The 144,179-nt window shown below is 39.5% G+C and overlaps 3 protein-coding genes and 2 long non-coding RNA genes across 12 annotated transcripts in view; 3 read left to right on the top strand and 2 right to left on the bottom strand.

Moving 5' to 3' along the window:
* htr5ab (5-hydroxytryptamine (serotonin) receptor 5A, genome duplicate b) overlaps positions 1-3,374 on the top strand; it is a 17,502-nt gene extending 14,128 nt beyond the window's left edge. The window contains exon 2 of the mRNA XM_036125609.1: positions 569-3,374. Within this exon, the coding sequence (XP_035981502.1) occupies positions 569-901 (333 nt within the window). The 3' untranslated portion in view covers positions 902-3,374. The remainder of the gene's footprint in view (positions 1-568) is intronic.
* A 62,707-nt stretch (positions 3,375-66,081) lies between these two features.
* On the top strand, positions 66,082-73,634 carry insig1 (insulin induced gene 1). The gene is made up of 6 exons (XM_012853156.3): positions 66,082-66,340; positions 66,450-66,798; positions 68,197-68,321; positions 68,541-68,707; positions 69,818-69,917; positions 71,638-73,634. The coding sequence occupies exons 2-6, from the start codon at positions 66,465-66,467 to the stop codon at positions 71,665-71,667; spliced, it is 756 nt and encodes a 251-aa protein (XP_012708610.2). The 5' UTR covers positions 66,082-66,340; positions 66,450-66,464; the 3' UTR covers positions 71,668-73,634.
* Positions 73,635-83,831: 10,197 nt separating this feature from the next.
* On the bottom strand, positions 83,832-88,737 carry LOC118556784. Its single transcript, XR_004927372.1, has 2 exons — positions 88,661-88,737; positions 83,832-86,307 (listed from the first exon to the last, which is right to left on the bottom strand). It is a non-coding gene; the product is annotated as an uncharacterized LOC118556784 (long non-coding RNA).
* Positions 88,738-89,857: 1,120 nt separating this feature from the next.
* en2a (engrailed homeobox 2a) lies at positions 89,858-94,028 on the top strand. Of its 2 annotated transcripts, none has more exons than XM_021310906.2 (2): positions 89,858-90,774; positions 92,883-94,028. In XM_021310906.2, the coding sequence occupies exons 1-2, from the start codon at positions 90,285-90,287 to the stop codon at positions 93,203-93,205; spliced, it is 813 nt and encodes a 270-aa protein (XP_021166581.1). In that variant the 5' UTR covers positions 89,858-90,284; the 3' UTR covers positions 93,206-94,028. The 2 variants fall into 2 exon arrangements, with proteins under 2 accessions (XP_021166581.1, XP_012708611.1); XM_012853157.3 differs by having other exon boundaries at positions 89,878-90,774; positions 92,886-94,028.
* Positions 94,029-96,338: 2,310 nt separating this feature from the next.
* LOC105918141 lies at positions 96,339-138,222 on the bottom strand. 7 transcript variants are annotated; one of them, XR_004927366.1, is made up of 8 exons: positions 137,072-138,222; positions 136,390-136,461; positions 133,483-133,521; positions 112,473-112,523; positions 104,435-104,611; positions 100,434-100,473; positions 98,405-98,457; positions 96,339-96,599 (listed from the first exon to the last, which is right to left on the bottom strand). It is a non-coding gene; the product is annotated as an uncharacterized LOC105918141 (long non-coding RNA). The 7 variants fall into 7 exon arrangements; XR_004927367.1 differs by having other exon boundaries at positions 112,477-112,523; XR_004927369.1 differs by lacking the exon at positions 112,473-112,523 and adding an exon at positions 100,643-100,678.
* Between the last annotated feature and the right edge of the window lie 5,957 nt (positions 138,223-144,179).

The raw sequence follows: 144,179 nt of genomic DNA, 5'->3' as shown, positions 1-144,179 counted from the left end.
TTGACTACAGAGTGGTTGAGTTTCCCTCTCTTAGTGTGGGTTCCTGGTTAAGTGACACAAAGAACACAACTGTGTGGTCGTGATGTACTCCGTTGATTTCAATTCTGCTGGTTTTTAAGAAATAGGATTTACTCTCACAAAAGCTTTGACCTTCACAATGTGACCAAGTAAAAGGAAGTCTATCAGCCTTCAGTTGTGCAAGGCGACAAATTAGACAAAAGGAAATCGGAAAATGAATGCTAATAGCTTCTTCTTTTTTTCTACTCCTCCACAGTAAGGATGTCAAATGCCACAAAATGAAAAAACTGCTAAATTTAAATTAAAACACTGCTCCAGCTTCATTTTCTTGAGTTTTATGTGCTTGCATGAAGTGAAAGAAAATCTGTATCTTGATTCACACCTACTTTGCGATCTCTGATCCATCTTTTGTTGAGCATCACTCATTCACTACAGCAATTGCCTCCTGATCCTTTTACTGTCAAAACATATTCAATCTGTTGTCAAAAGCAAGCCAGGATTGCCTCGTTGATGAATCAGTGAAGTCTCTGGTTTTGTCCTGTGCTCCTAGGTAAAGGAGGAAGCCCAACAGCCACAGATGGTGTTCACCGTTCGCCACGCAACCGTGACCTTCCAGACAGATGGGGACACATGGCGGGAGCAGAAGGAGAAAAAGGCAGCCCTTATGGTCGGCATTTTGATCGGCGTGTTTGTGCTTTGCTGGATCCCTTTCTTTATCACCGAGCTCATTGTGCCACTCTGCTCCTGTGACATCCCACCAATTTGGAAAAGCGTTTTTCTTTGGCTGGGCTACTCAAATTCCTTTTTTAACCCGCTCATATACACTGCCTTCAACAAGAACTACAACAACGCCCTAAGGAACCTCTTCTCCCGACAGCGCTGAGCCGATCTGTGCACTTGGCCGTTGTGCTACACCGGTTCACACAGTGTTACCAGCCTCCCCCCAACCAGACTGGAGCGTCTATCACTTTATCATCTCATTAATTGGTTGATAACCAGAGACTGTGTCTGGACAAACTTTGCTTTGCATCAGTTTTGTCGGTGTCAATGAGTTTTGTACATTAAGACTGAGACCAAACATCTTTTTGCGTTTTTGAATTTCTGTTTTTGCTTTTTTTTGTCTTACATATATGTTTTAGAACATCAAACATGGGTAAATGCTAAAATAGAGTACATAAAGTACTGACTCTATAGAAAAAAAAAAGTAACCACCCACCTTGTTAACTCATTAACTCTGATCAACCACAGTTCAATTCCACTAGCCACGGTCGGGTCTAATTTATGCCAGAACGGTAGAGTCGATGAATCACAACAATAGAACCTGTCTGACAACATGAAGTAGGCTGAAAGATCTCAAAAGCAACACATCACTGCAAATACATTTTAGAACAGATGAAGAAAAAGCCCGTATTAACGTCTGTTCTTCTAGAAAGTGTTTCAAATCCATTTCTAAAACTTTGTGACTCCAGGCAAGCGCAGAGAGAGCCATAGTCCACAGCTGGACAAACAGTGGTGAGGCTTTCTAGGAATGGGTGGTGTAGCATAGAGGGACCCCTCAGAGGTGGTGATGTTCCAGGTTCAGGCCATACACAGCGTCAATGTAGCTAGATAATCAGTAAGCCAGGATGCTCTTGCAAAGCACTTTGTGACACCTATCTGTGAAAAGGGCTACATAAATAAACTTTTACCAACTCACTTATTTTTCCAATAAGGGTTGAAAGTCCAAAAGGTTTTTGAGGTCTTAGAGTTTGAATTGGTTGACTGAAAAGTTGCCTAAGGTACATTTGTTACTCTAGTCAAATACCTTTTTTCTGATCATTAGAAGTCGACTTTTTTGTGGTTTGTCTTTGTGTGAGTTCAGTGTATTGTTTATGTTGTCAGAAAATACCTGTAAATATAGACTGTTTTCTTTTTTTCACGTACGAGCTGGTAGCCATTCCTCCATTTGAGATAGAAACAATGTACAGTTCTAAAAATACTCGAATTTCTGATCTTTTGTAAAACAAATGTTAATGTATGGCAGTTAGTTGTTCGATGGGAAAAGAAAATAATGCACATCAGATTGATAATTAGATTGTTTAATTAATTAGTAGTGGAATGTGAGACTGATTTATCCAATAAATTGTATAGTAGTGATCAAAAATAGCATCGAGCATCACTATACTGGCCAATTAAAATCCATACCGCAAAAGTGCATCAACAGACCCCAAAACAACCCAAAATGATGTCTAATTCCATGTTCATGGTTCAACAAGAGGAAAGAAGCTGGTCAAAATGGAAGCTATGGGAAAGCTGTGGCAAAAATGACTGCTGACCAAAAGGAACACAAAAGCCCATCTTACATTTGTTAAAATAATCTTGAGGATATTTTGGAAACAATAATCTTCGGCCTAATGGGACAAAAGCGGAACATTTTGAAAAGACTGTGCTCCATTACATCTGATACAAAACAAACAAAATTTCAGCAAAAGAAAATTATACCAACAGTTTAACATACTGATGCTGCAGTGGTCAACGTTTGCTTTGACTATTGATTATGTGGATTATGCTCTCTAGAAAATCTAGAGAATTTCTAGTCATCAGTTTGGGTCCTTATGCTGTTACATTTGTCCTCAGAAGTCAGAATTTCCGACCTCCGAGTTGGAAAGTTTAACTGGAACGGCCCCTAAGATCAGAAATCGGAGTCGGAAAGTCTGTGCAGGAAGACCATACTGGACTTCCTCATTCAAGATGGCTGCTACTTACGGCAACATTCAGTAAAACATCATAATATGATTGTTTTAAGCAGTTCTTTATTTTTATGTAACATTTAGTCAGCCATACATGTACCACTTTTCAGTTGTCATAAGACAGGATGTTACGAGGGGAAAAAAACACGTAAAAAAGTGTTATTGTCATCATCATTTTAACGACAGTGGCCACAGTAAGTGGTCTGTACTTGTATAGTACAGCGTTATAAAGTCCAGAGGATCCCAAAGCACACTACATTCACAAACATTCAAACGCTGACAGTGGTGAGCTACATTGTAGCCACAGCTGACCTAGGGCAGACTGACAGAAGCAAGGCTGCCATACTGGGCCCTCTGACCATTGCCAGCAGGCAAAGCATGGTAAGTGTCTTGCTCAGGGACACAATGACTAAAACGGTCATGGGATGGGGTTGAACCGGCCACCCGCCGGTTACACGATGAACTCCCTAGCTCCTGCATCGCTGTCTCCCCATAGAGGCCAAATGAACAATTAAGATTTGACGGCTATTTTTTGTTTAGTGTTTCTTGTTCAGTTGAGCTGTTCTGCAAAAACAGAAACATTTTTGCAATAAATATGTGACTTTAAAAGAAACATTCTGAGTCTTAGTTTGCCTGTATGTGAACGTTTATTAATAGATTTTGTGTGGGTATCCATATTTCTTCCTACTGTAGTACAACAAGAGGGAAAACTGAAATGCAAAAAAGTCGGAGATGAATTAATCTGCGTCTTGTCAGTTTCAAATTTCGAGGTAAATGGAACGCACCATTAGGCTGCTGTGGATTTGGTCTATTCAGCAGGATGATACAGCAGTAATCCAAAGAATAACAGCTAGTCCCACTCTGAATAGCTCAAAAAACAAATGACGATTGTAGGTTAGCCCATTTAAAGTCTAGAATCAAGTCCAAGCTGGATCACAGAGGACCCTGCAAAGGCTGTTGATGCTCAACAATTGTCCAATGTGACTGAAACCGTGTAAAAGGAGCATTGTTAGTTATTGCAAATACACGATGGCAGTTCTTGCCAACAAGCTAGGCACAAACAGACTTGCCAAAGAAACTGCACAAGAGGCAATTGCTTTTTCACAAAGGGATGGGTTAGTTTGGATAGATTTCTATTTGCTTGATAAATGAAATCCTCATTTGAAAACTGCATCGTGGCTGTATTAAGGTTATTTTTACTATTTATTTTTTTATGATGGAAGCTTGACAAAAAAAAAAAAAAAAAAAAAAAAAAAAAAAAAACAGAAAAAAAACTGTAAGGGTAAATATACACTTTCAAAGCAATGTTGATTATTTCTGGAGGGTTAGTTTTCTCTAGTTCATGCCAGTGAAAAAGAAAGACATGGTAACTTCTTAATACAGTTTCATCATCGTGTCTGAGGCGTCTCAGCATAACAACAGAGCAGAGAGTATACTTAAGGAAAACAAGAAAATTGTCAGAAGCAAACAAAATGAGCCTCATAAATAAACCAAGACACAACTGTGGATTTTGTGCAGAAGGTTATTAAACTTCTCATTATAGATAACATTCAAGTGAAAAATATCTAATCACTTACAAATAGATGGGATTCTGCAGATGAATTCTTATCCATGAGCTGATAAACCACAGTCACTTTCAATTTATTCATACATGTTTGTAGATAAAAGTACGCTCTGTTCTCTGACGCTCATTAGCTATACACTTTACCACCCACACATATTGTACATCCACACACCCAAAGCCCTTTCATGAGGGCAACAAAATAGCTGTGCAAGTCATTATTTCCACCGTCTTTAAATAAATTGCTGCGAAGAGTAAATGATTGGATTCAATGTCAGTTCTTGCCAGCAGAGAGAATATATAGGAGGCATGTTGTTAAATCTGTTCAAGACAATAAAAAAAACTTCAAAGGTAGCTCTGAGTGCACAATCCACCAGCCCCCAGTATTGTCGCAATGAAGAAAAATCTCAATCTGCACGAGCATTTTATGCCTTTCTCTTTTGCTCAACGTTTATTCCCAGTTCGATGAATTTTTTTTGCCAGCAATTTCTCTTTTTAATATTGCGCTTAGAAAACAAAACGAACAGCAGTGAATTCAGACCCCTTTGGAACCAACCTTGGAACATTAATTTGCGGGAAAAGGCAGAGAGCCTTGGAAAAAGAATAACAGACAGAGGAGCAAGAAGTCAGAGGGAATTGAACTGGAAGAAAAAAAAATCAATGTAGCAACATGGGTTTCCAATTTTGGTGAGAATGTGATGTGCTGAAATAATGCCTGTTCAAAGAGATTCTGTGTTTGTGTGAAGAATGGCCACTACCAGATGGTAACTATATGTGCTCTAAAATTCTTCAGAGTATAATACCCTTCTTTCATCTTGTCATCTATTTTCCAAATGTTGCACGATATGACTGTTTTCTTGCACAAATTGCCACTTTCAAACCTAAAGCATTCACCACTGTAGAATCAATGAGTGAGACTTTATTCACTTGTGTAGTGAAACGTGTCGAGCATGACGCTGTGATTCTCAACAAACAGTTGTCGCACATGTAGTTGTGAGAAAAACATTTAAGCTCGTGGCACTTTTTTTTTGCCAAGAGGTAAATAAATTCATTTGTTCAATAAATAAATAAAAAAAACAACCACTTTTTTGTGAAATTGTGTTTTTATTTGTTCTTTTTTTTTTGGTTGTTAGTTTTTCAGGTAGTAAGCGTTAATGGAGATTACTCACATACGTGGCATTGCATTCTGGGATTGTTGGTGGGTCTTGGGGTCAGCTCGGTTAGAGAGTGGTCTATAGGCAGGAGTTGAACCAAAAAAAAAAATATGGAGGGAATTGTCAAAGAGCAAAAACTGTGTTTATTGTGAGAGTCGTTACAGCCTGTGATCATGACAAAATGAAATGTTTAAAAGGGCTGAATCTGTATGAGTGATCCTGTTTTGTTTTTCTGGTTTAGATGACCTATGAGGATTTTGCTACAAGCAAAAAATATCCAATTCAACCAGTATATGTTCTTGCTGTGCTTCATCTTTGCTTTGAAATGACATTTCCACACAAGATCTCAAAACTCTGAGATTTTAGGAGGTAATATCAGATAAAATCAATTATGAGCTTTATACTGTGTTTTGTTCATGTCTCTGGTATCTAACAGACAAACCTTCATCGCATTCGTCCTGCTGAACTGCTTTGAAAAATCGCTGTTTCTGTTTATTTTAGCCAAATGCAGTTGTGTATTTATGCCAGCAGGTGCCATGACCTACAAATAAACATAAAAGAATTGCAAAACTAAAAAGAATGTGCTTTGAAATCCTTCTTTATATTTAACTAGGTTTCTCATCAGAACAATTTTGTGAGAAATCGATTGCCAGGCAGTTTTGTTTACATTCAACCCTATAATGGCATCAATGTGGCTCAAATCTCTCTACATATTTCAGTTTTTTTTACCTTTAAAAGCGTTCCTCGTGTATTTTCTACAATTATGCAACCATGAAAGAACATCAATCAAAGCATTGCAGAAGAAGATGAGCAACGGGAGAATGTTAGCACGCTAACACAGAAATACTGAGACAGTGCTGACATGCATTGGCTACAGACTCTTCTGAACTTTATTCTAAAAAGCACAAAACACATTGAAATTTTTAGCCAACTGACTTGTTGATGGAAATGTTTGCAAACCTTTGCGTTTCCATAGTGCAGTCACAGTATTAATGCAGTCCATGCAATCTTCACAATCCAAAGAGTGCCGTTGCCCTCAGTCCCTCTAAATAAAATTCAATTAGTGCTGCAAATGTTGAGTGACCTTTTGAACAAAAGATGACTTATGAGTTTTGATAAATACTGCAGGAAGTGTGTTGTCATTTATAAAGACTCAGCCTTGTATTTCTATTTCATGGTTTTCAAATGAAGGAAAACAAAAAACAAAAATGGGGATACATTTCTCTACTTAACAGAGCAGTTGATTCTTTATTATTTATAATCATAGTTATTAAGAGCCATTTGCAGCTCTGGAGGTAAAGACACCTGCTCTAGATGATATGTCACCTCTGGCTTTAGCTTAAATTTGCAAGGTTTGTCATTGGCTCAGAGGTTTCCTATGCAGTCATTGTTTCAAGTATTACAAAGATTGATAAGGTCAAGAAAACATAATTTCCATTAAACCATAAACTGATCTTGTCCGGATCAAAAAAACAAGACAACCCCCAAAACATGCCAAAGTAATTTTGTTATCACTTCTGTTATAACTTGTGCTGCTTGTCATAAAAGAAAGGGGGAAAAAAATGTTTGTTTGTTTTTTTTGTTTGTCTTTTTACAGAAAGTTTCTTTTTTTTTGTTAATATTTCATGTTTCTCCGGGAGAACAGTCTGCACGCCTTGGATGAACATTAAAAATATAGCTGTTGGCTATTTTGGAACAAGCTGGGGGAAAAAATATGCAGGTACTGAGAAATAATGAGAAGAATTATGAATCATAAACCAAAGTCAGCCACATTAAAGCTTTGTTGCAACTTCTCCTGGCTCATAAAAAATCAATAAAATGTGTTAGTGTTGTTCAAATGGAGGGTGTTTGTGTTGAGGCTAAACACAGAGTGGATGTTCTTGTTGACCACAAATGTTCAACTTCAGTCATTTCCTAACCTCACTTTAAAGCCTTTACAGTGAATTTCAGTTATTTCTGCCCTCTCTTTGTCATGCCTTTTGCAGGTTTCAAGGGAGTTTGCTTTTAGTTTTTCTGCCAAACACTTAAACATTCTTATTATACTTGTTTTTCTCTGTCTAATTGTAAAAAAAAAAAAAAAAAATTGGGGATGGCACCACCTTTTTATATTTTTTTCAATAATTAAAAACAAACAGGATGTCAAGTGCTAACTTTTTAGTCAGCTTTGTGCATTTTCGATTTATTTTACAAAATAAATCAGGTGAATAAACATCACCCCTAGAGTGATGATTTCCTATTTTTTTGCCTTAGGAAAAAAAAAGGCTTTCAGTTTGTTTTTGTTTTTGCCGTATTTTTTCTGACACCCGGCAGCAAAGAAAAATAAGACACTTCCTTTCATACCTACACCTTCCTGTTGCATCTTCCGATTGCTCATATTACTACTGATTTAACAAGGATTGCGTTGGGGCTGTAATGGAAATAGATACCATTATTTTAATGTTATAAAACTGTGAACATTATAACAGTTTGGCTGGCTAAAGCCATGTGCCATAGGATCCCCAACTTATTCTCACCTTTATCTGCCTTTTATCAACTAAGCTCAGATGGTGCAAGCTTGGCCGGAAATGTGTTTTCCTTCTTCTGGTCTTTCCATTTCCACTTTTTAAAGATCGTCCAAAAAAAAAAAAAAAAGATTACATCCCAAAACTCAAACAGAATTGTTGATTGGTTTTAAAATCTACAATAATATTTTACACATCCTGAAAGATATAGTACTAGGCTGTTAGCTGTGAAAATGTATTTGAGTAACTGGTGCATATGCTGAACAAGGATATGGTGCATCTTAAAAAAAAAAAGTGAATATCATGAAAATTCAGTTCAAAACACATTCATCATACACAGAAATATTTTTTAAGAGTTTATTTTCATGTAATTTTGATGATTTTAGCTTAGAGCTAACTAAAAACCCCAAATTGTGTTGATTTAAAAAAAATAAAACACAAAATACCAATATAAAATGCATTTTTAGTGTGGATTAATCTTTTGACAAGCAGCCATTGACAGCTCCACATTGAGGTTAAGCCACGAAAAAGGTAATTTATGAAGAAGCTGGCTGTCCACAGAATGTTGTATCTAAAGGAAAGTTGAGTGGAAGGACTTTAGACAAGCTCTTTGGCCATGCTGATTTCAAAATAATCTATGTCCTACTGTCAAAAGGAAGATGGGAACACCAGACTGTCAAAATAGTACTTTGCTAAGGTCCCAAATGGCAACAAGACACCATCTGATGCATGACAGAGTGTGGAACGAGTGATTTAATGATGGGATAACTTGCAATACACAAGGATAACATATATGAAGCAGGAAGGCAACACCAGTAGACCTTAGCAGCGAGAGAAATAAACCAAGGAAATCAAATACTGTGGAGATAGGATTGTGTCATGGAAATCGGGTGAGTATAATCAATGGAATAAAATCAAGTTATCTGAGCGGGGGGCAAGGCTAAGGAACTGAGGAGATTAGACCAATGACATCGCAGAAACATGGGATAACTAGATGAACAAGGCCTCCATGCCATGTCATATTCATGCAGCATGTGTGCTAAAGGATCCTTGACCAAAAATGAAAGACTTTTACATCATTAGCTGGAAGATATAAGCCTAGAAATTTACAGAAATAAACACTGCCACATGTGGTCGGCCATTATCATGCACCAGGAGGAACCCAGCGCCCCCCGCACCAGTGAAGGATTCAACAACAGGTCAAAGGATATCATCCGGATACCTAACGGCAGTCGGGGTGCCATCGTTTATCCTGTACAGGACTGTGCGTCCCTCCATGGAGGTGCCTTCCAAGACCAACACTGACTCACCATGAAACTCATCAGCCTGAACAAAGCTGCAGGCCGCATAACGTTCACAGCAGCCCTTTCATGTCTGTCATATGAGCTCAGAGGGAAGCTGCTGTCATCTGGGAAAAAACCCAATTCAGGTTCTCTCTGTCAAATGCCAGTCAAGCTCCACGGTGCCGGGCGGTGAGCATAGGACCTACTGGAGACATCAGGCCCTCAGGCCACCACTTAATGAAGTCCTTTTCTAATGGTTTTGTCAGAGATTTTCATGTCAGTGGCCCCCCGGAGGTCACTTTGTAGGGCTCCGGCAGTGCTCATTCTGTTTCTCCCTGCGTAAAGGAGAAGACACCACACCCGCTGGTGGTTAAGGACCTCCAATGGCTCTGACCAGCTCTCCTAGAGTAACCGCCGGTCACCTGGCATCTCCTCCATGCTCATGAGAATGTGCTGGGAGATACAGCAAATGTTTTGTCAATAGCATGTATTGATGTGTCGTCCTGGTGGAGTTGGACTGCCTGTGCAACCTCTGTAGGTTCCAGGTATCACCTCATGCTACCAGTAGTGACACTGACTCGGGTGAATGCAAAACTACCTAAAAACAGTCAAACATCCATCCATCCATCCATTTTCTAACACGTCTATCCCTTGTGGGGTCGTGAGGGGTGCTGGTGTCTATCTCCAGCTGTCAATGGGCGAGAGGCGGGGTACACCCTGGACAGGTCGCCAGTCTATCACAGAACAGTCAAACAAATAATGGGAAATAGTTTTTTGCCTCCAAAACCGTTCCCGTATATGGGGTTGTCTCGTTGCTACCGCCTTAGTGCACTTCTTTTTAATTTTACCAACACCATAATACAGTGGGCTGTGATAAACAACTCGCTCTACTACCGAGCTGATCAGTTATACTATAGTTAAAATGTGTTTTTTTCATTTCCTGAGCAGAGTACATGTATTGCTTTGTAAAAGTGAAAAACTAATGCCGGGAAATGTTTCTTGGGAATATCTTTATGATGATTAGTCAGCCATTGGAGGCTGGTTTATAAAAAGAAACAGGCATGTCCTAAACCTCTCTCTGGTTCCTGAGCCAGGATGTACGTTTCGGGGGCCAGGAGTGAGTGCGCTACTGTTCAAAGGATCACAGCCGTTCATGTCCTCAGGGGAAGACAGCATGCATGAGGACGTGGCTTGGCTAAAATGACTGAGGATTAGAACCAGGCGCCTCTGGCACATAAACCTGTGCTTCAGCTGCTGAATATTTCAGAAAAGATGCGAGCAGGCTTCACATGACAAATGCAGAGAGATGCAGTAAGCTCCCTCAACACACAGACAGGAAAATGTAAAAAAGCTTGACTTCTATGGACAAACACCACTAGGAGTGTTATGTTTATGAATCTAGATTTCCCTACTGTATCCTACATGATCACCTATAAAACCGTGAATGTTGGATACATGTAGCAAAGAGTGATTGTTGATGTACCCTGCAGTGACTTAGCTCTGTTACAGTATCTATAAGTAAGTGGGCTCTGTCTCTTACAGTCGGAGGTGACATCGACTCTCCCAGTGTGCTCCTGTGCCTCTTGCTATTCTGTGACGACTCATTTTTGTAAAAATAGATCGAGATGGAAACAGCACAGCAGAACCCGTGGAGGAAAAAGAGGTCCTGTTGAGAAGGTGTATGTTTGTGTGATATGAATGCACCTCTCGTGCCCGCTCGCTCACCTGCATCTCCTCTCTCTGGTTGCTTTTCATCTAGGTTCTTGGGGCAAAGCAGAGGTGGATGAAAAAAATAGATAAATTGAAAAACAAAAATACTCCAGAGGAGTTCCTTTGTTTTGTTTTTCAGATTTCTTTGAGAGTAATTTGGTGCTTGAACTTGACATGTTAGCCAAAGACAGATACTAGTAGAAAATTGACATTTGACAAGGACTTTCCCCGTTCTCGTTTATTAATACACTGCTTGGTGTCTATCTGTTAGAGCAGTTCTAAAATATTTGTACCACGGTGACCACATTTTGTAAAGCACATTTGTAAAGGGTCATTGGTACCCTTGACTCTAACGTACAGTCAAAAATGATGAATTAAGTTTAAAACATGAACTGTCTAAAGTTGTCTATATCTGCTTGTCTCTCTTTACCATAAAAGACTCATTGCTGTAGACAGTAACGCATTAAAGGGATTTTGTATGAACAAAAGGATTCGATTTGTTGGTAAGCTACATTTTAAATGATCATTGCCAAAAAGAATCTTTGGTTAAATGCATGCGCAGGGGATTGTGGGATGCCGTCTGAAGGATCTGGACTTTATTTATGCAGAACGGGTCCAATGCAGAACGAGAAGGGCCATACGCATCTCCACTGATCCCACCCACAGAGGGAATGTGCTGTTTTCCCCCTCTCAGTAATTGCTTCAGAAGCCTCAAATCCAAAACAAATAAACTTAGAAGCTGCTTCTTCCCAAAAGCTGTGAGGGCAATCGCCCCTTGATGGGAGACTGCAGTCCAACACTTTAAAATCACCCCACTGTTACTAGCCCCTCATCACATTAATGTTATTGCCTATTTGTACACTATTATCTCAGAATATCTAAATGTACATTTCTGTAAATGAAGCCTCAAATCATCATTACACAGAAGTGCCTTACTACCTCACTATTTGTTATCTGTGACTCAGGAAGGACAACTAGTTCATACAAACTTTTGAATCTGAGGGGAAAAACAAACATTGTAACCCTTGTTCATTACCTGTTTGTTTGTTTGTGTGTCCATTTTATGTGTACTCTTAGCCGGAGTGGCCAAAAAGAAATTTCACCACAGTAACACGCGGTGACAATAACGAATCTTTGAAGTTTGGTTACATTTTTGGCTCAATACTACATCTCTAAAATCATCAAGATGCAACAGAAATTTCTTTTGTGAATCAGGACAACTCAAATAAAACAAGCTCAATCAAACTCCTTACTTGTTAGCCTCGCTCACATGCAAGCCAGTATTAGCACTGCAGCACAGCTGGATAAAACAGTAAGTCAGAAAAGTAGGCATTGAAAACGGCAATTGACCAATGCTTTAGGTGCTGCGAAATACCAGTTTTGCAATTACGTGAACACAGATTTGTTTTTTTATATTTATACTTTGACTACTGATAAAAAAGCTACCTTTGAAAAAATAAAACACCTATGTCACTTTTGCCTAAAATATCACAGTATTCTGAGCAAACCTTTTTCATTCACAAAGTTTCATTAAGTTCACCAGTTCTCATTTACAAGAGAGACCTGCATATATTTAAAATCTCATACAGAACAACACAAGACATACAGAGTTGCAATGTTTAATACAATTAGTAATTAAGAAAAAAAAAAAATAAGAGCAAAACCAACAACATTCTGACATTGTTGCAAGATGGGGATTTTTTAAATGAGTGATGAAGTCCCCCAGAGAAATGTGATCTGGCAGTTTCAGTTCCTGATGAGGATGATTCCAGGTTGAAGGTGCGGAGTAGGAGCCTGTTTTTTCCTAACACTGTATCTGTATCTGTATCTGTATTCAGATATAAAATGTCACTATAGTCCAAAAGAGCTCCATGATAAGATGAATTTCATAAATTCAGAGAATAGAGTGAGACATTCAGATATAAAATGTCACTATAGTCCAAAAGAGGCAAAAAGGTTGCAGCAACAAGAAATAACTGGAAATGAAAGAAAAACATGACTTGTTTCCGTAAAAGAAGCCAAATTTTAGTGTTGGTTTCTTTAAAAAATTATCAGTGTGAGCTTAAAAAGTTAGCTTTTCATCAATTATTGTACCAATATACTAGGAGGAGGACTTGAACTCAATAGAGGAAGCTTCTGAGGACACAACTGAAGGTAAAATGGAAGGCACGCTCTTTTTTTGCTGGAAGACAACATCACCTGTGTTTTATTTTCGCTCACATGATTTATTTTATAATGTATGAGTTGTCTAACTTTTTAATGCCTGGTAAAATTCATCAAGTATGGCAAAACTTGTCATACTTGGTGAATAGCACAATATGGTAAGCTTTGGTTTGACTGAATAATTTGGGTTATTTTTAATACCGCACCACAGTATTTGCTGTTCTTATAACATGAAATAGTTGTAATATTTCATCACACGAGCCCCCAGAACCTCATCCATTTGCAGTACATGAAATAGAATGACACATAGCAATAACTATTACTATGTAATACGATGACTTCACTGATTATTTATGCACTTTTTGATGTCTTCCTTGTACCACACTGATAAGGGTAAAACTAAAAAATTAATGGACGCAACAAGGGAAATATGCAGAGAATTAGCCCAGGGAAATAAGAATCTGTAGAATTTCCATAAAGACGAGAAAGATGAAATTTAAATGAAACATGAAGTAAAAGAATTTATTTAATAATTGTGTGTTCAAATTTTCAGTACTTTAGCGGCAAAGCGATAGCATACACTTGTATTTTTTAGCTTGTTTTCTCATCAGCATAATGGAAAGCAATGCCTCATAGGTAAAGCTTATATTTTACAGAAAAGACAAAAGGTTGGTCATCATAGTTAGTTTGTGCCAATTCATCAGTCTTTTGTTTGAAACTGTAAATATAAAACGAAATCCTCTCTCTCAGCGTTCTCTACAAACGGACACACCGCTCATGCTCTTTTTTTATGTGCTTTTTCTCATTACTAATTCAATGTACACGTGCTAAGCAACGTCAATAGACTCAGCAGATGCTGCTGTGCTAAAGGGCCGTTGATGACTCGTGATTAGCCTCTGACAAGCAGAAGTGCCTGTGTAATACTTTAAACCCTGACAAATTAAAACAAAAAACATAAAAATAAAAAAAAATCACAAATTAGTGGTGCATTATAAAGGGATATTTGTGGTTTTAATGATAATGTAGCACTTTCCCAGTGCTACTTAAAGCGTCATATTTCCTCCTTTGCTGCCGCCGGCCTCCAGAGTATCTGCACGCACTGTATGAAAAACCACATTTTCAACGTGTCATGTTGGATTAATTCATGTAGTAAGATGGTGATGGGTGAAGGACAAAGCAGGTCAATGGTAACTTCACACAAGTAGGAGCAAACAATTTTTTTCATCAGTGGAAATGCTAATAGATTGTTATTTGCTCTGCTTGCATTTTGTAACGGTCTGAAACCCAGTGGTGCCATCTATTTTAAACAAAGATATGTTCAATTTAGCCTGAAAAGGGCTAGATGACAGCACACGCTAATTTGAGTATATGTAGTCTGACAGCAATGAATTTCCAGGTTTCAAAACACTAGACTGTGACCTAAGTAATACATTCTATGTTATTAACACCTAAATCGGTTGCAGTCTTTGCTCCATTTAACTTGAATATAGCATTTTCTATGAATATGACATATTATCATATTGCATGCATTTTACCCCCTTTCTGATAAGTTAGTTCGCTTTTGCTTCAGAACTTAACTCTAGCTTAACTTAAACTCTTAGCGTTTTATTCAAATTACTTAATATAGTGGGTAAAAGCATTAGTTGTCCTTATCTGTACCTGATTTGATTGAAACAGAAAGATCAGGGAGCAACTTTCTGTTTTTTTTTTTTTTTTTTTTTTGGTTCTTTCTACAGCGGAACAAATTGTTCACGGCACTGCAAAGTAGGTTGGTTGGCAAAATGCAAAAACCAGCTGCTGTTTGCAAAAAGCAGATCAGACCAGTAGTGTTTATATAACTAAACACAACATTACGAATGGTTTCTCCAAACTCAACTTAAAATGCTAAATTTATTGACTACTGCAGTCTCAAAATGGCACAACCATTTGATGTCTACATTTAGAATTTATTAAAACACCCTTTTGCTTTTATTAACTGTTGTAAATCTGATTCTCAGGCCTTGACTACACAGAGACGAACACGTTAAAAAGATGGCACTTTAGAGGTGGCACATTTTCTCCCAGGAATCCCTGTTACTTCATTAAATCCATCTTGCCCTCCACATGCAGATAGTTTCCAGTGTCTCAGGAATCGAAGTAGCCTCAGAACACCAGTGAGCCACAGTAAACACTATAAGCATGCCGATGTTTTCCATGTAGGCTTCATTTTTTTTTCTCTCCAGGCATACCACTAATCCATAGGTTGCAAAATCTTCCAGTTTTGATCAATCTCCACCTAAAATCCATATCAGCTTTTTTAATAGATTGACAGGAACACATTGGAGCTGATTTTCTTTTCCTTGTGCTTTTGGGTTAGTGTACATATTCATGGGTTTTACTTTGAAAACTGAAACCTCAGTAGGTACTACCACCAGGTCTTACTGCAGGTCTTTTGCAGTCAATCGAGGGTCTTTGATCAGCTGTTCTTTCAGGAAACCCTCGGCAGCCACTGAAGGCTTCCTCTTTTAGCATCATCCGGGTGATGTAGCCACTGTTCCTATAACTTTTACTTTGCAAACTTTGCTTGAACCTGTATTGCTAGGAATACTCTGGGTTTTTGCTATCTTCTTTTAGCCTTTTTCTTGATTTTGCAAGGCAGGGATCTCTACTCTGAACGTTCTGGACAATTGTCTCGAATTTTATTAGTTGTATTTGAGTTCTATCTCTAAACTAACATCTAATCTTCTTGCTCTTGAGAAAAAAAAATATTTTAAGGGATTGAATACTTTGGGGGCTGAGGTGGTCATTAAGGTATGCATTAGTGGTTAATCCTGCTAAAATCTATTACATTTGTACAGGTTTACCAGTTTTATAAAGTATTTAAACTGATTTTTGTGCAATCTGGTCACTGCAAAAACCGTAACAAACTTGAATAATGACAATAAACCTAATTAGCAGTCAATGTTGAATAAATGTAGATATCACTGTAATGCTATATAAAACGATGTTTTAATAGCACAGGGTTTTAAAGAGGAAAACTGAAACTTTTACAAAAGTTAACTTGTAAATACCATTGATTAAGGACAACTTCTTGCTGAGATTAAGCAGAATTTGTTTGCTATTTAGGGATTAATGTGTCTCTCCAGCTAACGGCAATGTGGATAACTTATTCTTATTAAGCTGTAGGAAATCTTATGTAGTATTCATGAGGAATACGGGCAGACAGACAGTCAGAGACACACATTTGGAGTGAATTAGAGATTGAGTCATTCAGAAAACCGACACACAAGAAAGCAAAACAAGCAGAAACAGGGGATTCTACTCTTCAGCTAATTCATCTGTGAAGGGAGTTGCAAACACTAAGCTCAGTTGCTATGACACCAAGACACTGAAAGCAAGCAAGATACGTATGTTTGAAGACTCCCGAAGACCCGTGTTACATACCGTTAGCGTGAAGTCAAAGACAAGAAACATTTGTGTCAATTATACTGCTGCCACTCCTGACTAATACATTACAACAGGTGTCAGTTCAGACAGAAGATAAAAAGGGTGAGAATGAATACACTTTGCCATGCTCTGGTTAAATACCAACTCTTGAAATCATTTTTGTTTTACACAGTCAGTCTGTAGGAGCTGACGGACACTTTGAGTCTGAATGAAGAGCCCCGAATAAACCGCACTGCCAGGGCTGGAGAACGCACTCCTCCTGATTTAAGAGTCTCTCTGAAACTAGCATCAAGAAATTGGGGGTGTCATTTTTTGGCACAAGCGTGTTCGCGTGGATGAGTGCGTGCATTGTCAGGGCTTCCGCGTCTCCACCTCAATCAGCCCACAGGAGCTTGTTCGCAGGCCCCCGCTTTGATGTCTGATGACACGCGTGTCGGTGCCGTGTTATCATCGTGACTCACGTTTAATCCAGTGTGAGAGCCTCCGCTTTGAATTCCCCCCAAGAAATATTACAATATGAATGAGACCTGTTATGCAGAAACAGAATGTGGTTGATTAATGAAGTTCAGTTGAAAACAAAGGCTGATGACAACGTACGCATTTGCTAGTTTGTGCAGAGAAGTGCCCACCCCCCCCCCATGTTTGGTGACAAAGGCTGATAAAACTGCTTAAGGAATCACGTGAGCAACCTGCGGCTGCAGCAAGGGTCGGAACGACAGCTCATACAGTACGTTACCAACACAACAAGCACCGCAGGGAAAACAAGGCTTATTTTGCATTCGATTGTTTGACTGCATTCCTCCTCTGGAGATGCTTCTGGCACAGGCACACAGAGAATCCACAGCGAGGCCCTGAATGTCTTCACTTTTAAACACAGAAAGCGTGACTTTTATTACTTTTTCCTCGCGTGTTTTGCTCGAGTGTTTTACCATGAAAGGCAAGCTCAACTGCAGATGTGTTCATTATGCATGCGGCACTGAACTCAGAACGAATAAATCCTTGTTTTCGGAAACATTCAGACGTTCTGTATTTTGAATGAAGTAAAATGCAAAGCAATCACCATTTAATTAATTCACTGTCTCTGTTTGCGGATATTAACAGAAAGCTTTCGCAAGACAGGGTGGCAGACACAAAATAAGGACCTCAACATGGCACTGTAGCATTTTCATTTAAAGGTCCTCAACAGGTTGTTCATTATAGGAAGGTTTTGAACGGTAACCTTTAAAGGACAGCTCATTGTGTGACTCCTGCTGTCTTAGAGGGTCAGAAAGCACAAGAATTCTTTTGAAGAAGCCAATTGCTACTTAATTAGAAATTGCTCATATGTGGGTTGAAATCATTGCTTAGTTGGATGTTTGCCAGCTTTAAGATCTATCAATAATCTGTAATAAATTATTAATATTAGACATATCCATCTAATGTCTTCAACAATTGACCTTTTATCAGTATGGACATTACTCCATGATGACAGAGGTAAATATGCACAGTACCTAAGATATTGCTTCCCTAAAACGTTTATATATGTATATATATATATATATATATATAGATAGATAGATAGATAGATAGATATATAGAAAGAAAGTGAGAGAGAGAGAGAGAGAATCCTAGCAGTTGGACACATACCCAAAGACTTGCAGCTGTAATTACAGTGAAAAGATATTATATAAATTACCGTCTCCAAGGGGCTCAATAAAAACGCAAGCATGGCAAATTATTATTTATGTAGCAAATTAAGCAACCGGGTATTCTTCTTTGTGTTGGTCTATCACGCACAATCCAATGAACACACATGAAAGCGTGCTGTTGTATTGTGTCAAAATGTGAAACATTTCTTATAACTCCTAGTTATCTAGAAAGCCATCTGTGTTGTGTAGCCGTGTCTCTTTTTATAACCACAGTTGGCCCATGCCAGTCCCACAATACTCAGCCCACTTCTCACTTAAAATGGACCGCTGGGCTGCAGCGCTCCGCAGCATGCTCTCATTGCCAGCCCAGGCAGGTTCAATCGCTCTATAACCGAAGAGCTAGGCTTAAAATGAATTGCACACTCGGCCCAGGAATTATTCAGTTCATGCACTCCTCGGTTATGTTTAAACAGTCAATATAAAAGCTTCTGATCGGCTCACACCCAGAGGGCCTAAAAAGATTCACTCCTAGTGAAAAGGGGGAGGTAAATGACTCCCTACAGAACACGATCAGGAAACGGGTATTATCATACCACTGCTAGAGAATCTCTCTAGTCATTATCCAAAGATCATGCTGTACCTATTCATGCATGCATGACCACATTGTTTCAGCAATTTCTAGAGGAAGCCTGTAGGGTTCATTAATTCTTATTGATTATTCAATTAAATGGATCTCGATGTGCTGAGTGAGCACAATCAGGAGGGGCGAGGACTCCCATTAGCTAAAGGATGTCTTATTGTCAAAGACTGGGAGGGTGTTGTTGAGAACAGTGTGTTTCTAACTAACGGCAAATACAGTTATAGGATGCTAAAATAAAGTGCAATGTTTTTTTTTTTTTACCAGAGTAATAAACATCTAGGATAAAAGTGTCTTAAAGCCACACTCTCACCTAACAACTATTCATATTAATAATCTTGGAAAGGAAATGTCTTTTCGCTTTTTCACTGTGCAAGCGAGTCAGTGAGTCAGCTTCATCAAAAATGGCCCTTAACAATTCAGTCTAATAAAGGTGAAGCTGCAAGTAGAAAAGACACCAGAAACACGTCGGTTCGGAGGGGTTAACTAAGAGTCAGGCACCAAACAGTCCAGCAGAAGTCTCCTCTTACAGGAAAATATAACAGACACGGTCAAAATCGACACAAATTAGTTGATTCCACGCAGACATTCACATTAGCCGCAGGCATGCCTGTAAACATGATTAAATGTGAATTATGAAGCATCAGAAATCATGAATACGCAAATGAGACAGTTGGGAGTTATGTGGACACATGTTTCATCAGTTCTTGCTAAATTAAACAGCAAGCCACAAACTGACCTTCAGACCTTTGCGAAAAGGCGACATAACTAGACAACATGAATTAGATTATGTCAGACAGTTATTAACAAGCTTTAATCAAAATGTTTTTATGATTCTTGTTTAGACAGCTGAAACTGATGTCCATTTAGGGTGTTTTTTTTTCAAGTAGTATCAATGCACACATGGCTGCCGTCTCTTAGTTTTAGATATCATGTCCCTTCTTATTTTAACCCTAAAGCCAAGCAAACAATAACCAGACTGGCTGTGCATGCAAGAGGAGGGGGTTATTTACAGGCTCCACAGTGGTGGCCAATGCAATGGTCCATCTGCAAGAAGCTCTCCATCTTAAATTTTAGCAATTTTTTCTCCTAAGGAGCAAGGCTTTCTTGCCATCTTTCATCCTGATTTTTAGCCATCCTACATCTGTGATTTAATCACACGGAGAAGCGCGGATTCATTGCATTAAGACGCTTAGTTGTTGCTCAATGTTCCATTTCGCTGCACAAAACTGGGAAAAGGGCTTTTTAGTTTACTCAGCTCAGTCTACGTGGAACCTGTGACTGTTTTCCTTAATTTGTATGCCATTTTAATTGTGTTATTGTGTAACTTTTGCTGCCTTTTGACCAGGACTCGCTTGAAAAAGTTGTCCTTAATCTCAATGGGATTTCCTTTTTAAAAATAGGTTCAATAAATAAAAATAAAAATAGCTTCCCTAGGCTTTCAGAAGAGGTTACAGAATATTTTTTTTCATCTCAGGCTGTTTTTTTTCTTAATTTCTTCTTGTATAATGTGTTAAACAAGAGATGGACAAAAAAATTGTTCAAAATCTGTGGCTCTTGACTGTATTATGTTCCAATTATGGACAACGCCAAACCTATTTTATTGGGAAATGTGCACCAGAACATATCTTTTGTGGTCTGGTCAAATTTAATAAGTAAAATTTAAACAACAAAGTAAAAAAGGATCTATTTTAAAAGATTACTAGATAGTTTAACTGACTGAAAAATACAGTTTAAGGGAATTATTAAAGAATATAAATACTATTTGTTCAATGTTATTGCATTGTAGAGCCAGTAATATTGTTTAAAATGTGCAAAAAAAAGTTGAGAGTATTTAAGAAATCTTGCCTGTCCCAATATAGAAGCCCTAAATTTGCCGGGTTGTCTATTCTAAATCTAGTTGGGAAAACATTTCACCCCCAAAAAATGAAGCATTACTGAAGGAGCCAATAATTCAGATCATAAACTCGTTAGAGACGCAGGTTCTGTTTCGTTCGAGTTTTCTTAAGATTGACAGATAAAACAAAGAATACAAACAAATAAGTTGAGTAATTTCATACATTTTGTGTTGGGGGTTTTTCCGATATCTGTGGACGTATGGTTAAAAAAAATGGCAGATTCCAATGAGACTGTATTTCTTCCATAGTGGACTCTGTGGCCATGGACGAAAAAAGCACTGTGAAAACAAAAACAGGATAGAGAGGAACAAAATAAAACTTATCTAACAGGTTAATCCAAACTGCAATGGAACTTATTTTAAGAATGTGAAAGAGGCATTTGGTGTGGTTTATTGTTTTAACAAAAAGAAGAAAGACGGCCTTCAAGGGGAGTGAGAGAGGGGACTGAGGTGATTGTAAGACCACGAGACATCACACAGCAGTCTGCCTCCAAAACCAAAACCGGAAATTGATTCCCAATAACCTATTATATAAATAAATAAAACATAAGAGTCGGTGCAATCTCAGGGTGAAGTATTGCATTTTTGTAGATGCAACAGAGCTTCATCAATAAGGGCTTTATTTGGTGGAGAGAAGGCTCTGGAGTCTCAATCAATTCCTTAATTGTTCTCTTTTCACTAAAATGTTAATTCTACATAACATTAAACCACTTAGAGTGAAATATCATATAAAAAAATTTACTTGGTGATACTCAAAGTTCCCAGAGTGCATTCACTTGGATGAGTGAGTCTACTTTGTTTGTCCAACACTTGCTCATACACTTTAAAATACAAATTAAAGGTAGTGGCATTACTAAAGTATGTCAGTGTGTCAGTATTTAATGAATTAGATTATGTTTTTGAAGTATGCCAAGCAAATGAAGGGAATCCTACTTGAGCACCCAGTCAAGGATATCACAACATGGGCGGTTTTAGTAATGTGTTCCTCATCCTACAAGTTAATTGCAGTCATTATGTATGGAGGGTTGTGATTTCTTCATGTCCCGTTTGTTTAGAAACCAGAGAGGTCCAAGTTCAGGTCAGATCCACACCAATGATCCAAAACAATTCAGTGATATTAACAGTTTTAGATATAATTATAAGTCACATTCAATACATTAGAATATTATTGAAAAGTTCATTTATTTTAGTAAGTAAATTCACTAAGTGAAACACATTATGTAGATTAACACAGACTGACAACATTTTAAAGCCACTATTTATATTAATTTAGATTTTTTTCCCAACTCCAGTTAATAAAAACACTGCATTCAAGATTGGAATATTGCATCAAACCAATACTAAAGCAAAATTTTTCATGCAGAAATGGGGGCTTCATGATACGTACACTTAATACCTGCTTAAAGGTGATTATTTTAAAAGGTACCTTTTAATCGGACAATCAAGCCTCTTAGAAATGCATATTCTAATTTACAGAATATGACTGTGTATTGTAAAGTCCAATTACTTTAAATCCTAATTATGGTACACTGCTTATCATACAATAGCACCTGGTAAAAAGCCCAGCAAATTGCATCAAGTTGTGGATTTTGTAGCAATCCTGCATGCTTGAGGCAAAATAGGAAATAAACCTTTTTTACAGAAATGAACCCACAGCTGAACCAGACTTGGTATGAACTGCTGTCTGCCAAGATTGCCCCATGTGTGAGAGGCCAAGAAAGAGACCGTCCATATGTAAGGAAAGAAAATAAATATGGGAGAACATAATTAGAGAATAATTGAATAAAGTCAGATCATAAACAATGGCACAACATTTAAAGCAACGGCTCAAGAGCATCTTAAACTGTTACTTTTCCAACTCCCTCAATGCTGACGCTAGCTTGTACATTAACAGGAGCTTGAAATGGAGATTTTTGTCAGATGTTTTATTATATTCGTCTTTATCTAGAACAGTACAGGCTTTAGTATTTTCACCTATGAACCTTTTTACTTCAAGTTCTGCCAAATCAACTGACCACCCAATGCATTGATGACTTTCTACCTTACATAAAGAGAATGGAATCTGAACAGAAATAATATGACTATGACCAATATTTATGGGAACATATCAAACATAAATCCTTCATCAACAAAATAAAAAAAATTAAAAAAAAAAACAATCAGAGCCAATAAAACTAACTGGTACAAACAAAATGATCCGATGCTTTACAGTTTCCTCTGTCGGCTCTTTCACTGTCTTGTGCCTGAGTCTCGGTGTCCGGTTTGCATGAAAACAGATCATTTGTCATCATTTGGAGAGGAAGAGGCTGCCAGACAGAAGCAATTCTAGCCTTCATCACAGCTCTCTCCTTCCAGGGAAATTTATATGCACAGGGCAACAAAGCGTGGACAAGCACATGATGATCTTCAAAGCGCAGAGGTCACCATCAGTGTAACTGCTTTGTGTGCCTCAACAAAGACTTGGGAGAAGTGGCAACATTCTGTAATTCAAAGTAGATGTGTGCGAAACCACCACAAAACAGATTCATCATCGTTATATTTTCCTAGTGTTTGGTGTTTGTACCAACATAATGGTCATTTTCTACAGAGTTTCCATAGAGTCTCTACTAAGATATGGCATCACCAGCTGGTTTGGTAATTTCACAGTAAAAACAAAGACCCAGATCTTAAATTTAGCAAAGGCAGCAAGTAAAATAATGGGAATGGCTCCCCCTTTGTCTCCACAGGAACCTTTTGAGTAGTCCATCCTCAGACAGGCAGATACAATCGTATGTGACTCCTCTGAGTTTGTGCTGCTGACCTCTATAAGAAGGTACAGGACACCCTGATGCAAACATAACAGATTTACACATCCGTTTATCCCATGGTCCATAAAACTTGTTAATGAGCACATGGTGTGGGTGGAAAAGATTAAAAGGGGAAGTGCTAGGACACGCAGGTAGCCATATCCATGACCTCTTAGGAGGGCAGTGGTGTTTCAACTCGGTTTCTTTTAAAGGTTGCTTTGCATGATTTTAATGATTGTTTTAGTCGAACTGTGATTTATGAACTGTTGTTACTATTTTATATTTATTATTTTGCTATTTAATTATTATTTTTCTAAAAGATTTCTTTTATCAGCGATTTAATATGTGGAGCAGTGCAGCTGATCCTTGTATCCGAGGCAAATTTCTCTCAAGGGAGACTAATAAAGATACTTTAACTTTGACTATATCACTCTGAGCATATATATATATATATATATATATATATATATATATATATATATATATATATATATATATATATATGCCCGTCTGTGCTATTTAATTCTTAGTTCTGTTTGATCGTGGCAGCTAAGGTCGCTGTTATTTGTGGTTGAAAAAAAAGTAATTGGACATCTTGCTGTTTTTTTCCCTCTTAATTGAAAAGATTAAAAGTCTGTTAAAAACCTAAAAGCAAATGCCCAATGTTTTGTGTGCTTTACCTGTTGGTAAAAACTCAACTATCCTCACAGGATGACATAAAAGCAAGAATCTTCAAACGCCTCATCTATTCTCCCTTGGCCGTCTTTCACAGCTACCTACCTACTGGAAAAGATCCAACCTCTTCTACCGTTTGCACCTAATCTGTCAGAATAACGGTATAGATTCCTTACTCTTCTTGGATCAAGAGATCAACCACACACCCCATAAAAAAGTTTCAAAAGCCCCAGCGTGGTGCCGCGTATAGGTGGGAGAGAAAAGGGACCTTTTGTGCGCTTTAATTTAGATTCAGGGTGAAATTTAGAGCAGCATGTGTGGATCCGTGTGTGTCTCCAGAGAACGCGGATCAATCAGCCACGGCTCTGTATGCCTGTGTCTGTGATGTAACTGTGGGACATGTACAAAAGGACGAACGGATGGACGGAGACACCGACGGGATATAAATAGATAATGAGACCATTTGTTTGAATTGGTTGTTCCACTTCACTTAGCGTATAGGGGATTGCACCCACATCACAGTCTTCTCTGTTGCCAGCAATTTTGAACAATGTCCTAATCTTCCACGTTCCCGCCTAGTGCCCCGCCTGATCTGTTACACCTCCCCATGTGTGGCAGTCTGTAATCATACAAATATGTTTTTTTGGTATGAATTCTGTTCACTTTACTCATGCAGAGAGATTTCTTTTCATCCGAATTATTGACCATTAAAAAAAAAGGTGTTTATAAGATTAGATGTATATCTGAAACGGCTGTGTTTATCTTTAGAGATATGAGCCAAATACAGCAAACTGATTCAATGTAAAGAAAAACATAAAAACAAAAGTAATATTTAAATTAAATAAAGCTCTTATACAAGGAGGATAAACTGTTGAAGGTTTCCATTTTGCTGTCTGTGTTGTTTACGTTTATGCATTTGGAAGAGGCTTTTGTCCAAAGCGAGTTGCAAATGAGGATGCAATAATTATTTTGTTATATATATATATATATATATATATAGGGAGAACCACTACAGGCTCAGTCTGAGGTGAAAGGGGCAAAAGTGTAGAAATAGTGCAAGTATAGAGAGAAGTGCACAAAAAGATTATTTTTCAAATCAGAATAGTTTAAAGCTGCAGTAGGTAGCTTTAGTGTAAATGTATTTTTTGCATGTTTGTTACAACTGTCATTATGTCCTGAGAGTAACATATGAGACATATTAAGCCCCTCTGGCTCCTCCCAGTGAACCTACTGCCATTAGCAGAAATACACCGCTCCCGGTCAGAAACAACCAATCAAAGCCAGGCATGCCTCCAGGTTCTGACTGGTTGTTTGCAGTGTCAATCACTTTTGTCTATGCGCTACTCACAGCGCTACCATCCTTCAAGCTCAAAATAACAGGTGGGCTGAAGTTGTGTGGAGAAATGGCAGAAAAACAACCTGCTTTAAAGGAAAATTGCCAGTTTCTGGAGTGACACCTGCTCAAAAAACAAAGACAGGTAAACATTGGTGCAGCACGACAGGAACCACTGTGGGGGAGGAGCTGTGGAGGAAGGGCTGCAGTGCCGCAGAGAGCGAGGGGGAGGGACCTGTAAGGCGGACTTGTTCAAACTTTCAGGCCAAGGTCAGTTTTCGCAAAGCTCCCTACAGCAGCCTTAAAAGCATAGTTTTCTTTTTTTTTTTAAATCCAATAAGTAGTCATTTCTTAGAATGAAAATACATTTTGCTACTATTGGGTTGCTTCAAAACCAAACTAGTAAATTTTCCATGCAAATTTGTCCATAAACCATCTCTGAGTCTACTCACTCTCATGCAAATATATGCATCCGCTAAACGGGCTTAGTCACGTACGTTGACCACAAAAAGAAAACATAAAAATCCATGTATTCGTCTTCAAATAAAACAATATACGGCAAGCATTTGTCCTGATACTGTTTACTTAGTCCTTTATGAGAAAAAAATAGGTGTTTATTCAATACACTGATCAATATTAAATGTCTACAATGGTTTAAAATAAGGTTTTGCACATAAAGCAAACCAAACAGGAGTAATATTCCCAGTTTTAAAGCGTTCAGTTGTTCTCTGCGTGCTGGAAATGTTAGACCATTATCCTCCAGCTTTGTCCTGCTCCAGCTGACCTGCAGTTCTACATCCTTCAACAAAGTATGAATATCACTCTTTTCAGGACTTACACCTATATTTCCAACAACAAAAAAATGTGTAGCAGATGTAATTTATCCCATTTCTTTAAAATGGAGCTTAAGCGGAAGTTCAATTGAACAAACTCATCGCCTGCTGCAGTCCAATCAGAGGCCGATCCGCCTCTGATGTGAGCCAATCAGCGTCGGACCGCACCTCCATGAAGCCCAATCAGCATCCTGCGCTCATCTTAAAAGCAACTTCAAATCCACGTCTCAGCCTGCTAACCAGCAAGCGCAACAGCATTGCATCATGTCTGATTTCGAATCAGATGTCCGATTCAACCCACCCCCAACCCCTTCTCCACCATCGTAGCTGAGTTCATCTAGCTTCCATGACGTTCTTCATCCTCAATCATCAGAGTGTTTTCTCCCTTCAGTCTTCATCACTCCCTATCGCCTGTTATTGGTCCGGCAGAAGACCACCATGTTGGGCCCGGTTCTGCCAGAGGTTTCTTCCCAAAGGGGAGTTTTTCCTCTCCACAGTCGCTTCAAGCTTGCTCATAATGGACAGTTCATGCAAACCTGTGTTTATCAAGTTGGACATCTATCTTAAACAGATCATCATATGGACTGAACAAACTTCTTCTATCTCCACTCCACCACCAGTTTCAGACCTGGGGGGAACATCCCTGTTCTCATACATCTACTTATGCATATTAAAGTATAATTCAGCATTAATGTTCCTGCCGAGGTCTGAGCGCCAAAGACTTAAATTATTGTGTCAATAAAATCCTTCTAATTGCCATTTTTCTTTCTCTGAGTTTTTCAGATTGAACTGGTGTCAGATGGACAATGAGCTGAATTGTACAGCTGATCTAAATTTTAAAGAAGTTTTAAATGACTTGGAGGAAAATATGGGGCTGTAGATGCTTTGACTGAATGATGAATTATTTTCTGTGGAAGACATAAATATTGTATATTTGGGTTTTTAATTTTCATGTGAACAGAGGACATGTATGTATAACCCAGCTGATGGTGCATATAAACTCACAACTATTGTATATCATTCATTAAAATGTTAATTTAAATAAAGGTGTTTCTGGTTAAAACCATACTAGGTGATAAAATAGGCACGTGTCAATTGTGTAAAAACAAACAACCAAACATTTTATTAAAAAAAGGCCTTTTATTATACAAAGCAGGGAACTGAGGTGAAAAGAATTAGGAATTAGAAACCCAAGAAGATCACATTAAAAAGGATAGAAGGAGAACTTGGCACATAAAAAAATGTATCCAGTCATGCGAAAGAAAGTTTTGACAAGGAATTGGGTTACATTTATACCAAAGATCAGATGAAGGCCATCGGTATTAAAAATAATTGAGGCATTAGATAGAGCAAACACACACTCACATATTTTTTTTTTTCAATTTTCTGAATACTCAACATTCTACATGTTTCTTCAGGACATTAGTCTTCCTCTCCATGACATCAGAAACCAGCAAAGAAGACTGCAACACATTAAGCTGGAACCAGGTGTCTTAACTATGGATTAAATGGCAATCACACTAAGCGTGGGGCTTGCAACCAGGAACGGAGAAGCTTTGTGGATATGACATTGACTGAGAAGAGCAGCAACACACGCGTGTGTTTTTATGTTGGCCGGAAGAACAACAAGATGGAAGCAAGTGGTGGCTTACCATTTCAGTGGTAATTTCATTAATTGGGAATATTACAAGCCAGTCATCCTGGAAATAACTAAGAGAGCAGCTTCCATAGAACTTTTGTTGTAAGCATCACCACTGACATGAGCAGTCCAAATCTAGCTATGTGGTGGCTTTTGGAGTGGGCCACAAATAAATATATATCCAACACCCAGCAAGACCAAATAAAAGGCTGGGAAAATGTTGAGCCATCACATGAAGCTTTCAGTCTGGTCCAGAAAACTGAGAAATTTTTCCAAACAAGGTCCGGTGCATCCTTCAGCGAGCTCTCAAATGCCACGGATGCTCTAGAGAAAGAAGCAAGTCTATTAGAACGTATGCTCCCTTCATGTCAGGATGTGCAAAGAAAAATAACCACCTTCACAAAAATGCTAAAATAAATTAAATCAAATCCAAATTTACCGTCCTGCAGTAAATACCAAATTTGTTAAGGTTATGATATTAAATTGTTATTTAAACATCTCGATTCAGCTCTTATCATCTCTGATGGATTGTTTGTTTGTAAAACGACCTGTAAATCGAACTAAATTAAACATTTCAATCTCACAGAACAAAAGCGTTGAGATCTCGTTGAGATGGTTTAGTAACTGGAATTAAAATCAGTTAAAGATTGTGGACACAGCAACATGTAGAAACCTTCCTTCTTAGGAATCACTTTGCCCTCTGCCTCTCAGTCAGTTTGAGCCTCCACTCTGCACACATTCAGTCTCACTGGAATTCATTTTAATCTTCGACATCACAAAAAAATGAAAAAATTATAAAAACTTTGATATTTCAAACTGTGCAGAGTATTTTAAAAAGCTGAATTGGACTGATTAAAATAAACCCGTTTAAACCTGTCAACACCCATCCTGCATACAGTTAGCTTGTTGCAGTTTAACAGCAACCAGCTGGTTAACATGATTGATTAACTAAAACTGGCTACATGAGATGTCACCGTTGACCTATTTTGGTATGGAGCTGTCAGCTAAAGCTTCACAATGTCAAAACATTTTGTAATTTCATTAACTTACTGGAGAAAATGAATCTGAAGCACTAAGAATGAAATGCATTCAGTGCTTGCATGAACCACAGGATTTCCACATTCCCTTCTTTCTGTAGAAGTCTATGGGAGTATCGCCACTCTGTCTCAGTTATGTCACTCTGGGTAAATCTACGCAAAGTGCTTTATCAACTAACAAATAGAGCAAAAACAAAGTGTAAAACACAGAAATAAAATATAACAAGGCAAAGGGCACGATGATTTAACCCAAACACCTTTGTATGCAAGCAGAGTGAGCTACTGGTGCAGAAACTCAAAAACATGAATCCGTCCATCCATCCATGATTCTGCCCATTCATAGACTGAATCCAGGATCCATGCATGAGTTCATAAACCCATCCATTCATTGAATCAATAAATCCTCCACGAATCTATTCATGGAATCCACAAATGAATCAATCTAGTCGTCCATCGTTCAATAAATCCAGTCATGCATTCATCAATTGAATGCTTGACTCCACCCAGGTTTCATCCCAGAATCGATTTCTTAACAAACCCATCCATTTAACGAACCATAAATCCATTCATGCTTCCATGAATCCATTCAGGATCAATTTTTATTAGACTTTATTAGTCTAATCCGCCATTTGAAAATACATTAATTTATTATCCCATCCATTTACTGAATCCATAACCCCAGAAACCCATCCACCTATAAACTCATAAAGCACTCAACACATCTTTACACTCTGGTCTTCTAGGACAGTGGTGTCAAGCTTCAATCCTCGACACTCAGGGTGCTGATCCTTTTAGATGTGCCTCCGCTTCAGTACATCTGTGGCCTCACAGCAAATATAATGGCGCTGCACAGTCAGCAGTGGTTAGCAGAGTTGCCAAGCAGGAAGAAAGTCTTGGGTTTGAATCCTAGCCTTGGGTGTTTCTGCATGTAGTTCTCTCTGGGTGCTTTGGCTTCCTTCTACAGTCAAGAAATATGTACGTTAGGTCAGTTGGTCTCTCTAAATTGCCCTTAGGAATGAGCCCATCCTTTCAAAATCATTTATCTTGTGCGTCTCTGTGTTTCTCTGTGATGTAGTAGTGCCCTGTCCGCGGTGCAACCTCGCCTCTCCTCATCTAATGACCACTGGAGCCAGCAACCCAACCCAACCACCTCCACCAGCACAGCCCTGAAAGGTTAAGTGGGTAGATATGGTGAATGAACAGATGGATTTGAGAATTGCTTTATTCCCCTCTAAAATTAATGAAAATTGCCGTAATGGACATAATGTTGGCGTGAGTCAGTCCTTGCTTCCTCATCTGCAGCTGGTTTCAAAACGCTGCTGCACATCTTTAAAGTGTCACTCAAAAAAAAGAAAAAAAACATCACATGAAGTCATTCTGCCTTCATAACAGTTCTGGCCTCACTCCAATGGTTATCTGTGCATTTTAGAGTCCATTTTGAGATTCTTATCTTCACTTTCAAACGTTTGATTTATCTTGCCTCATTGAGCCACTCCGAGCTTCTTCATCCCTATTTACCTTTTTTGTCCCCCAGGTCAGGTCGGACTGCCACTCCTGCAGGAACCAAGGTCTAGGATGAAGCTCAGAGGGGCAGAGCCTTCTTCACTGCAGCCCCTCAATTGTGCAATAAACTACCCCTGCACAATTGACAACCCCTTCACTACCTTTTTTTTTTTTATATTTGCCTCAGACCCCATTTTTATTCCTTGTCTTTCAGCAACAAGACTTAGTTTGACCTTGTGTTTTAAGTTGTTTTGATTGTTTAATCATTATCAGACTTATGTCATATTTATATACATGTTCTTTTTATATATGTTTACAGTTTGCAGTGACGTGCAGCAATTTGCTTCAGCTGTGGTTATTTTAAAGCACTTTATAAACAGAGTTGGTAAGGTATAATAAAAATACTTCAGTACAACAAAAAATAAGCTCACATAGTGCAGGGTTCTCGGCAGTGCATTTCAGCGTAATGGGCCGTTACGCTGGAAGTTGTCAAATTTACGCTGAAAATAGGGTACCGGTCAGTGCGACACCGAACAGTTTGACACGGATGTTTGAGAGCAACATAGAACGGTCAGAAAGAAAGAATGTAAATGGGAAGTTACGGTGTGGCAATGTATGAGCATGTAATGTGGTTGAAGGTTGAAGAAAGCAGAAAATACTCACAAAAGCATAAATTAACCAACAAAACATTCGTTTGACAAGACAATATGGAAGTCAAATTCCTTGTTTGTGTCACAAACTTGTGTATTAAAGCTCATTTTTGGTTCCAGCCTATATTTATTCATCTCCTGAATGTAAATTAAAGCTGTTAAACTCACTAACATTTAATATAGGACATAAAGGAAATAGTAGTTGAGATGTGGTGAGCAGTGGTAGTTTTGCGCAGCTCTGTGTGTGTTTGTTCAACTTGTCAACATCAGGAAAATGTTTAGGTTACTTTCCTTGTCTCCGTATACAGTACATGCTAAATGTCACGTACAACAAGCTGTTCAGGTCTGATTGATGTTGTCTTGCAAGTGCCTTCACTCATTTCATAAAGTCCCTCATCTGTTTGTTAAGCTTGTGCCTTTGTTGATTATTTATTACGTCGCTGTTACAACGGATTACCAAATCTCCGATGAAAATGAGACTGAAGCCCTGTCAGGGGTCAGCGACAGAAACAAGACAGCCCAAACAAGAATCGCTAAGAAGGGAACCTGGACTGACAGGACGGCTCTAGGACTGAAGTAATAAGTGCTGGCAGGAAACTCACAGGGCCCTGATTAGGCAGGACGCCTCCTGATTCTGAGACTGGCAAGATGTCTGCAGACTCTTAAGGTGAGAACTGGAGCACATGGGGCATGGGCACAACATGAGAGGTCGAATGATACAATGTCTACATTCTCGCAGGATTTTCTCATGCAAGACACTTGTGTCCACAACAACTCTAAGTCTACAAGGCATCTGACCCATGGACCCAGGTAAGCAGGACCCCAACAGCCCCTTGACCTCAGGTTAGGCACCTGCAGACCCTTGTATATAGGGAAGATGTGGGATTTAGAAAGCACTGTGACATTATTCAGAGTTGGCTTTGCTGGCTCCGGAGTGTTTTCTCACACAGAGATAAATGAATCACAGATAAAATTAGAAACAAGTTAATTTTTCTTTGTTTTTATGTATTAAAGTGCATCACAATAAATTATTAAACTATGGACCTCTCCCCATTGACACAACTACTCTGCAAAGAGTAGATATTGTGGTGGGTTTTTTCAACTCATGACCATACCCAACATTAGTTTTTGGTTGATATAAATCCTTACCAAGATTGAGATTGTATAATTAAATATCAGAAAAAGGGAATGTGTATGGCATTATTATTGCAATCCCACAGATCTTTTAGATGCTGACTTTAAAACAGGCTGTAATTGCTCTAGTGTCACTTGTCATAGTATGTAAAAATGGTTATAATTTCTGGAAACGGTAAGAACGATAGGATATTTCCTTCTACACATGGTATATACATGGCAAGTATCAAGTAAAAACCTGGAAATACAATATGTTAAAAGAAAGATATCAAAATATGAAAAGTTAAAAGCCTTACCTCCTCCAGACTAGAAAACTCTTTGCTGTTTCTTTCCTAGACGAAGTTCCTAAATAAGCAAGTACTGAGATTACCGTTTTTACTTTTCTCTCACATGGAAAGTACTCTTCGATCAGTGTTCCTTTGTTCTTTAAATGCCTATTCTCTGTCTTCTCAAACCCCCAGTTGAAACTGGCAGATAGCCATTCACACTGAGCCTGGTGGAGGTTTTCTTCCTGTTAAAAGGCGAGTTTTCCTCTCCGCCGTCGCTATATGCATGCTCAGTATGAGGTATTGCTGCAAAGTAAACAGCACATTGCAGGGGACTGTCAACTGTTGCCACACGCTCTTTCAGGAGTAGTGAATGCTGCAAGTCAATGACTCCATGAAATCTGCTCGGTTTCAATTTCTTTAACCAATCTCTCTATGTTTTGATAGAAATTACATTGCAAAGTGCCTTAATATGACATGTGTTGGGAATTTCTGCTACATAAAAAAACTGCAATGAACTGAATGGAAAATGATACAGTGTGTAACAGTGTTATTTCTTTTTTTCTGTTTGGGTGTTGAAGCACTGCACAGATGACGAACACAAAGGACCACTACAACTCTCATCATCAAGATACAGATAAAAAGAATCTTAAACATTCTTCATCTAAGCCCACTGTTCCCAGCTTCTCGGCATTGAAGAGGAGGTTGCCGAGAATAGTTTTGCATTTCCAGTGATAAACAAGAACTGCTCGGAAAATGCCCCCACAAATAGCCATTTTAATCTCACAGTGTATTTCTTTGATAGAGTGTAGGTGTAGCCCTCTTGCTGTGGCTATTTGCTTTTAAGAAGAATGATAGGAAAACATAGAAATCATCGAAAAGATGGGTTCCACAGAGTAACAGCGAATGAATCAAAGGGAGTGAGCTTGAGACTGTCAGAGAAAGGCACTCCATGGATAGATCAAAAGTAGGGGAGGTCTGCACCTGTCTGGGACTGTGTGATGTGTGCAGCGGTTCGCCAGCTCACCGGGGGAAAAGAGGGCCCTGTAATAAAGGCGTCCTAACATATACTCTACAATTATGACGCCTCCGTGCTCACATCAGGACTGATTTGTCAGGTGTTACTTTCGCTTAACATATTGTTTTAGTGTTTACGGCGATGCAATGCCAAGCAAGAAGGAAAGGAGACATGGACTGTTTGCTGCGGGTGATGTCTGGACGTGTTTCATTCAAGAACAGCGATGTCTTAAATTCTCGAGACACAAACATGTGAGGGCAAACGACATAGGAGAACCGGTTACCCGCTGTGACGAAGATGGTGGCATTGCTTTCACATCAGGACTCTGTGTGTGCGTGTGTTGTCATGGCAAAATGCGGTCCTGGAGAAATGGACGATGACTGAAACTGCAACAGGAAGAGAGTACTTTAGCAAATGTTTGGTCAGATCATCAGATTTTCACCAGATGCAGTCTGCGTGATTGCTGGGCTGAAGATGCTTTTCCACAGCATCTTCACCCCATAATGTGTTTACATATTTTGTCACATTAAACCACAAACTTTCAGTTATTTAAAGAGATTGTATTGTGTTACACCCACATAAGGTAGTCTATATTTGTGATGTAGAGTGAAGAAAATACACCTTTGCTGAAATTACAGCTGGAAGTCTTTGACCATGTGTCCAGACCAGCTCTAAAGATCTCGAGATCTTTTAGACTATTGACCTCCATCTTTATCTCCATACCTGTGAACAGATTATTTGTCCATGCTGAAGAAAGGTATCTCTGCTACCATCACTGTGGTTCACAGAAAGGATGGTGTTTTTAATAGCGATACGTAGTGCTAGTTCTCTGGACATGTAATGTACATACCCGTACACTACATGGAGACCAAAAAAATTAGCTTTTGGTCTTATCATATTAGAGGACCTTCTTCCACATGTGTTTGTTGGGTCCCTTACATAACTTGTGCCAAACTACACATGCTCTCTTATGGTTTTCTTTCAATAGCGAAGTTCTTTCATTAAGACCATTGGAATGCACGCCAATTAGATCTCCTGACAACAAATAATTTCTTCAGGTTTCATGATGTTATTTTTCGGATTTTGGAGCGGTGTGGGCAAATGCTTGCTGCAAGCTGAAGGAGACAATGTCCTCTGTATTCGCAAGACGAAGGGCCAACATTTTGCCAAATGACCTTGCAAAGATGGCTCATTAAATCTAACAATACAGCATGTTTCCTGTACTTGGGTCAGTTCGAGACCGGTTTCGATTCAGACCAGAAGCGAACCTCACCAGAGTCTCTTTGGAAGCGGACCGAGACCACCTAAAAAATTGGGCGAATCAGCGAATCGGGGTTCACTTGAGTGTATTCATCCCTGCACCACAGCTCCGGAACAAGGAGGGAAACCCACTGTCATGTTTGGTGTAACGTTCACAGCTGCTGCTGTGAGTCTGTGTTCCTGTTGCTGGCTGCTGACGTCACTCTCTGCATTTTGGGCTGTTCCAGCAATTTCCTCTGATTGTATGCACCTGTTACTGCCCTGATTACTGGTGCTGCTTCACCTGTGTGGCACTATTTAAGCCTGCCTTTTCCCGAGCTCAGGTGCCAGATTCTCAAACACCTTTGTGTGAGTAGACCATCCAGCATTCATAGCCCGCCTTTCTGTGAGTGACACTGATCTTGTTTTAGATTCCTGCCTGTTGGCCTCGCTTGTTGTGTAATCTTTGCCTTCGGACCGAACGGCAAAGATTTGTTAGTTTTTTTACAGCCGTGCAGCTTCCACAGAGATTGATTTCTTTAACCTCCTTTTTGTGAATACATAATGTATTAACAACTTTCAGGATGGAAGGATGATTTTACTTAGTATAACAAAAAGTGTCTCTGAACAGGATTACTAACTATAGCTTTAACAGAACTGAAGACTGGGGCAGGAATATAAGGATACAACTGCAACAAGAGTAATTAACTGAATCCATAATGACAGGAAGCAAGAAAGGAACAGAACCTACAGACAGAGAAATGCTCAAAGTTGAAAAAACAAACAGACTGCACAAACCCCAGGAGCCTAGAAATAATCAAAGACCTGGGGATTGTGACAGGACCAAACGTAGCGGGTGTGAATACACCCTAAGAAACCTCTGAGGCCTTTACAGAACAGCTGTTTTGATATTGGGCTCAAATTAGAGATAGGTGGACTGTTCACCAACTAGGTGACTTCAGAAGGCAATTAACTGGCTATCCTTCAGGGGAATCAGAGGAAAGAGGTTGACACAACCATGTGTGACTGTTCTTCCGCTTTACTACTTTGGGCTGTATCATAAAAACTCCTCATAAAAAGACATTGAGATTTGCTTTTTTGGTGAAACAAATTTCAAGTTACTTAACAAATTTCAAGATACTTCTTTAAACAAAGAATTGTGTAGTGTGAAAAAATAAAAGTGAAAGCAGTTTTCCTGGCCAAATATGATGTGCACCATTCTGAAAGCATCAAAACCCTAAATAATGTAAAGGCTCTTTTTATTTAAACAGTTAAAAATGTCCTTCTTAAAATCTTAGAATTTAAACACTGACTGACTATGTGGACCAAAATAATCTCAGCAGCTTTTTGATGTCCTGTGTATTTGAGAAAAGGATGAATCTGTTTACATTCAAGAGCGACCAAACAGGAAACTACATTTTGAGTCAGCCAGTTTTAATCCGCGGATGTGAAATCTGCCAAGAATGATTAAAAGCTGCACAACTACAGGGAGCTTGTGCAACTGTCCAAACCACTGGGGCCATAAACAAAGACATGTTAGGTTTTACACTTGAAATCAGACATGGGTTCAACTATTTTTTTTGACATGTTACTGCTCACAACAGAAAAGTCAGATGAAAATCTGTTTTCTCTCTTTTAACAACTTGTATTTTCTCTTTGACGTTACTGCTTCTGGTTCAAAATTTTATTTAAAAGGTCACTATGGACCGACAAAGCTCATTAGGGGGCAAGGAGCCTCATGTACTGCCCTGTCATTGTGTAATATTTAAGCACATTATAAAGTATGTTCTAGAGGACTCAGAAAATGCAGGAGGCAGGAAAGATCATGTCAGAAGCAGACATTTAATGATAAGAAAGAGATCATGATGAAAGCAACAGTAGATTAACAAAGAAAAAGCAAGCCAATGCTACATGGATAGCTATCAGACAGCAACTCAGGAGCATAAATACAGAGGAGTTTGATTCCTCAGGCTAGAAATCAGGTGAGTCTGACTATTCTTATGTAGCAGTGCTGTGAGAGGCATCAAGAACTAAACCCAACTCATGGAAATAACAGAGAAAACTGGACACAGAAGAAAAATGGGTATATGAAACCATAACTGGACACAAGTTGGAAACGAGTTATTCAGACCCCTCCCCTGAAGGGACACCCTCATGTTCCCAAATCAATCATGATACATAACCTCTCCAGGCAGTCCTTCGTCTGCCCTCAGGCTTTCCAGTGAGACCGATTCCCCTGGGAATCTTGGCACATCCTCTGAGAAAAGTCCAGAGCTGCTAAAGAGAAGCAGGTAGATTCCCTCCTCATCGTGTTGCTAATTTTAGCCTAACCAACACTGGGGAAGAAAGCTACTGTTTTTTCCTTCGAGTCAATGCTTATTGTTCGGGGTGGTAGGTCAGGGGTGGAATGTGGATCGATTGCCAAATCTACTTCATCACCTTTTGGCTCAGCTCTCTCCTCATGACGGATCAGTTGCATCTGTATCATTCAGCCTTGAGACTAAGACAATCGTTTCAGCTGAATAAAAAAAAAAAAGCGGCTTATCTATGTGCAGAAGACAATGACGAGATTGTGGGTGCACACTTTCAAGCCTAAATAACTGTAAACGTTTGTGTTCAGCCTTCTATGCCATCCTTGACTTTAGCTCGCTCTGAGTCATTAGGCCTCTGCTATGGTGGCACTGCTTTGTCTCACTTAGAAATAAATAAAAACAATGTGAAAATGCCCTCTTATACCAGTGGAAAGGAAAAGCAATGACGCGTGAAGGCGGTAACAGTGCTCACAAAGATCACTCGAGGCCTAGCGTAGCATTTTAAATGAAAACATGCACCAGTGGAAAATGGATGTGCAGAAGCTTTATTAAAGCTTTCCAGTATTACAACCCCAAGCCTTGGTGCTTAATGTCGTGCCTTACTAAAACTAGCTTGTGGCACACACAAAAAAAATCTGTCTGCTGTTGCTTACACCAGTGTTTGTATTGCTCTACCCTTGCCTGGTGTTTTTGGTTCAGCAGGAGACTTTTGAACAACTATAGTAGCTGTTAAGATGGTGCTGAAAGTTTTTGTACTGTACGTTTTGTGTGGTTGAAACTAGATATTTACATGCCCTGTTTAAAAAGATGCTTAATCTTTTTTTCTCTCACTGTCTAACATTAAATCAGACTAAACGTTTCATGTTTTAGGTAAACGAGGATTACCAAAATTATCAAGATTTACAAAATGCAAGAATACAAGATTCATCTTCAACATTTAGGGTGGCTGGAGGCACACTATACTGCTTACTTGAGTGACAGCATGGAGAAATAAATAATTCAGCCAATATGTACAGGAGAGATATCTGGACCTCCACAAGTCTAGTTCATCATGTTTGTGCAAATTCCAGATGTCTGAAGGTGCCGCGATCATCTCAATCAATAATGCACAGATATATACCGCATGGAAAGGTCTAGCAATCATAGCGATCAAAAGACAGGTTCAAGTTTGCCAGAGATGATTTTACTTTAGTGCAAAAATGAGTGAATCAATTTCAGAACAAAAGTAAATATCCCTGCAGAGATGCTAATGGAGGCTAGTAACCATCCGCTATTAATCATAGTAAATAAGGGCTGAATGGCTGCTTAGGGAGGATCAATCCATTACAATTTTGGTGACAAGTCTTTTGGTTTGATGAATCTAAACTTGACAGCTTCTTGTCATAATGGCCAGTGTTACATCTGGAGGGAAAGGGATAAGGGGCAAGCTTGCAAACCTGAGAACCCATCCTAACTGTGATTTACAGCGACTGCGGCGTCATGATTTGTAGGTGGTTTGCAGCAGCAGGGACTGGCACAGATCACAAAATAGCAGAATCAGAAAAAACGTCATGTGAAGTCAGGCAAGAAGTGAAATCATCATCTACACACACACACACACACACACTTTTCCATTTTTTTACAAATAATTTCCAAATATCTAACCTAATACGTCCCTGATCTGTGCACCACATGTAAAGTAGGAGGAATAAAATTCTAGTCTAGTTTTGCTCAGCATAGGACTATAATGGCCTAATGACCTCTTCAATATTGTAATGCAATCCACACATGTACACACACCGCCACTCCTATATACACAGGACCTGCATACACCTACATAATGCACATATGTATACAGATCTCAATGTACAACTATTAATGGTCTAGAAGGGCAGAAAATAAAGCAAACCATCAAAAGCGTCCATTTGTGGCACACAGGTTACACTAAAAATTTAATTTCTTAAAATAATCCATTGTAGTTTTCAAGTCAAATTACTTAACAGAAAATAACTTTTCAGGTGAGTTAATCGTACATTGATATCCCTCACTTATATTAACTCTCTATTTTAAAACTCTTCATAAACCATTTTTATTAAATACCTCTTTATTCCTTATTTTGTGTTAATCTTTTCATTATTGTTTACCTTCATGTCTTTATAACCATTCCTAAACAACTTATGGGTTGTATTTTTTTTTTTTTTTTCATTTTTTAGTTATCATCTTTAATGTAGTGACAAAATATATTTTGTTGTCTTGGGGTACACTTGGTGGTACTTTTCCATATAATGTATTTTCTGGTTTTAATTCTAATTTATTTTCAAAAATCTATTTCCAATTTTTTTTTTTTTATAAATAAGTGGCCTTCTCTTGCCCACGGCTTCTCCAACATAAAGTATGTTCCCTAAAGAAGAAGAATAGTGAAATCTAAGGCACACAAATGAGTCTCTTAAAGGGATTATGATCTTACGCACACGGCCAAATTGGCCACAAAGTGGATTAAGGACAACAAAGTCCCAAAGTTCTGGTCTGAGTCCCGCATTAAACGTGTAGGCAGTACTAAACAGGTGTGTGTGAGTAAGGCAGCCCACCATTTTGTCTTGGTTGCCAGATCTGTCGGCAACAATGGACCAAAAGTCCGGCAAACAATTGTGAGGAGGAAGGATACTCGAAATCTTTTAGCAACTAACCAGTTTAAATACTAGCAAAACAGTAAATGTCAGCATCAGAAGAAAGTTTAAATGAGATAAACAAATTTCTCATTGTTTTATTATTTTGTAAATATAAACAAATGTATCTTTTTATATTTAAATATCTTATTTCAATAGTATGACCTAAAACCCCAAAAGATCCAATCATCATACAAAATGAAAAAGGAGTAAAAAGATGAACAAACAGTTAAACAAATACTCATTCTTTAGGGAGAAAAAATATTAAACAATAGTAATATGTGAATGCCAAATATGTCAGTCAACATGCATTTGTTTTCAAAGTTTGAAATTAACCTAACTGACTGGAAAAGTTCTGTATATTGAACATTGCAGAAGCATAATACCAGTAGTACTGCCATTTTTCACCGACAGGTTAGGGCTCTCCCACGGGAGTGCTGTATATTTTATCTCCCTGCAGCAGGCAGCAATGTTTGTTTTGTAGAACTGAGCCTTTGTCCTGCCATTCCTGTCCTATGCATTTTAAAAACTGCGGATGTTGTAAGCTTTGCTGTTTTGCTTGGTGGTAGAATCCCCATGCTTAAATAATTACAAGCACGCGTTGAAATAAACAGGCATCCGCTGGAGTGGCAGAAGGCTTGTTCTGAAAGTCCAAACACATAGACACTGAGAACTGTAGAGTGAAGTTAAGGGATGCTTTTCCAAACAATTCAAAGGGTTTCACATTTGTTAGACATGCTTTTGCTTAAGTGGCAGATCAAAAAGTGTTCCTGGAAAGATGAGAAGGAGGTTAGACCAGCCACGTGGCTATCTCGCTTGACCTTACTCGTTTTAAGATGGTGACTGCGGCAGAGGTGGCGCATGCTGGTAAACTGCCTGGTGAACAAGATAGACTCCTGAGGACCAAGGTGGGTTAACAGGCAGGTGTTTTGTTTGGTCTATGACAGGAAATGACCCATCCAAAGAAAGTTTAGCCAGAGGCTGGAGATAAGCTCTTGGTGTCATGATTTAGGTTTCTGTTTGCCTGTTTTGGAAGTTTTCTAGTATCAGCCCTGTCACCTTTCAGCCACCACTCTGCTCTTGATCAGCTCCACCTGCTGCACTAATAAGAGTCTACTCTGCTCACCTGTTCCCCTGCCTCCTTAAGTGTAGCAAGACGAGAGTGGATGAAAGGGGCGGGTCTCTTTCATCCACTCTTGTCTTGCTACCCGCCTGCGTGTGTTTTGCTCCAGCGTGTGTTTCACTGGATCCTGTCCTCACTCTGCCTCACTAGTTCACCTGCTTGTGTTTTATGTGCAGCGTTTAGATGGGAAGATTCCTGAGGAATTTTCTTATCCACTCTGCTTACACTGGATACACGTCAAGTGGCTTCAGATCAAGTTTTCAGTCTGTGGCTTCTGGTCAGTTTGGTTCGATTTATAAGTTCCTGTTCAGTCTGGTTCTGCTCACCTGCCAATTACACATCATTGCAATAAACTTTTTAAAACTTAACTGTGTTCGGCTGTGTATCGGGTTCGCCAACTCAAACGTTACACTTGGTTGTTTTAGGGCATTAAGAGGTACAGGATATAACTTTGGACCATAGCAACATGGAGAAGTAGATAACAACAACTATGTTGGATCGTCTGGCAATACTAAAGAGTTCTGCTGATGTTTTTGTTGCTGAAAATCCCCTGGGGATGGGAGTAGTCTTGAACATCTTCCGTCCTCATTTTAGATTGGTGTGGTCTAAGCCCTTTACAAACTGATGAGTTCCTATAACACATTTTCTGAGGTCCTAAATGATAAAAACAAACTTTATTTGTTACAAAATCCACCAAATCAATGAGCTTTATTTGACCAAAAAACCTGGAAAAACAAGAAGCAAAAAGTGATACCAGGACTTGCTAAAAGCTGGGCTTAACATGAACACAACCGGGGAAAAAAAAACCTGACAGAATATTATAAACTAAGTTAGCACATTTTGGAAGTAAATGACCGGCATTTAATTGATTATGTGGCTGGCAAGTAAATTACATAATACCTAAACTGGATCTTCAAAGCACGTCTATCATTTAGCGTTTCTGCTAGCCAGGCTGTCAGTCGCCATAGCCTCGAGCAATTCTTCAGACGTTTGAGTCTTTATTCCTTGAACAAATTGCATTTTTTATATCATGCATATGAGGTTTTCAGATCCAAATACTAAATTCTTTATTTGTCAAGGGAGCATTGTGCATATCTGATAAAATCATTGCTGAGAGAAATTTGGATTTTGGATAACCACAACCCAGCTGTTATCAGTTATAGGTTTTATTCATCTTCATGTAGTGAAGACTACAGCAAAGTTAGCTAAGTTTAATGTACATCGATCAATCACTCTTATTTCTATCAAATTATAATGAAACCCCAAATTCTTTCCCTCCCTTTGAAGATTCCCTAAACCAAATTAAAAGAGAAGGAAATTACTGTTTTTCAATGGTAGTATTTATCACAACAATAGATAAGGACATGCCAGCTAAAGGTTATGAGAAAATCAGTGTGAGGTAATAGCCGCACCAAAGCTTAAATTTGAACATGCAATTTAGGATTGGAACAAACAAATATAACAAATAAAAACCAAAGCTAAATCTGCGGTTTCTGAGATGAAAAATACAGTCAAAATTTTCTTGTAGCCATATTTTGATCCAAGGACGACGTCTGTCTGCTTCACTTGAATGACCTGTTTTCTCGTCTTTCCTATTTTGAAGAGAATAATTGGCCTATTTCATGCCTTATTTATACCCAGGAGAAATTTGAAGCTATATATTATTAATTGAAAGTTCCTGGACAGTAACTGCAGAAACATATTCAAATAAACGTTGGACTTCACTAAATGTTTTATTGTAAAATTAGGCTACAGCATTAAATGTTAATATATTTTAGCACTTATAGGTGAACCAATATGTGGCATTTTTTTTTTCTTACACATGAGCTTGTGCAGATCCATACAATTTTATGTCTTCTATCAAGCCGATGCTAGAACCGATCTTATAATGGTTGCATGGTGTCCTGATGTAAAATATAAAAAGGCGCGATAATGTGGGTGTGAGGCCAGTGTGAATGTCAGGACTGGGTGACAATGAACAGACGGACTGATCTCCGCTGAACAATTTGTCTGTGTCTCATTTCAACATAATCACATAATCCTGCAGAATGCAAGCAATCTTCAGTAAGTGCTCGTTAAAGTTTAGCACAGGATTTCTGTTGACAACCCGCTGGGCCTGACCTTCTCGACACTCAGGAAACAACACACAGGTGACATAGGAGGAGAAATATATCCAAGCGAAATGTGGAATACTATGTCTAGACCTGTATTGGAAGAGAGCGCATTTAATTAGTAGAGAGTGGATGTCCCATTGGAGTTTAAGTTCAATTTTCCAGTGAGTGTTCTTGATACATTTAATCTCCTGAATCTGTTAATAATTTCTAACTTGATTAAAGAACATAATCACCTATGCATTTTTAATCTTGCCACTAATTTCCTTTAACTTTTGTCAGTCAAAAGTGGTCTGATGAAATGTGCTCCCTTGTAGATGGAGATTCTCAGCTCTTCTGTTTTTCTTTTTTTTCCCCGAGCATTTTTTCGGGCTGATTAAGGACCGACTGCACACACTCTTGAACGCAAGCATATTGAGAGTGGCAGGTACAGTTCTCCTAATGCATTCAGGTCCTCGGAGAATCACCTCTGAGCCTCTGCTCAACTCTTGGAAATTCATTCCTGCCTTTAAGGCCTTTAGATTCTGCATGGCTTGACTCACAGGCATTCAGGCGTTGACTAAAGCCGTGCCCTTTCAGCTCAAAGCGGCTCCAAACTGACTTATCAATGGAGCCTAAAGAAAAACTAAATATTCTCAGTTATCAGCCTTCTGGACCCACACCTCATTTTTCCCCAACTGGATGCTGCAGGTGAGTTTTATTTTTTATTTTTTTTTTAAATGTCAAGCAGGCGATTTATCTAAGATCCTTTGGAAAAGTAATGAAAGCATATCAAAGTTGTTTTACCTGTCAGTATTACTCTATTTATCTGCATAGGCAGGACAGAAAATGTACTGACGTCACTTTGAACCACTCGATGATCAAATTAGGCTTTTGATGTGCATATTCATTGAAACCTCCATCCTTGTTTCATTATCTGCAATTAAATGACAAGAGAACTTTTGTTTTAATTGCCCCCAATTATTGGATTGGCAGGGCCAATTAGCATCCTGCTTGTTCTTTGTTTTAGATTGCTTTAAAAACCACCAATTGTTATAGATCCATGAGAAACAATTGTGTTTACAGGGTTAGATAATTACAGACTGAGTGGGAAACAATGTATCTGTTTAAAAACCCAAACTGGGGCTGCTCAGCTTCCAGAAGAAAAAGGCATTTCTTATTGGTGACACAAAGGGTAGACAATACTAACACGATTTAAAGTGACAGGTGCAGCTAAATAAGCTAGGAGTGCTATTGGTAAGGTAATTTAATTCAGCATTTCAATAAAAAAAAATTCTCATATTATAACAATGTTATGTATTAATTTAGAATCATGGCCTACAGCTAATGAAAACCAAAACTTCGTGTTATCAAGATAAATCTCATGGCCTACATTTACTGACACCATCCACAAGCAGTGTAAAGAGCATCGCACAAAAGCAGCATCAGAAGATGTGAGGCGGCGCTCCTGATGCGTTCCCCTTTAGCACAAAGGAGCAATGCTAAAGAAGCTGGCTGTTCACAGACTGCTGTATTCAAGCATATTAATAGAAAGTTGAGTTGAAGAAAAAAGTGCAGTAGAGAAAGGAATACAAGAAGAAGCAATATTTGGGAGCAGATTCACAACAGCTGGAATCAGTGCTTCAGAATGTGGACTGCAGCTTTCCAATTCTGTGTGTAAAAACAAGGGTTCTCAATGCTGGTCCACAGGGTCCACTGGCCTGCATATTGTAAGTGTTTCCCTTGTTGCTATACACCTGAATAAAATGAATAGTTGATTATCAGGCTTCTGCAGCACTTTCTGTTCTGCTGTGTATGTGAAGCAATCATTTGAGACAGGGGGCTGGAGCAAAGACACATCTAAAGGTGCGAATGGAGCAATTGACTTACATGTAGTCCCTATGTAAAGGCGCATTCAGAAGCTGATTAATGGCTTGCGATCAAATGTTGCGTTTCCAGTGATGCAAACGGCATAAATCGGGCGAATAGAGCGAAGCAATACTGCACACAGCATGGTAGACGTGCGAAAAGAAAGACAAAAAATGTTTGTTTTATATTTAGACAATACAGTTAGTACAATTAAGCTATAATTTTATTGAGCAATGATGGATTTACTGACCGAAGACACCTGTAATTCTTGTTCCAGAAGTATCCGTCCCCCAATGCAGGGCAGCAGCCCCTCAGGGAGGGTCCTGGAAAGGCGGAAATACTGCTGGGAGAGACCGTCATACAAACGCAGCTACAGGTGGTGGTACTTGCCGAACCTGGAGTGTCTCTGGAGGATCTGGTGGACCCAGGGGTGTCGACCCTGTTATTCAGCTTTCCACATAACATACAGCACAGTGACTCACTTGGTAAAATCCATCCGCAGCACGGTGAGTTGAACAGACAGTAGAAACAGGCAAGCGGATAGACGCTCCTCCTATTTGACAACGGGCTAGAAATTGCTTGCGTTGTCAGCGTGAATTGTTTGCGAGAGTTAAGCGGCATGTCATTCGCACAGACGCCATCATTTGTGCGTACTCCATTCTGTCACAAATAAAAGCTATTCTAGTCGATGAGGTATTCCCATCGGCTCCATGGCCCTGCCCCATCACAGAGGACCCTCCTCTGTTGTCCATCAGAATTACAAGCCGAGTCTATTTTGGACCGATGACAGCGCAAAACATGTCAGTTTCTAAAAACACAAGAACACAAGACACAAGAAGCGTAAAGCGGGTCCTGAATATTTCAAAATTAAGGGTGGAGGGGGCAGGGCTGTCTTGATGCATGGAAGGATTCCTCCACGCACCCATATAAGGTACATTCTGTGATGGCTGACGGAGCGGAGTGTGAAGTCGTCTTTAGGACCAGGGTTGAGAAACGCTGTTAACCAAAGGCGACCTCAGAGGCAACTTACCTGGGCTAAGGAAGAAAAGAATTGCATTGGTATAAAGTCCTCTAAAGGAGGAAGAGTAGAGAGACTCAGAATCCAACTGACTTGAGGTTCTGTGTGAAGTCAGTACTGATTTTGGAAGCCACCTCATCTGCTATGTTTTATCAAAGCTAAAGTCAGCACAGCCATCTACGGGGAAACTTAACAGTACTTCATGCTCCCCTCTGCTGACAAGCTTTGTGGAGATGCCCACACTACCAAACAGTACTAGCGCCTGTTTGAATGACCGTGGTATCACTGTGCCGGAGCAAACTTACCTAAACTCCATAGAGAATCAGAGGAGTATTTAACGCCACTACTGAAGCAATCCACAGGCTAACTGCCTCCATGCCATGCTAAAAATGAAGTAGTGAATCAGGCAGACAGAGCCACAGTAGAATATTGAGAATAGGCGATCAAGAATCAAGAATCTTTTATTGTAATCTTGTGTTACTTTGGTGAAATTGTCTTTGAGACAGACGCCGGCTTAGGATGTACATGACACACAGACACAACAGACTTAGTGTTTACAGGAGTTCTTTTTTTTTTTTTTACATTAAAGCATGCAAGTTTGTATCAGAGTCAAAGAAGTCTGATATCAGTCCCTTTGTGGACCATATGAACCGCTGTGACGTTTCATGAATTAATCCCTACTTCAGTGAATTTGAAGTAATGAAGTCATTTTTGTGGTGATCTTAAGGCTTCCTTTACAGAAATGTGCAATTCGCTATAACAGTAGTGTGATAGTAACATATGATGGACTGCAAACATCTCAGCAGGGCCCTCACAGCTCTTGGAAAGAAGCTGCTTCCAAGTTTATTAGTTCTGGATTTAATGCTTCTAAAACGTTTACCTGATGGAAGTGGGTCAAACAGTGCATTGCCCGGGTAGGTGGGATCAGTTGTGATGCATCTGGTCCTTTTCTAGACTTGTGCTGCATAAACTGAGTCCAAATCCTGTAGACAGCATCCCACAATCCCCTGCACTGTCCTCACCACCCGTGCTAAATCCTTCCTCTCCTGTACTGTGCAGCTTCCATACCACACAGTTATGCTGAGACACAAAATACTTTTTATGGTAGCAATGTAAAAGGTTTTTTTTTTTAGCAGCTTAATGGGCATATTTCTCGATATGTTGGTATTTTTCTATTAAAAATCATATTACTGGTCTTTTGAAATATTCTTAGAAGATTTTTTATTTTTTTTGGTGGGGGTGGGCCTTCATCAGCTTTAAGCTGTAAACGTCAAAACCAAAAGAAATTCACACACAAAAATATTCCTCTGTGTCAAATGAGCCTACAGTAGCCTATAAAATATATACCTTTAATTTATCTAAATGTGAACTACTGATTTAAATGAACTTGTTGATTGTTTAATAATGTGTTTGTCAGTCCAATCCTGGACTCGGTCAAATCAACTGAGACAGAGCTGAGCACAAAATGGAAAATCTGCTCTTTTTAAAGCTGGGAGAATGATTGGATCTTAATGAGACTGTTGCCTCTTTATTTTCTGCTTTACAGCAGAGCTGCAGCCAGCCTAAAATATGCTTTTTGGGTCTTGTGTATTTTGTTTGTGAGAGTCAGAATAGGATCAAAATTTTAAATTCAGGCACATGTGGTTGTCAAAAATCTCTTTTACACTGGAAATAATAAGAGTAAAATAATGGGTTAATTCTCCACTGAGACATGTAAGACCTCAGCAAGGTTTTAGTCTGAAAAAAGGTTAAGACCTTTGCAATTAGAGCTCTGGAGGGATATAGGAGTCAAAAATATGGGCCAAAAGGGGATATTTAATTACAGTTTTTATAGCCAGTGATGCGGGTGCCATCTGCTGGTTGATTTTGTGAAAAAGACAACTCTATGTGTATCCCTGACCAACCACTAGGAGGACACTGCACCACAGCAATGCAGCCTGCATGGTCCCTCACACACACAGAGTCATCATGTTTTTTTATGATGAGTTTATTTTTCTGCTACCTTATAGATAAAATAATCTGTTTCCTGGCACTGGCACAAATTAGGCTTATCAAAATACACCCTTTCTCACAATGACCTTGCAATAAATGCTGTGCTTTATCAGAGGCAGAAAGTACAACAACATAATACGGATGTGACTGAGAAACCTGAGCGATAACTCAGCTAATTATATAAGCGCAGTTAAATGTATGTTCCTGTGAGGAGGTTGATGATTTACAAAACAAAAAGATATGAATGAACTCAGTAGAGTGATTGTTTAATCATTCATACCCCTGCATGTATAATGTATAACTGTTGCACATTTTGTGACAATCGCACACTTCATTGTACGTTACTGTTGTTTTATGAAATGGATTAACACAAAGTAGAGTATAATAGTGAAGTGGAGAGAAAAAGACGGTTACTCAGTGTTTCTTCTTTTACAATGGGCAGTGTCCATCTTCAGCAACCCATTGGATATACATCTGGACTTTGACGGAGTCATTCTAGCAACTGAAAATGCTCTTATCTGAACCAACCCAGCGTCTCTGCTGGATGGCGCACCCCCACGCTAGTCTCAAGTCTTTTGCAAGCTCTAACGGGGGTTTCTTCCAGGATTACCCTGTCTTCAACTCTTTCCATCAACTCAGATCAGTTCTCCTTCTCCCTGCTGAAGAAAAGCATCCCCACAGCATAATCCTGCCACTACCATGTTCAGTGGGGATGGTGTGATTGTAGTAATATGCAGTATTTCTTTTCCATCACACAGGCATTACATGTAGGCTATGAACTTGAGTTTTGGATCCATGGGATCAGAACACCTTAGCTGATGTTTGCTGTGTCTCCCACATGGCTGGTGGCACATTTTAATACTTATCTTATAGTTTTGTAGCAACAGTGGCTTTCTTTTTGCCACTCTTCCATGAAGGTCAGATTACTCATTAGCACAGCTAATAGTTGTTGGGTTTTTTCAACATATTCTCCCACCTGAGCTGTAGATCTCCACAGCGGTTTTGAATTTTAGGACCATAGGTCTTTTGACAGCTTCTCTGATTAATGCTCAACTTTCCCTTCTCAGTTCAGACAAAAAAACGTGTTTTGTTTTGGACTGAACAGAGCTCCACGATTTGTTCAAAGCTTGTTTTAAACTTTTCCACAACTTTATCCCTGATCTGTCTGCCGCGTTCCTTGATCTTCATGATGGTTTTTTTTCTGTTTTTTAGTAATGTTCTTTTAACAGACATCTGGGGCCTGCTCAGAACAGCTGTATTTATAACAAGAGTATATTACACACAGGTGGACGCGGGTTATGCCCTACCAAGCTGATTTTTGTTCAAGGTTATCGGAGCATAGGCAAAACTTGGAAAAGTTTAATTTCCACTGGATAGAGAGCATTTTACAAAATATGATTCTGTGTAGATTTTCCCTTTCTGAATATAATCAGTTACCTTTGATCCTCCTTTCATCTAGTTGAAGGATGAGTAAGCAGTTTACAAAATCTGTACTCATTCACATTTTGTCTAAAATATTTTTTAATTTAGCACCTCTTTAAAGCAAACCAGTTTGATAAAATCACTTGTAGTGCCTTAAACGTGGAATGTGTTCATCGTTATTATTGATCTAACTTGCAAAGCTTTGTGAAAAGCCCCCCGCCACCCACCCACCCACCCTGTGCCCACTTTAAAAATCTATTGCCCCAGTGGCCTTAGAGTTGAAAAGTCGCACTGTGATTCAAGGCTGAACGTTCAATTTAAAAGCAAAGAAAAAGCACACATGGTGCATGGAATATTCAGCCATGACAAGTGCACAGCGGGCCACCAAGGCCACTGGTAGGGCAGTCGTACTGTACGAGACAAACTGTTCAAGCCCTCTGACGCTGACGATCACATGATGTCAGCGAGAGGCAGCGGTGTTAATCAGTCATACAGTCGAACGCTGACATCAAGGTCTTGAACTCTGATGTGCTGGGTTACAAGACTATCCAAAAGATGGGGAAAAAAAATCTTTTTCTGGTTTAACTGTTCACTCAGACTCTATCTAAGTTTCAAAAACACCTTCACTATTTCATGTAACATGTATCCAGCCTTTGGGTCAATTTATATCTAAATATGTCCAGGCAACAACTCATGTTTTTATCTAAGTCTAAAGTATGTCATCGTTGTTTCCAGCATTTGTGACACATGTTAGTTTTTACGCAATATACGGGTCAAGTGGAAATCCTTCGGGAACAGTAAACAAGACCAGTTTACTTTTTAACTTTTACTCACACACAAGTGTTTGGCACTTCCCCTGATATGAGGCCACGACTGACAGTTAAATATTAAACTATAGCGAGAAACGCCAAGCACTTAACAGATGTGGTAAGATTGTCCTTTAAGGGCCATGTGAACAACAACTACGCATGAAGTATATGAGAATGAGAAAAAACAAATTTTTTCTATCCCAATAGAGAACATTTTGAAAAAAGAAAGTTCATAAAATGATGGTATAGTTCATACTTCATGTATAATCACCGACACAAGCCCATCAAAGTAGCATGGGTGTGAAACATCACAAGAGAAGATTCATTGTAACTCTGTCTTCTTACAAAAGGCTGCCGGTCAAACTTGTGTTTGTGTGTGTGTGTGTGTGTCTGTGTGTGTGTGTTCATGTTTGTGTTACCTATTCAGAACATGTTCCGGTATAATCCTTTATTTTCTATAGACAAACAGGCCTTTCGGGGACCAAAAGCCTGGTCCTACTGTGACAAACCCACACTTCTATGTTTAAGGGTTAGGGTAAGAACAATAATCTGAATTAAGTTTATGTTCAAGTTAAGGTAATACTGGTAATAGTCAGGGTAAGTGTTGGGGTCAAGGCCAATGTATATTCCACAAGAAAAGAGCCATTTGTCCGCTCTCCTAGGCCTGCTAGAACAAAATGGCATCCTTTATTGGCAGCCCTCGTTTGGGAGCTTTTGCAGTTTGTACTCGACATCTTCTGGGCGGAACTTTGCTCTTGTGTGATGCCTTCCTGACCTTGCCTGCAAGCTCAATTCTTGCGGTATTTGTGTGCTCACAAACACACGAGAATCAATCTGGCTTGCCAGGTCAATGGTTTCCCCTTCCTTGGTCTTTCTGATTCCTGGCCACTCTGGATAACCAGTGAAGGCCAGTCAGGTTTGGGATGCATGGGAGAGGGTGTGGCTGCTGGGTGGTTAGGGGGTCCACCGTGACTCTTTCTATGCCTTTTTGGCCCGGGGGCTCCTGCCCCTGGGCTTCACTGCCTGCCTCTGTGTGGAGCGTATGGCTACTCTGTGGGGTGCCTGGTGTCTGCATGCCTGGGGCTGCTGGAGCCTCTGGGAGCCGAGGCTATCGGCCTCTAGCTGCTCCTCGTTGTACTGTGAGGTTAATACTCTTTTCATCATTGTAACATCATTGGAGTTCCAGGTGACAAACTAACCCAAACACCTACTCTACACACAAACACACAGAGATGTTTACACTCAGAGATGTTTACACTCACATTAAACTGTTTGGATTACATACTAATCCAAACAGTTTAATGTCATATAAAAGCAAGTTCATATTTTAATGTTACCTTTCTACATTGATGCTGGATGCAACCCTGATTTGATAAAGTGAAACCTTTCTGTTGAGTAAATCTGCCCTGGCACATGTACACAAACAGCTTCTCCATGTGAAATACCTGATATGCCACAACAGGACACGTGAAAAAAAGGAAGAAATTTGAAGTGGGTGTGGCCACTATATGGACTAATGCTGCAGTGGGAGGGACCTGTAGGGACATCTCAGGAGATCTACAGTACACTGGAGGTCTTGAGAAATATAAAATATCCTGACCAGAAAAAAACTTTGTTCCTGTTCTTACTACTTTGAGTAACACAACAGATCTCACTGTTCCTGTGGAGTATGTGTAAGTTTCTAAAATGAATGGTAGCCAAAGGTTGCAAATACCAGGGTGATTGGATGGATCAATGGATATAAAAGCATCTCCTCATAAATTTATTGCTTTAGCAGTTTTGGTGAATGACCAAAGCTGAAGATGCCTCTATTAAAATCTATTTTATGTACAATATGGTTGAAATCAGTTCAAATGTTTCTTTATACATTTTCAGTAGTTTTATTCTGGAATGCCCAAGTTGGATTTCAGACTTGGAAAATCGATGGAAACTCATCAATCTTAGATCTCAATTTAAAAATCCAACTTGGGTGAGGTCCATCACTGGCAATTGTTATGTTGTGTTTTATGTTCTAATTAGTCATATTTCTAGCACCTACCAGGGAAAGCAAAACAAAATTGTTCATAAGAACAAAATACATTAAGAGTGGTTACTGACTGCTAGAGGTGATGTCAGCCAACCAGTGTTTTTGAGCACCTATCACTATCTTTCAGGCTTGTCAACCTAGAGGTGGTCTGATTGTGGTTATTTTTAATCTCAAAATGTTGGAACAATATAGACTTGCAGCCAATTTTTTTGGGTACACCTTACTAGAATGGTGTTTGGACCCTCCTTATTCACCAAGGTGTAGATTCAACAAATTGTCAGTAAGGGCCAATTAATTGGCTAATCTTGTTAGCATTAAAATAAGCAGGCATACCCAATGAAGTGTCTGGTGGATGTAGTCCTCATTATGTCCTTCATGGTGCATTTCAGACAGGTTAGTAGATGTTAATGTAGGTGTAGGGACATGAAGTTGGTAAACGTGAATGTGAGTATGAAAGTAGCTTTTAAGCTAGGGTCAGCGATATTTCCAGAAGTTTCCCCAATTCCTTCTTTGATTAAACTTGCTCCTCTGCTCTTTAAGGGGCATCATGTGAAAAAAAAATCTCCCAAATCCACTATGGTCTTATTTCTTTCTACTGAGACCTTCCTCTTCTTCTCATAAACATGAACGTGGTTTGCTTCCTGCGACTCTCGATCATGTTAAAAAGTATAAGGTGTGATCAGTGGAGCTACAATGTACAACCAACACAGAAGCTAACCGCAAAGCTAACCAGATACATAAACACCAGAAGTGCGCATGTGCAGCCAGCAAGCGGAAACTAACAAGGAACATGGACGCCCACTGGCGTTATGCGAGGGCGTCAGAATGATTGGCATGTGGGACAACCAATAGATAAGGCGATACCTCCGGAGCTTGAGAGACAGAGGTGAGTGAGATAGGAACAAAACTATGACAAATCCCTGCTCTTCTGTGTGAAGAGCAAGGATTAGAAACAGTTTGTACCAGCCTGCTTCTCTCACAAAGATCGTTTTTTTAACCTCCTTTTTCTGAATACATAATTGTCTACTTTCAAGATGGAAGGACGTTTTACCCAGTATAACAAAAAGTGTTTTTGAACACGGTTACCAACTATAGCTTTAAGAATGGGTGTAAGGATAGTAAACCTGTGAGAAATTAAGCACAGAGATCAAACACCAACATAGACATGACGATTGTGATGTGAATTAAGATTTTTGGGAGACCATGAAACTGGTATTGCTAAAAGAAAAATCCAAAAATCATGAAGCTTCTCCTCTTTACCTCCATGAAAAGCTTTTCCTCTTTACCTTGTGCAAAAAGTGATAGTGCTCATACTCCCGGACATTAACAAGGCCAAACAATCGTTCTCAAAAAGAACCAAAAACAATTCAATCAAAGGACTTTTTATGAGTTGTTAGTCATGTAACCCTCCACACGCAGCTCACTGTGAAGGCTCTCATGGTGAGTTGTCTCATTATTCAGCGTGTGTGAGGCAGCTCCAGGATCTGCCTGCCGTCAGCATTGTGGCTAATTTGTGTCTCAGTGCAGCTTTGCTTGAGGACAAACATGTGAGGAATATTTTGGGCTCATTGTGCAACTTCTAACTGACTCACTACGAAGCTTGTTACGTAGCACTGTCTCCTCCCTCCTCTCGCTCAAACGTAACCGAATGCGCCCACTATAGGAACCACTGCGATTGGGTGAGAATGACATCTGAGTAGCCAGCTCAGGATGCTGATTGGCTGATGGTACTGTGCTGTTTGAGAGCCATTCTAGCATAGCTGGCATGAGTAGAGCATTTGTGCAACTTTGCCACAGACACTGTAGGGCTATCACAACAGCCCAATGCAAAAAGCACAAAGTGACATGTTCTTGTCCGTTCATCTGTTGGGTCATCTGTTTTATTTAATTTGTAAAATCACTCATTTTTAATTGCACACTCTGCCTCCTCTGCAATGAAGGGGTTTTCTTGTACAGTTTTGCTGTTAAAATCTGGAAGGAGCAGTAACAAGCAGTAAAAAGCTCAGTACTTGACAGTTGTTCATTCCTTATGTAGACAAAAACAATTACTGTGTGAATTACTTTTTTAAAGGTTAGCAAATTACAGTGAGTTAAAGTTGAGGTAAAAGAAAAAAAAACTTTAAAAAAACAACATAACACTTAACATTGTGGGGGGGGAAACCACATAGGTTTTTTCAAAAATCATCAGCAGGATATCCAATAAAAGAAACTACAAAACAACACGAGACTTAAAGGGGACATATCGTGCTTTTAAATTAACAGTGAAACATTCAGTTGCAAGCTATATAAAATGAAACTACAATGTTTTAGTCTGAATTCCTCGTTAATTTACCCCCACAGGCCCTCTTTTGCCCCTGTTCTGAGGTGTGTCTGAGAGCAACTCATTTTGGTGTTATCACTTTAAATCTAAAGGAGGCACTTCACACCCCACACCACTCCAGGTCCCTTTAGACATTTTTGGGGTATGCTGAGGATTGTGTAATGAGCGAACCAAACATTTTGACCTCGGCATCCTTCAGCTTGGACTACAAAATTGCTCTGAGGGGGGAAAAAAATGTGGATTCACAAAACTGGTAAGCTGGAAGTCTACAGCTTTGCGTAGCAGCTCTACGACAAATACTTTGATGTACTGCTCAGAAAATGTAATGGAAAACAGAAAAAGCTGAGCAGCTTGAAAAATATGACCATAAAAGAATAAAAAGATATCTACGCGGCTCCTGGATCGAGCACATTCAACGTTTCTGTACTCCTAGAGAATCCAAGTTCACAGTAAAATGTAGTTGAGGGCTTTTTTTTTTTTTTTAATGGATTTTGCATGATATGACCCCTTTAAAATTTTTATTTCAGCAAATAGATATTACAGTGCCTTTGTATTGTTCTCAGCTAAATAGTTTTGATTTTTAGAGGTCTTGTTCCTGGTGCTGTTCCTGTTGCTCTATTAATATTACAGACTTGCACCATTACAGCACGGCCATCTAAAACAGTTTAGTGTAATTAAAACAAAAAGGCAAGACAGTATATTTCCTGAATCATGAATTTGCTTGTTATCTCATCTTCCTCCCTCGGTTTTGTCTCACAGACAGAAAGCATACTGTAGCAGGAAGTGAAGGATCTCTCATTTCAGCCGCCCCGTGACAATTTCAGAGCTGAGTGCTGAAGAACAAAGGGACGTGGAGATAGAACCGTGGTGCCACGCCCTCCAGCTGCAGAGGCAGGGCCTTTACGGCAACCTTTGTTAAGGTGCTTGGTACACTCCATACCCAAGAGCTGCTCTTATCTTCTGTGCCACAGAAAGCGATGGATAGCCACTGAAAAACCTTGAAATTCAGGAAACTCCTCACAATGCAGAGAAATATTGTTACTGGGAAAAAGGAAAAAGGGTGGGTGGGGTAAATTTGGGAATACTGTAATCTAGAAAAAAAATGGATTCCGCAATCATGTGTGTCATATTTACATGAAAGTATTGGCTGATCCTGATTCAGGGTTCTGGAAAATGTGTTAAGAGAGGAATAAACAGCATGTTTTCTGACACGGCATCTGAAGGGAATAAACAGGATGAAGCTGCAAACGTTTCCATCTTAATCAACTCTCCGTGAGGGTGGATTAGGATGTTTCCTTTCATAATTTCACAGAGGATTGAGGGGGAAAAAATTGTCAAGCCTGAGTTTGATAGATTAATTTGCCAACTCTTCCAGCAGCCTTCTTCCTCGTCTTTCCCATTGCAAAAATCCCTCTGAGTCGAACAGCGTAATCTGTGACATGCTTGATCTGCTCTTCATTTGAAGTGTCGTAAAGCATCCTGTTTTATCTCCTGATGTGGAGAAGACCTCCCCAACGCCGGCACCAGCGCTGCTGGATGCTCGGAGCTATTAGCCGAGTCATTTTCATGGTTATTACGGCACAGCGTTAGCGAACAGAACACGCGTGAGTTTAGCCTCGTCATTAACGCACATGTTTCTGTCAGTGGAGCCGCTAGACATAATCTACAGGGCCTTGCAAAAGTATTCACGCCCCTTGAACCTTTCCATATTTTTTCACTTTAGAAGCAGCACGCAATGTTATTTTTATTCTGGTTTTGAGTGAAAGACCAAAATAAAGCACCACAATAACTGTGGAGTAAGAAGGAAAAAAAAGGTTTTGGACAGTTTTTGAAATAAAATTCCGAAATTTGTGGAGTGCATTTCTATTCAGCTCCGCAGAGTCAATACTTTCTACAATCATTTTTGCTGGAATTACAGCTGATATATTTTTGGAATATATCCCTACTTGCTGTATATACTGTATATAGTTAGAGTGTAAAGTTGAGCAAAAAACACAATTTGGTTTTAAAGGGAAGGTTCAGTGGGTTTTTAATCAACTTCAATCAGGAGAAACGAAAACACTTATTTTTTTCCTCGATTCAAAAGCAAACGAGAGGATTTTAACATTTTGCGATAGTAATAACATTTTATGAGTATGCTCTGGCAGTTTAAAAAGAGTCCAATACAGAACTAAATGGATATTTCATTTGATCTTGTCAATTAATAAAACATTATAAAACCAATAAAAACCATTCATCTGGTCAAATACGGTTAACACTTGCTAATAATAAAAAAAAGTAATTATAAAGGCTATCGACTGTAGGAGTTGTACTTGAATGCACCACAGACGCCCCAACTGGAAAGGAAAACATCATCCTACTCTTCTGCAAACAAGGCCAGTGAGTGCTCATCTATCTGAATCTGTAGACTCCCACTGTATTTATCGCTGACTGAATGCTACAGGCAAATTTGGCCAATTATTCTTTGAAACAGAAATATTTTGATTCAGCTTGATCTTGTTTCAGGTTAGCAATTAAGCCCAACGTACATAAAGCCACATGCCTTTTTCCCCGGTAAAAGAAAAGTGCTGACACGAGGCTTTGGTCTGGTCAACCTTTTTCTCTCTGTGAATGAGGAACCCGAATGTTCCCAAACAACAGACTTTAGTCATAGCTGGGAGGGCTTGCTGCTCTTTTATAATGCAGCTTTTCAAGGCTGTGTGGCAGCACAAAGAATTCAGCGAATAGTGCGACAAATTAACGTTCTCCGTGTGTACAGGACTGTGCCACATAAATTTGGTGCAAATACATTCGATCACACGCCGAATGTCTAGAGACTGTAGTATTTGTCTCATTCTGTGCAATATTGCTCAGGCTAAGTGAAGCTGAATAGAGAACATCTACAAACATATTTTTTTAAAGTCTTAGCACATAGTGCCAACTGGTTTTAGGTCATGACTTTGACTGAGCCATTCTGACGTTTATCTAATCCATTTTATGGTCGCTTTGTCTGTATGTTAAATGAAACTGCCTGGAACAGCAAACAACCACTGCTGATAACTGTGAAAGACCAGTGAAAGAGCAACAATCTTGTGAGGTCCACTTGTACATGGAATCATAATCAGCTTCATTTGGCCACGTTTGTGGGCACTTATCTGGGACTTTGACTTTGGGTTCAGTGCTCACAGCATACAGAGTTCAGGCATAAATATGAAAACTGTTTTTTTTTCTTTTTTTGTAATATATGACGAAAGAAAAACAAGTGAGGTTGTCTGTTGCGAAATTTCAAGTACACTTGTTTTGTTTCACAGCAGCATAGCTGACCAGTCAGGCTGTGAGGTGTTCATTGTGTTCATCAAAGCGATAGAAGTTGTCTCTGTGGCGGCTGGTTTTTGCAATTGACGCTCTTTAGCGCTGGCCTGAGGACAAAAGTGCAGGATGTGTGGGATCTGCAGAGATGCTCGCTGGCCTTTCCCTGACTCTAGACCTGCACGAGTCCTGGATGGAGGGAAGGTCAGCCTCGAGGATCTACTCCACAGACCCAATCGTTCGTTTGAGTTTGGGCCTGTCCCGTTCTGTGGATGAGTCAAAACACACAGCGATGGACAAACACAGCAGTGCGCCGTCATCTCCACTGTTACAGCCCATTTAAGCTCAGGGTGATTCTGACCAGTCTATCCTCTTCCTGTTCACATGCAGACTCGTCCCCGTCCTGGTTTAAAATGAGAGAGGAGGAAGGAGAGAAGACACAGGTACGGATGGGGACAAAAGCTTGTGGGTCCCAATATGTGAAGCAGTTCAGGTACGAGTGTGTGATTGTGGATTGGTAAGATGCCAGGGAAAGGGGGGAAAAAAATAAAACACAACCCTGTTAAACTGGCCCAGTGGTTTGGGTTCTCAAAGCTACTAATAATCTAACCGATCATGCTGAGCAAACTCAGTGGCCCGCTGTGAACCTGAGCTGGTACGCACAATGCAAACAAAGCACACAATGAAATGAGCAACATTTGAAAGAAATGGCAGGCAGCGTATAGGCTCAGCATCCAACAGTTTAAACCATGTCAAACAAACAACAAAATGAAATATTATCTGATTCGTTCCAGCTTGACTAATCATCTCAGCCTAGACATAAACCTCTTACCTCTAAAACACACACAGAGTTCCTGAAGGTCCGATGGGCCGGGTCGGGTGGTATGGGCATGCAGCCGTCGCTCTCCGTCTTAAACTGGTTGAATCATGGCGTTACAGTCCCAGAGCCGTCTTCTCTGAAGCAAACGAGGGAAACTGCTTCCTCAACAGATTCTGCAGGGCTGGCATTGCACACAGTGGGTTTTGATTTTGGCCACCAGTGACCGCTGGATAAACAGACAACGACCTTAACGCTTCGTCTTCCGAGCTTCTTCAAGGTCTTTCACTTGACTAACAAGCTCAAGACTTTCACGCGTGACCAGTGCTCTCGTACACAGCAGGTTGTTGGGGATAAAAAGCCACAACTCCTGTCTGTGCGGCGGCTTTATACCTCAGTGATGTCCGCAGCACTTCCACAACCACATCTCCCACTGTTAGACGCAGTTCAATCCGTCCCTTTGTTCCCGTGGCTGGACCCAACAGGTATCTTTCTTCGTTCGCTTCATGTTGCTCTTTGTTTGCAAATGTTCTACAAAAAAAAAAAATCTTGAATCAGTGATTTTTATTTAAGGGTGTAGAAGTAAAGGAAGCCAAATTTTCATGCATGTCACACTTTCTGGATGTTAATTTGAAAGAGAGCTGAAAACTATGTGCCACTTCCACAATTACGCTCTACTCTATGATGGTGTGTCAAATAATATGTATTACATCAAAATGCATTGAGGTGAGTGGTAAAAAGCTCAGAGGGGAGAAAAATAATGGCAACGACCAGTAGATAGCCACAATTGTAGCTTTTATTCATCATTAAACTATATTTGACCAAAAAAATTTTCACCTTTCATTTATGGATGTGTTCTCGGGTTTCCGGTCTGTTCCTGTTGCAGAAGAGTAAAGCTCTGCACACCCTTACACCCACACACGCTCGCTGCTGTAGGCTTTTATCCTCAGGCACCTGGATAGCAAAGAATTGCATAGAAAGAAACATAAGCATTTGGCAAACAAACCCGCTCCACTTCCCCGAGACAAACCTTGTCCTGCAGCTGCGTGGTCTGCTGTTGTTGAACTACTTTGATGGTGGTGGTATTTCTGGGGGTCTTATAAAACTTTGGGCACCTTTTCTCCCTTTTGAGCTCCTTTTTAATGAAATATTGAGTCCATGTTGCTTTATCTACATGAAACACATGCCTCACTAAAATTAGGTCTGCATTAATATGACTGATGTCATTACGTACGGATTGCAGCCATGTTATTTCAATGTTTGTGAAGATCCTGTGGATTGGTGATGTCCAAGTGTCTTTTAAAGCTGTGACCGGAAAGAAAAGGAAACCCGCTCTGGTTATAATACAAAATTTCTTCTTTGATCCTTCATTGCACGGTTTATTTATTCAAGCTTTCCGCCTACCAGGGCATCTCTGAGAACCCAGAAATGAAACTGGAGAGACAAATGCAAACTTTTTTCAACCTCAACATACTTTCATGCTTGAAAGTATGAAGCTTCGGAATGGTAGAACAGCTCAGGCAGGGTGCAGCTGTGACATTTATATTTAACCACTCAGTTATCGGTGCCTTTTTAGGGAACAGCTTTTCTCATTCTATTGAAGTGAAACCAATTTAAAGTCGGGCCATTTGAACGTGCAGTCGAGAAGCTGTAATGCTTACAAAAAAAAAAACTCCTTCTACAGCTGCTTTATCTGTAAAAATGTTTCATGACATGGTTGGAACAAAGTAGGTTTTTATGTATTGGCCAATCTTTTATTTACAGCCGGAATGACATTTGATCCGGACTGTGGCAGTCCCCGAATTTTGAAACATGTGTGCTTGTTTTTATTATTCATTTTGTGCTCCTGGTTGCCATTTCTTAGCCACATGTATCACTTTTGCAGAGGGAAACAAACATTTCCAACAGACTGCATTCAGAAGTACCTGTTTAGTCATTTAGACATGATGCCCACGAGCTGCTGAACTATATTTATTGTCATCCTGAATGGACTTAGGATGCTGGAGGTCTCAGTGACAATTTTTCTGCATATTGCCATTTTCTCCAGCAAGTCCCCAGCTATGAATTGTTCAGATTAATAAAACAATTAATTTGAGGTTTTCTCTCTTTTTTTTTCTCCAAAGTACACCGGTGCTTCTGTTTTTCCTTCACACGCAAATGAGCATTCCTGGCCCTGTACTTCTGACTTTTGCCCGTATGTCTCGTAAAGTGCCCTGAGAGAACATTTATTTTGAATCAGTGCTAATTAAATCGACCCTTCAGACTTTAAGCCATCATCCAAATGAAATGAACCTGTTTTTTTACTCTGTTCACCTTTCCAAATAGTCTCTCTGTTGGCTAGAGACCATGAAATTGAGACCAAAAGGCTAAACAGAACTGCTCGGCCAGTTGGTCTCCATAAAGAAGGAATCACAAACTCAAAATTAAACCTGTGGATAGCAGAGGTTTTCCAAGTCAAACCTCCCAAAACAAGCTTGCGTTTTCCTAGCTGACTAACACAAGCAAGGTCTGTCTAACAGCAATATCTTGTTACGTACTTGTTTTCATTGTTAGGTTGATGAGTCAAGAGCAGGTGAGACTTACGGAAGTCAAATGCTTGAAATATTTTCTTAGCGTGTCAGCGATCAGGAGCACAGTAATATACTTTCATTTGTTTCAGGTGTTTTGAAGTTGGGAAAGAACTAAAGCAGGCAGGGTACCTGCCCTTGAGGATCAACTGTAGACTGATCTGGTTAAGATTGTTTGTGCAGTTAATGACATAAAGTCACAAACAGTCTGGAAAAGAAAGTCTTTATTTTGACAATAACACATAAATTAGGCAGAAGCACGATGAAGCCGTCCAAGGTTCCTTGGTTTTACATCACGACAATGAAACTCTTACTATCACTGTCCACTCCAAGACTGCATGGATGATTCAAATACACTGCAAATGCTACAAAAAATTATTTGGTACATTTGGTAAACATGTGGTGCATTATCACAGTAAAATAATGTTAAGAACTAGATGCAGAAGTTTAAACTTCACTGATCATCTGGTGTTGACAGAGTTGTTTGCTAAATTATTGATCTGCTTTCTTGTTTCCTGTTTTTACAGGTTGCTCCAAACAAGATGGCTGCGATGAAAACTAAAACAGGACAAAAATGTCCATGTGCTTTTTGGGCCCCTCCTACAGAGTAGGGAATAATGTTTACAGAGATAAATACTCTGGTAGAAAATCACATAAAAACAACCTTAGACAACATTTTACTCTGTGGCATCATTCATTACAGCGAAACCAAAGTCATCAATAGTTTCCACGCTGATTTTAACAGCTTTTACCATTCAGCATCAACCATGGTAATGAAGTAAAGTTAATTTCCAGAGGTTTGCAGGCATTCATGTGCACCCAACCTTTACAGAACATCAGTTGGTTTTAGGCCTGGACTTTGTCTGGAACAGCTTGTTTGTTTGTTTTTCAGCAGCTTTAGTGAAGATTTGGAGCTTTGCGTGGGATCATTAAACAGGTAAATTATTTGGTTTCAGGAAGGATTTAGCTGTCAGACAGACGGATGTATAATTTTGCAATAATGTGCTTAACAAATGTGTTTATACTCAGCACAATCAGTGCAAGTTTTTCAAACACAATGGCTGCAAAATCCAACATCACGAACCCCCTACTGATGTGTTTGATATTTTATGTGATATTGTGTTGTTTTTTGTTTGTTGTTTTTCTTTTAATCTCTAAATTTATTCAATTAATAATGGGTCTGAGTCAGTGATGTCCAAACTTGGTGTCACGTGAGCCAAAATCATCAAGCCAGAAGTAAGTACTCATGGGCCAAATAAATAAATACAATTGCAAAACTTAACTTGCAATCTGTTTCACATGCTCAACAATAAACTTAGCATGCACAATTTTAATTAAGGAAATAAAGTATACACAGATAGCTTGTTTAATAGTGATGTTTTGTGGATTCAAAACTTGAAAGGGTTTTACATGTTTGCCTTATTAAAAGGAAGGCATCCAATTAACAAATTCTTTTAGATTCAACTGAAAAAAAAATAGAAAGCAGATTAGTCTATTTTCAGCAATAGGAATAGGATTTGGGTCACTTTTTCTTTGAAAATACTTTAGTATTGTTAAAAAAATTGAAAGACAGATTTGGATGCAACAAAGTCTGCTTTTTATAAAGATAATTGTAAAGGTGTGATAGTGGTGATTATAAAAAGATGACTGATTTGTGTTGTTTCTAATATTTTATATCGTACAAGCATTTTATTTGGTCAGTGATACATTTGCCATGATTGAAAATAAAAATTCTCCATCTACATCAACTCTCTGTGTTGGTCAACCAGATTTGTACCATTGTTGAATTGGGGGCCACACACAATCAGTCCAGGGACTGTGAATGGGCCCCGAGCCACACTTTTGATACCCCTGGTCTGGATGGCTCTCCTTCCTTGTTTAATTTAAGATACCGCATATGCCTTACCAAGGTACAATCTCTAAAACTATGGCTAAAAATATGTACGTTTTAAGTTAGAGGAAGGAGTTGTAGCTGACAGGAAGGAGACTTATCAAAAAAAGAGAGATGTCTTTTTTAATCCAACTTTTTCTGATTTAGGTTTACATTTTTTTTAGAATCACATTGTCATTGCTAACATGCTATTTTAAGTAAAACTGAGTAATGTGTTACAGACTGCTTTTACAGTGTGCTTAAAGATCTAATTTAAAAATAGTACTTGGATAGGTTGTACAGACCCGGTCCATGCTTTTTCTTATGATTCAAAAACTTTCTTCAAAAATGTAGGACAGAATATGATGGGGGAAGCACGTTTTAGAGAAAACCACTAAAAGAGTTTCAGAAACCCTGAAGAGTTATCGATTAAGATCTCTAAATAAATCTAATGTGGTTTAAAACCACTGTTGTAAATAAACTGGACTTTTAACCTCTTACCAACACACAAGCAGTGTATACACATTAAAATGTTGTTCAAATGGCAGACAATTGTCTTCAAAGGTGAGAACATTGTTACCACAAACTGTAAAATGCAACCAACTGAGACATCTGCAGCTCAGTTAATTGGACTGAAAAGGAATAAGCAAACAACAACAAAAATAATAATCTAAAATGCTACACTCTCTGTTCTTGTCATCTTAATTTTCTGCTGGTCATACAAACTGACACAAAATAGTCTTATTCATGTAACTCCCTCTTATAAAGTGCCAAAAACTAGTATAAAGAAATTTTTATTTTGAGACATACTTTTTTTCAAACAAGGGAACATATTTATTCATCTATCTAGATAGTCAGGCCATGGAACTTCATCAAAGGAGGAAGATTTTATCTAAACATCGTGTTTTTGTGATTACTGACACGCAGATCAGTGTAAGCTATCGTGCACACATCTACAGGACATAAGTCGTCTGATTGTTGGAACCACAGAGCGTCTGTATGTTGCTGCCACTAAAGCAGGGAAGGTACATGGCCACTAAAACACGTATCCATGTTGTTGTTGATGCTTGGATGATGGTCATTGACCTGCATGCCAGTTACACAATCTCTGGTAGACGTGATATGACTCTACACACTGCCACACCTCCTGTGGACTGACCCAGAGTTCAACAACTCCTGCAGAATGTGAAAAACAGGCTGTGCCACTGACCCCATTTCCTAGTGCCTCTATATATATATATATATATATATATATATATATATATATATATATATATATATATATATAACCGGATAAATTTACTTTTGAATTAAGAAAGTTGGTTTTTGTCACCCTTTCCAACCTGACGGGCTCATTAGCCGCCTGATAAACATTGTTTTGCTTGTTTTGCTTTTGTGTTAATTTTTTAACAATAATTTAGCTACTAAGTTTCTTACTACCACAGTCACAAACCGTGCTACAACTGTTGCTGATGTTACTTGGCCTCCTTTTAGTTCTAAAATATTACCTTGGATACAGTGAATGACACCAAGTAAGGAATGAGTGCTGGTGGTTACCCGTGTTTCACTTACCTTTAAAGTGTAGTTTTGGGTCTGGCAATTTACCCAGTATAAAAAAGTGTTTCTGAACAGGATTACCAATTATAGCTTTAAGAAGATCAAGAAACCTTAAACCTTTGGAGAACCTTTAGGGAGTATTCATGGAACTGCTTGGTCTGCCTATATGGTATCGCCACCTTAATGTGGTAGAGGGGTTTGAGCACCTCTATGATCCTGGGGTCAAATTGTCAAGGTCTTTGAACCCCACAGGGTGTCCCACTGTCTCAGGGGAGAGATCAGGCTAAACTTCAGAGATTTTAATGAAGGAAGACCTTCATAGATGACGTACGTCAGCCTTGGATCAAATCTGAAGGCGGTAGCAGGAACCCTGGCTCCAGGTAAGTTGCCAGGGTCAGCCCTTTAAAGAGCAACATAAAACCACATCAAGTTGGGCCCATATCTTGCAGGTGCTATGGAGATCATGTGCAATTTCAGCCATAATATGAATCATAATCTGGATTTTGGGCCGTGAAATAATAACCTAGCCAGCCAGATTGATAATGTGTAGCACGGACTGATGACAACGCCGCAGAAGCTTTGTCTGAGGGATGGTTTGTTTTGGCTGATCTGCAACGCCGGCGGGGCAGGGAATTCGGCTCAGCTTTTCTACTAGGTCGGGTCCTCTGGCAGGACCGGGTAAATACCTCTTGTTGCGCTAAACTTTTTTACTCCGTCATGATACACGAGAATTCATCTTGCGGGCAAGTTTATATAAGAAGGAAATAAGAAGTCAAGTCATGTCATGTTTATTTGTATTTAGCATGGTGGTTCAAGTAGCTTTAGATCATGAAAACAACATAAAAACATCATAAATACATCCAAACGGTCACTGGTTGTGAGACCAGTAACAAGCATTAAATTGTATCAAGTGAAAACATCAGTAAACATCAAATATGTTGGTCAATGGTCCGGTTATTATGGGCCAAAAGCAACTCTAAACAGGTTGGGTTTTCAGCCTTGATTTAATGAAATGATTTGCAGTTTTCTGAAAGGTTGTGTCCAGGTTTGTGAAGCATAGGAACTAAATGCTGTTTGCCTCTGGTTCTGAGTATGCAGAGACAGCAGAGTAGAGCAGAACCAGAAGATCTGGGAGGTCTGGAAGGTTGATACAGCAACAACGGGTCTTTAATGTATTTTTGGTGCAGAGTCTTCCAAAAAGACATAAATCACCACAACTAAAACCAGTGTTAAACTACAATGACAAACACTAACTAAATTGTGAATAAAACTATTACGTTTTTGTCTGAAAGCCATGACTAAAACGTCAAAATTAACCCTGCTGCATAGCATCCAATCTGTGATTTCGCTTAAGGCCCTCTGAATGTTCTTTAGAAGCCAGGATTACATGCTTCCCCGCCATTTAAGTTTCCACTTTCACTTCTGTCCCAGCGCCACCCTGATCTGTGCGTCCGTCTGCAACCGGACGGCGGGGGCGTGGCGGAGGCGCCGACGTCATATCAGCCGCCGCGCTCCGATTGGCTGCGGACTCTCACCCGACACAGCTGAGATTGTTTTCTGCAGAGGAAGCTGCTGTTCCTGTTGGTACGATCAGCCCCGTCTTTGCCCGCGGAATGAAGCCACACTTTGTGCGTTCACCGAGGACGACATGAGCAGAACAACGCCGTCCGTGTGATTGTTGTAGGGAGCAGGAAAGAAAGAGAAAGAGGGGGGGTGGGAATCCTGGCTGAACGAGCCGGAGCGGATGTTCCTGTAATCTATTTGAACCAGACTCTGACACCGTCTGGAAGCCAAGGTAAGGGGACACGATCCTGACTCGTCTCACTTCGATTCCTTTATTTTGTTTCTACCTCCCAGCAATACGGTGATTAAAAAAAAAGTATCTTTCTATTTATGTCGCACAGCCTTTAAAGTGCCAAATGCCCAGATTAGAGGACCACTGCTGGAGCTGCTCTTGTTCACCGAAGACTGAGACCAAGCATTCGTCCGGAGCGAACGGGTTCGCCTCCAGAGCTGAAGAGATGATGTCCATCATCACCGCGATGCTCAGCAGCGCCTACGGCTCCCTGCTCGACGTCCGCACCGCCAACCTCATCCGCAGGGGTCTGGTCCTCTTCACGGTGGGGGTGTTTCTGGCGCTGGTGCTCAACTTGCTGCAGATCCAGAGGCATGTCACTCTGTTTCCAGAGGAGGTGATGACAACTCTGTTTTCATCCGCTTGGTGGATCCCACCGTGCTGCGGGACAGGAGCCGGTGAGTGGCCCTTTATGCAGTTATGTCAGTGTTTTGATGCTAACTTCGGGACATGTTTATGCAACGTCGGCCATCCTTTTAAAGCGGGAAAAAACGACTCATACACGGAAGTTCGTCGTTATTTATTCTAGAAATAGGGACGCAGCATTCTGTCGACCCGTTTCCTTGTGCATACATGCGCTTTTCATTCACAAACTACGGTCCAAATTTGGTTTTTCTGCCAGCTTGTTATCAATAAAGCCAGAGCGCAGACATAATGGAGATGCCTGTGCCCTGATTGGCTGCACACTACGTGAGCTGCGCGCTCATTGGTTGATGTCATAACGGGTGAGTTGAAGGCCCTCCCCGAAAACCCCGGACACACATCCGTGTTTGGCTCCTCCCTCCATGTGCTGCAGGGCGGAAGACAAAACTGCCACAGAAAAGCGAACTCGCTTTGTGTTTTTGGTATTTTGCGGACGCTTCTTGGTGTCTTTTAAAGCCGTTTTTATATTTTTGTTTTACAAAATTGAAACAAATCGCAATTTAAAATAATCCATAAGAGTAAGATGTGTCATTTACAATAAGGAAAAAGCAACAAATTACCCCAATTTTGACCTATTTATTTATTTTTGATGAATGACAGTTAGCTCTAGGTGGTCATTATCAATATAGATATTGATAATGATGAATTTGTAACAAGACAGAGGTGGTCAAAGGGGATATATATATTACCTACTGTGACCAGGCATGAGGGAGCTGCTCCTAATCTAACAATAATCCAGTGAATATTACAGTTTGATTAAGTTTATCAAAAATGTATTCATTCTAATTTAGATTTTGACTCATAAACAGACAAAATGAAAAATAAAAATTACTAAATTTGACAGCTGCTTTAAGCTTAACCTGTGCAAAACAATGTACCCGTAATGTGCATGTGTACACGTGTGAAATGTTTAATATAAGCAACAGTAGATGACATATATATTTGAACCGATTTAGGCTCGCTATTTGGCAAGAAGCCGGCCGGTTTTGTGTTTGTTGCTCGCCCTTAATGAGGGGAGCCGTATTCTGAAGTGGTACCGGCTATCTCATCAGACAGAGCACGCTGTCAGCCACCTCAGAGACAAAACGTTCTTAGCTTTCTGTTTTCATACACACTTATGTTAATATACAGGGTTTGTTTTCATCTAGTTTAGTTCTCAAACAAGTTGTTTCAAACCACCAAAGGTGTTTGTCTTGCAGGCGAGGGAATGGTGCAGGAGCCTTTTTTCAGATGGTGTGCAGCAAAATGTAGGGGGGACGGGTTGCAGATAATCTTCCACAGCTCTGTCAGGATCTGTCCACTGTGAGTCACAGAATTTTCTGCTCATCTAGAATAATTTGCCCCTGTTTGTTCCTCTTTTTGTGTTGTTGCAGCTGTTATCGGCCTTCTGTACCCCTGCCTCGACAGCCATTTGGGAGAGCCGCACAAGTTCAAGAGGGAGTGGGCCAGTGTGATGAGATGCATCGCAGTGTTTGTCGGTATCAACCACGCGAGTGTTGTATCCTTTCACAACTAACTCTTTTCAGAGCTGCTCAAAACCACTCCAGGTTTGAGATCAGAGCTTATTGGTTTGGACCGCAGTAACACAATGACCGCCTTTTGCATTTTGGTATTGATGGAACTTGGTCACGACCGGTCAGACAAATATTTGCTTGCGAGCGCAGTCCTGTTTTGACGTCAATCTGCTTGACTTTGCCCTTAACTTAACGTAACCCAGAAACTAGACTTTGCCAACAACGTGCAGCTCTCCCTGACCCTGGCGGCCTTGTCTTTGGGCCTGTGGTGGACATTTGACCGCTCCAGGAGCGGCTTTGGCCTGGGCATCACCACCGCCTTCCTGGCTACGGTCATCACACAGCTGCTGGTCTACAACGGCGTTTATCAGTGAGTCACACAGTTTTCCATCCCCATGTTGTACACGTCGGTCCAAAGACAGGAAGCCTGACTCTTGGGGAGTTGGGCTAATAATAGAGCTAGGATTTTAGGGTTACACCCATGTCATTGGAGAATCAATAAACAGCTTCACCACGACTGGTTTAAAGTAGCGGGAACTGTATTTGCAGGAATTTTTAAACTGCTTTATTTTTAATTAAATGTAAAACATTCTCAGTGTGTAATATGCGCTGAAGAAGTGTGTTTTACTCAGGCTAGTCCTGGTCTTCATTTAGCCCTAAATATTTTTAGGGCTAAATGAAGACTGCTTTCAAACTAAGCACTAAAAATTTGCCAACTTTGTCTTCAAACACACAAATATCTTAACTCATATAAGATATTCAGTCCAAATGATTCACAAATGTTTGATTTCCACACTGACTGAAGCAGAAAATCTTTTTGCCCATAAAAGTATTTAAATACATTTAATTACTTCTTATTTTTTTTAATTTGGTCATTCTTGCTTTAATCACCTTACTTTTTCCTTTTTATTTCGGTTTACTTTTTGAGAAATGTGCTGAGAGCAGTTTATTCCTTCTTTATTTGTAGTTCTTGGTGAATACATCAGGTTGTCATGTTGTGACAAAACTACAACCCCCATAATGAAGGAAAGCAGTAAATCCAAAGAGGAATTTATCGCCCGATTAAAAATTGCTTTTCTGCACTTCTGTAGAAGGAGTCTATTATTGAAGCTTAAAACTTTGTTTAGTTAATTAAAATAGAATCATCCCTGATAATTATCCTTAATTTGGAAAAAGTGCCTATTTAAGGAGGTTTGGCCTCAAACAGGGATTTCAATAGTTGACTAAAACCCACCATTTATAACTTTATCTGAAGCTTAAACCATGAACGCATTGTAGTTTGGTAATTGCAGTTTTGAAACCATAACTTCTTAGATCTCACATAGCGTACTTTTGCCCCAACCTGCTAACCAATTTGGCCAAAAACAACTAGGGCCATTTAGATGCATTTTAAACCCGGAAATTATCATTTCTGCCTCATTATGGCAAAAGCCTTTACAGTCCTTTTTTAATAATCTTTTATTAATTTCCTCTGTTTCAGGTACACATCCCCAGACTTCTTGTACGTGCGCTCCTGGCTCCCGTGTATATTCTTCTCAGGCGGTGTTACTGTGGGTAACATCGGACGGCAACTGGCCATGGTAACGTTTGCTGCCTCTCACTTTTCTTTTCTAAATGAAGGGTTTAGCTTGCAAACTGATGCCTGTAATAACGCTCGCATTACACAGCTGTAAGACTGCTTGCTGTTTGGCAGACCAGTAAATTTGCCTCTGAAGCAAGGGTGAAAACTTGCTGGTTCAGCATCTGTTGCCTACCTGTGTTGGTCCCCATTGACCAATCAGAGGCCACTACGGTTCAATTCTGAATTTCCACTTGCCCGTCAACATGAAGTTTGGCACGTTCCACTGAAACCTCTGCAGCTGAAACAGAGATTTATTTTCTTCTGCTTTTATTTGCCCAGAACAACCTAGCAGCATACATCTCCATCAGCCTCTGCTCTTGTCATTTAAAAAAAAAAAGAAAACATGACTTCAAAGGACTCCTATTCGCCACACATGCTTTTTTAGCAATTATGAAGCGGAGCCACAGAGCTCACAGATAAGATTGAAAAACGGTTTAAATTTGTGCGAAGAGCAATAGACCCCCCCCCCCCACCCCAAAAAAAAAAAAAAAACAACCCCCTGCTTTTCTGTCATAATTATCCCATCAAGTCAGCTTTGATGTCTTCATTACGCTTGTGCCTGGAAGCCTCACCTCATTCTGTCTGTAAAGTAAGAGTCCCGTCACTCCCTCAGTTTGACTCAGCGAGAGCGTGAAAGCAGATTAAGAGCTCTTGTTTTTCACAGTCGCCGCGAGGCGCTGAGAGCCAGTCAGGACTCGGCTGACCAGAGGGTCATTCGCCGCTTGTTGTTTTTGTTTACGAGGAGGCCTGTGGAATGCTGGCACAAGTCTGAACTCGTGGTTTTTGTCCGCCCGTTTTTTTTTTTTTTCTTCTTCTGGTACTGCAGCTAATTTATGAGAAAGATCCATGGGGGGAACCAACTTGTTGTTTTTTGTTTATTTTCTCGCAGGAAATTGTTTTTGTTTTTTATTTTTTTCTTAGAGAGGTCTCTCTTATGTTTTATCTTTAAGCCTGTTATGGTGGAACGATTTGTTTAGCTGAATTTTCCACACGGGCCCTGGGTATGAACTGAAAAAGTGAATTGCCTTTTCGAGTCTTTTACCATAGATTCAGAGTTGAGGGTTAAAAATATCGCTTTTTTTTTTTTTTTTTTTACTGCTAATGCTCAAACTCTACTTCATTCTTTTCCAAATGTTCCCTCAGAAAGCAGAAGAGAAAAAAAATTCTACTGACTTAAGCTGTTGCATTAGTTCAGGCGTCAGCAATATCAGCAGTTGTTTTCTAGGGTTTCCTAATCAGCATTTTTTATTTATTTATTTTTTTTGCGCTCAATACTGAGCCGAGTCATTTTAAATTAGCCTTTTCTCTATGCTAAATGCCATTAAAGTTAATACAATGTGTGCCAGTAGCTTCAGATTGAAGAAAATGTGTAAAGTAATTTCACAAGTAATTGATTGTCTGTATTAAAATTGTGTCCCACTTGACTTATTCAACCAAGGACGTTCTGGACACTGCAGCGTCTGTTTTTCTTTGCAGCAGTGGTTATTTCCGTCTGTAGTACATATTCAGACTAGGACATTATACATGCACAACAATAGCCTATGATTGGAAACTGAGTGAAATCAAAGACTCTGATACCAAACATTTAGATGTAGCTTGTCATTTGTTTGTGTTGTTTTTTTTTTTTTTTTCCTTCTTGCTACATTCAGCTGATTGAAATCTTCTCTGTCTTCCCTCAGGGGGGCGTTGAGAAACCCCACATGGACTGAACGGCGAGCTGCACATCTCCTAAAGAGGCAAGGATAAAGCGAGGAACAGTTTGAGCAGAAATGGATTAACGGGATGGGGAGGGAATGAGAAGGATAACCTTAGGAAAAACTGACTCCTTGTTTTTTTTTTTTGTTTTTTTTTTGACTCCATCCTGGTCAATTATGCCCTGTCAGCTAACGTGCCATGTCCTCCGAAACCTCCTCACAGCCAAACGAATCGTCATTCCTGTTGTCCTCCAATAGCATTAAGGCATCCTTCACACACAACAGGAGGATGGACTTTGCCTTGTTTTGCTTTTTTTTTTTTTTTTGATGTGACGAATGGACACACAATATATATATTCTTTTTTTTACATGAAGTGGATTCCTTTGTGTGCGAATGTTTGAGCGTGGATGTATTGTTGGTCTTTGCAGAAAAGACGCAATGATGTTGCAAAGATCTTTTTTTTGCCTGACATGGTATGGTCATAAAAGGGAAATATAGTTTAAATGATGACGCACCTGTCTTCACTCTTAAATAGAAACATGTTCGTAGGCATTTCATGTTCCCGGTCAAACCAAATTGAAGTATTTATTTTTGGAAAGTTTTCACTAAACTAGCAAAGTGTGTGTGGGATACGGTTTGACGCTTTCCGGTTTTTGAGGAATAGTCTGGGGGAATCATTTGCTTTCTTTCAAATTTAGCCATGAGTCTGCCGTTTTTGCCAAGAACCTTCTTTGAGAAGACGTCTGCGTTTGCAAAACTCTGCACGTTAATTGTCCAATCTGAAATATGCAACAATTACACAGCGTTGTCACCGACCCATAGAAGATGCAGGGCTTCAGATTTATTGCTCCATAGTGGATCTGAGATTCAAAACTGGTATTTTTTTTTTTTTTTTTTTTTTTTTTTTTTAAATCAAAATTTCTCATTAGAATAGATTGGGCTCAGCTGTTTAAGAGTAACTGCGTGTTCCTGTGCAGTTAATTTAGACTTAATTTACATTTTCCAGAGCCTTGTAATTCTACGAGCAGTTTATTAGCTGTAGTTCTTTCACTTCAGCAAAGTTGGAGTAAAGTTGGAGTTTTATGCGAAGGCCGTGAAGACTTGACCTGATATGAGTAAATAATTGCTTATTTCTTGCATCAGGCCTCGCAGGCTCTTGGTTCTGCAGCTGGACTCATTTTTAAGAGTTTCTAATTTGGAAATTGGGCTTTGAACATGGGGAGGAAAAACATGTTTGCTTAGCTTTTCTGCAAATGCTAAAACAAGGCTTGTTGTTTGGTAAGTTTCAGGAAAAACAAAAAAGAAGAAAACTTTAGCTCATGGAGTTCAGCTTTGCATTTGTTTTCAGGGTTTTAGTAGAAAGCAAATGGTTTCCCACAGCGTTGATTCATGTAGATGTTGGTAGATGGAAGAAAAAGCAAAAAGGGGCGGTAAGTGAAAAGTGCCATTGTTCAGAGTATTCTGCATTAACTGAGTGTAAGCACATGCATTTGGGTTGATGAGGTGCACTGTAAGATATCTGGGGTATAAACCTCTCAGCCTCCTCTTTGAATTTGATCTTGTTTTTGCATGTAAAAAAAATATATTATTGATTCACAGTTGGCTGTCGGTACATTACAAAAAAATTTGAGACTGTATTTTATACTGTTTTTAGTTGCAGGCAAATACAAAACAAAAAAACAGGATTATAATTGGAAGGAAACGAGAACGTACCACAAGTATATCCACCTGTAGAAGCGAAATGTCATGTGTTCACACTCATTTTTCCAGACGAATTAAAAAAAAAAAGGTATCTCTGATAGTTGGGGAACACACGCCGATCAAATGTGCGGGCAGGACATTATTACTTAAGATTTGCAATCTGTGATTGCCTGTGTTTTTATAGAATTTAGTGCTTTTGTCACTATAAGGTTTTAGTTTTCTCTTTTTGTGTAAAGATGACTTCATTAGTGCTTCTGTGTGTTTAAAAAAAAAAAAAAAACATTTTGCCGACGTAATCACACAGGTATTACCACACTAGACCTACAGTATCTTTAGTGTTTAGGGGTCAAGAGGATCAAGTGCAATCACACCACACATGAGCCGATCTTTCTTCTTATTTATTATTCCTGACAAAGGCTTAAAAATAATCTCTGTACATGCAGTGTGAATTGTTTGGCGAGGAAAAAAAAGCAATAACCTCTTCTTTTTTTTTGTCAGATTTCATGCCTTTTGAGTCAACACCAATGGCTCTCACCAGAGACAAATTTAAAAGTTTATTTGTTGTGTCAAACTGTTGATAAATCTCATTTTGTAGCATTATCTAAGACCGAGATTCTCAACCCGGGCCTTCGGGGCCCACCGTCCTGCATGTTTTAGGCTTTTCCCTGCAGCCACGCCCCTGACTTTAAGGAACCAGTGACCAGCAGGCCTCTGCAGCACTCGATTGCATGCTGAGCGGTCATTTGAAGCAGGTGTGCTCGCGTAGAGACATCTAAAAAAAATGTAAGAGTGTGGCCCCTGAGGGCCAGGATTAAGAAGAAGAAAAATGGATCTAAGGATGTTTTGAAATACTTTCAGTGGCCAGACTGATTTGAGTAAAGTCTGCATTCATTCAGGTATGCTAAACAAGAGAGGAAGCTTTATTTATTGTTTGTTTTTTTCCTTCTTCTGGGTGGCGAATCACCTTTTATTTCGATATGTTTTAGTTATGTGTGTCTTAAATTTGAGCATTGTATCGTTTTTTTTTTTTTTTGCTACCTTGAGTTCAATAAAAAAATAAAAAAAACTGACAAGGTTATCTGTGTCGTCATTAGCGTCATAAAGGGATGGAAGAATGAAGACTATAAATGCGGTGAAATAGTCGATGCTTGGTTTCGGATCAAATGCGGTTTTAAACAATGATTTTGGAGATATATCCATCCATCCATCCATTGTCTACCACTTATCTGGGGTGGGGTCGTGGGCCCGACCCTGAATTTATATATATATATATATATATATATATATTCAGCTATTTCCAAACATGTAAAATCAGGATCTCACCAGCTTCACAAAATGGAGTTGGCTCAGAAATGTCAAAAAGCAATGCCTCTTACTCCCATCTAAAGAAAACCGATCAGAAACAGTCACTGACACCAAAGCCTTCCGCCCTTCTCTACTCCTTCTCCACTCCCGTTGGCTTTCCACTGACCCAATGTAGCCGGCAGGTAATGAATGCCTCCTGGGGGCGGCCTTAGCCCCACCTCCAGCCATCAGTGTTGTGCGCTCTTCCGCTATTAAGCATTATTACTGTGTGACATTAACGCTTAAACGCTAAAGAATAAAAGTCATTCTAAATAAAAACATACATTAAAAAAATACAAATAATGTTTATATTACTGCATATGCAAGAGTGTCTTGTATATATCTTTTTTTTTTTAAGGATAAAATAAGCCAACGGAATAAATATCTGGACCACGGATCAGCAGCTTCTCTCTGCCTGCACAGGGGAGTGTGACAGAAGCGGAGAGGGGAGACGAGACTGTCTGATCTGCTCCAAATGTTGCCATACAGAGTTACCATTCAGGGCTTTAAGGGGGAATTGTTTTTGTTTTTTTTCCAAACCTGCTAGAACATGCTTCTTCAACTTCTTTTCCACACTCACCGTTGCTTTGGACTATTAAGCCTAAATTCTTAAACTCCTCCACCTTCTTTATCTCTGCTCCATTTAACCTCACGGCTCCACTTGGGTCCCTCCCATTTACACACATGCATTCTGTCTCGCTCCGGCTACCCTTCTCTCCTCTCCTTTTCTTCCATCTGTTCCCTGCTCTCACTCCAGATCATAATATCATCTGTAGGCATCATAGTCCATGGAGATTCCTGTCTGGCCTCATCTGTCAACCTGTCCGTCATCACAGCAAACAAAAAGGGTCTGAGCTTATCCTTGATGCCGTCCCACTCCTCTGTCACACCCGCAGCACACCTCGCCACTGTCTTACAGCTCGTATTAACAATATAATCGGGTGCTCGTGCACAGAAATGACAGGTGACGACAATTCCAATGACAATTCTTTATGACGAAAGAGTGAATGAAGGCAATTCCACAGAGAAAGCCTTGCAGGTGCAGTGGACAGCATTACTAACAATGTGTAATATGTCCGGCATGTGGTGCAAACAGATATCTCACTGGTCTGAGGTTGGAACCAAAGTACGTTGTGTCATTCAAGCAGCTCCATGATGCGGTCACCCAGCTGTTTGCAATGTTGTGCAGTCTCGGTATGCTTCTGGAGGGCTCCTCACCCTGCAGCAACAGCAGCACTGCCCTGTGGCTGCACAGATACCACACACAGCTTAGGCCCTCTATGCATGATGACCACCCGCTAATTTCATTTTACGGGTGCATTACATCAGGCCTGCATCAGGTTATTTCTTCTATGATGAGCTGAGTGCCTTTCGTCATCAGTGAGATTGTTTCACATCCTAAATAATGTACCAAAAATGACCTTGGTTCTTTTACGTTAGGGACAATAGGAGTTTGTGTTGATGTAAAAATAATCATTATCTCGTGTCATTTGTTTGAGAATATTAAACAGCAACCACCACTGTTAGTCCTGGTAAGGTTTGAAAATTCACTTTAAAATCAGCACGTTAATATAAAAATAAAAATATTCATACCCCTTTGGCTCATAGGAACTGTGGTGGAGCTACAGAGAGCCACAGCTCAGGTGAAAGAATCCGTCATGAATACAACCATTAGTCGTGCATTCCACAAATCTGACCTTTATTGGAAAATGGGCTAGAAGAAAGCCGTTGTATGATAGAAAGCCATAAAAGGTCCTATTTGCAGCACAAGCCATAAAGGCACAGCAAGCAGACGAAGGTGCTCTGGTCAGATGAGACCAAACCAGGTCTTTTTGTTCTGCATATGTGTTTGATGGAAAACCTTCAATGGAGCGCAGTGGTGGCAGCATCCTGCTGTGGGGATGCTTTTATTCAGCAGGGACAGAGAAGCTGGTCAGAGTTGGTGGGCAAATGGTTGCAGCTAAATGCAGGAAGACTGCAAAAGACTTTAGATCAGGGTTGGAGGTTCACCTTCCACCATGGCAACAATCCAAAAGCATACTGCCAGCTGATATGAAATGGTTGAGATCAAAGTATAGAAGGGCCTAGTCCAAGTCTTGACATGGGCCCAATTGACAATCTGTGGCAAAAATGTATGTTAACAGCTGTCCACAGTTTGAGCTATTTTACAGAGAAGAATAGTCAAAATGTTATTATTTAGATGTGCAAACCTGATAAAGACAAAACCCAAGGGACTTGCAGCTGTAGCTGCTGTAAAAGGTGGTTTGTAAGAGCCAATAATGTAATACCTGCCAGTAATGTTAAAACATAATGTATGATAAGTTATTAGGTTATTGACTGCATTTTATGCAAAGCAATAAAAAACTTAAAGTTATACCTGTAACACTCATTGGTTACATGGACTACGTGATCTAACCATGTACTTGTCAGTAATTCATCAAATATTCCTCCATATATGAAAAAGATTGCATGTCTAAACAATTAAACAATATCTTTTTCCTTATTTAAGAAGAGAGGATTCTGCATAATACTTATTCTTGATGAATGAATATAAGGACTATATACACTATTCCTTTTTTTATAACAAGATGCACAAACATTGCTTAAAACCTTTGATATCCAAGAAATGCAAAGCCTATTGGTGGATTGTATAATTATCAGAGGCAGTTGGTACGTTTAAAAACAATTTATTTCATGCTATAACAATAACATTGTAACCATCTAATCACAATTTGTATTTTGGTTCTAAAACATACAAACTATGCCAGGTTAGAGGTTGCTACACGTGTTCCTCAAAGTTTTGAGTGAAAGCAGCTGAATAAAAAATTAATTTCACACATTTCTGATTTTATCCTATAAAAACAAAACAATCAAAACCCGTGCACCGTTTTCCTTCCACTTATCAGTGGATGCTATGTTATGTTGGACTATCAGAAAAAAAACCACCAACAATGTAAATTGAAGTTTGTCGTTGTGACAAGACAAAATCTGAAAAAGGTAAAACTGCAATTTTTTTTTAATTAATTGCTTGAAAAACAAAATGCTTCCATTTAACTTTACAGCACAAGAGCTTCCTAAACATCACACATTCAACACAGGAAAGCTTCTCCTGACACCTGTTAGTGGAAAAGAAAAACAGATCACCTCTACTGCCATTGTCGCTGAGGAAAGTTACCAACACAAGCGGCTTCGACTATAGCCCTTTGATTTTATTTAAGTCCTGAACCATATCGAGATTAAGCTGTCTGGAAAGCTGGTGACTGGCTCTGCTGCTGCGGCCAAGATGGGGACGCTCCCATTGTCCCTGTGCTCTGTCTGTCTCCAAAGCCACCATGATGTCTTTGGCTGCATCTTCCCTCTCCTTCCTCCTCTTTGTGGGACCGTCCTCGATGGGCCAAATAGCCCTGGAACTGCTCCCCTCCCCTTGTTTGTCACCGAGATCGTGAGGGACTGCCCCTCCTGCTCTTCCTGCCTCTGTCTGCCCCGTCCCAGAACGCGGCTTTCTGGAGGGCAGACTTCTATTTATACTTAGTGGGGGACTGACAGTTAACCTTTTGCACTGGGAGGAAATTTCTGGGAGCGCAGCCAATGTCTGCAGGCCATTTTGAATGAACCCCTCACTCACTCTGATTATCTATCTATCTATCTATCTATCTATCTATCTATCTATCTATCTATCTATCTATCTATCTATCTATCTATCTATCTATCTATCTATCTATCTATGTATCTATCTATGCTGGGGCAATGATCCTATGCCACACGCCCTCTCTTCTCTCTTTCCTTCCCCTCAGGAAGGATAATTGGCTGAGCTTCAACCTCCTTTCATTTGCAGCCACAGCAAACTGAAAGACTCCATTAAGGCACCTCCTCTCTGCCAACAACAACTCCCCCCCTTTCCCTCCCCTTTCTCCTCTCGCCCATAAAGCTTCACCCTTCCTTCAGGGCCCTCAGACGAGCCCGACCCGGGCCTGGTCTAAGCTATCGATCCGCCCCAGCTACAGGTTTGTCCTGGCAGACGTCTCCCTGCTGCATGTTGTTTTTTTTGTTGTTGTTTTTTTTTAAAAAAAAAGGTCTGCGACTCAACAGCTTGGAAAGTTTACCTGCTATGACTTATTTCTTCACACGTCACCTTTTATATCCTAAGATATGATCACCTTGAAGTAAATGTGGCGCGGAGTCAGTCGGGTTGAACACTTTGTTTTATCCAGATGGCCACAGCTGAGGGGAAATCAATCTTTATTGATTGCAGGGCTGGACGGTACAATGCAGCCGCCACAACAAGATAGAAGCGTACAGCATACAACACAGAGAGGCAAGCAGGAAATTTCCAGATATGTCCCAAAGAATAATTACAAGTTTCCGTGCACTAGTTATTGATAAATATTACGTATTACCTTTGCGCTGTGAATGTTTTTTTTAATCATTCCATTTTTGCAGAACCACAACACACAACTTTACTGATTGTAAAAAAAAAAAAACACAAGCATTATATCATATATAAAGTTAATTACATTCATTACAAGGCCTTTGTTTGCCAATTGTATAAAGCTTGTTACTCCACATTACTCCAGACTTTTTTAATTGAGAAAGCTTCCTGGAGAGGAAGCGAAACGTCTTCAACTACGGAAAACAAGTCCAGTTGCTTTGTTTTTTACCTTTTTTTGGAATGACCATGACCTGGATGACTGAGAATCTTCACCAGCATATATATAAACTGTTAGACACAGCAATGCAGCCATGCTAATATTTAGTTACATTTCCCTCAGCACCTTATTGCAAAACTGCACACTTTTTGTAACCATCGACAAGCTTCTGGCAGGATTCTGGCCAGATATGTGCACAACAAAACCAGGTTTGATGTGTTCTTAGGAATCATTGCTCAGAACCCCCTCTTGTGTCCACAGGACCCTCATCATGATCCTACCACCACCACGCCTGACAGTTGAAACTGAGTTAACAAGTCTTACCTTAACTACTTACAATACAATTCTTGTCAGCCAAATAACCCAATCTTTGTCCCATTGACACCCCACCACCACCCACCCCACCGGCCCCTTCCTAGCCAGTGTTGATGTTAAACCCCCATCACTGGAAGCCCAGACAGTCGTGTCCCATCATCTTTCAGACCCCAGGGCTGTCAGGCTCCAGGGTTGTTCTTGAACATCCTAATTTCTTCTCATCTGACAGTGACGATTCGGGTCCGATGGTTTTAACTTTCCGAATACAATGTTTAGTACAATAAAAAGGATGAAAATAATAATGAAAAACATAAAAAAATGATTTGTCCATTTGATCTGAGCACCTTTGATTAAACAGATAATACCAATGTTAATGAGTAAATAAATCAATTTTATTTATAAAGCACCTTTCCCAGACAGAAATCTTAGGGGGCTTCACAATGGTAGAGAATAAAATGAAAACATGATTCAGATTTCCACCCACCCAAAAAAAACAAAAAAAAAAATTCAATGACAGGGGTAATTAAAAACAAAAACACATTGATATTTTTTTGTGAACTTTTCCAATGATTAAATAAAACCTCCACTGCATTCTGCTGTCTTTCTTTTAATCTTTATCCATGAAATTCTCAGAACCCCTCTAAAACAAAAACAGTAAAACCCAAAGCACCTGTCATGGAGGAGCTTTTGCTCCTGATAAGATGAAGAAATTGTCTTTCTGGTAACCACCAGATGACAGTGTTTATCCTCTCAGCCTGTCTGGACAGGACATCTGCGGACCCCTAGTGGAGGGACAGGAAACTGAAATGTCTTCTGATCTTAGAGAGCTTCTCTGGCCAGCATTTCTGTATCATTGTTTTAATAATGAAAGCGTTCTCAGCCTTAAATAATCATAAGACGATTGTTCTCCTGTGATGTGGAAAAAAAAACTCCTAAAGTATTTAAAAAAATGTATTCCCAAGTGAGGAAATCCTATTGATAACTTAAAAAAAATACAAAATGCATTCACAGTTTCTTTAAAACCCCAATAAACGTACATCTTGCATTTCAAAAAAAATATTAAGTATTGAGCGGCGGCAGGAAAATTATTGTTAGAATGTTCATTTGGCGCGGCGGAGAGCGGGCTGAGTCACATGCATGATGGAAAAGGTCAATAAAATGGATTGAGAGTGAGGAAAATCCTTGCACACTCCTATTTCTCTGCCAAAAGGTCTTTGGCAGCATTAATGTGCTGCTCTCGCTGATAGATAATGAAAGATTGTGTGTATGTTTAAATGATGGAGGGGGAGAGGGAGGGAAGGAGGGGGGGGGGCGTTTAGGTCTACTGAGTCTTCATTACACCAGAGCAGAGTCCACTCCTGTCCTTTGCCCTCGCTCCTTGCCTCTGCTGGCCAGGAATAATGAATTACAGTGGATGCCATGGGAGGGAGGGAGGGAGGGAGGGAGGGAGGGAGGGGGTGAATGACTGGAGTCCATTTTAGATCAAATTACCTCTCAGATCCCATTCAAATGGCAGTCTCTGGCTGCTCCTTGCCTTCACTGTGTACCCCTGTCTGCAGGGTAAATGATCCCTTCACACCTCCTTCCCATTAACACATTTTAGTGGCCAGTGCCCCCACCTTTCCTGCTTTGCTCCATAGTAAAAATCACCCCCAAAATACTGAAATAAATAAACCGTGAATCAACTTTGAAAGGGTAAACAGCAGCCATGGCGGTGTTCATCGTGGTGGGATTTATCCGTTCAGTCAGCGCGCTCAGCCACATCCGTGTTGCGTTCCCCCTCGTCCTTCTGTGGGACAATAATAAAAATGACAAGCATAAACCTGTGGTAATACCACATTATGCATGCGGTCCAAACAAATCCTTCCCCGTGTAAATTAAACACACCTACTGCATCTGGCGGCCCAGATCAGACTCTGTGGAATCAGCCGGGCCAGTAATGTTGAAAAGTCATGGAATAAATCGAGATCCATCACATTACCTGTCCTGAGGTCTAGCAATTTTGGGAAATCGCAGACAAAGAAAGACTAAAGGCAGAGCACAGCTCGGGATTTACTTTAGGGGAAACAGGGAAGTAATGAAGCAAAAGAGTGTGAAATGTCTCTGCTAATGCAAGATTAAAAGAGATTAATAAGTAATCGTCATAATTCTGGACCACTTTTTTTTCTATTTAACATGTTATAACCACAAAATCCCATGCATTGTGTTGGGATTTAATGGGATAAACTAACACAAAGTAGAGGACAAGAGTGGAATAAACCAAAAACAAAGCATGGTTATAACAATTTTTAAAAACAACTTTGAAAAACGTAAAATGATTTGTATTCAGCTCTCCGACACTTTGTAGAACCGCCTTATGCCAGAATAACTGCAGCTCTGAATGCAGGAAATCTCTCTAGACACAGAAATTGATGCCTGTTCTTCTTTACCTCACGGTCAGTCAGACAGGATAGAGAAATGGTTGTTGACAACAATTTCTTGTTAAATTCCCAATTAGATTTCACTCTGGGCTTTGACTGGACCGTTCCAACATATAGATGCTTTTATCTGGCATCATATTTACCCTCAAGAACTTTGTGGCTTCTAAGTAGAGTTCCTACAGTATTACCTTGTATGTGTCGACCAACCCTGACCAGCTTCCTGTCTCGGCTGAAGAAGAGCATCCCCTCACCACTACCAAGTTTGACCATGGGGGCAATGGTCAGGGTGAAGAGTTAACTTTTGTAATTTTGCCTCTAAGCCACAAAGTTCTCTTTTGGTTCCATCTGACCAGAACGCCTTCATGTTCTCCAACAAACCTTTCAGGTCTTCACACAAATTCTGTGTTTTTTACTGTGACTAAATTACTCACAGTTAATAATTTGGGACTTCTGAAGACATGATACTGGACTGGATTTGATTTAGGGCGGATCAGTGTAAAGAGGGTTGAATACAAATGCATGCCGCACTATTCAGATTTTTTTCTCTTTTTTTGTATAAATGTTGTGTCTTTTTTTATTCAGTTATGCTATATTACTTTATGTTGGTCTGTCACATAATTAATCCCAGTAAAATACATCAGAGTTCATGGATTTTATGTGAGATAGTAAAAAACGTTCTCAAGACACTCTCTTTCAGCTTTAGTTATAAACAAAAAATGACCAAATTCTAATAATCTTTTAGATTTAAATCACAGAATATAGACTAAATATGCTATCATTCTTGAATATTATAATTTCGCCGGACACGTACTGATCCTAAAGCCCTAAAAGTCCGTGTTTGCCATGCTTTGATAAGTATGTGTGTGTGGGCGGGCATGCTTTGCACCTCTCAGCAGAGAAACGCTCGGAGTTGGCAGGGTTGAAAGTCAGTGCAATTGGCGAGCCCATGTCCCCGATAAGTGACAAATTCACGACATATCCGCAAACTGGGGGGTAGAAACAACTCAGGTGCAGCAAGGTGGGAGGTGGGGTGAAAGGGACCCGGGCGCACATGGCACTTCCAGGGGAGTCCAGCACTATTTTGGCGAGTTTAACTGCAAAGGGCGCGGTGCCACACAGGGAGAGGGGGTCGGGTAACTGCTTCTGGTTGACCTCCTACAACTATAATTAAAGCTGGGAGCTGAGCGCAGGAACATAACTTGTTTTTTTTTTTCTCACCTCTTCAAATTATTCGAGGTCCCACCCACACCCCCGCCAAAAATTATAATAATAATAATGGCACCTTAAAGTTTGCATATGTTTTTACAATTTTCAGCTAAACTTTTAAAACTTGAGTTTCGCGTTTTTTATGCATATTTGTGAAGAATCCTACTCCACAATGCGTTTAATATGCTCCAATGCGCTACCGTGTGCAATAAATTAGTAAAAGATGCATCATGCTGCACGACAAAGCCTGTACCTATTTTTGCGTGCATGCGTCAGGAGAACATTGAAAATGGTCTCGAGTTTATGTGCACTTCTCGTGTTATTCTTGGAATAGAGGCTGGTTTAACTCTTAAGAGCAAGAAATCCTTGTTTACTCTGAAGCAAGTGCTTTCCACCTGTCCATCTCCCCACTTGTTCCTCCCTTCCTGGCATGCGGAAAATCCAAAAAGCGCAAAACGTGGCGGAGGCCCGCACAGGAGAGCCGGGGGGGTCTGCAACTTTTGAGGAAAGGACGCAAACTTCAGCGCACAGGTGCAGCTTTGATGATTTTTTTTTTTTTTTTTTGACGTTGCTCTTTCCTTCAGACTTAGTCTTTTCACATATTAATTCGCTCGTTGCCCCTTTTAGTTCCCCTCAAACTAACCCTGCAGCGCTCATGTCGCATCGCAGCTTGTTTGTTCTGGAATAGTGGGAATGTAAAGCCTGGAAACTTACAGAAATAGCCTCTGTGGGCTGCGCATTCCTTGCTGTCAGAGGTAAAAGCTCCGCACTGTGAGAGCTGCAGACCTGTAGTTCATCAGGACAAGCCTACAGGGGCCTGGCACCACTTAGGCATCGCGGACATAAACTGCTGTTTGAATATGAATATGCATGGCTAAGATCATAAAGGGCTCCTGAAAGGGGGAAAATAGATATCTATATCTGTACCTATATATAAGTAGTTTTTTTTATATACATATTTATATGTCTAGTGTCATTGAAACTTACTTTAACATCTAAACATACATAAAACTGGTCTTTGCAGTTTAGAAAGTTCCTGTTTTGCGCCTTTTTTGTAAACTTGGACTTTATAAAAAATTAAATAAATAAAAATGGATAAAACGGAACAAATGTAAACCAACTTTGATTTATTTATAGGTTCAGAAAATAATGATCTGCTGAGTTCAAAATAATTCACCAGGTTACTTAGTTATGTTTATTTTCCTTATGCATTCATTCACCGCAAACTACTTTTGGTTTTTTGGGGGAGCAGACTTTCATCCCTTCTTATACGTTTCATGAAAGTGCCCTTTTCATTTATTTAGTTATAAAATTCTTTCTATGGGCCACTCTCATTTCTTTAGGTTCACACTTTATTTTTTATCTAATCATTCATCGTTTAATTCTCAAGGAATTCCTGTTTTAGATGCAGATAGGCTACTTTGTTTGTTTAGCCGTATTTTTATTGAACTATGATATCATTTTATTTTAGATATATAAACTTTATTCACTCTTTGACTTTGATCTATTTATTTAAACCAAATAAGCACTGATCATTTCATTCTATATTTTACTTGTTATGGTGCAGACTTTATTCACCAAACAATTATTTCAAAGAAGACTATACTTGTAATTGTACCTACAAACTTGACTTTTGGGCGAGGCTTTGATTTCCATTTCTTCCTTTCTTATTTTGAGAGAAGCTTTGCCTCATATTGTTATGATTTTATCATCAGTCATTGCGAGCAAGATTCCTCTGAAGGTAAATCTGAATCCAACAATGCTCCCCGTGCAGTTTTGTACCTAAAACCAGTTCAGTTTGGGACTGCAGCCGCGCTTCCACAGAGTTGTTTCGGTCCAAAACGATGCAAAAGAGGAGTGGAACCCTTTACTTCCTCGATCACTCACAAAATAGAAACACCTTTCCTTAAAAAAGAAGCCATTATTGACCATCGGACGGTGAGTGTTGCGCACATTCGTGCAGCTTTCTGGAGTTCGCTGGTGGGAACTCAGCTGCATTCAATTAGCCTTCATCTAATTTAGCTGAGGCCTTAATTGCGCTCAGGGTGGTAGATGTTTGCGCTAAGCTCCGTTTGAGGCTTCTGTGGAGAGAAGAAGACGAAGAAGAAGGGGGGGGGGGGGGGGAAAGAACAATCCCAATTCAAATGAGACTTATCTACGCCACACCGATCAGACGGATTAAGACTTATTAAAACCTATAAAAGGGCTAAAAGCAGAAGATTCGCCAGCAACAAAGTCCGCAGCGTGGTGACTCCGGAGGATTTCTCTGTAATCACAATGAAATCACGGCAAAAATAAATAAATAAAAATAAGTTATATAGACATCATCTACCTGCAGTCCAATGTGCGATGAATAAATAAGAGGGGAAATTGTTAGTGTAAAGGCAAATATTTAGTAAAAAAAAAAAGAAAAAAAGAAAAAAAAAAAGATTAACAATATTTAGAGAGCCAATGAAACAAAATAGGAGCATTAATTACTTTATAGTAGATTCTGATTTTCAGATCTCACATGTTCTGCTTTATCTACAAATTACGGGGGGAAACAGGTGTAAATCTCACCTTTTATTTAATTGTCCACCCTTTCCAATTAGCGCTCGCTTCTAATCTTTTCTAATTCACCTGTCATGCTCCTGGGCAACCCAGGACAAGAAAGGGGGAAAAAATCAGGGGGCAGCCGGCTTCCAGACCTAAAAAAAATGTCTAAAAAGGGGGAAATCATACAGGATCATCAAATAGAAGAGGCGTGCTTTCAGGTTTTTGAAAGGGCACAGGAAGCTGGAGGATTTGGTGCGACCCCTGCGATGGTGACAGAGCCGATATCTTAGGGGACCCCCATTCATCTGGAGGCAGGGATGATGACCGAGAAGAAGGGGGGATGGGGGGTGGCGGTGGGGCCGCATCTGCAGAAGGTCCCACCGCCTTCTGATCAGTGAGCTGGCACACATCACGGCGTCCATTCACAAATCCTCCTCCTGCGCGTCACCTTTTGTAGTACTCCATAGTACTGACGTATACGACAATCCTACCAGGAGAGATACAGGGGAGGAGGCGGAGGAGGAGGAAGAGGAGGGGGAGGGGGGTGAAATAAAATAGGTTATAGGAACTCAAGGACAGGGCACATGCGCACAACGCGCGCGATTGATTTGTATGCGTAGGGAGGGGTGATATGCCCACGTGCGCGCGCGCGTGCGCGAGACAAGAAGAGGGAGGGGGAGTGGAGCTATAAGTAAATGTTGCTGTATACATTCACTGCATGGATACAGAGGTTCAGGCTGCAAAATAAGCAGGAAATGTCAGCTCATATATATATATATATATATATATATATATATATATATATATATATATATATATATATATATACTACACAAAACATGACAGCACAAGAACAGAGCATTACTCATAAATCGTGGTCGTATTTGTCAATGTGAGCTTCTGAAATGGTTAAAAAAAAAAAAAGAAATCTAGCTATGCAACATTAGCATCATATGCATGCTACAAAATGAAATAAAATGAAATCAAATTCCATGAGGTTATATACGCAGCCACGGAGAGAGTCAAGCGGCCACAGGGCCTGCAAGGAAGGATGTGATGTTTGATTTTTAACGTGTGAAAGGATTGCAGACACCGAGGCCTGTGACTGGTTTCCACAAACTGGGTTTGTGCTGCAACGCAGCTACAGCTCCATGACTCAAAAGTGTCAACGGTGTGAGAAACAACACAAAAATAATAATAGTAAAAATGATAACAAGACCTTATATCACACAAAGCCACGCCACAACTACGTGTTTCAACGGTTTTTCTGCGCATTTATATGGAATCCAAATGATAGTAGCTGTTTTGCACATTTTACCCCGTCTGGAGCGGCAACCAGTGTGATGAAAACAGAGAGCATTTAGTAGCTTCTTCCAATGATCTATTTATAGGATAGATTCGGTTTGAAACTACAAGAATCCTAAATAACGAGATCTTGCACCAAAGCACCTAACTCAACCAAAACAGCCACCAGAAAGTCAAACAATAAGAAGAAAATGTTAAAATCCAACCGGTTTACAGGTTAACTGGTGGTAAAGTAAAATAAAAAGATCATATTTGGATACTGCAGCCCTGTTTTGATCCTTAGCCAAGCAGGTAAGTAGACTGTGAAATGGCGACACGACCATCTTACCAACGCCCCAAAAAGCTGATATTTTCAGAAACAGATGCGACAATAATGCCTATATTATTCACACTGAATGTGATGAACAGCGTTTAACTACAAAAACATGATATAATAATAATGGTTAATTTTCACATTTCCTTGAACATAGTGGATCATAGTCGCCATGATGAGTGCTTGCTCTACCAAAAATACGCATAGGAAAGACGGAACGGGTGATTTTTTTTTTTTTTTTACCTTTTTTTTACCTGGAAAAACAAAGATTTTCTAAAATGAACCAAGCTTTAACGTTAGTTACAGATTCTTCTGTTTTTTATTTATTTTATTTATTTTGGATGGGTTTTTCCTTTTGCCAATTTTAAGAAAAACACTGGGAGAACAAGACTGGGAGAAGGGGGTGGGGTTGGCGGCTTAGTAGAAGAATATGTAATATGTTGTGGTGCATAAAAGATCTCCCCATTCTAATTCTGAGTGTGCAATAGTGTCATTTCCTCCAGACGCCCCTGTTTTTTTGCTGGGGAGGTTAGAGGCCAAGCCCAGGCGGTAGCGGCCTGTCTCTGGGTCCATTGTCTGCCGCTCATTTTGCGCTCAACGTTAATCTGCTCTTCCCCTCACAAGTGAGAAACAATCGCAGCGTGAGAGTGTGGCCTGTCTAATTACACCTTTCACTCTCAACTCTCCACAGTTTGGACTGGGCGCACAGAAGCGGTGGGTGTTGCTCAGGTACGATTCAAGATTCAGATGTTCAAGTTTAGAAAGAAGGGGCGCACTTAAACCAAACAGTGATCAGGTATTCTTTCTAACCCATAGCCATTGTGCGCATGCAAGTTAGGGCTTCAACCGGGATTAGTTTAAAAGTTACAACACCAAAACAAAGCAATTAACTGTGCCAACCAGCAATCAAAAAGGTGAAAGCTTGGAAATGATTATTTTTTTCTGCAAAACTAAGTCAAATGAGGCGGAGGGGTTGCATACGATGCGAAAAATCTAATGGAAGTTGTTTAGAACGCTATTCTTAGATTAAACCACTAATATCAGAAAGCATAATAAAACAACGTGATAACAGCACCTCCGAAAAACAAGCATAAGAAGACAGGTCATGCGCAATATTACGTTTTAGAAAATCTAGATATGTTCCAAATGAAAATAATAAGTCATAACATTTGGAAAAGACGACGCACGTTTTATGATAGTAATACAAAAAGAAAGAAATCACCTTTTACTCAAGTGACCCAGTGCCTCTCACTTCCACAACGCCGCTCTTTCTGCAGATCCCTCCTTACTTACGCGAACCGCACCGGCTCCGAGAACGCTGGAACAGCACCGTCCGTCCTCGCTGGACGTTGAGGGAAAACCCCAGAAAAGGCGTCTTTAGGAGGTGGTCAGCAAAGTTACCCAAAGTTTTGTCTTTGGCGCGACTCCGGATCCCGAGCGGCGCGCACAAAACAGTTTGTTTGCATCGCTGATTTCTTTTAAAGGGATATGGACCCAGTTCTGGGGCCACCGCAGGCGTCACGGCAGGAGAAGGCAATCACATTTTAAATACTTGAAGCGCATCAGTTTCGGCTCTTCTTGGCCATCGCGCTTTAATCATGATGCGTTTTAGTTGCATATTGTGAAATGAAGCGACGCTATTTTGCAGGAAACAAACAAATATTTAGAAAATACTTTAAATTCAATCATCTATTAAATGTTAATGAACTTATATAATAGTTTAAATATGAAATATTATTTTACTCCATTCCTAAATAGGGATTTTTACGCATAACATTGTCCAACTTTATTTAAAGCTTTTTTTTATTTTAACCATAAACAGCCTAAATGTAGTAAAACTATTAAAAATTAGTTCAAATTTAACAAACAGCATCTTAATTCTACATGGTAGCTACATCAGGATATCGTGGATCTCTGTAAATGACCCTAATCAGGTCATTAACAGTATTTAAGCAGGTTTTCAAGTGTTTATCGGCTGGTGGGTAGTTTTGCTTTTCATCTTCAAAAGTGACCACAATCAAATCATTGGTATATGCTTTGGAGCTTATTCAACCTATGAGAATGTGCTTTCCACTAGTGCTGTTGGAAAGTGTTGAACCCCCAGCTCACTTTTTACGAACCAACGCGTCAACCCTCCCGTTGTTTTGTTGTTGTTGTTGTTTTTACGCACAAACCAACGTACATCTCCCCAAACTCCTGAGAAAAATAATGTACAACATGTCATGAAATACTGGGTGTATCTGTGTGCATGCTCCGGATTCAAATTAGGCTTTCCTCCTCGTACATGTTCGGGACTCTTCCCCTTTTACTAGGGCGAGGATGGGGCGTTTGTAGGCTGCTCCGGAGTCTGCGTCATGTGGCCCGGTTTCTGCCGTCCTATTGGTCAGAGGCACGTGTCTGGGAGGACGGTGGGTGAACGTCACTCGGGGGGCTCGCATTGAAAATAAGAACAAAACTCCAGAGTGAGAGTATTAGAGCATCAGTTTAGGAGCCTCTTTATTTACCCTTAGTTTAGTTTAGGTGTAGGCATTCCCGGGGACGCACTAACCGGATGGTGCTATAAATTGGATGGTGCGCAAATGGCAAGCGCTTTAGCTCTGAGATATCACTTGTAACACGATTTCAAGGGAATATATGAGACAAATTATGCTCTTCTCAAAGGACACTACGGCAAGGCTTTGCGTGGTGTCCAAGGCACTCACTGGTATTTGAGTTGTTTTATTTATTTATTTTACCTGTGCAGTTTTTTGGGGATAACTTCCCCCAAGGTTTTTGCGCAAAATTTCTCGCTGCGGAGGGAGCGACAAAGGGGTTAACGAGCGTAAAGTGGGGGAAAGTGAATCAGTATGGAAGAAAATGATCACGGCAACAGAGATGCGGTGGAGCGGCAGGAGTCGGCGGACGAATCCAACAGAGCCATCCTCCCCTTGTTACAGGCGCCGGGGAACCTGCAGATCCCGCACCGGGTCACCAATTTCTTCATCGACAACATCCTGCGGCCAGACTTCGGACGCAAGAAGGACGCGGGCGCGCACCGCGATGAGAGCAGCCCGGCGTCGCGGGAGACCCGCGGCAGCCCCGCCGCCCCTCAGACCGAGCCGGTGGGCAGCACGGTGCCGGCGGAGGGGACCTCCACTCCGCATACGGTCACCGGGCCCAAGAAACCCGCGAAAACAGCCGAGGACCCCCTGAAATCCGGCGGGGAGAACGGAGACCAGTGCCTAAGCTCAGACTCAGACAGTTCCCAAGCCAGCTCGAACCCATCCATGTCCCAACAACCCATGCTGTGGCCAGCCTGGGTCTACTGCACCAGATACTCGGACAGGCCTTCTTCAGGTTGGTGGCATGCCGCTTAACTACATCCCCGAATATTCGCTGTAACCTGAAATACCCCGTAACACTGACCCCGGATGGCTTGACCGAGTTTTAGCAGCAGTAGAGAGAGCGATCGCTGCGCAGCGCACAAAGCAAAAATCCCTTTTCTAAAACAACAAAAGAAAGCATGTATTTAAAACCTGGACACGCATATAGAAGTGGATTTTACACAAAACGCGCCATCGCGCCGAAATAAACCTAAAATAATTTTTTATCTCATTATTATTATTAAGCTTAAAGCAGGATTCCAAAACGAAGAAAGCAGGCCTTTTGAGGACGCGAAAACAATAGAGGAGAAATATTTAATGTGGACGGGCAGCATTTTTTGTGTGATCATTTTTTGGTTTTCGCTCTCAACACAAACAAATAATAATGACATTTTTTTTAGAACTTTACGCACAGATTTCTTTCTAGAATATTAGTGTAATCTCGGGAGTAAAAATATCCCCGCAGGAGCACAAGCGTGCTGAGCTGCGCCTATTCCAGGCTGCATATGAGCCTCCAAACTAACATTTGGTGCACTTGTAGAGCCTGGTTTGGCTTTCCAAAAGTTATGTTTGGGATCGCAAACCTGCCAGCGATTTCAAAACAATCGCAGCGGCGAGCTTCTTGGTATAGCCATAAACTAACTCATAAATTCTCTAACGATTACTGTCTCGCTCCAAAGTAGCTATAGTCGTTAAAGGTTTCTTGGCGTGCGTAGGAGAAGTGGAGTACAACTTGTTCTCATGCATTATGTAACGCTATACTATAGAGTGGCGTGGGTATTTACTACGAGTTGCTGGGCTTCAGTTTTCTTTGGACGTATAGGGTTGAATTGTTTCATTAAAGGTTTTCGCGCATCGTTTCGGACGAGGGGGAAACCCAGCAGGCCGTCTTTCCAGAAGGCAAATGATCCTGCTTCCAGTGTGTGTGCCGCTCAGATCCCAGATTCTGTTCACGTCCGTCCAACAAGGAGTTTCTCAAGTGGCCCACAAAAAAAAAAGTGAGGGGAGGGATTGAGAGAAAGAGAGAGAGATAAGCCATTTCAGTCTTTTTTCAAATTTTTAATGGACAGCAAAGACGCGGATTCTACTACTTTTCCTGCTGTCATCTATTAATATTTGTATCTATAGACTAGACCGTGTCAGTATATCCTGAGTGTGTGTGTGTGTGAGTGTGTGTATTTGTAAGAGAGAGCGAGAGGGAGGGGGCAGCAACAGGGAGGCATGACTGCTTTTGGAAGCCTGGAGTAGATTTTTTTTTAGCTATTATTTGTTCTTCCTTTTCAGCAAGTTTTTAAGGAGAAACATTAACGGCTTATATATAACATTACTTTTCCCTCATTTTATTTGGATTTCCAAAAACAAACCGGACTGAGCCCGCGCATGGATATCTATTTGTTTACATGTATTATTGGGCGGTTGGAGAAAAGAAAATCGAAAAAAATAAAGCCCACCTTTTTGTTGGGAAGTGTGCTTTACGCACGGGTTTCGGGTACACCTGCAGATGACATCTGCCATGCAAAGTAGGAGAATGGAGTACAGATTGGGGTTTAGTGAAGTAGTTTGGTGGAAATCATAACAACAATTCTTCGTGGAGCTGTTTTGGTTTACTACTATCCACAAAACGCCCCAATCTCGCCCATAGTGTGGTTTAATGGTGAACTCTGAAACCGTGATATCACGCCCCATTTCCGTTTATTTTAATTCGTGCTTGGGTCCCTTGATTCCGATTTTACGTGCGAGATTTCGAGCCATGGTTAAACTAAAATAAGTCTGATCGACCTCCTAGTGGTAAAGGTGATTTATTTGAGTCCTAAAACCTCTGTTAATTTTGGAGATGGAAAAATCTCGGGTTTGTTATTAAACAATTCGTACCGACCATGCATAACTTTCACTTATGGGGTGGGGTGGGGGGGGGGGGGTAATGTCTTCGAAACGACCAAAAACTACATGAGTACGAACTGGCAAATGTGCGTAAGAATGACTGAAAATGCTTTCAACACTGATCTTTTTTGTATTTAATACTGACAAACAACCGAATGTGTCTCTGAACTCCCCCAACCCCCTCCCCCCCCCCACGCCAAGCAGGGCCAAGATCTCGCAAACCAAAGAAGAAACCGACCAGCAAAGAGGACAAGCGACCACGGACGGCCTTCACAGCGGAGCAGCTGCAGAGACTAAAGTCGGAGTTCCAGACCAACCGGTACCTGACGGAGCAGAGGCGGCAGAACCTGGCGCAGGAGCTGGGTCTGAACGAATCCCAGATCAAGATCTGGTTCCAGAACAAGAGGGCCAAGATCAAGAAGGCCAGCGGCACCAAGAACACTCTGGCCTTGCACCTGATGGCGCAGGGACTGTACAATCACGCCACCGTCACGTCGAAGGACGAGAAATCAGACAGCGATTGATTCCCAGAGAAGTAACACAGCAGCCTCCCGACGAAGAAGAACCTATAGTAATCCTATGATAGATTTATATTAAGATTAAAAACTCTACTTACAGGAATATTTAATGTTACCACTGCAGATACTTTAACTATCACTCACTATGGATGTACACAACGGCACCAAGACACCATAACAAATAAATAGAGTCCCTACAGGAGTTTCTAACCCCACCATAGGCCTCGGTAGGTTCCTATGGGAATATTATAGTGATTTTTTTCGTTATATGGGAGGATTTAATCAAGCCTACAATGCAATAAAATGATCGAATAAAGGGCCAGTGTATAGCCTATACCAGCATAAATTGTTTAAAAAAAACCAGAGAGAGATATTTCTGCAATATCACGTCTATAAAAGATGTATAAAGGTACGTTTTCATTGTTTTTGTCGTCCCCGCCCCCTTCCCGGGGCCACAAATGCTTACACTCTCCATTTTTATAAGCCGTATAAGGATTACTGCTATCCATGATTGTCATGACGTTACATTTAAACTAACTGGCACTTAACGTTTTTATCTGTCAGTAAAGTGGGAAATTAATAAAAAGAAAAAAGGAAAAAAAAAAAAAAGAAAGGAAAAACTGAAGTCCAAAGAATATTTTTCTGCTGCATCCTGGCTACTGTGATTTTAAATATGCTAACAAGGTTTTTTCTAATGCCATGCTCGCTTGGTTTTCTTGGATGTTTTCTGCGTGTAAAAAGGACAGAGAAATTTCTTAGGGCTAATTGGGCACTGATTATTATTATTATTTTTTATTATTATTATTAAATCCCCCCCCCCCCCCACCCCACCCCCAAGTATTGTTGTTGTAATGCAGTTTATTGGAAGTGACCAGTGGCGTTTCATGCACGAATGGCTCCCTGGGCAAGCTCCTCCTTTGGCCATCCCATGCGCACAAAAGATCCACACCCAAAATCTCATCTCCAACTAAGCTTTTTTATTATGAAATTTTGCACAAACATTGAGAGCTAAAAAATATTGATCCTATGAAAATTGATGTGAACCAGGGCAGTTGTTCACCTTATGTTAACATTTCATTTCTAGTTAATACATAAACAATGTATTTGTTGGGTTAGTAGGATTTATTTCTCTAGTAAGCATTAAACGATAATTTGTTTTTAACCAAACAAAGACTGTTTCATGTGCTAACAGGAAACTGAATATTAACAAAGTGGACAATTGCCCTGGTTCACTGTGTTTGAGTGTAGATAAACACTTTTTGCAATATTTCTTAAGGATCCACCGATCAATTGGCCATAGATCGGAATAAGAGTTTTGTTGAGTGGCTGTGATCGATGATCACCGTTTTCAGATCTTGTTTTGACAAAAATCTAATTAGTTAAATGTTAGGGATATACTCTTTCATGCATAAAACTGTGATAATCCTGTAATTTTCTGTTTGAATCAAAACTGCATTTGTAAAAGAAACTGGATCACAATTTCTTTTCGCTTCAAAGTGTTTTAATCCCTAACATAAAATAATCAGGATTCATCAAAATCAGCTCAGGCCCCATAGGAAACTGGACATCGGCCAGTGCATCTGCACTAATACCTGTTTTTCTCCAAATAGAGATAATCCGTTGACACCACAGAAAGAAATCTGTCTAGGTTTGACCAGTCAGCACATTGAGCTTTTCATCATTGCCTCAGTTTAAGGCATTTTTCTTTTTTCTTTTTGTGTGTCATGGTGACACCCCCCCCCCCCCCCCCCCAGACGATGCTGCCCTGGGGAGATAGCCACATATATCAAAAACTGCCACTGGAAGTGAACAAGGGAACTAGGTTTTCTTTTCTTTTTTAACTAACACTCAAAGGTAGGACTTACTTATATGATTATGGTCGTCTCACAGCCTTTAAACAATTGTGCGTGCTCTCTTCGTTATATGCCAATGCATCAGTGCAGCTATTATAGTTTTGAATAGCAATATAAATCATTTTTTTGTAGCTAAACGAAGGCTGTAATGCTGCCTTTTGAATCACGGAAACAACTCTGTAGCATAAAGACAATGATGACAACCATTTCTGCGCACTCTTTAGACTTTTACATGCAGATTGTTGGATGTTCTTGGTAAATCTTTCTCTATTTACATTTTTATTACATATCCATATATCATGAAAAGAAGGGAACTCCGTCAGTGACTGTATTACAAATGTTGGAAATCTCTTATCGTTGTTGAAAGGACTTCATATGTGTATTTATATAGATTATATTGAGAAAAAAATCTATCCAATGACCAGTGTTGCTTTAGAGTAGATATCTGAGGTGTTTACACTGCTTGTTTATCTTGCAATAACTTCATTTTGTTTTCTTTTTTGTTTGTTTTTCATTGTGAATGAAAAAAAGCGTTTTATGGGGCCTTTTTTGCATGAAAGCTGCAATTTGTTGTACTTTGGGCAAAAACAACTGTGTTTATTAACTTTGGTCTTTATCGACAAAAAAGTATGATCGCGTTTCAGACTGTATCCATACCAAATTGTGGACTTTTTGCCTTTTTTTCCAATGCATTTTTTCTTTTCTTTTGTTGTGCATCTGCAAAAAGTGTGTGTGAATTAAAAAAAAGGAGATCCACCAAACAGAAACACACTTTGCCTTAAAAAGTTCGAGTGGGAACTTTTTTTTTTTCCTGAAACAGAACTGTGCCGAATCAGAGAAGCAGTGTTACTTCAAATGCAGACTTACTCAAGTTTTAATGCCTTTATGAGAACTGCTGGTACGACATTATGAATTTACTCATCAGCGTATATCTATCTATATATGAACATGTTTAAATGAAATTACAACACAGAGTTGTAGAATACAATGCTATTTTTTATTTTATGTTGGAAGTATTCTTTGGTATAAATGTACATAATTTGTATCATGTATTAATTGTGTAATTAACTGCCTCCTGAAAAACCGCAAAAGAAGAGTAAATAAAACCTTGGAGATTATACATGAGCAGGTTTCTGGCTCCTTTTGTATTTATCTGGTGAAAAATTAACATAAAGCCTTTATTCGGTTAATTTCCTTGCTAGAAAATACATTACACACTCACAAATTAATTCATAAACATGATAAACATCCATGAAATCCATGCAAGATCACATTCATTGGTTTCCAAAAAAAAAAAAAAAAAAAAAAACATTTGCAAAAAAGAAAAAAAAAAAAGCATCCAAACATTATGCAAGTGAAAGCCTTGAACAATTCCCAGGCATGTTTCCCCAACAATGCCTTATCTGCATTTCCATACTTGCACCACTAGTCTTTGAACGCCATGTCTAACGGCCAGCGACTAGCGTTGTGGCGGATCGGGGGCTGCTCCCAGCACTGTCTTCGAGACGGTCAGTCTTCTCCGCCGACTCTGAAAGGAGCCTGAGCTTCTATCGCGAGGCAGAAATGGGGAGCAGAGAGGGGGACAGAGGGAGAGGGAGGGGAAAGAGAGCAATGAAGGTCAAAGCCCGTCATGGCTGCAGGTGGCTGTCCCACCCCCCCCCCCACCCCTTTCCTCCACCCAACCCCACCTCCGCCTCTCTTAGTAACCCATTCTCCACACACGGCGTTCTCACTCTCTAAACTCATACACTAAGTCTGCCTTACACACACACACACACACACACACACACACACACACACTTATCACTGTATTTCATTTTCCTCTCCCACACATTCCCCAGACTCCATTCATTTCTGTTAGTCCTCACACAAACACACACAGACACGCACACACACACACACATTCACACTCCACTGTTGTTTTGATCCTTCATTCAACCAATAGGAATCTTCTTGTGAATGTTCTCGGGAAGAGGAGCTGCGGGAAGTTCAGATGGGGACACCAATGCATGAACAGAAGCTAAAGCTGTTAAGCAACATGGGCGCATTCTCCTGGAAATTATGCGAGAACGCGTTATCTCTGCACAGTTCGGAAGTGGAGATTAAAAAGATGGCGCGGGATTTCTCAAGCGAGGTTCTGTCGAAAGATGCAAGCAGTTAATATTTAACCCTCAGAAGGTACTTCTACAGGTGTCTTCATTTGGTTTAGTTTAAGATGTGCTGAATCTGGAGGTTAAAGCTAACGGAGTCGGGAATTCTGAAAACATCTTTGGCGCATTACGTGTAAGGTATTTTGTGAACCTTTAATCCCTCTTCCTGTTTGCAATGGGTGGGTAGCTGCAGATAAACCAATCATTTTTTTTCACAGGAAATGAAGGCGGGAGGTGGTGCACTACTTATGATCTTCCTGTTTGAAACACGCACCGAGGACACAACATAAAGAGTAGTTCCCGTCAGAGTAACCATCTGATATAAAATAAAAGAGGTGCGAAAGCTAGAATATTAAATTAGTTCAAGTCAACATTAAAGAATTGGTTTTCACACTGCCCTACTTTCTAATTGGAAAATCTTTCATAGTTTTACAGTACATGTTTTATACAGCAAGATAAGGCAAAGACTTATTACTGATAAGGTGACATTTTAAAGGGTTAATGTTACTGTAAAATACATATTGTGCAAAAAAGTACTACTAAACAATGCCCTTTATTTCAAACAAGACAAATTAGGCTTTTTTAGATTTTCAGTCATGAGAAACCCAAACTGTCAATAAACAAATACAAAAAACAAGTGTAAAAATCAGTTCACTATGTTATTTTAGCACGGTTTTCTGTTTAAAATAAACATTAACATCATGTTGTGCATTTTTTGTTTCCAACGCTTTGATTAAAGAGGGAAACAATGTCAATATTTTTGTTTTTTCGTTTTTTTCGGTTATCGTAGAGTGAAAACCTGTGCCTACAGACAGTGGTAGTTTTTAGCATTAGTCACACCCTCAACGAGCCCTAAATCACTGAGCTGTTAAATGTTCGGTCTTGCGTTTAAAAATTTTGTATCAAAAATGTGCATAATTTTTGATACAAAGGATAGTAAAAAAGGAGAATCCTTTTTGTTTTGTTTCAGTTGAACACTTGTGCCACGCCCCTACCCCATTCTGCCCTGGGAGGTGTGCCATATAGCACATATCAGCAACCACCACTGCCTAAAAAAGATCAAAGGCAGTGCACCACCAGTTCCCATTCAGAAAAATAATAGGCAAACCTGATGACAGTTTAAAATTTAATAAAATAGCATTCCTGTACACTTATGTGATATTTTTAGACTGGAGTTGATTGAAAACCAGTTATCTTATTACCTGTTGACAGAAAGTTCCTTCAAAGATCCTGAACTGTTTCAGGTGTTGGTGACCTAAACCAGTAACAACATAAAACCATGTTAGAAATATGTATTTTAACACACGAAAAATAAAATAAAAACAAAACTGTATACCACAATCTAATGGGTTTTATTTAAAGCAGAAAAGCTACAACCTTTGTTCATTTTGCTGCTAAAAATACATGTTTAGTAATCATTTTCAAGTGCTTATTGCTTAGAATAATGTCCCCCATTGTTGTCACGCTCTTCATAGAGAAACATGAGTTCAACAAGCTGATATCTGCTTCCTTATTGGTCAGACTACCTGCTCAGATCGCCAGCCAGCGATCTGCTGCTCAACAGACTGTAGTTTCACACCAGCGGTGACAGTTGCTGCTTCTTTAATTAATTAATTAATTCATTTCCAAACCATGACTATCTATTTGGGATTTCTTTCTTGTACACAAGGGAAACATGTAGTAGCCTTCTTTCAGCTAGCTGACCAGCAGTGGTCAGCACCAAGTTTGGGCCGGTACAGTGCTGCTAAGTTTACTTTATGCTCCATAACATTTTGCTCACTTCTCATTACTTTCTCTGGCATCTGATTAAAGCTTAAACTGTAATAACGGGAATTCTTTCAGATTTCTTTTAGATTTTACTAACATTTTTAAAACCAACATATATAACTACTCCATGCCCAGTCCGGGCTAAGAAGAGCTGCAGAAACTTAAACTTGCTGAAGTGAGTGTGGGGTGCATCCAGTAAAGTATCAGTGTATATATCTCTGCACACAAAAGGGCCCCATCCTGCTATGACCTCTCCTACCATCCTCCCCCTCCCCTACTGTGTCATTTACCCACAGTTTCTGAATGCTTCCTACGGCCAGAGTGGAATCTGCTCAGAGGTGCCCGGGCTTTGTGGCGGAAACATAATTAAAGTGGTGAAAGATGTAAAAGGTGAAGAATAGGGATGACATCAGGCCAATTTCACACTTGGCACTCGAATGGCTAGGTCCAAGCCAGGACTCTTGCCTCGCAACACAGATCAAAGCCCACTGTCAACGCACCAGTGCAGGAAAAAAAAAAAGAGGCAAAAGGACACCTAACTATGCTAATCCCCAGGACGAATATATTTTAATCTTGTTAGAATACAAGTTAATGCCGTGGCTCGCTGGCTGAACTTTTTTTTTTTTTTTTTTTTTTTTACGAGAATGAGAGGTGGACAGAACTACTTTTACCTTTTTTCTACATGTGGTGCCTCTGTCTGGTAGCGGCGAATAAACAGCCAGAGTCTGAACAAAGTTTCTTTTGGGCAAACCTGCCGTATTATCGAGCTGTATACTGTACAGGCGGCAGATACTGTAGCCGCTGAAAAGGCATGCAACAGTTTAATTAAGAACGACGATGGAAGGGGGGAATAAACAGTGTCAGTGACCCTATTTCAATCCCCACTAGGGCATCTAACATGCAAAGGAAATGAGTATTTTGTGGACCAGTTTGTTCCCTCTCACACTGAGCCCTCCTTTCTCAAAAGCACCTTGGTAACCCTTGATCTCTCATGTATGGAAGTCAGGGCGCTGGGGCCTGCAGAAGTTGACTGGGGAGACAATAGCAAGTGGATCCATTCTGGTAAAAGTCACACCCAGGCAACTCTCATTTCACACACCGGGTTTGAGTGACCCTTGAAGAAGGATGCAGAACGTTTAAGCTTAAATTCTTTTGGGCCACTTACAAAACACACACATGTGGACTGATTTCTATGCTAGCAACAGATTGGGTCTATAGTGGCCTTTTTGGGGACTGTTTTCTACTCAATAACAAGTGGGAATACAATATTTATTCCAAAAACATTGTTTAACATACACATCGGGTCCCCATTCTGTGATTTCTGGACATGCTTCTGATCAAATTAAGAGTCAGGAGGAAGCATTCGAGTAAACTTTATTTGGTAAAGAAAGAAACCCCTGACCCCATTTAATAAAGGTTACACTGACCGTTTAAAAACATCTCAAATCAAATGTTATTACTCACCTAGTGCCCGCTGGAGTTCGGCAGGACCCACCCTGTGACCCTGCACAGATAAGCATGTTTAGAGGATGGATGGATGGATGGATGGATCAATGGATGGATGGATGGATGGATGGATGGATGGATGGATGGATGGATGGATGGATGGATGGATGGATGGATGGATGGATGGATGGATGGATGGATGGATGGATGGATGGATGGATGGATACAGTTTTCAGTCTTCATCAGGTATATGTTGAAAGTCGCTAAGAAAACAAGAAAACACACAATGAGCCATTTCGGTCATCTAAACACTAAATGCTCATTGTTACGTCCTGATCTGAGTATTAAAACAAAGAAATTAAATAAATTAAATGTTATTTACATGGCGCCAATTCACAACACACGTCATCTCAAGGCACTTTACAAAGTCAAATTCAATCAAATCATCCATACAGATTGGTCGAAAAGTTGATGGCTCTGCAGCATTTCCTCAAAGTGAGCATGCATGAAGCGACAGTGGAGAGGAAAACTCCCCTTTAACAGGAAGAAAACCTCCAGCAGAACCAGACTCAGTGTGAACGGTCATCTGTCTCGACCGACTGGAGGGAAAAACATTTGTTAATGCTGGAGAAGTGGTTATCACTGTGATCAATAGCAGAGATGGGCAAAATTACTTCTAATTTCCTCAAGATATTTGGTGGTATGTATTATGATGACAATCTGGTAATGCCAATAGGAAATATGGAGTTGAATTTTACTAATATTATGTTTTGTAGTAATTTTGGAGATTCCACTATACGTTACAATAACGCAAAACACACTAGGGATGGAAAACATAATAAATATTATATCATGGCATATGTGTTAATGGTGGTAAACGTAACTAGTAATGTAACATGAAAATTAAAACGCGCAAAATGTAGATAATGTTTAAGAGTTAAGTCGCAATAAAGGTAGCATTAACAAGAGATGGAAGATATTTCATCATGTTTATGTTGGTGGTTAAGTTAGTCATGAAAAAAGTACAAATTTGGAATGGGCAAATTGGACTTAAAATGTTATTAAGGTGTTTTTTGGTAATTGCTTTAAAAGTGACTAAAAGTAACCGGGGATGAGAAATATAATTAAAACTTTATGAAAATATTTGTGATATTTATGGCGAGGAGGATGTAAGTCAAAGTAAAAGTTATACAAATTTATGATGAATGAAACTTACTTAAATTTTTTTAAAATAAGTTGTGGTTTTTGTGTCAGTTATGATAAAAGTCATGTAAAAAGTAAAACTAACACGGGAAATCCCAAATGGACCTAAAGTTTTATCACAATATTTACTGATACTTATAGCAGTTACATTATAAGTCAGCATAAAAGTAATGCAAACTATGAATAGGATTTTACAGCCAAGTTGGTATTCTTAGTTTGTATTACCTCTATGATGACTTATAAGTAAAATTGGTTTTAGATTCCTTCCAAATTTTTTGTGGAAAAGATCCATAGCAATTAACCATAAAAATAAGAATAAACATAACACAAATTGTGCATGGGTGGTATAGACCTAAAAAATTTACGATACATTTTGTGGCATATTTATGGCAAAGGCAATAGAGCCATGAGAAAATAATACAAACTACAAATATAAGTTATGGACTTAAAATGTTGTGTTTTTTAATGTGAAGCCAATGAAAGTAATACAAACTAAGGTGGGTGAAACCAACTTAAAACTGCATCATATTTCACATTTGTGGTGATGACCATAAACATGTAAGAAATATTACTGAGTCTGCATCCAGTCAGAGCTTCACAAAAACAAATACTGTTCTAAAAATCATCACTTCTCAAATAAGTAGCTTCAATGAAACAATTATATTCAGTAGTGCTGCTGCACGCTGCATCATTGCATTCAGTCACATTTTTAACCATAAACATGTTCATTGATGCACTCATTGAAACTATAATAAAAAAATATTTTAACAGCTAATTAACGATTTATTATCAACAGTTTATCACTATCACAGGATGTCTAATTGGTATCATAAGGATTTGCTAATAATAAAACTAACACTAATACATATAAGTGCTCCAAAACAGACCAGACTTTTTACCAAAACATTTAAACACAAAATACAGTCTAGAACCTAAAGCACGTACATTTTGCTTTTAAAATAAAGGTTACCCGTTATCAAATAGGCTGCTTCAGTACACACATGACATTAAGCATAATAGTGCACAACCAGATTTTTAAACATAATTGAAGAATTGGTTGAGGCTCACATGGACTGGACATAGTAGGAATAATTCAGCGAATCAAAGCAGCAAAAAATTACAACGATATTAACTTGTTTCAGATTTCCCGTTCCCGTCAAATTCAGTTTAATTCAGTTCAGTGGATTTATGTAGCACACATTCACAGCAACTGACATCCTAAGGCACTTTATCAGACAAAACTTTCTCCATCTAATCAGGGTTTTTGTTGCAGAAATTAGATCATACACTGCAAAAAGGAACAAAAAATAAGTAATATTTTCTTGAAATGAGTGTATTTGCCCTTGATGTGAGCAGGTAAATAAGATTATCTGCCAATGGAATAAGAATTTTGCACTTAAAATAGGAACAACTCGTCTCCATCATCTTATTTCAAGTGCAGTATATCTAATTATCTTCTTTTAGGGGTCAAAATACTCATTCCATCGGCTGATGATCTTATTCGCCTGAATTTCACATGCATTTAGCTACACATCCTAAGCTGCTTCTATGCTTTCTGTTTCCTGGTAGGTAGGCATGATCTGATTGTAAAGGTAGGGTAACATGGAATAAAATATCAATTTTCCTGAATGTTTAGACTTAAATTTATAACAAAAATAGTTTACTCTTATTTAATTGCTAATTTTAAAACAGAAAAAACAGGAATCCTTCTTACTGTCTGGTTTTTAAGTAACAATGTATAATAATGTTAGCTATGCCTTTAATGCTATTTTTGATTTTGATACAATGGACAAAATGAAAATATCAAATAAACACAAGGTAAAGTTTAGATTCAATATTTTTCATCACAGTTTTCAGTTGTGCTCTTTATAGAGTAACACAAGTATAACAAACTACTATTAGCTGGCTATGTAGTGAGGCTATCAGCTCCGGCTGCGACCGCAGTCAGCTGCTTGACGGATGTGGCGCCTCACAGCTTGCCAAATATTGTTTTAAAACAGAGTTTCCTTTTTATTTTCCTTCCGTTTTTGGCGACTGAAAATATTTCAAGGACAGCAAATTGCACCTTCATGCAAGAGCGGGAAACAGTTCTAGCCTTCTTTCAGCACGCCGAGTTTGCAGTGTGCAGCAACAGGTGTGGGAGGGGCACTGCCTCATTGCCCATTGCTGCATACAGCCAAAGAAAACCTCCTCTGACATCACTTTAAAAAGGACTGTAAACTGCAACTTTTGTTTGTTAGATCATTTCTGTGGCCCAGAAACTATAGCTTTTTAGCACCTCGGTATACCCTGATTCTGGTGACTGGCCTACTCTTACAAGTAATTAAACAACTTTACATTTTTTACATTTTAGTCATAGCCTCACAACACCAACTCCAACATAAACAAGGTTCAAAAACCCATCCCAAAACCATCATTTATCTCATTATTCCAAACCCAGGTTTGCACATTCTGTTCTGTATTTATTGCATCAAGGAAAATAACATTAATTGCTGCCAAAACTCTGTTCAGGTAGGTTAGCAAAACATAGTCCTCACAAGGGACACAGGTACAAACAAAGCAATGACAAATATCAGTACGCTACGAGGTGCATTACAGTTTCATAAGTCAAGGGAGCCTGTGCAACAGAAAAAGCAGCTCTCTTGAGCAGATTGGTTGCTTCTCACGTTACATTCTCCTTACACATACTAAATAAAGATGTACAATGTACAGCCATGCCAGTTCAGGCCTTTTTTTTTGTGTTTTTTTTTGTTTTACTGAGTTCATGTTGCTTGCTGACACACAGCTAGACAGGGTCAAGGATACATCTGACTCACCTCAGACCTCTGCTTTCCCCCCGGAGAATGGCCTGTCACTCACTTTATGGTTACGGATCATAGCTGACAGAGGCACAAAGTGAGAGCTCGATGCTGCATCAACAGCACCAACATCATCGCCAAAAAACCCCATCCTTAGTGTGACATCTTCCTCCTAGTCCACCAACACAGCTCTCTCTGCACCGAGGAAAGAAAAAAAAAAAAACATTCACACACTGAGAGCTAATAATAAAGTGTCATTCAGCCGGAGTAGGGAAGAGCTAAAAAAAATAATGAAATATAGACATTTACCTTTAAATTTTGCACACTGATGCTTGGATATAGGAAGTCTAGCAATAGAGCTGTTAGGAAGTGGCAGCCTACAAAGCTTTAAAATGACAGGGCATATTTCTTAATTTAAGCCTTTTTTTTGCACCGACTGGGTGTAAAAATGTTCAGTGTGGAGCTCAGTGAAACAGCGTCAGGTTGCTGCAGAAGATATCCTTTAATTGGTATTAGTTAGATAACAAAATAATCACATCCATTGAGATGTTTGCCTGAGAGCAAAGGGTTTCGCCAGTCTGTGATGGTGACGCTTTGTTCTTCCTTTCCTGATTTAAATTAATGTGGATTTTAAAACAGCTACAGACGTCTAAACTAAGACATCAAGCACATATACGTACAATAAACAATTTAGACACTCCCCTTCATAAAATGAGACAGAAGAATGTAATAAGCAGCCAGTATATAAAAGATGCTGCAACAATCTGCATCTAATTATTAAAAAAATAACACTAAATCGCCAGCAAGCTGAACAAAGAGCAGTGGCGTTATTGTGCAGCAAGACTGAACACTGAAACCGGTACGTTAGCATTGTTTGAACTGCTTTTTGAAACTAATGGATAAATTTGTCAATTTTTTTCAGTTTTTCATGACATTAATGGAAGAACATTTAGTTATGTTTTAGTATTTCGTAGAGACCGAGAACTAAAACTGGTGCAGGTATACAACCGCACTACAATAAAACCTCTTGGAGACTATGATAGCATCATTATGAAGCTTGAATTACAGTGATTAGCAACAGACATGTAGAAACGTGCACCAAAAAAAGCCACATTGGATTAAAAAAATAAAATAAGATTAAGGTCCTAAACAATCTTCGTCAAGTTCAGTTTGAGCTCACACATATTTCAGAGAATATGTGCAGATGAAAAATAATTAAAATCAGTTTTGATAATTTAGCTGAACCTTCACACCGATAAAATAGAAAAAATTTGCCGCAAAAGAGCTCAACACAATAGCAAACTTAAACAAATAAAAATCAGCCAGTGTTTCAATTATAAAGATTTATAACAGGTCTAGTGTTTCAAGCAGCATTACATATACTCAGCACCTGCCAAGGGATTTCAAAAATAGTGCAAAATTCAATAAATTCATACAAAAAAGACCTTCGCTATTTTACAAATTTAGATGCTACTTTTTTTGGACTGAGCTCTGGACCTAGACGGATGCATTTGAAACCAAATATAACGTTCCCGTTGTCGAGTTGGCATACAAGGCGAGCTGCGGCTCAGCCGACCGTGCCTTTGCTGACAGAGGTGGGCGTCTCCCTGTTTTTTTTTTGTGTTTTTTTTTTCCTTTTACCCTCTCACTCATTTTGCTGCATGCTGCCATTTTAACTCACTCCTGAGTGGCAAGCGAGAGGGCGTGGCTGGTGTGAGCGGCGGCCATGATGGGGAAATCGCCACATCAGCTCCTGTGCATCATCAGGTCTGCGTTGATGCTACATTATGGTTCAGATCCTAACTTAGGGACTGTGTAGGACAGGAGCTGCATGTGACGTGACCGAGGACGTGGCGTGAGCTTTCTATCAGAGAATAAACGTACTCGTTACGAGCTTCCTAATTCAGTAACATTTGCTTGCTGAAAATATCAATATTCACATTTTTAATGCTAATATTTCTGCTTTGTTTTTTTGTTTTGTTTTAGAGCTTACACCTTGAATTTTGTTAGCAAATGATAGCAGGCGTCTGCTACTTTCAGTGTCTCACAAGTGAAATCAGAACATCATCAAGGTAAAAACAGTAAAAAGTCCAATCTGCTTTTCATTCAGAAGATAGAAAGCATCCAGCGTAAATAGCCTTTTCTTTCCTTTGCTACTTTACATTAACCCAAAAATTTTAAAGGTTACTTAAACCAGAAAAGTGAAAATAAAACCTCACTCATTTTTAACCTCCTGTGCGCAACTCCAGTGATCATGATATTATGTTTACAAAAAAAAAATACTATTTAAAAAAATATTATTCAGGCTGTAAATATCTCTGGGCTCTATCTGTGGAGCATGTGTTTAATGTTACTTTTTCATAGCAGAAACATATTCTCACACTGAAAACTTAAATTTGAGAACATTTATCTAGAAATGATTGCTATTTAACATGGCGACTCCTGAAAATTGGAAAGTCATTAAACAGTTTTGTTTTTTTTTTAAATCAGAGATGCCAATTTTGGTGTCCACCCTAACTATACATTTAAAATAAATGCCATTGAACTATTCATGTAATGTATACTTTTATACTATGTTGAAGAGTTATTATTAATTATTAACCAATTACTTCCTGTTTCTCTTGGGTATAAATGTGGTATGACACAGAGACCTATTTGTGTTAGCCATTCTTCAAAATGGGTAAAACAATAAAAATATTTATAATAATGAACTCTAACCTTTAATTTGAGATAATCTATGAGTGAAAAAACACAGAGAAAGGATTGTTTTTTAACAAAACAGCTGCAGAATTAGAAAGACAAGTGAATATGCTAGTTAAGAGCTGTCATTTGTTTTTGGCTTAATGACTCTAGGCACAATGGTGACAACCCTATCTATTCCTATGAAATAAATGTAAATTAAGCCTTCTTTTTACTTTACTAAGATTAACTTTTCTATTTTAGTTGGTCATAGAGTTGTGGACCTTTGAATTATTAAGTATTGACTTTCTGTTTTCCTAAGGTATAAAACTGATGTGACACAGAGGCCAATTTCTTGTAGTCACTTTTCAAAATAGGTAAGACAAAAGATACATTTTGATAAAATAAAAAAAAATGGTCTTGCAGTAGGAAAAAGTAACGCTCAAAATTTAAAAGGTCTAAACTTTGGTTTCAGTAGATGTATTCAGTGGGCAAAGTCAAATTACTCTTTTAATCAAAATTACTTATCAAAATGGGAAAGACAAGACTACATGGCATTTATGTAAGGACAATGTGTGTTGATCTTTATATATCAGAAAATGAAAACAGGAAAAAAAGCTGATTGCTTAAACTTGCCCATTGTCACCTTTATCAACAATGAAAACTTGAACTGGGACGCACACACCTGAAGTCAGCCAAGAGTTTGATCTGCCACCACAGGACAGAAAGAAATCTCTACATTAAAGAACCGCAGCAAGAAGTGAGTCCTTGGAGTCCCCATGTCTCCATAGCAACTATCTATTTGATTTGATTTCGCAATAACACAAGACGTCAAGGTTACTCACTGCAAATGTGAAAACTGAACTCCACACGTGCATCCCAGGTTGCACTCCGACGAAGCTGTTTTCAAACCATCTCCACGTCGGAAAACTATGAGTTAGTTTTAAAGTATAAGGCAGTAAAATCAAGCCTGTGGTCTTTCTAAGCAGCATGTGTTTAATGTGGGTCGCATCCATATGCAGCCCCACTTCCCCACCTCCAACTCTGAAAATTAGAAAGAAGAAAAAAAAAAAAAACTGTCTTCCTTGACTGACCACAGCATCTCCTAACCAACTATGTTTGAGGTCAAAGTTCAATATATCCCCCTGGCAACACCGCAGCAACAAGAAACAGCGGTGTCTAGACAGGTCATGGTGCCCCCTCCCTTTCCCCAGCAGTGCCAACACCCCCCCCCCTTCCCCTCCCATCCCTGGCTCCTTCCGGAAGGAGGTGTCAGTGGCAGCCAAGTACAGGGTAAACAGGGCATGGTGAAGGGGAGGGGGGGTGGCCTTTGGCCCGCATGGGGTCACATCAGCACCTCCACCCTCCACTGATCAAAGATGAGGATCCTCCTCACCAGGACCTTGGTCAAAAGAGGGCAGGGTCGGGAGATGAACCCTGGGTTTCTGTAATCTAGATGTGTCCAGGCCCAATTGTCTTCTTTCATGGCCCAAAATGGACCCTTCCGGTGCTGCTGATTACATTAGAGAGGACAACCTTTTTTTTTTCCACAGGGGCTCCCAGACAAAGAGGCTCTTCCTTGCTCCTCGCCATCTGGTTCCCAAAATAATAGAAAAGGTCCCAGGAAAGAAAAGGAAAAGGAAAAAGGGGGGTGGGATAGGGGGGAGCCCAGCAAGCGCACGGCTCTAAATGAAAGAAACACCGTTTGAATAGATGAGATGGCTGGACAGATAAGCAAACATACAGTAAAGCCTCATGTTTAAGCAGAGATTAGAAGCCAATCTACATCAGCAAATAAAGCAGCATACGTGGGCTCCAATAAGTAGGTCTGTAAACGGAGAGATGCGCCACAGATGCACACAAATGCCACCGCCATGAAGGTATAGAGAGTCTTCATCAGGTTATAGTGAGCTGTCAGCGCTATGGCGCCCTGGGCAAGCACCCTCTTTCACAATGTTGGCGTGAGATAAGATTTTATCTCTCTTTTTTTTTCTTTTTTTTTTTTTTTTTTTGAAAACTAAAAATGCTTAATTTCTGTTTCCATAAATACGAGTCCTGGGTTCACAAATCACAACCGTGTTATAAAGAATCTGTAGTCAAGCACAGGTTTAAATAGTCTTAATATTGCAGTTTCCATTGCAAGAAAAAAACACTGAAAATTCACTTTTCTTGGTTTCTGAAATAAATAAGAAGTTTGGAAATATTTAGAATAATAAAACAATACAATTATTTTAGATTTTAAACAAGAATTCAAAACACCTCTTTAAGATTCCTTCAAATTTAAAGAGTTCTTAATATTTGAAGGCCAATTTCTCATCAAGTACCAATTTCAGCATCATTAAATGTACTAAAATATATGTTTGAAAATGCTGGAGACAAGAAAATCAAGTGAAACTCAAAGTGTTGACAAACCCAAATCAAAACATTAAAGAACCATAGTACCAAAACAGTAATAGTAACAAAATATAGTATGTTTTAAGACATTTCAACAGGTCTGTTGTAGAAATCCAACAACGGTCATATTCAATAAATCTGCTCATTAGTCAGATTAAAAGTACCTTTGGAAAACAAACTCTAAGAAGGCGATAAACAGACCTTTCAAGCATAAATTTCAGAATTAAAAATGTTTTTTTTTATTGGTTTGATGTATTATTTGAATCTTGAATGTTGTGTTTTCATTAGTTGCAAGCAGAAAATCAACATGATTACCAGAAATAAAGAAAAGCTAACATCAGTCTGTGTGTAATTAATCTGTGTTTCACTTACTGAATTGAGTTTCTGAAATTAGTAAACTTTTCAGTAATATTGTAATTTATTGAATATGACCGTAAACTATAGAAAAGTCTGTGTGCGACTTGTGATGACTTGTTGTGTTGACCCCTGAATCAGGGAGCAGCAGAAAAGACTTACACTCACTGTACGCAATAGAAATTATGTTGAAACCAACATCATTTCACAAATCTTAAAACAAAACAAAAAAATAGAATAATAGAAATGTCACTCAATAATTGGTTTCCCCCTGATAGCATGGCGCCCTGGGCAGTGAGCCAAATCAACCATATCAAAACCTGTATCTTACAAACCTCAACAATACTGATAGATTTAAGATGTAAATGACATTAAATGCACCACAGTATGAAAGTTCTGCAACGATGAAGATGCTGAAAGCTAATTAACTGAGATGATCAAAAGTTTGGAAACATTCAAACGACTTCCAACACATTGATTATCAGTTGATTTGCAGCTTTTTTTTTTACTCAGTCTTTGTGCATCAGTTTGCAATTTGAGCACCGGTTTGTGCTTTGCAGGTCCTCAAGTAGATTTCCTGTAGGTGCAACACTTTCAAGCTATTTAACCACTGAAACAATTTCTGCCACATTCAAAACTCCCCAAAGTGCAAGTGTTCAGCAAGAATAAACAAATAAATTAATAACGCACTACCTGGATTTTTTTAAAATCTAACTTTAAAAATATCAGCATTTTAATCCAGGTTGGAGTTAAAATGGATTTCAAGATACAGGAAATTCATCTTTTCTCCGTCCTGCACCCCATGGGACTTATTTTGGTATTCTGAACCACCTGCGTCTTATTAACAAAAGTTTGAAAATTATTCACCTTCGAAAATGACAAACCCATGACTCCCCACTGCCCTCTTTTGAAGATTACGTCCAATTTAAAATCCTGCACATCTTTGTTGAGAGAGTAATAATGGGCTCTGCTCACTTCACTAACCTCCCTAAAAAGGTGTTCGTGTTCAACATGCAGTCACTGCAGGTGTGATACCCAGTATTATATTGTCACACAAATATATAACCTGGGATTTCTGAAGCTTTATTTAGCTAATGCTTGATTATGTGCTCTGCTGTGCATGGCCCAGTTTTTTTCCTCTCACTTTGAGCTGAGAAGGAAATTTGGTGAATAAACAACCTCATTAGTGGCAGAGGTGATGCTGCCCTTGTTCTTCAGCAGTTTAGTTGGGAGGAAAGATGGATGCGCAGCACTGAGGAGGAAACTTTGATAAGTCAAGATATTTGTAACTGCGAATATAAAACTGTGTTTTTCTAAAAGCATTAATTTATTGGATTCAAAAAGGTTTGCAAAACTGAAAATTCACTGGCCAACAGCCAGCCCTGAGATCGTCTATTTCTGTCATATTTACGCCAGCAGCATTACCATTATAGCTTATCGCCAAACTCAGAAATTAATAGTGTTCTAAATGAAAGCACATATTCAAGGTTTCAGATTTGAAAAGGAGTCCAAGATTCAGGGAAAGCTTTTGCAAGAACAAAATGCTTGAATTAATGATGGGATACTCGCATGTTTTTGGTATATTAAAATAACCCAGAATATCTGAGGTGAAAAGCCAAAAAACTTTGACAACGTTTCTTGTTAGTTTTATCCGTGCTTCGCGGACATTCAGTAAAAAAGTGAGCGATCCTAACAAAACAGCATGTAATTTATAATCTGTACTTTTTAATTCCTTACATATTGTGACACCTTTTATAAATTCTTGCTTTACTTATATCTGAAAATTAAAATTTAAGAAATAAAGCGCTCCCCACTTTTATTGACGGCGCCAGTAAAGACGTTCTTAAAGGCTTTAAAATAAATGCAGAATTTAATGCAGCAGTGTAATCCTACACTGAAAATAAAAAAAAGTCAACCTTTAGTTTGACTACGTTTACTCTGTAGAATAAAAAAAACCTTATATATGAAATTGTTTTTTTTAACTAAATCAACTGTCCCCCTACACACAACACGCTTTTTGGCACCTCTAACATTTGCTATAAAGTAGATGTAACCGCAGCATTCTTGTTATTTATGGCACATCAGGCCAATCAGGGTGTCCAGAAACTTTTACTCAGTGACGTTGTTCTTCCTTATAGTATAAACTCCGAGTCCCGTTGCTTCAAAATGGAAAAGATATCAACACATGCATTTCAAGAAGGGTGCTGGTCTTCATGAAGCAGAAAACAGACAAAACAAAATAATCTAATCTTGCAAACGTTTAGTCAGAATTAGAAATGAAATATTAGCTGAAACATTTGAAATACCTCGAAAAACAAAGTGAGCGAGGTCCCAAGTTTATCTTGCCCCCACACCAAATGAGAAGGATGGTGAAGGATATAAAATAAATAAAAAGAAAAACTTCAAAAAGAACTTTAGTAAAAAGTGGTACCTCAAGATCACCAAGTATCTTTAATGACAATGTCTCTATCAGTAAATTTATTTTCAAAAGCTGTACATCTCTAAAAAACAAACAAACAAAACAAAAAATGAAATGCTCTTTAAGCATGCTGTGTTATCAGCATTAAAATGGTCAAACGCCAATATTCTGCAAGCCAATTTACAAAAAAAGAATAAAATAAAAACTCACTGACTGAGATCAGCTGACTTTCCGCCGGTGGCTCTTCTTGACAGCTATCGCCTGGATGCAATGGAAATTACCATCAGTGTCTTAAAAGACCTGCCTAAACACATGATAACAAGCTCCTCTTATCCCTGCTGGAACCGCGGCATCATCCTGTTGGTTTGTCTGTTTCCACAGGATGCAGTTTTACAGCGTAACGATATGCAAAAAAATTATGAAAGAAGGATAGCTGAGGAGGCCTGGCTTCGAAGTCCAACAACAACCTGCCTGTACAGACTTCCATTCAAGCTACATTTATATCTGTGGAAGCAGGACTTGGACATGCAGCTGCAATCAAGCAATTGTTTTGATGCCGCACGTTTTCTCTTACTTTCGCTCCCTCGTTAAAAATTAAACCTCTCTTACATTTAATCAGGTGGATCACTGTTTTGTGTTGCAATTATTGCCAAAAACAGCTAAACAAAAGCCCTATACAGCTACAACACAATGACAGACTAGCTAGGGGGGAAACGCTCCCCACGCTTATTGGCACACCTGGTCTTGAAGCCTTAAAATAAATGTTTTTTATTCCAGCAGCATGATTTTACAAAGGAAAATGCTGCTGATTTGTAACTGTGACCTTTAGAGATTTTTTTTACCTTCTTTAAAAAAAAAAAGTTCTCACAGAGCTTGGTAGTAGGAGGAACTTGGGTTCTTGTCCAACTTGGTTAATTACTGCCCTGACTGGACAAGTGTAGGGGAGTACCCTTTCCTCGCAGCGTTATTCTGACATAAACAAATGGCCACACATCAACCTTACTTGAGTTGGTGTGTTCTCTTGTCTTTCCCATTTTCAAAAGAGCATTTACACCTCAGAGAGACAGAATGTCACTCATGACTAATTCAAGGTTCCTAGGCAGTCTGGTCAACTTAAAATAGTAAAGTATAATTTTTTTAAAAAGGCTTTAGATACATGTACTCTATACGAGTTCTTACGTTTTGTCACTTGTCACTCATTTTGTTAGTTTTTTTACGTCAATAAATCTTCTCAAATTGAAGGTTGAATTTTTCAATTTTTTTAGTATGAGGTGTTGCTACAGCAACAAAAGATTATTTTATTTCATTTGAATTTAATTTATGACTTACCCATTTTAAAAAATGACCATCTGTGACATCATCTCTATACAACAGGGAAAAAACGGATTATTAATCGAAAGTTATTCCACACTGTGACAAACCTATAATAGTAAAATCTAAATTACATAAATCGTTTTGAATGAAAAGAGCCAGAGAAAATCTATGGATCATAGAGTACATAGAGTAGCATAGCACTGCCCCTCCCTTACCTATTGCTGTGTGCTGCCGGTCAGCTGGCTGAAAGAAAGCTAAAAAAAAAAAAAAACCTTTCCCTTATTTGCAAGAAAAACAAATTTGGGTGTTTGGAAATGATTCCTGTAGCAAAACAAGCAGACAGACAGCCCCGTGGAAACCCAACGTGCCAGCCATCACTCACATTAAGGTATGTCTGCTGTCAAATTACAATTGCATGTTAGCATGTTTGTTAAGCAGCTGACATACAAGCAGATACGCTTCTGTCACTCTTTAATAGGCAGAACGTCAAAAAAGGTATGAGATTCTGAGAAATGTTTGCTTTAGTCTATATCAAACTAACAATCAAGACAATCTGTCGAAAAAACAGATTCATTTTTTTTTTTTAAAAAGCAACTGTTTTTACTCAAGGTTACACCTCTCAAATCAGCCGATGGCTAACCAGGGACGCTAACAAACACTGAGGGTGCTCACACTATACAAAATGTAAAATATAACAAGAGCAAAGCAAATTCCTTTGATCTTTCTGCACCTTTGCACGATTTAAAAGTAAAGCATCGTTCGCTACGCACTCAGGTGACTTCACTGTTTTGACGTTCATGAACTGTTGTGCATGTTTTTCTTCTACATGAACAGAAACAAAGCGGCTGTGCAAATATATCTGGTGCAGTCACAGCCAAAAATTAAGCAAACTCAGGCACGGGCGTACAGTACTTACACAGCAATACATCTGGGGTCTAGTCCCACACCCCTCCAAACACCAAACACACAGAGAAAAAACCCACATATTTTACATTTGCCGGGGAAAAAAAAGTATTACGAGCAGCACAAACGCTCCTCCTGCAGACGAGAATGAAACACTTGACGATACCTTCCAGTTAATCACACATAAATAATAATAAAATCTGCAAAACACAGATAATTTCTACGCAGTTCTCTTTTTGCAGTCATCTTACTGAAGAGGGTCGCCCCATTTTCACTGTAAATGCATCTTTCTTCAGTCAGTCAATCTCTCAATCTTTTCCTGTTGTTACTTTTGATCCTGTTGTCTTTGTAATTTTTTTTACTTAAAGCTAATCTCATGAACAATAAGCACCTAAAGTCAAACCCAACAAGGAAGCGATTGCACATATGTGTGTTGGGGATGCACAAACACCAGCTCATCGTCACAGCAGTGTTGAAGTGAGTGCGACACATAAAGAGGGCAGGTGGCGCCAGTCAAGTGGAGTACCTGTGCGCAGTCCCAGTCTGTAGTGTCTGAACTACATAATTAGATGTTTTTCCTGGGCGATCTAGAAATTATGTCATCAGGACTTATGGAGAACTCATTAGTCAGGGTAGCAAACAAACTGGAAATAGCTCTCAATCCTTTGGAGACATGCAAAACGCGTTCCAGGGAGGAACTGGAATCGCTGTGTGAAACCAACAAGAACCAACATGACACCTGGCGTTTCACAGCTCAGAGTGGCTTGTTGCACGCTGCTAAGCACAATGGTGGCGAAGGCTTCTTAATTGTGCAGCTTTTGAGTGTGCTCACAGAAATCACATATGGCTGTCCAAAAAAACCTACAACAGTAAATGTTTTTGTTTTGCTTTAAAAAAATTAAGATTTTTTTTTTTTTTTTTAAATAAAATTTAAACACTTATTTTCTAGTCTAGCAATGTTAAAGGTGTTAAAAACAGCTCAAAATATTACATGCAGAGGCAAAGATAGCTTTTTAAATAGTCAATAATTTTCAGTAGAAATATATTTTTTTTAAAGTTAATCAGCAATTTCATTATAGTGAAGATGTTTTCCCACATATTATTTTCTCCAAAAAAATAATAAATAAATAATATGAATAAACGTGAACAACCATATGACTTTTACTTTGTAAAGAATACAAAAAGATCCCGGAAAAAAGTATAAAAAGACACATAACCTTTTTTTTCTCACCGACTGATATCATATCAGACTTTTCTTTTATTGTTTTTGGTCAGTTTGCATTATGAAAAAGGTTTATTTTATCTATTCGGCAGAATAAAGAATGGGAGATTATTTGACTATATTTTTCACTACTTTCCTCAGACATTTACGTGCAGTAAAATTAATACGCCATTAAATCATTTGAGAAAACCTACATGATGATGTGGCGGCATTGTAACCTGCTATTAATGTTATTTCACAACAGCTGAGTTAAATGGAGACACACCTGTGGATGTCTTTTAATTGGGAAATAGCAGGCAAAATCCACTTTTTAGCCCCTAAGTACATTTTGTTGTTTACCTGTAGTCTTTAATAGTACATAAAAGCTGAATTTAGTCTGTCCAAGAAATTTTTCTATCCTGTTTGGATCATTCCTTTTAAACCATTCAGTTTTCTCAATTTTTTGTAACTACTACGTCATAGTATTTGTTGTAGAACTGCTAAACAAGGTCATGGGCTTCCAGCTTAACAATTTTGCAAATCCACCATCTTTATTTCTCGATTTTGTAGTCCAAGCCGAAGGATGTCAAAGCTACAAGTGGGTGAGTCAAAATGTACCATTGTCGGGTGTATTAATCCACACAATTCATTACACCGACCCCAAGCATACTACAAAAATGGCCGAACAGGGTGGAGTGGAACGCTCTGTGACCTGGAGTGTAAACCCCCTCCTTTAGATTTAAAGAGACAGCACCAAAACCAGTTCCACTCAGGCAAACCTCAGAACAGCGGTAAAAGTGGAAACATGGAGGTAAATTAACAAGGAATTCAGACCAAAGCATTGCTGTTCCACTTAATGTAGACCACAACCAAATGAGTTCAATGTGAAAAGGCATGATACGTTCCCCTTTAAGGCAACATCTGAAATTTACTGCTTCTTTGTGTGACAGCATTAGAAAATCAGTGGAAATCCCTTCAGATATCCGGAAAAGAATTGTGGGTCGGGTTCATCCTTGGTCATAATGGCTCAATGAGCGTAACAGTCTAATTTCAGCATAGCATTGAGAACTTTCAGCGCAACGGACTGTTACACTGAAATGCGCTGCAGAGAACCCTGATGAGCTTAAAAGCCATTCAGAGACAAAGATGCCAATAATAAAAAAGCAACAAAAAAGCTAGATTACAGTTTGCAAATGCATCCGGGACAAAGACGTTATTGTTTTTGAGACATCTGCTGCGGTCGAATAAAAATGAAATGAACTGAAATGAAATTAAAGGATCTCCTCATAATGACCCCTGTTACATTTGGAGGAAAAGGTGGGGATGCTTGCAGGCCAGAGAAAAACATCCAAACTGTGAAGTACAGGATGCCAGCATCAGGTCATGGGTGTGATTTGCTCTAGGAGGGACTGGGGCACTTCACAAAATGGATGGGAAAAAAACAATATTATGTGGAAATATTTAAGCGACATCTCTAGAGGGCAGCAGGTCAGAAAAATCTGTCACTGCATCTTCTGTAATCATCTGATCAATAAAAGCAGGACTCGAGGCAGGATATGTTTTAAATTTTTTATTTATTTTCAAAATCGTATCACTAGAATATGTCCTCAGATAACTCTTTAATTGTTCAAATTTACCAATACTTTTTTTTTCTAAAAAGGCATCTTATTCCAATTGTTAGCTATTTGGGTTATATTTGAAACAGTTTCAAATCTGAGCTTTTTTCAGATTTATAGCTTTCACCCCACTATGTCCTAAGGACTCAACAACCTCCAAATCATGGTCTGCCCTCTCCAAGTTTATTTATTTTTTAACAAAACCAAAGAAACGACTGCTCAACAAATGTCTGAACCATACCCGTTATTGCAAAAGTATCTGCTCACCTGCCTAGACTCGCCCATGAACTTGTGCAAAGCCACGTTCTTTGACCTTTTCTTAGATTTATATGTCAGTAGTTAACTAGGTTTTTATGAAAGATTATCAAGTCCTGCTGGCGTATTAGTGTTTTATGTTGTGTTTTTGCTCAGTTTGTTAGTAAATAAACCCTTCAGGGGAACCTAATTTAATTTATCTTAATTTTATCTTTCACAGCAGTATTGCTAGATATTGCATTACATTTTTGTGTCCACAGTTTTCATTGAAATGATTTGCAGACGCCGAAAAAAAAAATTCCTAAGGCTGGCAGGCAAACATTTCCGTAGTAACAGAAAGGCCAGTATAGTAAACAACCAAAACAGTAGTGATCATGACTTTTTCTGTATATAATATTGGCTAAAATTTTAAATCAGCAGCCTGCATAGGCTTTTACACTATGTATGATCCAGTACAGTGCCTGACTGAATAGTCAATCATACCGCTAGGTTTGACTATTTTGGGAGTATTTTGATCATATCGTTATCTTAAGGCATGTTAAGGGAGGAGTCATTTAATCTTTGTGTATGATTCACCTGTAACAAAAAATTGCCGTAAAACTCGCTATTTCAGCTACTAGTTGCTGTCTAATGTTATCATAGCCTATGCTAGAATAATTGTAGACTACTTACCCTTGTAGTAACAAACAAACAATCCCCTTGTGGTCAACTCCACAGCAGAATCTCGGCCACAAATCCAAACTGAGTCCATTTATATCCCTCAAGACCTTTAGCGATTCTCCGGTGTAGTTGGGAGGGAATGTTGATTATGTAGTTGTAAATGGACAGGTATTTCTACCGAATCAAATAGTTTTAAAATCACACTAGGAGCCAAATATGGATCACTAATTTTTAGTCTATTGAGTTTAGTTGTGTATCCCTGTATATCGCTATGAGAAGGATGACTGCTCCCATCCATTCCTCTCGTTAATTTCTATGTTTCCTGATCCTGCCAATATGGCGGTGTAAACCAAATTGGTTTACACCGCTCTATTACATTGCTCTATTAGCATCTCCCAACGAAACAATGAAGAAAGGTCAACCATCCTGTGAAAAAAGGCCAAAAAATATATGATTCCAAGAGGGAAAAGACTGGAATGTCACTGGGAATACAGTATGAACATTGGTGTTCACTGAAGCGGAAGCTAAACGTGCCGAGGCTCAGATGTGGCCGCAGAGTTGACTGACGTGAGTAAACGTTCTGATATGAGGTTGTTAAAGTTTTTGTAGGTTTATTTAATTATTAATGGTTGGTCTTCGATCACGCCGAGCTGCCGCTTTATTGTGAGGCATTGCAGGGACCAGTATTGGCCTGGGATTATTTACAGTTGATTTAGAAATTAAGCAAACCGGCATTATGATAGTTCTGCGATACTGTCGCTAGATGGCGCCACATCTGTTTATATTTGTCAATCGCGCCCGAGAGCGATTTATTTTTTTAAAAGGGCTATCAAAACTATCAAGATGGAGCCTTGGTGTAAATAACCTTATTTTATCATGATCAAATATTTTTTTGTCTTTTTTTCTAAGTATATTACGTCCGTCTTCTTCCGCTTATCCGGGGTCGGGTCGCGGGGGCAGCAGCTTCAGTAGGGAGGCCCAGACGTCCCTCTCCCCAGCCACTTGGGCCAGCTCCTCAGGAGGAATCCCAAGGCGTTCCCAGGCCAGCCGGGAGACATAGTCCCTCCAGCGTGTCCTGGGTCTTCCCCTGGGCCTCCTCCCGGTGGGACGTGGCCGGAACACCTCTCCAGGGAGGCGTCCAGGAGGCATCCTGACCAGATGCCCGAGCCACCTCAACTGGCTCCTCTAGACGTGGAGGAGCAGCGGCTCTACTCTGAGTCCTCCTCGGATGACTGAGCTCCTCACCCTATCTCTAAGGGAGAGCCCAGACACACTACGGAGAAAACTCATTTCAGCCGCTTGTATCCGGGATCTCGTTCTTTCGGTCACGACCCAAAGCTCGTGACCATAGATGAGGGTAGGAACGTAGATCGACCGGTAAATCGAGAGCTTCGCCTTTTGGCTCAGCTCTCTCTTCACCACAACGGATCGATACAGCGCCCACTTCACAGCAGACGCTGCACCAATCCGCCTGTTGATCTCCCGCTCCATCTTCCCCTCATTCGTGAACAAGACCCCAAGATACTTGAACTCCTCCAAGTGACATCTCATTCTTAATCCTAAGGGATTGTAGCAATAACAGCTTCAAATCTACTGGGAACATTGTCCATGAGGTTCTGCATTGTTTATGGGAAGCACATTTGTGAGGTGAGACACTAATATTGGACAAGAAGGCCAGGCTTTCAGTCTTTGATCTAATTAATCCAAAAGGTGTTCTATCGAGTTGAGGTCAGGACTCAAGGTCATCCACACCAAACTCTCATCAATGTCTTCATGGACCATGCTTTGTGTGCTGATGCACAGTCATGTTGGAAGAAGAAGGGGCCATCTTCAAACTGTTCTCACAAAAGATGGGAGCATAGTATTTTCCAAAATCTCTTGGTCTGCTGAAGCATTCAGAGTTCCTTTCACTGGAACTAAGAGGCCAAGCAGAGCTCCTGAGAACATCCCCCACACCAGAAACCCCCTCCTCCAGCACCTCCACTGCTCTAGAGCCCAGTGGTGATGTGCTTTACACCACTACATCCGACGCTAATCTGAGCTAATCTGAAGGCCACAGGAAGTTAATGGTGGCTCAAGGGTAGTAAAACTTAACCTATGTTAAAAGGCCTCAATCCTCAATGGGTCCTGGGCTTGAGTCCCAGCCCATGGACCCACATGTCTTCCCCCTCGCTCTCAATACCATTTCCTGTCAGCCTACTGTCAAATAAAGGTCACAAGTACCACAATTTTTTTTAAAAAAGATGGTGTGCCTTAGCATCTGCTGCCCCCACTCCCTCAGTTTATGTGGCATACAGCTTCATGGCTGAGTTGCTTCCTTTCCCAGTCGCTTCCATTTTGTTATATTAACACTGACAGTTGACTGTGGAATATTTGGGAGTGTGAAAAGTTCACGACTGGACATGTTGCACAGGTGGCTTCCCATTGCAGAACCACGTCAGAGTTCTTTGAGATTGAGAGAGCGACCCATTCTTTGACAAATATTTGTAGAAACAGTGTTCATGCCTAGAGACATGATTTTATACACCTTTGGCCATGGAGGTGATTGAAACACCTGATTATGATCATTTGGATGGGTGAACAAATGCTATTGGCTATATAGTGGATTACAGGGTCAAAAGCACAATAAATTGGACAGTGGTGCACGGTGGTGAGAACTAGGCTGTGAGTTGTGTGATATGCCAAAACTGTTTAAAGAGATGTTCAGTGTCATAACTCTGTTCTCTTTGGTGCAATAGTTGCTATAAGTGATACTTTTCCGTCATGTTTTTGCAATGGAGAAATATTCACAAGTATCTGATCACAATATTAAGTTTACATTTAATGAAAGATGGACGCCGCGAGGTAAAAGGTGGCTAAATAAAAACTTGATTGGATTTGGACTCCAGTCTAAAGTAAATTTTTAGAAGGCAAGCTTTGTGTTTTTAGACAAGCTGAGACACAGTGAAAATTCAGCTTTGAGGTTGTTGCTGGAATCCACTTGCTATGTCTCTGACGGAAAATTAACACAGACGCAATTCCATTAGGTTCCTTTCAAAGGCCCGTTTAAAATTTTGCAACAAGATCTGGCATCCTTTTTTAATATATTTTTCAAATCTTCAACTCAGAGCTACGCCCTCTGCACTGTAAAAATGTACCATGACAAAGTACAGCCATATGTAACTCTGTGACCAAACCACTAAACAGAATTTGGCTTTTCCCTTTCTTCTCTATTCATCTCTTCCTTGCTTCTCCTTTCATTACAGTTCTGCACTTTGAATTCATACTTGGGTTTGGTTATCGGTCTGCCTTCAGCTCAGGATCTAAGCTCAACAGTGTGACATCCGGCCCCACGGTGTGTGCCAGAAAAACAAAGTTAGAAGTTTCTTCATTTTAATGTGATTTATTTTTCAATAAATACTTCAATGTAGGTTTAATTCTGGGTCACTTTGCCCCTTCACCAATTCAAAACCCTATTGCATAGCTATGCATTGCCTTTTTATAAGCATACACAAAACAGTTCATATCCGTTTTTACAACAGCTGCATAACAATTATTCTTTTTCTTTGTGGTTAATAATTACCATTAATTACGTACATAGTCATAAAAATGCCCTAGTCTCAGATTAAATTTCATTCATCCCAAACTTTGTCCATACTCATTTGTCCTTGCAGGTTCGGACAAGGGGTCAAACCTAACAGCTGGAATAACCCAACAGGAAGCCGAAGTAATCAGGGAGAAATCGGACATGAAGAAACACCCGGGAACTTCCAAAACTCAGAAGAGAAGATGAAAAATATAAACAAAAAAATAGTCCAATGTGATTTCTCCCCAGGATAAATCAGTACAGTTTTCTGTTTCCTTACGGCCCCTGAAGAACAATCCAAATCAGGAATACAGTAAATCTCCTTTCAATGTATTCTGGAAGAACACGGGTTGTTGCTTTTCTTGTTTTTCTTATTATGTGACCTGTAATTTTCTTTACAGACTGTCTGTTTGATGCCACCCTCTGATTGGGAATATTGTGGTTGCTCTCGGCAGGCAGTGAGCATTGTCACAAACATCCAGGCTGCATGAAGATTTCAGCAGAGAGCCCTGGTGGACCTTGGTGGGCAGGCCCACTTGGTAATATTTAGATCACACCAGCTTGGTGGTGGAGTAGACAGTGGAGCAGACTTGAAGGTACGTATTTGCCCTGGGGTTCTGTCCTGTTTTCATAATTGTTGTTTTTGAAAAGAACAACAAAATTATGCAGTAAAAATATTTTTGGGGGGGAAAAGTGTTTCTGTACCATGTTGTAACTAATGCTTTATCAAGGTTTTGAACAGGATAGCCTTCCATAAACAGTTTAGATTAACAAAAGTCTGAGGCTTTTCCCTGCTAAACATTTGCTCGTTATCCACAGTTTATTTTTTTAGAAAACATTTTGAGCTGCCACCTATATGGACTGGCAACATATCCAAAATGGGCCATGCTGCCAGAGATGGTAACTCAAGCACTCAAGTCACACTTAGGTCACAAAACAAAGACTTCAGACTCTCTTTATTCTTGTGTCCTAAAGACTCCAGACTTGACTTGGACTCATGCTCAGAGACTTGAGTCTTTTTTACAATCATCTCGTGAGAGCAGAAGGGAAAGCAGGCCAGTAAGTAAGCGACAGACCCTGAAAGAGGCTGTGCTACGTGTTGGTATTTTCCTGTGAAAAGCTCTACTTGTAAAGCTAGCCATTAATGTTTGCATAACCTTGGGATGTCTAGGGCTCACAACAGTTTGTTCATGTTAGCTGTGGCTTCACAATATTGACAACTGAACTATATTAAATGACTTCAGGTGGTTTCAGAATAAAGTTCCCCTACGTTCGACATTTTATTGTCTCGCTCTCGTTGGGCTAGCTCCGGCATCCCAAAGAAACTTGCTGTGTATCAAAAGAATAGCACTTCAAGCTCTCTTCACTGAGAAATTTGATGTTCTCATTTTCTCACCACTATGCTCCTTCCTCTTTATGTTCAAATTTACAACATAAGTTGAAATTGTTTACTGTATAAACTAGACATAAATGTAGATTTTTTGTGCTAACAAAAAAAAAAAAATCCTCCAACTCAGAGAGAGAAGAAAAGCCTCTAAGACCCATCTAGTAAATAATACAGTGAAGGACTGGGCTAAATGAACACAGGGATTAACAAGTGCTGAATAAGTCATTGCAAAGACAAAATAAAAAGCGGCTTTTTTGAATGACTCAGAAATACGGCATCAAACGATGTTAATCTCTATTATTTTTCCTTGAACAGAAACATGTATTTATGTTTCTAATTGGGCAAATATTACACTTTAGCCATTTCAAAATAACATAAAAAAGCACATAACAGCTTTTTTAATCTTGAATGAAATGTCAAATGAATACAATATAATTGCTCATGTCATTGGGAAAAATAGCTGTTTCCCTCTGCCTGTTGTCAGCTTGGACTTGGTTTAGATGGAAACCTATGAAGTCCAACCCTCCACTGTTGATGACAGGGATCTTTTTGGCTCAAATCATAAAGATGTCTGCATTTACAAACCTCCGCCAGAAGGAATGTTTGCCCGTCCACTGTGTTTTTCCGCTGTCCCCATAGTTCAAAGCTTTTCCAGGTGCATGGTGCGGAAACATTTGGCCACATGGAGGGGCGTTGGAAGCCAAAATTACGTAATATGGCCATGTGGACCTTGCGAATGCGTCAAGCATAGACCAGGCTTAACCGCACGGATCGCACAGTGGGCCACTTCACCGCTCCTGATCGCGCATTTTACATAAGGATAATATGTAAATCCCCCACTCAGACGGTCTCAACCGCGTTTGGTGAGAATGCACTAAAAGGCCTAGTACACAAATAGCCAGTTATAAAAACAAATATCTCCTCCACACAGTATTTAAAAATACTATTGTGCACACAGGATTGTTTGTAGAAAGGTTTTCATCTACACAAACCCGTGTAGATTCAACATTGACCGTTGTTTTAAACACGCCAGATGCATGGGAGGAGTGTACTGCTAAGCTAAAACCTATGTCAGCCAGTTGGAATCCTTCAAAATAAAAGCGATGTTAAACAGCAATGTGCCTGTGCAAAACACTCAACCTTTAATTGCATTTTCTTCTCTGCACCTTAACATACTGGAGGAGCTGGGCCAGTAAAAACAAACGAAAAGCCTCTGAACCAGCTGTAATGTTTATAATTTTCCATGCATGCTTTTACTTTGACGTCTGAAAACCGAGGTAAAGACAGGAAATGCTGTGTTGTGTTGAGGTTATGTCAGTTGGAAATAAATGATGAGAGATGTCGTAGGTTAGTGAATTTGTACAATTTAACATGGATTAGACACAAATTGTAAACAGTCGATCAGAACACCAACGTAGAAATCAGCTCCTCTCTGACAGCATTCATTTTTTTTACACCACTGTATGGCCAAGTCTGTAACAGTGGCTGCACGTGTAACCCCAGTGACATGCCGGACCCTAAAACTCTCTCGTCATGTACACACGCAGGCTAGTTTTCAGAATACTCCACTTGGGCTGGAGTTTTCAGAATGATTAAATTTTAGACATGTAAAACGGCGTTTACATGTGTACGAAATGCCTAATCACATAAAAACATATCCATTTTCTCAGATATCTAAATATTGTCAGATATCTAAATAAAGTCCATGACACACACAGTTAATTTGTCTGAGTAAAAGTTACTCAAATTGAAGAACATTTACTCAGAAACAGATAACATTTGGTCCTTCTCAAAAAATGTTCCTCAATTTGAGTAAGTTTCACTCAGACAAATTTCCTGTGCAAGTTAACAGATTGCTTTACTGACAATTTCATTTTACTGCATGTAAATTTGAGCATTGAGAATCATAAACATCTTTTCGGCAAAACCGTCTCACAAGTAATGCTTTGGATGTGCCCAGGCTGTTAGTGGACTATGGCAATGATACAAATACTGAATTGACAAAGTTCCTAGCCCTCTAATTTAATACTCCGTATATACTCTAGATCTGGGGTTCCCAAAGTTTTCAGCTGCAACCCCTAAAATACCAGTGCCACAGACTGGCAACCGCATTTTGGCGAGGGGGAATTTTATTCTTTAATTTTGGAAATTGTGAGAGTAAAGTTGTAAAATTACGAGAATAAAGTAAGTATCAAAACATCTCGGGACCCCACAGAGGGTCCAGACCCCCAATTTGAGAACCCCTGCTCTAGATACCTCGATGCTTCACTATTGGTCAAATTCTGTTTCATTCTGTATGCATCATTCGTTACAAAGATTGCTACCACATTATTGCAAACAAATTTCAAGAATGTGTGTGTCATGGTGGAGGAAGTCTGGAACTGGAAGTCCCTCCTGGATAATGAATACTTAAGACAAATCCGAAAGGTTGTTTTTTCCTCTTCTTCTTCTTCTTTGTTCTTGGCAATATCAGCCTTCTTATCTCAAGTGAACTATCACTTCAGAAGAGACGTATAGTTGTCAGGACATCAAAAATACAAAAGCTGCTTTTAACAGTAATAAAGACAGGTCGTGGGAAATACATTTCTCAAAGAAATCCAAAATGAATATTTTCACTGCTTAGGGAGCTAGAATAAAGCCTTAGGTTCTGCGAGTTTTATACTTGACAGTCAAATAAATGTTCTAAGCCGTGTTCACCAGTGTTGGAGAGGTGACCCCTCTGTGGGATGTGAAAGAACAAGTGATAACCTCCAGAAAGCAAATTAAATGTAAAAATCTGTGCTAATGTACTTCTTTTTCATGATCATTAATGGAAATTAAAGCAGCAATCATTCATAGGTGAATATAGCTGTTCAGGGTCTAGTGTTGTAACTGTAGCTTCGTTTTCTTCTCACATCGTTTCAACTAGCAATAATAGAACCCACAAGGCTCTGACTCGAGTAATTTGTCGACCAGAAACTTACAAGCTTTGTATCTATTATTCTCATGGACAAAATACATGTTTGCTCTCCTCAAGAGTGAATATGGACCAATCGAACATGACAAAGTATTGATTCAGATAATTTCAGACAGAGGGGTCTATCGTTTGACATAGTTCAAGGTTTGTACATATAGCTAACTAAAACAATAACTGGGTAAAAAAATAAAACATTTGGATTTAATATCATTTTTAAATTGTTCTCCGGGTCAAAATGTTACATTTCTTCCAGCGTATGTACAGGCCTTAAGGGTGTCATTATCAAATCAAACAGAAGAAATATATCTAAAGTGCAAACCAGTTTTTTTTTAAAGAATAAAGCTTGTTCAATGCTATTAGCAACAAAACTACTTTAGTTACTTCTTCACAATCCTGCAGCAACACTATCCCAGGAATGTAGGGCATAGTTGTTAGGTTTCCAACAACATCAACTGCTGGTTTTTTATGGTCACAAATCCTACCAAAAACCTTTTGATCTGATTTTAATTGAAGACGTTGGTTCAGTCAGACATTATTCTCATTCCTCGTGTGCCGCGTCCAACAGAAAACCAAAAAGGCTGATGTGTTTATACGGGTTGAAATATTATTGAATGTATCCACTAAGTAAAAGTTAAGAACTATCATAAGACCGGCTGTTGAGAAAGACGGAGCAAGAATTGCATCCAACTTTAAACAGGTTAGCAGCTGACCTGTTCCGTGTACCACTTCTTGGGCATAAAATGGAGCCGACTATTGTGGTACATTTTCTCCCAACCTTGAGTCTATGAATGCCTACAAGAGGGTCGTTTCAAGCTTAGTTAAATAGCTGATGATTTAAAGTAATGGCTTATAAACAATCAACACAATATTTTTCTTCAATCAGGGGTTAAATTTTCATATTTCATTTAGGTCTACTGGCCCAAACGTTGATTGGAACCTAAATAATTAGTTTACTACAAAGTTGTGAGAAAATCTAAGCAATTAAAATAAATTAGACAGGAGCTCTAAGTATTTTTGTGCCTATTTATGTATTATTTGTAAAAGAAAAAGTCAACTAGAAAGGAAGCTAAATTGATTTGCCATGGTTTACTATAAGTAAACGGTTATGATTGATTTTTTTATGGGTACAAAATGGAATAAAATCCCCAAGTTTCGAAATGAAATGGGCATGTGAATTGCCAAAGGGGTGAACTGACCTGGAGTAGATTCTCTGCATCTATAAAATTTTGCAAACTGATGACATAACTCCAGCTATGAAACTGTATGCTTACTAATTTACATGTAATATGAACTGACATGAGCTTTGTCTTTAAATAAACAGTACACTGAAACACATATTGAGTCTGGACTAAGAACTGTTTTGAAACATGCTGATGTTTATGAACTGTAGTTCATAATGTTTTTATATCTCACATTTGATAAATAAAATCGAAATTGAAAAATACGGCTTATGATTAAAATTTAAGTAAACAAACGTAAGTGGTTTTATTGTCTTTTAGCACTTGAACATAATTCGTACACTGAAAAATGTATTTTAAAAAATCCACACCAGTGGGAAGGTATACAAATCGTTTCACATTTTTTATGTGAAGGTGGTCATGCTTTTTTTTTCATTGCACAACAGCCATATCAAAGGCTTATAGCATAATTTTAATTTGGTAAAGTCTGTGAGAACTGATGTAACATCTGTACTTTGGAAATCACACCTTTAAAGTGACATGTGCTCTGACCTAAAAGTCTAAGAAAACATTTTAAAGAGGGTCATTAGTTACTAGTTAAAGCCAATAATCGCCTATTGATAAAGATGAAAGGGCTCAAAGGAAAACAATGTGGAAATGGGCTGCTACCATTCACATCACAGCCGGATTCCAGAGGTTAGAAGCTAAGTCCCGTTAATAGTCTCAAAGGGCAAAACTCGGAGCGCTGAGAACTTCAGTGGGACTGTTTGGGAGCGTAGCCGGAGTTTAGGCACACAAACATGAAAAATATCAATTTCACATTTGGTTTAACACTTTCACACTTTGTGTCACTGACACCAAGAGGGAAGGACTGCAGAAGACAAAACACAGCTCCTGGATAAGGATCATGTTAATGCCTATCAATTAGGATCAAAAAGGGATTAACCGGCATGGTTGCAGCGGTGGGATGGGAGCCCATGCAAAGTCACTGAATGCTAGGGGTCGCACCCCCGACTTCATTAGGCCTGACCTTTCCACGCCATTGTGTGACAGCGGAGACCTTGCAGTCGGCGGGTGCGGTCTCAGCCACCTTAAAGGGCTTTTGGAGACGAATATGAGGCTCACAGAAAAGGCTGTTTGAGATCAGTGAAATATGAAATATTCCCTTTCAAAGTCCAGGGAGACTTATTAGGTTACTGCAACTTAGTGCAGGTGGGTATTTACTCATCAACCCCCCCCAAGCTTCCTGCAAAGAAAATCATTTTCTTTTCTCACCTTGGAGAGAAGTGAGATTTACTAATTAGTCATGGTGCAGCCTCCCCTCAACTGGGATGTACCGCGGGGATGACGAGCTCAACTCTGCCGTGCTGTCTTAATTCACAAAAAAAAAAAAAAAAAAAAAAAAAAAAAAAAAAAAAAGGTCAAATGGCCAAAGTGAAAGCAGGTATTCAAGGTGTGTTGGAATAAGCCCCAATTAGGGAAAAATGCATACTCTTACATGTCTGACCTAGATGGTAACTTTGGGCAAATCCCCGCCACTGCTGGGGCAGGCGGGGGGTGTTTTTAAAGCTCCTTCTTCTCAAATGTATTCTGTAGATATTTTAGTCAACGCTACTACAGCCAATAGTGAGGTGTGGAAAAACTGTTTTAAAGCTACACTTTTAAAACTGAGGGAAAAGCATTCTCTCTGATCACGTTTCACACAGCTCTGCCCCCTCCCCCACTTATTACTGCTCAAGTGTGGCTGACAAAGAGGGTTCAGCTGTTTGTTATTTGCTTAACATTAATATCGCCGCTTTACTCACTTCTCTAGCTTTACGGGGGAAATCTAAAATTTGTTTTTTTTATTATTATTATGCGTAGAAAACAGTTCAAAAGCACGGCAGACCAAATTTAAATGTTTACATTTTGTATACTATTCATCTACTTTAATGTAGACATAGGTCAATTAAGTTAAGAATGTGTATGGAGAAATGGAGCGTGGCCCCTTCCCAACCAGAACTTGTGCACTTCCCTTCAGCTGGCTGAAAGAAGGTTATTGCAATTTTATCTCTCTTGCTAGAAAGAGAAATTTGGCTGTTTGGATATATTTCTAGTAGCAACAAACACAGACAGTCTAGGTGAACGACAAAAGCTGCAAGTCTGAAGAAGCAGACCGCAGCAGATAGCCTGACTAATTACCCCACTAATGTCAGCTTGTTGTACTCCAACAGTTACTTGATAAATGTCCGAACAACAAAAAAGGGATAATATTCTGCACAATAAGCATGTTTACTTGAAAACAGTTGATACGGTTCTTGAGCAGTGAGTCTATATTTTTGCTCAAGTCTATGTGTCAAATCAAAATAATACATGATGCAGACAACATTATAATAACTTACAATGTGCTTATTATTGTAGCAACACAGGGATATTAGTTTGTTTTTTCTGTTCTTTTTTGAATAAGAGGAGTCAGAGGGTCCCATCATTTTTTGATTAATGCTTTTGTATTAATGCAATTATACTGCTAAAATGTTGTATTTTACTCATGGTTATCTCACCAACAGAATCTTCCTACGGCCTCATTTTGGTTTCATTTTTTTGTACTTATGAGATCAATTATCTAGAGATTATTACAAACCAGCTTTAGGGTTGAGGTATTTGCACCAAATTAGCGGTAATGTCAAGACTCGACTATGAACCAGCCCCTAAAGATCTTTTTCCATAGTGTTTTTACAGAATTAACTTGTATTTTTATTAAGTTCTGATTTTAATATCTGCCCATTAATCTGATCGTAGGCCATATCAGGGGTAATTGTTCATACTTAATGAATACTTCAAATCTGACATATTTTAAAATGCTATTTATATTTAAAAACTTTAAATATCATGTATAGAAATGTGGTAGCGAGCAAGAAGTCCAGATTTAGACTATCTACTGTTACCCAAACATGTTTTTTTTTTTTTTTTGTATTTTCTGTTGTTTTGGTTTTTTGCAAATATACTTTTTTGGGAACTTATGAAGTCCATCACTTTGTAAAGATGCAAACTATTTATGCATAGAATGCAAGTTTTACATATTTCTTTGTATAAAAACAATACATTCTCCAGAAAAAAAACAAATGCTGGTTTATGTTAGACTCCATGCTGCTGCACAAATGGTATACTGTGTGCAATCTTTCTTCATTTGCAAGGCTTCACTCCAGCAACATCTTTTTACCTAGTAAATACCAAGAAGTAAATAAAACCTAAAAGCTTTTTTTTTTAAGTTAGAACAAGCTTGTCTGAGACAAGATCAAAATCAAGTGGGGAAGAAGAACAGCAGTGGACAGTGGTCTTCCTGACCCCCTCCCAGCCCTCGTCTAGCCGTTTAGCAACACTTGTAGATGAGCAAGCTCCGTGTTAAAGTCAGGTCAGATTTGCAGGAAAAAGCAAACAGGAAGTCTGCTGTTCTGCTGAAGCTGTCAGTGCGGTGGCTGCTGGCAGGGGGAGCGGACACGCAACATGTGCACTTCTGAAGACTGGCAGGATCACAAACAGCGGCAACAACAGGAAGGCAAACAACATTTAGACTGCTGACAGCAAAATCACTTACCTTTCAATAAAGCTCAAAAATAGCAAATGACATTTTAAAACATCGTCAAATATTTTAAAGCCAGCGCGCCCATTTTAACGTGGTCCTAATGTTCATGAATTGTTGTGGCCTCAGCCGAAATTCAGAGCCTGTCATCAGCCAAACAAACAGTGAGATGTTGGCTGAAAACGGATTTAAGAAGCCGAAAATTTTGTTAGAAAAATCCACCTGATGGAAAACATTTTTAGTCATCGACATAGGGGAACACTAAGCACCAAATATTAGAAAAAATAAAAATATAAAAATAAATAACTGATTTATTATTGCCATATTTTTGCGTGCCAAAGAAATCTAAATCCCAAAATGGCACAAGAATTTCCATAATTCACCAGAAACAAACTAAAACGAAACTATAAAATGTCAATATGGTGAGCATGAGCTGAAAGGAACATGGTGAAGTTATCTCCACTAGCTACAAAAGCCAAGTAGTTGAACATAAAATAAATAAAATGGATTAACTCTGACATTAAGCTATAGGTTAGGCTCATGGCATCCCTGCATATGTATGCTCCAAAAAAAAAGGAGCCTTTTTTCTGACTTTTTGCGCGACCGCAGAGCGGAGGTTCAACCTAACGTTACTGACAGCCACTGCTGTGCCATGTGCCATCAGAACACAGTCTGGATTTCATGTGAAAGGCTTAACAGTGGACGAAAACAAGAACTAAGCCGGATGGTCACCGAAACCTTTGCATCACACTAACTAGCAGCACTAAATCCCAGTGCACTGTACTTTCAAAACAATCCTCTCCTTTATCTCGACGTGCATTCCCAAAACAATGCGACCTCGTTATCGTTTAAAACTAAAATTTTAATTACCGCAGTCTAACACACAACTAGCATCATTTTGTCGCCATGTTGTCTTTAAATAAAAAAAAAACAACTAAAATACGGATAAAATATTTTTGCGAATTAAACGGTAATTTTTTTTAAAATACATGCAGAAAAACGAGCCACAAATCTGTAAACAGAAAAAGACATGAACCGTTTAAAAGCGTATACTGCGATCTAGCTGATAAAATATTGCACGACAAAATATTTCAACATTTATTTTGCATTATATCATGTTTTTGATTCATGGCTCGCAGCATTAATAAAAATCTACTTTATTTATCGTATAAATAATTCTCTTGAATTCAGTTATTGCAGACTATAAATCAATTTTCAGGTAAATCTATAGAAAATACTTTTCAATTCTAGTTCAGAAAATTAGAAAAAATTTAAATATATTTACGACCGAAGTGGTTTTTTTTATATATTTAAATTACTTTTTTAAAATCACTTCTTTCAATTAATTAATTTACAAATTGTATAATTTCTATAATGTAATAATTCCACTGTGTATTGCATACAAAAGTTTTGTATTATAATAATAAGCAAATACTGCTTCAAAACGTTTAAAACTTATTTCTCCGTGTTCAAATTAATTGCATCAAATGTCGCATAAAAAGCGGTGTAGACTATTTTCAAAATTAAGAACATTCACGGAGGTTTCAATTATAATGAAATAAAATAAACATTATTTGTGCTGCAGTCAATAAAAATGAAACTAATTAACTATTAATCACAACTTTTAATTATGCATCCGTTTGTGCATAATTGTTTTTAAATATCTTCCGCTGAAAAGTTACGCGCTGCATAAAAGTTGCAGGGTTTTCTTCAAGGACTCAGACTGCAGGTTAGGATTCTTCTCTCAACAAGCTTGAGTGCAGTTTATCTCGTCTGCCATGAACTAAAATGGACGCTGATGGCTTTGAGATGAAGGCTAGGACCAGCCCAGGGTCTCAGCTCAGCAGTTGTGGGCCCAAGCAAGCGGACCCAAGTTTTGCCAGACTGCCAAAAGACATTTTGAAATACACTGAAGGTATTCATCTCAAACGTCCCACGACAATGTCAGCGAAGACTGCGTCATCATCGTGCAGCGAGGACTGCTGTGATAAACGCACTGCCGTTTCACCAGGCGGCGGCTCCCGCTGCGGGTGCTTTTCCAGAGGGCCGTGCTTTGAAACGTGCTCAGACTTTACCCTGCTCACACTCAGATATGGACCCCCAAAAAAATCTTTTCATTAAACCTCAGGAAGCATTAGAGCCCAGATGAAAGCCTGTTTTTCACCAGACGTCGTCACGATGTCAGACCTCGTGACTTCACTGTGGGTGGAGACGGCGAGCCAATAGGAAAGCAGGGCGGATGCTTCAGAGTGCTTCTTGCATCAGCGTTTTCCAACCCAAGCCTCGAGTAAAAATATGACTTTCACGTCTATGATTATGTTATGAAGAGATCAAAAAAAAAAAAAAAAAAAAAAAAAAAAAGAAATCTCCCTTGATAAAAACCAATCGCCAGTGAGAGGTGAGTGACAGCAGCGGCGCTGATTAGCCAAACTTTTAGCTGTGCAGAACTGACACAGCGGTTCAAGAGCTCAACCTCTGCAAACACGGCTGTGCGCCGTGGAGTGATATTTCCCCCAGGCAATCGCATTCAATAGCTGCAGCACCTTAGAGCCTTCCCAGAATTGCGTTACTCCGCTTTAAATGGGCCTAAATGTGTTTTAATGAAAAGGTCGAACGCAGATCTTACCAGTTGCGGACATGAAGTCGTGACTGTCAATGTCAGTGGCTGCAAAAAACACACACACACAAAAAAAAAAAAAAAAACATGAACCACCTGTGAGAATAAAGTAATGGCAAACAAGTGTTGGAGATTTGGCCGTTAACAAAAACACAAATAAAATGTATTTCGCCGTCTTTGCAACACTGGCAGGTTTGAAATGAACTGAATTACATCTGCGGAAATAGAAAAATCGAATTTACGTTTTCTGTTAGCCGCTTGTTTCGCTTTGATAAATCAACAGTTTAATTTTGAACATTTAGTATGAGCTTGCAAATGCTTGCTGACGTTTGTAAAAATTATTATTTCAGTACGCGCAAGACGAATGATTTTATTTTATAGTGCCGCGATGAGATACATTTTTGTAATTCATCACCTAAATAGCAACCGCATTGATGGAAAGGAATTTTTACTTATTTATTATGCACTTGTAGGTTTCGTTAGAAGTTTTGCAAAAACTTTCTCCGGTGCATATCTGCCCTTCCTGTGGAAGATTTTAAAATGATCCACGTTTGCCAATTTATCACTGGCACACACAAAATGAATAGACAAGTGGAGCAGATGTGTTTCTGGGCTCGCCTAAGTGAAACTTTAGATCTGTGAAAAACTTCTGCACGTTTCCCAAAGCAGCTTCATGCCTCAGTAAACAACACAATCAGCAAGCACTCAGAAACTATTAAAGCAACCGGGACAAGAAGAGATTAAAGGAGCTCCTCTGACGGCAGATGAGTATGCACTAAGTAGAGGATAATGAAGAGATCTGTCCAGGCCGGTCAATGATATGGCAAACAGATAAACATCACAGACTCAGTCAGTGGATGTAAGTCGTAATGTCAGACGGACGCTCGGAGCGCTTTTTAAGCCAAAGTTAATTTCAACTACTTGCATTACTCCCTCAGAAAAGAAAGCTGTAAGGGGGGGAAAAGGCGTTAACTGCAGATTAAGTTTTATTTCTTCTTCTTTTTGTTTACTTCAGTGATTATACGAGCCAAAACGAACATCACCTGTTTTAAAGTTTAGATTTGTTTTCACGAAACCTACTGGTATAGTATGCTTTAAAAAAAAAAAAAAAAGCACACTTCCAGCGTGAATAAGAACCTTTATATTTAATTGCATCATGTACCTTCGGATAACAGGGGTTTTAAGTAGCAAGTTAGTTAAGAATTAACCAAAATATGCAAAAACACAGTAAAGTAAATGGAGCCTAGTAGGTCAGGATGCTTCGCAATAACCTTTAGCCACAACAAAACAACAACAACAACAACAACGGATAAGCTTTCAGAAAAACATTTGAACTATAAAATTAGCAGTTGCTGTCAACGGGTAATTCTTTACATTTACACTCTAACCTTGCACAAGGCAAGTTATAAGCATAGGCAGAACTGCTTATTGTAATTGAACGAAATGTTCGACATTCCCATTTAATTTCTTAAAATGACGGTTTTAAGTTTTCTCCGATATTTAGACGTCTGTTTCAAATTCCAAAGACAGACGGATAACATGGCAAGTGTCTTTTTGTGTGTGTTTCTTTCTAATACTTTGATGCCCCGCAAACGTCTTGCATGCATGCATGCAGACAAAATGGCTACCAAGCATCTCAGATCTGCAGCACTCGGTGAGCAAGGGAAGGAAAATGCGAGCGAGGTTGTGAGAACCGCAGGGAAATATTAAAATGGTCGACAGTTCAGTAGCCCCATGCATGCAAGCGGCTAGTAAAAAGAAAAGGAAACCTTGAATTGACAAACTCAAGATATTTAGGGCAGGTATATCCGTACCAAGACGCAGACTTCCCTACACCTTCTGCGTGCATGTTTGTACTCAAGCGTTCGATTCTAGTTTATTCCAAAAGTACCGATGCACCACCAGTCTTGTGTTTGTGTTATATTTTTGTTTTTTTGAATCCCATCCGTGATGGAGTACGTCACGGACGCGGCATTAGAACTTCTGCAGCCATCTTGCCCAAACAGAGCAGAGACGAGAAGGAGGGAGGAACCGGCTCTCTCCGACTGAGTCATATGACTGCACCGTCTGCAGTGACAGGGCAAAAGCGTCTAGACGAGTCTGAGCCCATCGCAGACGAAGCGTACCGGCAGCATCGCACACAGATAAGCTGCGATTTATCCAGAACATGGAATACATATATGTCTTAAATAATCTATATAAATATATGGACATTCCTTCACCATGAAATCCAAATGTTCTCTTTTTATATCGGACACCAGGATTACCTCAGCCAACCAGGCTGTATTGTTCCTACTAGGCGAGCGTGAATGCATTCAAGGGGCTCCAGGTTTCAGCCAAACCCCAATAATTCTTCATTTGGTTTAATGCTGCCGATTTCAGTTTTGGTTTCACGTGTGGGTTTAGATTGATCTTTGATCTGACCATGTCCTAACCGTTGTTTTTAGGGAATGTTGTACTTTGACCCTGTATAATTAAAAGCCTGAGAGGAATAACACAACATTTTGGCTCGAAGGATAAGAAGAAGGTTTTCGCAAAATAAACAAGAAATAAGGTTATGGAGTATAAAAGCTTCATCACAGGCTCCCAAATAAGAAGCATTCATTATGTGAACAGAATCTGTAAATAAATATGTTTAAAATATAACTGCAAAGGAATGTTTGGATGCAATTTTAGGTAAAGCTCTTACATTTCAAATTGAGCTAATTCACAGTCTTCATAGCAATGATACATTTGACCCATTGGATGGAGTTTCACTGGCATTAATGTCTTTCATGGGCAATAATGTGGATTGTAATGACTTAGATCCTTTGTCAGCAATAACATCTAACTGCATGCTTTTATAATATCTATCTGTCTATGGATAAAATTGAGCAAAAATATCTATCTCAAGCTAAAATTTGTGCCAAAACAAACCTTTCTGTGCTTTTGCAGGCTGCCTTGTGCACGATGCACTCATCTTGAACTCCATGGCTGAGGGATAATTCCCTGCAGAGCGTAAACAGACACAATACGGGGCAACATTTTTATAAAGCTTGCATAACGTATCATGATGCAAAAAATAATAATAATAAATAAATAATAATAATAGGTGCAAGTTGCATTAGATAAATAAATTGCTTAAATAGAGAGAAAACAACAACGATAACAAAACAAAAAATCATATTTTGCCCAGTGTTTGGTGCTGTGGCTGAACGGGTTAAAATAAATGCAGTGAAGCCAGGTTTTGCCCCTCAGGTGACTGCTGAGTAAACAGATAGCTCGTGCGCACGTGGAGTTAATCAAAAAGCCTCGCGTCAGCAAAGGTGCGTCACCTGCGCATCTTCCTGAAGTAGTGTGTGAATGAGGTCAAGTCCCCACAACAACATCGCTATTGTCTGGCATGAGTTGCACAAAATATTACCAACGCGAATGCGGTGCAAATTATTTTTAATATTATTTTAAACTGCACGAACGAATGAGGCTACCTCTTCTCCCAGTCTGTTGCGCATATAAGCAAAGGAAGATGTTGGATAAAAGGCGTTAAAAAAAAAAAGCAGTGCTGTAACGCTGCAGCATCCGCTCTGTGTCTGCACTCCAGGGCTTGCTTTTAACCTACCTGTGCAAAATGAGCTGGCTGTCTGCTGCAGGACTGCAGAAAGGGGGGAAAAAACTTTCTTTTTTGTTGTTGTTGTTGCTTTCTAAAGAAGGAAAATAAACATTTCGTCAATGCGTGGCGACTCAAGGTGAAGAGACGTCTGAGGAGGCGCGCAAAGATCCCAATTTCCCACCAGGCGGCTTCCTCGTAGAAGCGCAGAGACGCGTAAAACTCCATTTCCAATTTTATCAATTTGAGACAGACTCCAGACAGTCTCCTAACGGTTGCGTGCCTGGTCCCTTCTCACGCGCGTGCACGCCGAATGGCGCGGGAAGCGGCGGCGATGACAGATCTCGGGAAGGACAGCGCGCGCGGCCAATGGCCACGGGGGTTATGAGATGGGGATCCAATCGGGATGGGACGACGGCGTGACGTCCCGCCCCCGACGCCCTCCTCCTCCTCCTCGCCGGTCTGTTGACAGTGAGTGCACTGAATAAAACAACAGTCTGAGTCAAGCAGTTCATTGCAGCGAGATTTGGGTCACTGACTGCAGCTCATTCACTCTGGGAAGGAAGGAGAGGGTGCATGGCTGAAGGTGTTAAAGACAAATGATGTGTTTGATTAGCACAGCCATTTTCATATCACGAGCTCTACATGCAGAAAGAGAATGTCTTGAGCATGCATTCATAACCGCTGAGTCTGGACTTTATCACGCGTGTCACCTTAAAAAGTGTATTTTATTAGACTTGTATATCCTGACCAACACCGATTAAGTTATCGTAGATGGACATGGAAGAACATAGTTTCACCATTTTCTTTTTTTTTTCTAATAGAAATCTGAAAAGTGTGGCACGTGCAAGTTTTTTTTTTAATATGTATCTACCAGCATGGAGGCTGATTGTTGTGGCAATTGTTTAAAACTGAGCTCAGCATCAGTCAAGGTGGAAAGAAAGCAACTGAACAGCGTTTTTCTGGCCACAGATTCTCAACTGGACTTTGACTGGGCCGTTTTAGTGTATGAATATGCTTTGACCTAAACTTTCCCATTGTAGCTCTGGCTTTATGTTTAGAGTCCCCGCATTCCCAAAGTGGCATCCCCACAGCATGATGTTCCCACCTCCGAGCTTAAACATGGAAATCTTGTGTCCACAGTGTGCAGTGTAAGTTTTCTGCTGCCCAGAGTGCTTTGCATCTAGGTCAAAAATGTCAATTATGGTCTCATAAGACCAGAGAATGTTCTTCCACATGGTTGCTGTGTTTCTTATGACATTATATTAAAAATGGCTTTCTTCTCGCCACGCTTCCAGAAAGGCCAGAACTCATAGCTGTTGTGTTGACAGGTTTCCCCGTCTGAGTTGTGGATCTCTTTTATTTTTATTTGTCAAAAATTTTCAAACTTTGTATCATGTACTTTCCAGTTACAAACCAGTGTACCAATTATATATATACATACTGTATATATATATATATATATATATATATATATATATATATATATATATATATATATATATACAGTGTAGACACTTATTTTTTAGGCACCTGAAAGGGCTTCTAAATTCCTTCTAATGCGCATCTCACTCTGTTCATCTGCTAGTAAATTGGTCCTACCTCTCATTGGACATTGTTTTATTAGCCAACTCTCCCTGACCCATGCTGTGTACCTTGGTCTTCATGATGCTGTTTGATCTCTAATGGTCACCAAACAAACTTCTGAGGCCTTCTCGGAACGGCTGGATTTATACGGCAATTTCATGATTAGGTGACCCTGAAGGCAGTTGTGTGTGCTGGGTTTCATTTCTGGGGTGTCATATCAAAGGAGGCAAAATAAAAGTGCACACCACATCTTTAAGATTTTTATTTACAAAAAAAAAAAATTAAACCACGTATCCTCCTTCATCTCACAGTGGTGCTCTGCTTTCTGTCCATCACATAAAATCCCAATGAAATACACTGAAATTAGATGAGATAAGGTAAAGTATGATAGGAGAATATATGGGCTTAACAAGGCATGGATATTTTCTGGTTGAGTTCACAGAGTTCATATTTTCAATTTATGCCACTGGGGCTAATCTTTAACTTCTACCCATTTAGACAAGCTGCTCCCCAAACTGTTTCATTCACAAAATTGAATCTCTTGCAGGGACATTCCGGTCCCATTCCACAGCGCTAGTACCACATTTTCTCAGGACAGCTGCCGATCCTTAAGAGCTGACATCAAAAACCTTTGTCTTTTTTCTCTCTTTTTTGGGTCCCACAAAACAACTTCCAAGTCGGCATATCAATTCTGTCAAAGTCTACACAAGGCGTACAGACAAGTTTGTTGTAAAGAAACCTCTGTCCTTTGGATGGGAAATAACAAGTCTTGTCTCCTTCAGCTTTGCGCCCTTTAATTTGCATTGTTATGGAAAACCACTGGATTTGGACAGGGCACGAAATCATTGAGGTCACCATAATAGAGAGTGACAGCTCCCCCCCTTTTCAAATCTATTTGGAAGTAAAATCAAAATTCCTGGGAAAGAAAATCCAGGGGGCATAGAAATATCTTTTACAGCTTTGAAGACAGATGTGTTTGGAGAGCCTTAATAGGATGTGCAATATGAATCGCACCTGCAGAATTTAAAGTATCAACAGATGGAAAGCATGTATGAGGGATGCATAAATGAAACAACTCCTCGCCTTTTTTGCTTTAGTTATTGTTGGAAGTTGGAAACATTAATGTTTGTCGAATTCATAATTGCAATTGTTGCACACACAACATGTGTGTGGAATAACTGTATCTCAATGTTTGGAAGAAAAGGACCATTCAATTCAAAATTTTGTGTTCAGTCCAACCAGTCTATTGAAATTCAAAGAATGCTTTTTTTTTTTCAGGGAAGTCCCTTTATGCCTTCCCAAATAAAAAGTCTTGCGGCTGATCCTCCCCATCGCCCTGCCTTTTCCGATATTGACCTTGTGGCCCGACAAAATAGCCTCTTCCTCACCGCGGGATCCCATAATGAGCCGATACAATGAGACTTCAGTTCAAGTTCACTGCTCACCTCTCTTTGGTCTCTCCCAGGGTCTTTGTTGACGTTTGTCAGCCCCAGAGGATTTTTTTTTGGGGGGGGAGGAGGGGGGGTGGGGCGTGGGTTACAATTCAGCTGCATAAGCCAACGGTGGACTCAGACCACAAATTTGACTCCCAGAGTGGAGCACAAAAGAGGGAAAAGTTTGCTGATTGACGCATGGGCTTCAACCTCTCAGCCAAGAACAGACTTTTTTTTTTTCGGGGAGAGGGGGTTGGCATTTTTAATTGGAGCAATGTAACTAACAATAAAGATCTTCAGGGTTTATTATAGATATGTTCCAACCATTTGTTTGCGTAAATAGAGATTTTTTTTTTACCTGTTTTAAGTCACTTAGGTTTGCCAAAACTTTAACTTTTTACTTTAACTTGCCAGGATAATGAGAGGGGTTTCTTTTAACTTTTTTTTTTTTTTTTTTTTTTTTTACTTCAGGTGGCTTTGGGTAAGCCACCTAAGCTTGCCACATGTTGCCTCAGGTAATTTTGCCCATTCCTGGAGGCAAAACTGCTCTGGCTTCTTCATGTTGGATGGTTTTTGTGTGTGAAGAGCAGTCTTTCATATCAAACCACAGATCCTCAATTGGATTGAGGTCTGGACTTTGACTACGCAATTCCATCACATTTAAATGTTTCACCTTAAACCACCCCACTGCTGCTTAGCAGAATGCTTCAAGCCATAGTTCTGCTGGAGGGTGAACCTATGTCTTACTCTCAAATCACAGGCATACGGAGACAGCTTTTGCTAAAGAATATATTTGAACATAGTATCATCCATCTTTCGCTCAACTCGATCCAGTTTCCCAGTCCCTGCTACCTAAAAACATGGTATTCTTGAGGTGATGGGATGTGTTGGATTTCCGCAAGACATAGCATTTAGTCTCATTTGACCGGAGCACTTTCCTCCATTACATTGGCCCACATCTGTTTTAGTAAACCCAAAACGTGCCTACTCATTTTCAAAACCAAGTAATGGCTTTTTTCTGGCCACTCTTCCATGAAGCCCAGCTCTATAGAGTGTACAGCTTATTGTGGTCCTGTAAGATTCTCCAGTCTCTACAATGGAGCTCCACAACTCCTTCTGGATTACCTTTAGTTGCTGTGCTGTTGCCTCTCTGATTGATTACGTTATTTTGTTCTTGCCGCCTTGCTCTGGGAGTTCTAACTGCTTGTTCTCGACACAATGTCTGGGCAGAACTTGTTTTTCTTGCAGGGTGTCGGACTACTAGTATGCGATTGGTCAGAATTTGGGTGGGCGTGTTTAGAGTTGGAAAAGTGAAAATGTCCCACGCATTTGTCAAACTAAACACTGTCTCCCTGTTCAACTCTGGTGGTTTTAAGCTGTCGAACATGCTACTTCTGCTCACTTGCAGAATTTCCCCTACCCAAGTGGGGCACTCTGGCCTCTCCGGGTTTATCTCCAATACATCTAACATGAGCTGTCCCTCTGATGCACTCATTCCTGATCATATCCATCCTCGTCACTTCCAAAGGGACCCTCCATATCTTCTCCTCTACTACCTCCAGCTCTGACCCTATCTCTTCCTCAGTACCGCTGTCTCTAAACCAAAAGACATCGCTGGTCTCACCACCATCTTGTACACCTCTCCTTTCATTCTTGCTGATACTTTTTTATCATACAACTCCCCTGGCACTTTTCTCCGTCCCTTCCAACCTGCTTGGACACGTTTCTTCACCTCTTTTCGACACTCTCCGTTGCTCTGGACTGTTGACCCAAAGTACTTAAAAACATCCACCTTCTTTATCCCTGCTCCGTGTACCCTCACAGCTCCACTTGGGTCCCTCTCATTCACACACACGTCTTCTGTCTTGCTATGGCTAACCTTCATTCCTCTCCTTTCAAGAGCCAACCATCTCTCTAGATTTTCCACTATCTCTTCCATGTTCTCAGCACATACTTCAATGTCATTTGCAAGCATCATAATCAATAGATGTTCCTGTCTAACCTCATCTGTCAACCTGTCCATCACCACAGCAAATAAGAAGAAGCTAAGAGCAGATTCTTGATGCAGTTCCACTTCCACCTTGTACTCCTCTGTCACACTTCACCACTGTCTTTCAGCTCTCATACATGTCCTGCACCATTCTAATATACTTCTCTGCTACTCCAGACTTATTCATACAATACCACAGCTACCCTCTAGGTACCCTATCACGTGCTTTCTCTAGATCTGCAAAAACACAACTCAGTTCTCTGTGTGTCTCAGTCAGCATCCTTGAAGCAAATACTGCATCCATAGTACTTTTTTCTTGCCATGAAACCACACTGCTTCCTCAGTCTTGCTTCCACAACTGTTTCCCATAACTTCATTGTATGGCATCATCAATGTTCATATTCTCATCAACTTTATTCCTCTACAGTTGCCACAACTCTGCACATCTCTGTTGTTCTTGAAAACTGGTGCCAGCAAACTGCTCCTACATTCCTCAGGCATCTTCTAGCTCTCTAAGATCTTACTGAACATTCTTATAAAAAACTCTATACCTGTCTCTCCTTGACATTTCAATATCACCACGGGTATATCGTCAGGACCAACTGCCTTTCCAGTCTTTTTTTTTCCCTTTTCAGTCACTTGTTGCACCTGTCAGTACATTTGCATCTCGATCTTTAATCACTCAAACCTGCTGATCAAACTTCACATTACTGTTTCTCTGCCTTATCAAACTCTACAAATCCTTCTCTCTCTTCTAACTGTCCAATCTACCATACAAGTCGCTGTATGCCATTTGTTTGGCCTTGGCTACCTCTACCTTCACCTTACTCTGCATCTCCATGTACTCCTGGCGAATCTATTAAATTCCTATAGTGTCCCACATCTTCTTAGCTGTTCTCTTTACAAAGTCTACCATAATCCGTCCTTCCATATTCCTGTTCTGGATACCAAACAGGCCCATCACTTCTTCGTCACCTCTCTTTCAAACTTCAACGTGTCCATTAAAAACCCGCTCTTCTTCTTTGCTAACCAACAGTAGACAGATTTTCACCAGTATCCTTTTGGTCACCAGCACCAATGGTGGTCTTTGTCAACCCGGGTCTCAACTGATCTGGTACAGGAATTATGTTCTTAAGTTGCATGGTTTGGCAAAAGTATTACGCTTAATACCCTTCCTGACACAATCCTGTACATTTATCCGGATATGGGACTTGCACAAATAGGACAAAGGACACCGTGCCCCCTTTGAGGCTACATTTCATGTTTCATGATTTGGCGCTATATAAATAAAATTGAATTGAATTGAATTGAATTTTGGGGCTACATATGCGCATGCATTTTTTTTCCCTTTTCATTCTTTTAATTTTTATGTATAGAATTATCACTTAACAAATTCAGACTATTCAAAAAAAAAGTGACAGGTTGGTGAGGGTGAAAGCTTTTGCAAGGCAATGTAAGTATGTTTGCTATGAATGCATTCATCTGGTTTAGCATTGATATAATATATAAAAAAAAACCTCCATTTATAGTCTCTTGGCCTCACATACATTTTTTTATTTTTTTTAAACAAAAAGTTTTTCTTTTATTTAACAAGTCGTCATACGGGGCTTTGATGTGCTGGTTTAAACACTGTCTACTCAGAGGAAGAGGAAGAAAAAAAAGACGAAAGTAATTGTTCATTAAAACCATTTTTGTATCCTTGTTATTCCTGAGAGGCAAAGGCTTCATCTGAAATTATCTAATTACAACCGATAGCTCCTGTTCCTTGACCTTTCCTGATGTCAACAGTAGGAACTCTATCATGGGTAGGAAATGAGCTTTGGACCGCTGTGCCGATTTTGGACAGCCTTTAACTCATGATGCTAGTCAAATCTGGGCCTGCAGCCTTCTGAACAAGAACTACAAAAAAACGCAAGTAAGACAAATGTAGTGAACGGCTGAAGCTTCCCATTTCACAAACCAAGACATATGAAAGCCTGTACATTTGTACACAGTACAAGCAATAAGCAATAATTAAGCAATAATGTCACTGTAAGTAGTACTAGTGTTACTGACTGACCTAGCATCGCTTCACTCCACGCATAATGGTGCTAACCATTTAAAAATAACT

Source organism: Fundulus heteroclitus, chromosome 21 (assembly GCF_011125445.2).
Source record: "Fundulus heteroclitus isolate FHET01 chromosome 21, MU-UCD_Fhet_4.1, whole genome shotgun sequence".
Lineage (NCBI taxonomy): Eukaryota > Metazoa > Chordata > Actinopteri > Cyprinodontiformes > Fundulidae > Fundulus > Fundulus heteroclitus.
Note: the sequence above shows the minus strand (reverse complement) of the source record. Positions and strands in the feature narration are given on the sequence as shown.

What these genes read in the sequence shown, in the direction of transcription:
- insig1 (XM_012853156.3), top strand. Translation starts at nt 66,465, where the DNA reads ATGCCCAGATTAGAGGACCACTGCTGGAGCTGCTCTTGTTCACCGAAG. An exon ending in GTGCTGCGGGACAGGAGCCG is followed by an intron (nt 66,799 to 68,196) that starts GTGAGTGGCCCT and finishes GTGTTGTTGCAG; the next exon opens with CTGTTATCGGCCTTCTGTAC. An exon ending in GTCTACAACGGCGTTTATCA is followed by an intron (nt 68,708 to 69,817) that starts GTGAGTCACACA and finishes CCTCTGTTTCAG; the next exon opens with GTACACATCCCCAGACTTCT.
- en2a (XM_021310906.2), top strand. Translation starts at nt 90,285, where the DNA reads ATGGAAGAAAATGATCACGGCAACAGAGATGCGGTGGAGCGGCAGGAG. An exon ending in CTCGGACAGGCCTTCTTCAG is followed by an intron (nt 90,775 to 92,882) that starts GTTGGTGGCATG and finishes CCCCACGCCAAG; the next exon opens with CAGGGCCAAGATCTCGCAAA.